Source organism: Misgurnus anguillicaudatus, chromosome 8, assembly GCF_027580225.2.
Source record: "Misgurnus anguillicaudatus chromosome 8, ASM2758022v2, whole genome shotgun sequence".
Taxonomy (NCBI): Eukaryota; Metazoa; Chordata; class Actinopteri; order Cypriniformes; family Cobitidae; genus Misgurnus; species Misgurnus anguillicaudatus.
In genome coordinates this window covers 18,301,983-18,446,161 of record NC_073344.2, presented here as the reverse complement: position 1 = coordinate 18,446,161, position 144,179 = coordinate 18,301,983, and the positions used below count along the sequence as shown (strand labels likewise).

Here is a 144,179-nt window from a genome sequence, read left to right as displayed (position 1 = left end):
CATGTTAAAGCGAAAGTTTCACGTGTGTACGCAATAGTTTCACGTGAACACGCAAAACTAAACTTTAAAAAAATTCTGCACAAGAAGGTTTTACGTGAGCACATAAAAGTTTCACGTGAGCACATGAAACTAAACTTGAGATTTTTTTACTCCAATGTCACCTTAGGGGCTCGGTACAATACTGATTTATTTTTATTTAAATGTTTCATACAGACTAGTAGCAACATTTTTTGTTAGCACAAAAATACAAAATGAAATTTAAGCTATAACTTTGGACAATTTAAAGTGCAACTTTGTGTAAATTCATGTTGCTCAGCAAGTCGCGCTTTACGTCAAGTTGCCATGACAAGGTCCGTGTTGGTACTCCCCGACTTCTACAATATTCAATCCAACCATTTTTGCCAATATTGGACTAATATTGATACTGAATATCGGATCGGCCCACCCCTAATTTAAACGTTAAAATAAATTGATGAGTCAAATTTTATTTTAGTTGTGGTTTACAGTAGCATGTATTAGGTCATCAAAGCTTTGACTTTTAATTTTTTTATCGATGAAGGGTTTGTATGCATCTCATTGAAAACGGCAGGCAAGCACAATAACGTGACTTCTTTTATTTATTGCATTTCTTACAAGATTGTACAAAAACAGTGATAATTAGAGGCATGGAGTATTTATTGATAAAAGAAATTAACATAAACATCCATATAGAGTTTCCAGGGAATTAAAAAAAAACAGAGAGCACTGTTTACAATCCCTCCCTCCCCCTAAATCTTTACAATGTTGTTTGTAGGTCTAAAGCCTGTTTGTTTTGTAAACTTTCTACCTGTTGACTTTCTATGCCGTTGTTTCTGTACGCGTGTTACGTTGTTTAATGCATGTTGTACCTCTCAACTTGTAACTTGTTCTGTATGTGACAAAAAGGTAATTCCTTGTCTTGTATAGGAAAAAGAGCCAAAAATTGTGTCAAAATGTCCTGAAATCGTTGGGTTTCTTCGCAGTATGAATAAGAGATCGCCCCTCTCCACTTGGTTGGCTGGAAATCAAATAAATTATACAGATTATTAATTTTACCTTGGATTTTCATTTATTGTCTATGTTTGAATGGTACAGAGGTACAGTGGCCCAAAATGCATTTTGGACACTTAGGCCAAACTTGAAGACTTTCAATTAGATAGCAAACACCCAGCAAGCAATTTTGCATTTAAAGGATGTCTAATAGCGGGCCAAACGTCTAGGCTAAAACAAAGGGAAAATTTGGGAACACCTTCTACATCTTACAAATTATTTAGGCAAAAACGACAATTAACCAAATTCAGTGGAGGCTCGTGACTGCTCATCTGAGGGGCACAAATTCAAAATATGTGTTTGGAGTGTCATATGTGTTGAAAACATGAGCAAAATATGTGTTTGTTGCATCATGTGAACCATGTGCATCACGTGTTTTGTCAAAATAAGTGCCTGTTGCACACGCCTCAAAATCGTTTATGATAAAAGAGACGCTCATGTTCACAAAATACACACAAGACACTCTCTTAAAGGTGCAGTGTGTAAATTTTTGCGCCATCTAGTGGTGAGGTTGCGAATTGCAACCAATGGCTCAGTTCACTGATCACCCCTCGCTTTGTAAACGCATAGAGAAGCTACGGTAGCCGCCACCGGACAAACATGTCATCGTCGGAGACAACTTAGTAAAAAAAGTTTGTCCGTTAAGGGATCTGTCGAAACATGGCGGCACAAAATGGCGACTTCACTGTAAGGGGACCCTCGGTATGTAGATAAAAACGTCTCATTGTAAGGTAATAAAAACATAACGGTTGATTATGAAAGGTCTTTATACACCCCTGACAATATAGTTTTGTATATTATTTAGCATTTCTGTCAAAAAAATTCTTCAAAAAATTACACACTGCACCTTTAACAGTAAATTCTGATTATGCACCAGATTATTGGAGTAAACACGAGCGTCTCTTTTATCATAAACCCTTTAGACGCATCTGCAGCAGGCACTTATTTTGACAAGACACGTGCTGCACACAGGATCACTCGACGCGCAGAACACATATTTTGAAATGACAAACCACACATATGACGGGCTACATACATGTTCGAGCGCCCTCGAATAAGAAGTCACCGGCGGCCACTGACCAAATTATGGTTATTTGGCTAGAAGGTGGTGAAATGATTGCTAGTGCACTTTTCAAGCCAAATAATACAACTTTTCACTCTGTAGGATACCTGTGTAAACTTGATAGGAACTTGTTTCATACATACCACTACAAATGACCTTTGGACCAGGATGGTTTTGCATAAAATGACCAGGGCAATTCTACCCCAAATGCCCCAACTGCCCAATTCTACCCCACATGCCCCAACTGCCCAAACTAACCCAAATGCCCCATCTGCCCCAACTGCCCAATTCTGCCCCAACTGCCCAATTCTGCCCCATTCTGCCCCAAATGCACCAACTCCCCCGTCTGCCCCAAACACCCAATTCTGCCCTAAATGCCCCAACTGCCCTGAATGCCCCATCTGCCCTAAATGCCCCATCTGCCCAATTCTGCCCCTAAATGCCCCAATTCTGCCCCAACTGCCCTAAATGCCACAACTGCCCAATTATGCCCCATCTGCCCTGAATGCCCCATCTGCCCTAAATGCCCCATCTGCCCCAACTACCCAATTCTGCCCCAACTACCCTAAATGCCCCATTCTGCCCCCACTGCCCAATTCTGCCTCAACTAACCAATTCTGCCCCAACTAACCATCTGCCCCAACTAACTCAACTGCCCCAACTGCAGCTCCATCTATTACTCTCAGACTAGGCTTTCTCAAGCCAACATAAAGTTTGTTCACAAACTTTAACCTCATCTAGTTGATTTATGCATTTTTAAGTGTCCACATTTTTTTTGGGGGGGGCAACTCTATGTCTACAGCTCAAAGCATTGATTCTTCCAGCTGTTAAAATCCTGTATTACATGCAAATCTGAAGGGTATGACTAGTAGAAGTCAATTATGAATAATTTTTTCTGCAGGTGACTAACATGAAATCTTGAGATGTTTGGCTTACAAGCCTGTGAAAGTTTTGCATTACTAAAATTGCCTACCATCTGCATGTTCTGGTTAATTTAGATGAAGAGAAAACTGTGTGCAGTAGGGCAGGAGCAGGAGTCTCGACGGCGGACACGTCGCCATACCCCCCTGCACTTTGAATTCCCCACGGCCTGCCATTGCAGAGAAAAAGTCCTAAGAGTGAGAGAGAGAAAATGTGATGTGAGATGGGAGAGAGATATAGAGGAAGACAGTTAAATGCAAGCATTCATACAACCGAACTTTCAAGACAATAACGACATGTTATGTTCAAATTGCAAATACTAGTTGATATACAACATAATTTAAGTGCAACTGAGAGGAATATTAAACCTCCAATGCTGTTAGCATTTTAAACTTAGCCAAGATTAAACAGGCAATCTCTTTCTTTAATTAAAAAAACATTAGGCCTACAAGGCTCTGGAGTGATCCAAATGAGTTCACGAGCCTACCAGGAGAGTCTTCAACCAGCACAAGAGGTTTTATAATAAACAAGCTCTTGAATAACTTGCATAATTATAGATGTCTCATGGTTCCCCCCAGTGGCAAAAGACAGCCATTGCATCAAGTAAAAAACAAAATCTATCCACTGATCTGGGTCTATGATGAATATGGATTCATCAAGTAGGCCGCACGCCTAAATTAACCCCGGTGCTGATTCTTGAGCAACGTTGCTATTAACCAATCAGATTTCAGGATTAGTTTTATGGTCAACATTAGATATGACTGGGTAGGTGCTTCAAGAGGCACTCCACTTTTTTTGAAAATATGCTCATTTTCGAGCTCCCCATTCTTACCGTTTTGGAATCCATTCAGCTGATCTCCGGGTCTGTCGCTACCACTTTTAGCATAGCTTAGCATAATCCATTGAATCTGATCCATTTAGCATTGTGCTAAAAAATAACCAAACAGTTTCAATATTTTTCCTATTTAAAACTTGACTCTTCTGTAGTTACATTGTGCACTAAGACCGACGGAAAATTAAAAGTTGCTATTTTCTAGGCAGACATGGCTAAGAACTATACTCTCATTCTGGCGTAATAATCAAGGTCTTTTGCTGCCGTAACATGGCAGCAGGAGGCGCAATGATATTATGCAGCAGCCAAAAATAGTCCCCTTAGTATCTTTCAATAGCTGGGAACTATTTTCGGGCACTGCATAATATCATTGCGCCTCCTGCAGCCATGTTACAGCTGCAAAGACCTTGATTATTACGCAAGAATGAGAGTATAGTTTCTAGCCATATCTGCCTAGAAAATAGTCGGTCTTAGTACACGACGTAACCACAGAAGAGTCAAGTTTTAAATATCGAATGGATTATGCTAAGCTATGCTAAAAGTGGTAGCGCCAGACCCGGAGATCAGCTGAATGGATTCCAAAACGGTAAAAATCAAATGATTCACTCTAGGGGAGCTGAAAAATGAGCATATTTTCAAATAAAGTGGAGTATCCCTTTAAGTTATCAATCAATCCTCTGTTTTTAGGAGTTAGTTACGGTTAGGTTTGGGTTATAGTTTTTTTGACAGCTTACGTTAGCCTGTTGAAAGGGATATACAGCTGTCTCTGGTGGTGAGGATTAAAGTGTAAAATTAAAGTAATATTTGTGGTAGGTAGAAATTAAACTTTATCTTTGTGTGTCATTCTGTCAGTTACAGAATTTAGACACGCCCATTGCTCACGGTAACTTAAGGCACACGCCTAAAAACTGAAAAGCTTGGTACGTGAATTTAAAAAACGTACTGTTTTAAAGCTACAGATAGAGGCAAGATCGTAGACTGTAAAAAGGGCAAGATATAAACCTTAAGGCCGAAGTGTATATAAGTGTCGTTTAGAAGCATGCACAAAGGTTTGCATATAGTGCATGTGATGCAATTTTCGTACACATCGCCGGATTTTTCAAACCCTGTGTACGTTGTAAGCGTAGGTCTTGCAGGCACCTATGGCCGTGTCCCAAACGGCACACTCCAGACTTGTGGATTTCCTCAGAGTCCTCACTTTGATTGCATCATGTAGTGCAGATTTTAGGGATCCTTGAGTCGAGTCCACGAGGGCGCACCGGAGTCGTTTGGCCTTAAATTGCACGTGCTCACTTCTGTAGGGTGTCCCATCTGTCATTTTTACGCTCTGAAGTGTCCTGATCAGCACCCCCTTTACACCCTTGATGCGGTCTTCGGCAAAGCCCGCACTGCAGCAGGCATCACGCAGCTGACTTTAAGCACTTTACCAACCTAGTCCTTGCGAAAGAGCACCCAGACCAATCAGACGACAGAAGGGAGGAGTTCACACTAATGGACATCTTCTCTTCCTATTTCCAGCGAGACGTTTGAGTCTGTCCTAAAATACGACTCCGGTGCGCCCTTTTGGACTTGCGTCAAGGGTCCCTAAGGTCTGCACTACATGATGTCATCAAAGTGTGGACTCTGAGGAAGTCCGAAGTGTGTCATTTGGGACCGGGACAGACTCGAGTGTCAAGCCGGAAATAGGAAGAGAAGTTGCCCATCAGTGTGAACTCCTCCCATCCGTCGTCTGATTGCTTTTTTGCAAGGACTTCTGGGTTGGTAAAGTGCGTGAAGCCTGCAGCAGTGCGGGTTTCGCAGAAGACCGCATCACGGTGGTGATGGCGCATTGGAAAAGACACACTCCCTTGGTGTGAGAGACTTGGGTTCGAATCCAGTGTGACACACCATTTTGTCCCTGAGCAAGACACTTAACCCCTAGTTGCTCTAGAGGCGTGCGACCTCTAGCATATATAGCAATTGTACGTCGCTTTGAATAAAAGTGTCAGCTAAAGGAATAAATGTAAATGACGGGTGCAAAGGGGGCGCTGATGAGCACAACAAATGACAGATGGGATGGTACACCTTACAGACTCGTAGACTAAGCAAGCACATGCAATTTAAGGCCACAAGACCGAAAGTCCACATGAAGTGCGGCATTTAGGACAGGGCCATCATATTTAGTAGCCCAGGAGACGCATTGCATTTTGTTGCAATGCGTATGCGTCGGACGTCTGTGTACACGTGCGAGTTAAAATAAACTATACTTTTCAAGGCTGTGCGACATAAAAAACAGACTATATTACGGGCTTTATGCACAGTGCCAAAAAACTGTGCTAAAATCCCTTACTGACCTCGTCTTAGTACAATTTATCCAATCTTGACTTTCAACTTCGCTGTATTGATGACGTAATGCGCGCAGGTACCGAGCAAAGATGCAACAGATGTGAAGTTGTTCACGTAGTTTGCAAACTTTATCCACAGAAATTATTCTAAAGCAGGCGTCACCAAATGGCGGACTCCCAAATCCGGACCACGAGATGCATCCATCTGGACCGCAAAGCATTTTGACGCAATGAAATAGAGCCTCTGTAAGTTTATCGGCCTAAATTACTGTTCTTACTTATGAAAATAGTACAACTATTTTACAGCTAAAATAAAAAACTGTAGTAAATGGTAGCATACTGCAGTAGGCCTATATTATAGTAATTACTAATTGTTAATGTGTACTACGGTATTCTGTGACATTAACTGTAGGGAATTGAAAATCTACTATGGGAACACCATAGTATCTAAGAATTTTACTACCCTTTACATAGTAAATACTAAAATATACAAGTGTTTTTCATTTGGGACCTTATAAAAATATATGTTTTAAAGTTTGATCCAGAAAGATCTTTGCTCTTACATTTGCCAGCCAGAGCTCTCCCCGTCCCCTGAGCAGTAACGTTGACCCTGTGTCAGAGCTGGAGGCTGGCACTCCACACACACCTGATGCCCTTCCTTTAGGTATCTCATCCAGCGTGTGTGAGGACTGATGCTGTGCTGGCATGCCACGGTCAAAGAGGTGAGCTTAAACTCCACACAGTAACTGATGCACATAAACGCAAAGTGAAATACACATAAAACCATTACAGATAATCAACAAATTATTACAAGTGACTCATAGGGCTCTATCTTACACCCGGCGCAATGCAGCGCAATGCACGACGCAAGTGTCTTTTGCTAGTTTCCACCCTGCGCAATTATAATTTTCACGTTGTTTAAATAGCAAATGCATTTGCGCCCCCTTTTGCGCCTATGGGCTTTCTGGTCTGAAAACGAGGTGTGTTCAGGCGCATTGTTGGCGCGTTGCTATTTTGAGGCAACTAAAATAGACTACGCCATTGACCAACTAAAACCTGGTCTAAAGTCTTAAGTCAATGGTGCAATATGTTTTATGTTATTTAAAGAGCGCATTAGTAATATGCGCCTATAAATGGGAGGACAACACGGGTTTGCTTATCACATACATGAATGCGCAGCAGCACAAAAACGCTTTTAAATATGAAAGATTAAAGGATTGAATGTAAAAGATTATTATTGAGTCTCTTGGACATAAATGAGGACTAATTATGAGACGTTAGAAGGCGTTAAGAGCTGCTTCACCTGTAGCCTGGTAAGTAAATAAATGTGTTGCTTTAAACGAATGCATCTGTTTTTAAATGTTTTTTTTTTTTTAATGCTACCTCACGGATTTATTGTATATGATGACTCTGTACCTGTGGATATGGTGAGATGAGAAACATTTTTAAGTAATGCTTAAAAAAAAACTTGCGACGCTGTCCAAGTGCTGAAAGGAGAGCCGTTTGTAAATTCTTTATCTCCTGTTTGTTACAAATAAAGTATTTTTAGAGTACAAACCTTTTCTTACATACTTGTAAATTATTTTTTGATGATATTGAATAGCCATACATTTAAAGCAATTACAAGCGTGCTTTTTTACTTCCATGACTAAAAGAAAACGATTTTTAAAGGTTTTAATAAAAAATAACAATTTCAATACAAGTGAAAAACAACACAATTATTTAACATTAATTTTAACTGGGGATCTTCTTCCTCCGCTTAGTTTTTCAGTTTACAAAGTCCGTCATCTAAATAGGGATTAGATATAGCGCCAGCGCAACAAGCTTTTAAAGGGGATGAGAGCTGAGACCCTTATTGGTTTATTGCACGTTACGCCCAAAATACTCCAATTACAATAGGACCAACCCTTTTCGACCATGCGCTCGGCGCACAAACCATTTTTCCCGCGTTAAATTAGCAAAAGTGGATTCGGATAGGCCCATTTAGACGTTGTGCTGTGCGCTTTAGATAATGCGCTTAGATCGTTAAAATAGGGCCCATAGTCTTACTCATAGAGCATATTGAAGCAATGCAAAGGTCATGGTTTTTTAAAGTGTCCACCAAATGCTAAATGTAAATGGTACTGTACATTAATGTTATCAAATAATAATACCATGGTTCTTTTATATATATATATATACAACAATTGTACTACAATAAATTGTGAGATTTTACCCCGTAATATTGCTCAAGTCTGAAATCTCTCTCTTCTTCCGGGCATTTCCATACCCACCAGTGGTGATGAGAGCTGGGACTATAAAACATTGAAGACAGAGAAGTAGGTCAAAGGTTATATAAGAGAGCTTTTAATGCATACAGTATGTGCTCACCCATAATCTTATAAGAAGGTTAAAGTCATATTAAAAGCAGTCAGTTATTCTCCAGTATAGTTTGAGTTGTCAAGAGATTATTACAGTGTATTATTTGATTACAGTCTATTTCCTGATAATGTGTTTACGTAAGATAAATGTTTTCTTAAATGAGATGGGATGTATTTTGTGGAATCTGTCCAAGAATAACAAATCAATACAAATTTTGATGGCTGTATAATGCAACAAATCAATTTAGTCTCTTATTTCTCTATAAGTTGCTGGTATCGTGGTTAAGAAGTGTTGGCCTAAAACCCATAAAGATCTTTTAGATATCAGTGATGGTGCCTGCTAAAGCTTGAGCTTAAAAGTAAACATATACATTTGTTTTCCTGTAACTTGAGTACTGTTAACAGTACAAAGGGAACACATATAGGCCTACTGATGAAAATATAAACCTTGAAAGTCGCTTTGGATAAATGCATAAATGTAGAAATGAATATAACGGTATATAAAGTATATTTTGTTCTTTCTTTTTCTCTTTCTTTCTTTCTTTCTTTCTTTCTTTCTTTCTTTCTTTCTTTCTTTCTTTCTTTCTTTCTTTCTTTCTTTCTTTCTTTCTTTCTTTCTTTCTTTTCTTTTCTTTTTGTGAGTCACTTTGGATAAAACGTGACATGCCAAATGCATTCTTCTTTCTTTTTTTCTTTCTTTTTTCTTTCTTTTCTTTTTGTGAGTGACTTTAGGTAAAAGTGAAATGCCAAATGTATATTTTGTTTTTCTTTTTCTTTCTTTCTTTCTTTCTTTCTTTCTTTTCTTTTCTTTTTGTGTGTCACTTTGGATAAAACGTGACATGCCAAATGCATTCTTCTTTCTTTTTTTCTTTCTTACTTTTTTCTTTCTTTTCTTTTTGTGAGTCACTTTAGGTGAAAGTGAAATGCCAAATGTATATTATGTTTTTCTTTCTTTCTTTCTTTCTTTCTTTCTTTCTTTTCTTTCTTTCTTTCTTTCTTTCCTTTCGTTTGTTCCTTTTTTTTTCTTTTTTGTGAGACACTTTAGGTGAAAGTGAAATGCCAAATGTATATTTTGTTTTTCTTTTTCTTTCCTTCTTTCTTTCTTTCTTTCTTTCTTTCTTTCTTTTCGTTCCTTCTTTCTTTCCTTTCGTTTGTTCCTTTTTTTCTTTTTTGTGAGACACTTTAGGTGAAAGTGAAATGCCAAATGTTCTTTCTTTCTTTCTTTCTTTCTTTCTTTCTTTCTTTCTTTCTTTTCTTTCTATCTTTCTTTCTTTCTTTCTTTCTTTCTTTCTTTCTTTCTTTCTTTCTTTTCTTTCTTTTTTTCTTTCTTTCTTTCTTTCTTTCTTTCCTTTCGTTTGTTCCTTTTTTTTCTTTTTTGTGAGACACTTTAGGTGAAATGCCAAATGTTCTTTCTTTCTTTCTTTCTTTCTTTCTTTCTTTCTTTCTTTCTTTCCTTTCGTTTGTTCCTTTTTTTTCTTTTTTGTAAGACACTTTAGGTGAAAGTGAAATGCTAAATGTTCTTTCTTTCTTTTCTGTTTGTGAGTCATTTTGGATGCCAAATGCATTTTTCTTTCTTTCTTTCTTTCTTTCTTTCTTTCTTTCTTTCTTTCTTTCTTTCTTTCTTTCTTTCTTTCTTTCTTTCTTTCTTTCTTTCTTTTCTATTTGTGAGTCACTTTGTGAAAAGTGAAATGTCAAATTGTATATTTTGTTTTTCTTTCTTTCTTTCTTTCTTTCTTTCTTTCTTTTCTTTCTTTCTTTCTTTCTTTCTTTCTTTCTTTCTTTCCTTTCGTTTGTTCCTTTTTTTTCTTTTTTGTGAGACACTTTAGGTGAAATGCCAAATGTTCTTTCTTTCTTTCTTTCTTTCTTTCTTTCTTTCTTTCTTTCTTTCTTTCTTTCTTTCTTTCTTTCTTTCTTTCTTTCTTTCTTTCTTTCCTTTCGTTTGTTCCTTTTTTTTCTTTTTTGTGAGACACTTTAGGTGAAATGCCAAATGTTCTTTCTTTCTTTCTTTCTTTCTTTCTTTCTTTCTTTCTTTCTTTCTTTCTTTCTTTCTTTCTTTCTTTCTTTTCTATTTGTGAGTCACTTTGTGAAAAGTGAAATGTCAAATTGTATATTTTGTTTTTCTTTCTTTCTTTCTTTCTTTCTTTCTTTCTTTCTTTCTTTCTTTTCTTTCTTTCTTTCTTTCTTTCTTTCTTTCTTTCTTTCTTTCTTTCCTTTCGTTTGTTCCTTTTTTTTCTTTTTTGTGAGACACTTTAGGTGAAATGCCAAATGTTCTTTCTTTCTTTCTTTCTTTCTTTCTTTCTTTCTTTCTTTCTTTCTTTCTTTCTTTCTTTCTTTCTTTCTTTCTTTCTTTCTTTCTTTCTTTTCTATTTGTGAGTCACTTTGTGAAAAGTGAAATGTCAAATTGTATATTTTGTTTTTCTTTCTTTCTTTCTTTCTTTCTTTCTTTCTTTTCTTTCTTTCTTTCTTTCTTTCTTTCTTTCCTTTCGTTTGTTCCTTTTTTTTCTTTTTTGTGAGACACTTTAGGTGAAATGCCAAATGTTCTTTCTTTCTTTCTTTCTTTCTTTCTTTCTTTCTTTCTTTCTTTCTTTCTTTCTTTCTTTCTTTCCTTTCGTTTGTTCCTTTTTTTTCTTTTTTGTGAGACACTTTAGGTGAAAGTGAAATGCTAAATGTTCTTTCTTTCTTTCTTTCTTTCTTTCTTTCTTTCTTTCTTTCTTTCTTTCTTTCTTTCTTTTCTTTCTTTCTTTCTTTCTTTCTTTCTTTCTTTTCTTTCTTTCTTTCTTTCTTTCTTTCCTTTCGTTTGTTCCTTTTTTTTTCTTTTTTGTGAGACACTTTAGGTGAAATGCCAAATGTTCTTTCTTTCTTTCTTTCTTTCTTTCTTTCTTTCTTTCTTTCTTTCCTTTCGTTTGTTCCTTTTTTTTCTTTTTTGTAAGACACTTTAGGTGAAAGTGAAATGCTAAATGTTCTTTCTTTCTTTTCTGTTTGTGAGTCATTTTGGATGCCAAATGCATTTTTCTTTCTTTCTTTCTTTCTTTCTTTCTTTCTTTCTTTCTTTCTTTCTTTCTTTCTTTCTTTCTTTCTTTCTTTCTTTTCTATTTGTGAGTCACTTTGTGAAAAGTGAAATGTCAAATTGTATATTTTGTTTTTCTTTCTTTCTTTCTTTCTTTCTTTCTTTCTTTCTTTCTTTCTTTCTTTCTTTCTTTCTTTCTTTCTTTTCTTTCTTTCTTTCTTTCTTTCTTTCCTTTCGTTTGTTCCTTTTTTTTCTTTTTTGTGAGACACTTTAGGTGAAATGCCAAATGTTCTTTCTTTCTTTCTTTCTTTCTTTCTTTCTTTCTTTCTTTCTTTCTTTCTTTCCTTTCGTTTGTTCCTTTTTTTTCTTTTTTGTGAGACACTTTAGGTGAAATGCCAAATGTTCTTTCTTTCTTTCTTTCTTTCTTTCTTTCTTTCTTTCTTTCTTTCTTTCCTTTCGTTTGTTCCTTTTTTTTCTTTTTTGTGAGACACTTTAGGTGAAATGCCAAATGTTCTTTCTTTCTTTCTTTCTTTCTTTCTTTCTTTCTTTCTTTCTTTCTTTCTTTCTTTCTTTCTTTCTTTCTTTCTTTTCTATTTGTGAGTCACTTTGTGAAAAGTGAAATGTCAAATTGTATATTTTGTTTTTCTTTCTTTCTTTCTTTCTTTCTTTCTTTTCTTTCTTTCTTTCTTTCTTTCTTTCTTTCTTTCTTTCTTTCCTTTCGTTTGTTCCTTTTTTTTCTTTTTTGTGAGACACTTTAGGTGAAATGCCAAATGTTCTTTCTTTCTTTCTTTCTTTCTTTCTTTCTTTCTTTCTTTCTTTCTTTCCTTTCGTTTGTTCCTTTTTTTTCTTTTTTGTGAGACACTTTAGGTGAAAGTGAAATGCTAAATGTTCTTTCTTTCTTTCTTTCTTTCTTTCTTTCTTTCTTTCTTTCTTTCTTTCTTTCTTTCTTTTCTTTCTTTCTTTCTTTCTTTCTTTCTTTTCTTTCTTTCTTTCTTTCCTTTCGTTTGTTCCTTTTTTTTTCTTTTTTGTGAGACACTTTAGGTGAAATGCCAAATGTTCTTTCTTTCTTTCTTTCTTTCTTTCTTTCTTTCTTTCTTTCTTTCTTTCCTTTCGTTTGTTCCTTTTTTTTCTTTTTTTGTGAGACACTTTAGGTGAAAGTGAAATGCTAAATGTTCTTTCTTTCTTTTCTGTTTGTGAGTCATTTTGGATGCCAAATGCATTTTTCTTTCTTTCTTTCTTTCTTTCTTTCTTTCTTTCTTTCTTTCTTTCTTTCTTTCTTTCTTTTCTATTTGTGAGTCACTTTGTGAAAAGTGAAATGTCAAATTGTATATTTTGTTTTTCTTTCTTTCTTTCTTTCTTTCTTTCTTTCTTTTCTTTCTTTCTTTCTTTCTTTCTTTCCTTTCGTTTGTTCCTTTTTTTTCTTTTTTGTGAGACACTTTAGGTGAAATGCCAAATGTTCTTTCTTTCTTTCTTTCTTTCTTTCTTTCTTTCCTTTCGTTTGTTCCTTTTTTTTCTTTTTTGTGAGACACTTTAGGTGAAAGTGAAATGCTAAATGTTCTTTCTTTCTTTTCTGTTTGTGAGTCATTTTGGATGCCAAATGCATTTTTCTTTCTTTCTTTCTTTCTTTCTTTCTTTCTTTCTTTTCTATTTGTGAGTCACTTTGTGAAAAGTGAAATGTCAAATTGTATATTTTGTTTTTCTTTCTTTCTTTCTTTCTTTCTTTCTTTCTTTCTTTCTTTCTTTCTTTCTTTCTTTCTTTCTTTCTTTCTTTCCTTTCGTTTGTTCCTTTTTTTTCTTTTTTGTGAGACACTTTAGGTGAAAGTGAAATGCTAAATGTTCTTTCTTTCTTTTCTGTTTGTGAGTCATTTTGGATGCCAAATGCATTTTTCTTTCTTTCTTTCTTTCTTTCTTTCTTTCTTTCTTTCTTTTCTATTTGTGAGTCACTTTGTGTAAAGTGAAATGTCAAATTGTATATTTTGTTTTTCTTTCTTTCTTTCTTTCTTTCTTTCTTTCTTTCTTTCTTTCTTTCTTTCTTTCTTTCTTTCTTTCTTTCTTTCTTTCTTTCTTTCTTTCTTCTTATACTTGTTCCCTTTTCTTTTCTTTATTTTCTTTTCTTTTTGTGTGAAAGTGAAATGCCAAAAGTGAAATGTTTATTTTGTTTTTCTTTCTTTCTTTCTTTTACTTGATCTTTCTTTTCTTTTCTTTTCTTTTCTTTTTGTGAGTCACTTTAGGTAAATGTAAAATGCCAAATTTAAATTTTGTTGTTCTTTCTTTCTTTTTTCTTTTCTTTTTGTGAGTCACTTTGAATAAATAGTGAAATAGTGACAAATATATATTTTGGTTTTGTTTCTTTCTTTCACTCATTCTTTCTTTTCTTTTTATGAGTCACTTCGGGTGACAGTGAAATGCTAAATACATATTTCGTTTTGCTTTCTGATTTCTTTTGCTCGTTCTTTCTTTTCTTTTTTTTGAGTCACTTTGGATAAAAAGTGAAGTGTCAAATGTATATTTTGTTTTTCTTTCTTTATTTCTTTAACTCGTTCTTTCTTTCTTTGTTTTCTTTTTTCTTTTTGTGAGTAAAGGTGAAATGTCAAATATATTTTTTTTGTTCTTTCTTTCTTTCTTTCTTTCTTTCCTTACTTTTCTTTTTGTGAGTCACTTTGGATAAAAAGTGAAGTGCCAAATGTATATTTAGTTTTTCTTTCTTTCATTCTTTCGATTGTTATTTCTTTTCTTTTCCTTACTTTTTGTGAGTCACTTTAGGTGAAGGTGAAATGCTAAATGCATATTTTGTTGTTCTTTCTTTCTTTGTTCGTGTGAGTCACTTTGGATAAAAGGTTGTGCATTTGATTTCCAGGGAACACACATACTTGTGAAAATCTATACCATGAAAGTCGCTTTGGATAAAATGCATAAATGTAGAAATGAATATTAAAGTATACCCAGTGATTGCAGACAGGTCCCGTGCTGGTCTTGGTATTTTGCGCTGCCTGCGGTCTGCTGTAGAGAGGGACAGGGTTCTCCACCATTACGTGCCTCCTGGATCACCTGTCTGAGTCTGGTGCGCACGGTGGGCTTACACGACTCCATGCAGCCAGACCATACGCTCCATTCACTCACAATGCAGGGTATGGCTACAGTACACACAAAAAACTTTTTAAAAGATATGGCAAGAATGCATTTAAAACATGTTGTCCTACACTCTTAAAAATAATGGTTCATAAAAGGTTTGTGGCATGGCTGTGAAGAACCCTTTATAGTACATTTATTTTAAAACATGCTATACTTTAAATCTAAATCTTATGCATTCAGCGTTTTTGACCTCCTCATACATTAAATATTTATACTTGTAAAAATTTTATTACACCACAGGAACATGCAAAAAGTTGATAAAGGTTAATAAAACTGCAAACAAAAATGTAGTGCAACACTAAACTGTATCCATATGCAATAAGCTTTATATCAATATAATTAATGCTTGTTAAAAATGAAAATATGAAATGCAAGAAACCTGGACAGGCAAGGTCATAGTCATGACAACAGTCCAATGTCGTCTTGCATGCCTGGTCGCAGTAACAGTCCCCGTACGAGCGATCTTCTCTCCAGCCTTCAGTTATACATGAGAGGTTTTGACCAACGCAACACAGAGCCGCATCCTGACAGCCTCCGTTACTTTGGGACACCAACGTTACCAGCAGAGCGATATAGAAAACCATCAGTGAGAGACAAGAGCTGCATGCTGACATGATAATGGCTGATCTGAATATGAGACTTCACTCATCTGAGAGAACTCATGCATGTAATTGACTTCTGTATGATCCTGCAGCTCTGAGCTGGACCTTATGTTAGGTTTCTTAAAATCAAATCTTTCTTTCTTTTCTTTTTTGACTCACCTTGGATAAATAAGTGAAATGCCAACACAGCAAAAAATTATTTTCAAGAAAAAAATTCCTAGTATTTTTGTCTTGTTTTCAGTAAAAATATCAAAAAATTATTAAATTAAGATGCTTTTTTGGATGAGCAAAACAACACAAGAACATATAAGTCTAGTTTTTAGACCAAAAATATCAATTTTTTGTGATTTTGTGCATAAAACAAGCAAAATAATCTGCCAATGGGCATATTTTTTATTTCTTTTTCTTTCTTTCTTTCTTTCTTACTTTCTTTCTTTCTTTCTTTCTTTCTTTCTTTCTTTCTTTCTTACTTTTCTTTTTGTGAGTCACTTTGGATGAACAGTGAAATGCCAAATGTATATTTTATTTTATTTTTTCTTTCTTTTTGTTAGACACTTTAGGTGAAGGTGTAATGCCAAATTAAAATTTTGTTGTTCTTTCTTTTTCTATTTTTCTTTCTTTTCTTTTTGTGAGTCACTTTGGATAAAAAGTGAAATGCCAATTAAATCTGTGTATTTTGTTTTTCTTTTTTCTTTCACTCGTACTTTTTTAATTTATTTTATTTATATATTTATAATATTTATTTTTTCACTTTAGGTGAAATGCCAGATGTATATTTTGTTGTTCTTTCTTTTCTTTTCTTTTCCTTTCCTTTCTTTTTTTGAGTTACTTTGGATAAAAAGTGACATGGCATGCCAAATGTAGATTTTGTTTTTCTTTCTTTCTTTCTTTCTTTCATTCTTTCTTTCTTTCATTCTTTCTTTCTTTCTTTCTTCTCTTTTTGTGAGTCACTTTGGATAAAAATTGAAATGCCAAATGTAGATTTTGTTTATTTTTCTTTTCTTTTCGCTCGTTCTTTCTTTTCTTTTTGTAAGTCATAGGTGAAGCTGAAATGTCAAATGTAGATTTTGTTTTTCTTTCTATTCTTTTTTCTTTCTGTTTTTAGTCTGTTCTTTCTTTCTTTTCTTTGTGTGAGTCCCTTTAGATAAAAAAAGTAAAATGCCAAATGTACATTTTGTTTTCCTTTCTTTCTTTTCTTCTCATTTTGTGAGTCACTTTGGATAAAAAGTGAAATGGCAAATGTAAATTTTGTTTATTTTTCTTCTCTTTTTATTTTCGCTCGTTCTTTCTTCTCTTTTTGTGAGTCACTTTCGGTAAAGGTGAAATGTCAAATGTAGATTTTGTTTTTCTTTCTCTTCTTTTTTCTTTCTGTTTTTAGTCTGTTCTTTCTTTCTTTTCTTTGTGCGAGTCCCTTTGGATAAAAAAAGTAAAATGTCAAATGTACATTTTGTTTTCCTTTCTTTCTTTTCTTCTCATTTTGTGAGTCACTTTGGATAAAAATTGAAATGCCAAATGTAGATTTTGTTTCTATTTATTTTCTTTTTTCTTTCTTTCTTTCGCTCGTTCTTTCTTTCTTTTCTTTTTGTGAATCACTTTAGGTGAAGGTGAAATGCCAAATGTACATTTTGTTTCTCTTTCTAATCTTTTTTCTTTCTTTTTTTTTTAGCTAGCTCGCTTTCTTTTATTTTCTTTGTGTGAGTCACTTTGGATAAAAGGTGATATGCCAATTGCATTTTTCTTTCTTTCTTTCTTTCTGTGAGTCACTTTGGATTAAAGTGTTTGCCAAAAGCATAAATATATAGTCGACCATCTAAAATACTTTACATTGAATAATACACATGTATATTTCAGTGCATGTACAGTTTCTCTCTGTGATTAATCAGGGTTATTGTTGATGTAATATATAGTGGAGCCTCTACTGTGTTTCCTTAACTGAGCAGTATTGTCCATTGATGCTGAAACATGTGAAAGGAGAGGATTACATTCATTTCTATAGCTCGAGACTATTCACGCGGAAAGAGCAATACTATAGGCACCGCTGTAATGTCAAACCCTGATTTATATACACATTCCTGTGTATATAGAGTGGTTACAGGCATTTACTTCATGTGTTTGAAAATGAACATGATACGATCTTGTTAACAAACGTTAAGCATGTGGGCATACATTATTCTACACTATCAGAATGTTTTGTCTCAAGCATGTTTACAACAAATAGAAAAAAATTATGACATATTGGGACAGAATGATGAAATCTTTAACCTTTATCTTTAAAGCTTAATCTTTAAATACATACATTTATTTTTAAAGGGCACCTACTATGCAAATCCATCTTTACAATGTGTATGAACACATAAATGAAAAAAATCATTTTTAATCCCCATCAAACCAAAGGTTACATTTGGTTATGGTTGTGTATGCATCCGGGACTCCTGTCTGTGAATCAGCTTGGAGCCAAGTATAAAACAGACAGTGCTAAAACACACTCCAGAAAGGCACCCTGGAGTTCACTAAATATGGTGCAGAATGTGTGCTGTGGGACGTCAGTGGTTGAGGATGGTGACAGAACAAAGAGGTGGGGAATACGCAGTGGATGAGACCAACTGAGAAGTGGTGTACCCCACAGAGGGATTTGGGAAGAGACATGGCCTACTTGTGGAACAAATTCCTGTATAAGTATTACATGCTTTTTGTCTCCCCCTACAGGGAGGAAGTCAAACTGACATTGCATCCACTAAAAAGCATCTTTACAATGCTACGATGAATAAACCATTATATAGTGTGCATCCCCAGTCCATAGCGTAACTGCAAATAATTGTAAATAACCATCACAACAGCTACAACACCATAAAAATATTTTACCTCTTCATGGCATTCCAGGTGAAAAAGTAGTACACTTCCATAGTGTACTTAAAGTGCTTTATTTTCGCACACTAATTTTGTACTTAAGAAGTACTAAAGGTGAATTTTTAGTATATTAAAGGAATATTCCATTTTCTTAAAAGAAAAATCAAGATAATTTACTCACCACCATGTCATCCAAAATATTGATGTCTTTCTTTGTTCAGTCCAGAAGAAATTATGTTTTTTGAAGAAAGCATTGCAGAATTTTTCTAATTTTAATGGACTTTAATAGAGCCCAACATTTAATACTTGACTCAACACGTAGCGGTTTTTTTCAACGGAGTTTCAAAGGACTATAAGCGGTCCCAAGCGAGGCGTGGGGATCTTGTCTGGCGAAACGATTGTCATTTTTGACAAGAAAAATAAAAAATATATACTTTTAAACCACAATTTTTCGTCAAGGTCCGGTCCAGCGCGACCTAACGTAAATGCGTAGTGACGTAGGGAGGTCACGTGTTACATATATAAAACGCACATTTGCGGACCATTTTAAACAATAAACTGCCACAAAGATATTAATTAGTATCAGTTGACATACAACAACGTAGGAACGGTCCTCTTTCTCAACACATGTAAACACTGGGGCGGAGTTTCGCGTTCGTCCTCTGTGACCTCTTGACGTGATGACGTATTGCGGTGACGTAGTGGGGTCAGCTGGCGCATCACGACCGGATCTACACGACGAGAAGTTGTGCTTTAAAAGTGTATATTTGTTATTTTTATTGTCAAAAATGACAATCGTTTCGCTAGATAAGACCCTTATGCCTCGTTTGGGATTGTTTATAGTCCTTTGAAACTCCGTTGAAAAAAACTGTTAAGTATTGAATTAAGTATTAAATGTTGGGTTCTATTAAAGTCCATTAAAATTAGAAAAATTCTGCAATGTTTTCTTCAAAAAACATAATTTCTTCTCGACTGAACAAAGAAAGACATCAACATTTTGGATGACATGGTGGTGAGCAAACCATCTGGATTTTTCTTTTAAGAAAATGGACTAATCCTTTAAGATGCTCCTAAGATCATCTAAGTGTACTTCACTGTGCTATTTTGAGACACCATAAATATGAACTAAAATGTGCTAAAAATGTATTTAAAAAATGTATTTATGTACCACTTTTAGTAAACTTGAACCCATCTTTGTATGAAAGTTGAGTTCAAGTTTAATACAAGTGTTTACTAAATAATTTTTTTAATACAGAGATAGTATGTTAAAAGTGCATTTTAGTTTATATTCATGGTATCTCAAAATAGCACAGTGAAGTACACTTAGATAATCTTAAGAACACCTTAAAAAGTACTAAAGATGAAATTTTATTATAAGAAGTATATAAAGCACTTTAAGTACACTATGAAAGTGTACAAATTTTTCACCTGGGATTAAATTACACATGGCATTTAGAAATTATTCCTTGCTTTAAAGGTGCAGATTTGCAAATAAACATACATTAACCCTGTTTCCACCCTTAATTTTTGCATAAATGTTTAGTGCATCAAAACTTTTACTAAAGCGTTAATTATCGATTCAAAGCAAATGTCTTACTAAAACCATGAGACTGTAAAATGGCCTATACTGTTAGAAAAAAATAGTCAAAAATTATCCAAAGCTGTCACTAGGGCAGTACCCTTAACAAAAAAGTCATAATATGCACCATTTATGTACAGATAATGTATACATTTGGCACTAATATGTACCTCTGAGTAACTAAAATAAACTCATTGCAAATGTGTACTTTTTTAAAAGGGTACCACCCCAGTGACAGCTAGAGGCCATTTTTCCCCGACAGTGTAAATGTCTCCAAAATGACATTTTAGCCCTCAAGAAAAAAATAATCTCCCAAATCATCATTTACTCACACATTGTGCTAGCAACACAAAGGTCATGGGTTCAACCCCAGGGAATGATAAATGCACTGAAAAAAATGACTTTCTTACTTAGTATTTTTGTCTTGTTTTCAGTACAAATATCCAAAAAATTAAATTAAAATGTATTTTCTTGATAAGCAAAATGACCTAAAAAATAATGACCTAAAAATAAGTTGCAAAACGAGATAACCACCGTTTTTTTAATTGTTCAGAAATCTCGTTTTTTTGGTTGTGCATTCCAATTAATTTCAATTCAACTGCAGTTGGTTTGTTTTGATTTAAACCTTCATAACTTAAAAAATACAGCTAAGTTCCACCATAAAACAAAATAATAACATGATAACATAATAATAAACATGTTTTGACAAAAATGTTAAAAAATTGATTTATCTCGTTTTGCAACGAAACTCTTCAAATATACAATTTAAGTGAATTTGTGCTTTAAACAAGCAAAAAGCTGCGTGTTTATGAAAAATATAAGATTTTTTTATCCCATTGGCATTTTTTTTTTAGGTCATTTTGCTCTTTAAGCAAATAAAGAGGACATTTTACAAGACTTTTTAAGAAATATTTGGTGTCCCCAGAGTCACCGTTTTCTCACTCGTGTTGTTACAAACCTGTAAAAATGTCTTTGTTCTGATGTACTTGAAGGAAGATATTTTGAGGATGTAAACAAACCATTCATGAGCCCCATTCACTTTATTAGTAGGAATTTACAGGTTTGTAACAACATATGAATGAGAAAATGACAGAATTCAAATTTTTGGGTGAACTATGCCTTTAATTTAAGAATTTTTAGATACTTGTACTGAAAACAAGACAAAGTAAGTCATTTTTTGCAGTGTATACTAATATATATATAAATAATATTCTTATATGTACACTGCAAAAAATGATGTTCAAGAAAAAAAACTTAGTATTTCTGTCCTGTTTTCAGCAAAAACATCTAAAAATTCCCAAATCAAGATGCTTCCTCTTGATGAACAAAACGACCCAAGAAAACAAGTCCAGTTTCTAGACCAAAAACATCAAATTTAAGTGATTTTGTGCATAAACCCAGCAAAAAAATCTGCCAATGGGGTAAGCAAGATTTAAACACTAAATAAAAAAATAGCTTATCCCATTGGCAGATTTTTTTGCTTGTTATATGCACAAAATTACTTAAATTTGATATTTTTGTCTAAAAACTAAAAAAAATGTCTTAGGTCATTTTGCTCATCAAGAAAATCATCCCAATCTAAGAATTTTTTGACATTTCCACTGGAAACAAGACAAAAATACTAACACAATTTTCTCTTGTAAATCATTTTTTGCAGTGTAACATGATCAATGCCGGCCGGTGTCTTCTTTTTCAAGGGCGCATGATGATAAGTTCGTCACAACATGTAGCCCATCGTGTGTGGTTCCATTTTTCAAAATATGTGTTCTGCGCTTTGAGTGATCCTATGTGCATCACGTATCCTGTCAAAACAAGTGCCCACTGCAGACGCATCCAAAGGGTTTATGATAAAAGAGACGCTCGCGTTTGCCAGATACTTGCATAATCTCATGCGTAATAAGAGTTTACTGTTAAGGGAGTGTCTTGTGTGTATTATGTGAATGTGATCGTCTCTTTTATCATAAACTGTTTTGACGCGTGTGAAGCAGGCACTCATTTTGACAAAACACGTGATGCACACGGTTTACATGATGCAACAAACACATATTTTGAAAACATGAGCAACACACATGACACTCCCGAACACTTATTTTGAATTTGCGCCCATCTGAAAAACACTCATGAACCGCCACTGAACATGATGTTACATAACCCTCAAAACACAAACAGACAATGTTTCTGTTGTTGTGCAAGTGGCACATCATTTAATTCATATTCCATGAGGAAAAGGTTGCAACTGGCAGAGTGGGCGGGGTTAACACTGAGAGGAGGATACATCAGTTTCACTGTCAAGACTGTAGATTATCGTGCTTGAAACGTACATTTATCACCTCGCTCTCTCTCATTCACACGCACACAAACAGATGACACTATACTCCACCAAACGCTCTACACTTAAGTCAAATCATTTTTGTTTTGCGTTATGGTCGTAAAAAGTAAATTAAAAAGCACTGGAGAAAAACCAGCAGAGATGTGTTTGATAGCTTCATCATATCCTTCAGTGGGGTTTATACTGCACTTCACAACAGCGCTAACAACAACCCAACTCACTGCCTGGGTTTCTATAATACAACATTTAAAACAATAATAATAAAAACATAAAAAATGACACTGAACACATGACTTCATCCACTTAAAACAACAAAGAAAAGAGCCTGTCTACTCAAGTCAAACGTCACGAGTATCATTTAACAACGAAAAGTAAACCACCACTTCACTGGATATGATGAAAAACTAGAACTTTTTCATAGCCTTTGCGTTAAAAAAAATCTGATCAATGCATGTGTACAGTTAATCAACATCAAACCTCTAAACTTTTAACTGTGAGTTTAGAGTATTTTCATTTCATTTAGGTTAAATTCAAGGCCTTTGTGTGCAGCCAATTGAAACTCTGCTTTTGACTTTTCTCTAGTGTTTCGCAGATAAAACGACCGTTTGTTAATTTTAAACTGTGCTGTCTATAGTCTTTCCGATGTTGCTTGAGTTAGCCGGTTTGAGTAATGGGTCGCCCTCTAGGTGTTGTTTGCTGCACCTGCAGAAGAAACAGATGACAAAACATTTTTAAAGGTGCCAAAGAATGCATTGAAATAATCTGTTAAATTGTTCTCTGATATCTAAAGAGATTGGAAATGGGCGTTTCTGAGTGGACTTTTTTCAGTATGGACCTGCAAAATGTAACTGTAACGTCTATAAAAAAAAACAACTTATAGCATTAACTAGCATATAGCACTAATTCAACAGTAACAACTGATTTAATTTTGGGGTGTACATCTTGACTGTAACGTCACAGGCAGTGTTATGCTAAGATTGGCTTGTTTCCATCTTTTGAATTCATGAGGTTTACATAAGGAGGAGGAAACAATCGGGCTTGAGGCTCATGATATGTCAATACCTTGTACAGAACCGTCATTATAAAAGCAATAAGCCCCAAGAAGCAGTGGGTTACCAGTGCATTTTATAACAGCTAAGGGGCTTGTTAGGCACGACGTGAAGCGGAGTGCCTAAAGCCCCCTTAGCTGTTATAAAATGAACTGTAACCCCACTGCTTTGCGGGGCTTATTGCTTTTATAAAACGGTTACCTCATATGCATAACGTTAGCAGGATTTCATAAATAAAACACAAATAAGTTTATTATAACAAATATTACTCTTCCTCCAAACAAAGTAGTTCCTCAGAATCAAGTGTGGCTGATACAGAGCATAATTCCCAACCAACACAGACGCAGCAAAGACGCAATGAAAATATGATTAAAGACTGTGATGTATATTTTTATAAAATCAACATTCATCTAAAATATACATTAACATTTATATCGTGCAACTGTTGAGGTGATGATCAAATATGCATGGAAGCATGCTTAACTTTAACTCTTTCCCGTCATCGTTTTTTTTTTTTTAAGTTGCCACCAAGTTTTAGTTAAATTGCTTCCAGAAAAATTATCTTCTCTAAATAAACATAAAATATATCAAATGAAAGAACAGACCATCCGCTTAAAAAAAAAACCTGTTTCATCCTACCTTCATTTGTTCTCTTATCACCTCTCAAATTTTCTAATAAAAGCAGAGATAATTGAATTTTTGTGAATAACTTTTGTAAGAGATCAGATTCAGAGCCTGATGAAAACACGCTGTTTTCAGTGTTGAGTGAATGCGTCACTGTTTAAATTGGGTAAGATCGCCACCCAGTGGATAATAGCGGACGTATGAACTTCAGTTATAAACTCCTCAGACAACGTTTTCTCTTTATCGACGAGATGACTCAACAATATTTATTGACATATATCTGGATATCGCCATTAAGTGTACAATTGTAGAAAAATTTAAAATATGATTAAAGATTCTGGTGTTTTTTCATAAATCAGTATGCAGCAACAGTGGCGCAGTGATACTTATGTAATGCGGTCTGAACCGTGGGGTTACCAGGGTATTTTATCACGGCTTAGAACGCGTTTCAACCAATCAGCATGAAGAACCAGACCGGGCCGTTTTATAATCATCTATAACTAGGTACTACAGAAAAAAAGTAATACAGTTTTACATTCTACGGCACCTTTAAAACTACAATGCAATTTTCTAAAACATAATTATTTTTGAAATCCAAGCTAAAGTCTCAAAATTTTATTCTGAGATAACATGTATCAAAGTTTGATTCAACGCTATCTCACATATTTTATGAGTTGGCTAACTCGTATTAATTTATACAACCACATTCGTAAGTTTTTGCAAAATTTGCCTTGACCACTGGGAGGCTGCGGTTTGGGGTTTGGTTTCTTTGTTGTTTTTTTTTCATGAGAATCGTACGTTTTTGCACGATTACCTTTGTATGAATTCATAAGCCAACTCGTAAAATATGTAGGAATTCTTGTAAGATCAGGCTTTTTGATTTCACTCATTGATTTCAAATTGATATCAATCTTTGACATGAACTTACTTGGTCAACATTAAAGATATAATTTATGTTGAAAATGTTACATTATATAAGATGATTTTATATAGAAAACGTTAACTGAAAAGTTGAAAAAGCATAAAATGCCATTCGCAACCAGTAGTGTGTCTGTGGCTCTCTTATTTTATGATACTGCACCCTGACATTGGTCCATTAGCTGTGCGCTCATTGGACTGCTGGTCAAGTTCTGACAAAAGCTTTAGGATGTTCAGAGCAGCCATGTCCAAAGAGAAAAAAATGTCAGTAAAAAAAAACTTCAGTAAAAAAGTACCATGTTCTTTTGTATTTTTTTTAAATACATACCATGTCAAATCCATACTTTCAATATATAAAGTATGTTATTCTTTGAAGTGCCATATACATAACATGGCACATGATTTTTGATAATCCTCAAATCTTGTAGTACCAAAAAATACATATCAAAAGGACAAAATGCATGGGTGATTCTCACGAAACCATTGAAACACCACGGCACTAATGATTTTAGCTTTAAAATGTGTAATATAGTAACATTAATAGCATCAGAATTAACACAATACTGTGTTCTACCTTGCACAATGTGTGATTTCAACATAAGAATTTATAATTGTAAATTTTATCTCATTTTCTGCTGAAATTCTCATTACCGCAATGTGTCCGGCTGTGTTTGAACATGCGTTATGTTGTAATTTAATCAAATTAACACAAAAATATTAAGAAAAAAAATAAATGGATGGTTTGCTAGACTACTTTAGATGACAGAAAAAATATTTACTGAATATTCATGTATAATAATAATGAAGAAAAATAAGGAAAATGATGTGTCCATGCCTGATGTTCTCATCCTCCGCAACACTTTTTGAGAACAGTTTAAGCACACATACAGAATTTTAATAAAGTTTGATTTTGAGTGACCAAGCACATGGACCAGTTACTTCAAGATGGCTACCAGGTAAGATCATTTTTTACAGTTAATTTGAAATATTGTCTTGTCAGAATGCTTACACGACATTTTGATTATCATTACCGCAACAGATGCTTATTAAATGTTAATTTAATTAATAGAAGCATAATACTTTGATTTTAAATGCATGTGCAGAATCTCCAAATTATGTTCTTTCAGGTTTGTCATGTCATTTTGAAAATATGTCAGTGTTGATGTTTTCTGACTGTTGCGGTAATGAGATTTTTTAGGACTAATTTTTTAAATTATGTTACAAAAAGTGTTAAATGATAAGTAAAAGTTTTTAAATTAATGTTCCCATTTGCTCCAGACTTTGTTTTTCAATGTCTGGTGGGAAAAAAAGTAAATTTAAGCAATTTTTACATTTTCATGCTTGACATGTTTAAAACTAAGTTTTCGTGAGAATCACCCGCATCAGTGTCATACATTTTTGTTAAACACATAGCTAATCCAAAGATCTATGGGAAAAATGGGCTTTTGTGTCCTGCTAACTTCGGGTTGGCTTACAATAATACGTCACCCCTTTGGCATGCTACTGATGTTCATCTATGAAAACAAAATGTGGTCTGTAAAGAAAACAAACATGTTCGGGTATGAGTATGCTTACCATGTCATGGCAAGACTCCACGTCCTTGCCGATGCCATGGCTGATCAGAGGAGGCTGAGAAGAGCAGTTGATCAGAGACACAAACTCGTTCTTGTTGTTTTTTGGAAAGTCTTTATATTCAACCTGCGGCAGATTCAGAATTCACTTTTAAAGCAACTGAAATCTTCTAATTCAATAGTAGTTGAATTCAAAAGTAACTGTGCGTTCATTATCACACAAAGTACCTGTAAGCCCTGTACAGTAGCCAGGTATCCGAGTTGTTCGGATGGTCTGGTAAGGGGCCCGTGAGGTCTGTGTGCCAAGTTGTTGTTAGTCTTCAGTATACCCTCAGCGGTCGGGGATGTGCCAGCGTACAGGAGCTCATTGGCAATAATGGCCGTTACTGTGGCTTTGGCAGGGTTGTGAGCAGCTGGGCGACCGTAGTCTTTGGCGTGGGGTCCCTGGTTGGCACCCACTGCCTGTGCCACCTCGGGTACCATGGGTAATATTCCAGCAGGGAGCTGCTGATGGTTAAGGAAGGGCATTCGGAAATCTTCCTCCTTGTTGACACGCAGAAATAAGCAAAGAGTTAATATGGAGTGCTCCAAAAACAAAATAAATATATAATACAGGTAAATAAAAATCACCTACCAAGCCCAGCCTTCTCCACAGAGCCTGGCTCAAAGAAGGTCACTTTTCGTCCATCTCCAGGTTTTTTAGCAGGTGGCTTTACAAACACAAATGCACGCTTTAGCAAACGACTACACTTGAAGTTACATAAAAATACAGAGACAAAATTGGCACGGAATTGCATCACTGTCTTCTATTACTACTATCATCTCAGTATTTTTAAACCCATGCATGCGTTCAAACGGTTATCTGTTTCGTCATAAATCATTCACCTTCTCCTCTGTTTTAAGTGCAGGTTTGGGGGGTTGTGGCTGAGGCACTTTGAAGCCCAGAAGCTCCAGCATCTTCTCGGCAGCATTTCGCTTGGCCACTTTTTTACTAGGACCCATTCCCTCAGCAGTCTGCCCCGCAACAGACACCTGAGCGAGAGACACAGTGAGAGATCGGAGGACAAATAACTTAGCCAGGAGCATTTTTATGTAAAGGTAAATGATGCCAAAAGAAGCATAATTATGCAGCATTAGGCTGTGTTGGCTCTGATTAAAGGGATAGTTCACCCAAAAATGAAAATAATGTCATTAATGACTCACCCTCATGTTGTTCCAAACTTGTAAGACCTCCGATCATCTTCGGAACACAGTTTAAGATGTTTCATATTTAGTCTGAGCTTGTTGACCCTTCATTGAAAATCTACGTACGGTATACTGTCCATGTCTAGAAAGGCAATAAAAACATCATCAATGTAGTCCATGTGACATCAGTGGGTCAGTTGGAATGTGTTGAAGCATCAAAAATACATTTTGGTACAAAAATAACAAAAATTACGACTCTATTCAGCATTGTCTTCTCTTCCGCGTCCGTTGCGAAGCGCATGCGCAAAAGTCACGTGACTACAGTGACGCGGATGACGTGTTATCCTCAGACATGTTTGGGAAAATTTTTTTCCAAACTTACAGCGTGCGTCTCCTCAGACTGTAAATGAAGCCCAGGCGCACAAAAAAAAAAACAGTGGGGCGCACCAGATAACACGTCAGCCACGTAACTGCAGACTTTCGTCTCGTGCATGCATTGCATTCACAACAGACGCGGAAGAGAAGACAATGCTTGTAATTTTTGTTCTTTTTGGACCAAAATGTATTTTGGATGCTTCAACACATTCTTACTGACCCACTGACGTCTCATGGACTACTTTGATGATGTTTTTATTGCCCCTCTGGACATGGACAATACCGTACATAGATTTTCAATGAAGTGTCAACAAGCTCTCGGACTAAATATAAAACATCTTAAACTGTGTTCCGAAGATAAACGAAGATCTTACGAGTTTGGAACGACATGAGGGTGAGTTATTAATGACATTATTTTTATTTTTGGGTGAGCTATCCCTTTAAGTACCTGCATGACAAATTCTCTGCGTCGGGGCAGTCCTCTCTCCGTCACCAACATATATTCAGGCTCTTTTTCTTTCTTGGCCTGCTGGATTTGTGCTAGTCGGCTGATGGGGTTCATGCCCTGACCGTACTCTGGGCTAGTTTGAAGCTGAAATGTTCAAAAGGACAATACTTATTCACTTTATAATTTTAAAAATGAAAAACGCAAAAACGTGCATGCCAAACCAACAAGTGGCGATATAACCCTAACCATAAAACCATCAATTAAAAGCCAATAAAAAGGTTATTAGCAGCAATACTTTGGCTACGTCCGATGCACAGACTCGCTTACGCAAACAAAGGAAATGGTGGTGCACAATCAGACATTTCTGATTTGGGGAACTAAGTTTCTGTACTACGCTAGTTCACCCAAACAGCAGTCTAGCCATCAAAATATCACAGACACTGCAAATCATCTTTTACCTTAATAATGGATTTGCTTTTCTTTTTAATGCGTAGTGGCATCTTATCAGTGACGGGAAGTTGGGGCAGTTTGTTGAGCTCCTCCAGCACGGCGACGGCAGCCAGCTTTTTGGCGATCTTCTTGCTCTTGCCCTCTCCCTCGCCTGAGAACTCACCCACCGTAACTCTCACCACGAAGCTCTTCATGTGAGGAGGCCCCGCCTCTTTCAGCACCTACGTGATGAGGATAAACAGTCGTGAAAGTGAGAAGTTGTTCTTTGTGCCGACTAAAAATGGTCCGTGACATACCTCGAAATCCACGGACATGTTGCGTTTCAGAGCAATTTCAAACACTTGGCTGATCTCGGATTTGTTGAGGTTTTCTTGTGCCTGTTCCTCACTCATCTACAGGGAACAAAGGACATCATCATTCTGATGTATTTTTGGAAGGAGATAAATTGAAGATAAACCAATACGCGTATTGTTACTAAACAAAAATTGCATTACCATCATTGTATGGCTATAAATACATAAAATCATTTACAGTGTTTGTAATGTGAGCACGTACCTCTGCCATTTGCTGCAGCATTGGCTCTTTTTGCAGATATTTGAGAGCTTTAGCGGCAGCATCGTGTTTGGCTGCCTGACGCGTGCGGCCCTTGCCGTGGAACTGTTGCCCTCCGATCGACAGCTCCATGTGATACAGTACTGGCCCAACCGGGGGAAATGGGTAGTAATAACTGATAAAGAAAAGGTCACATAAAAATCAACAATCAAAGCATATTATTATATAGCAGCTCTAGTGTTATGGTAGCCTGGCTGCGCCCTTCTACGCACTTCCACTCAATTTCATTTTCCTTCAGTACTACGTCTGGGATTTCGGTCTATTCTAGCGTTTCGAGAAATCTAATTTTTGTAGGACCAAACGATGAGAACGATGACATTGATGTTGTGTGTCGTTGTGCATCAACCACCCGGCGTCATTCACATGCATTTCAATTGTATCGACTTTGTATGTAATCTACTTGCTTAAATCGTTGAATTCGTGTTTGGTGTGTATGCCCCATAAAATATTAAACTCAAGCGAAAAATATGCATGACCAAAGTTAAATCCTAAGAGTAATCAAAAACACTGCGGACTAGGCATGGGCCGGTTACCAGTTTCAAGGTATACAGAGGTTTTGAAGTCCAAGGTATGAGTTGTGTTTACACAAAATTAAATAAATCATTAAAGGGACAGTCCACTTTTTTGGAGGTATGCTCATTTTTCAGCTCCCCTAAGAGTTAAACATTTGATTTTTACCGTTTTGGAATCCATTCAGCTGATCTCCGGGTCTGGCGCTAGCACTTTTAGCATAGCTTAGCATAATCCATTGAAACGGATTAGACCATTAGCATCGCAAAGAGTTTGAATATTTTTCTTATTTAAACCTTGACTATTCTGTAGTTACATCGTGTACTAAGACCGACAGAAAATTAAGAGTTGTGATTTTCTAGGCCGATATGGCTAGGTGCTAGATGCTAATGGTCTAATCAGATTCAATGGATTATGCTAAAAAATGCTAAAAGTGGAAGTGCCAGACCCAGATATCAGCTGAGTGGATTCCAAAACGATAAAAATCTAATTTTTAACTCTAGGGGAGCTGGAAAATGAGCATATTTTAAAAAAAAAGTGGAGTGTCCCTTTAAGTCATGGAATTGATTTGATGTTTACCTTTAATATATATTAAAAAAATATATATATATATATATATTTGAAAGATTATATATTTATTATAATCTAATACCACCCCATGCCTACTACAGACTTGTAATATCATCAATCATCTGGGTTATAAGCTTAAAAATAAATGCATAATGTTGCATGGAGCGAGCATAGGGGCCTGGTGCTCTGATGTTGTAATTGAATGCTGGTCTCATCCCCTGGTAGGCATCTGTAGGTTTATAGATGGGCTTCTTGCCCAACTTCATACAAAGTGCATTTAGCTCCACAGTGTGGGTTATGCCATCTGTTGAAGGAGAAGAATAGTGATGCTTGGCAAGTACACACAAACACAACAATTGTATATAGTCGAAATACAGACATTTGGGATCTTAATGGAACAGTTCACCCAAAAAAAGAGAGAAAAAAAATTGAAAATTAAGCAGAAATCGGGATTCACTTTAAATGTACAGAATTCTTATGGTGCGTTCACACCAGACGCGGAAGAGGTTGCAAGCGTGAGTGATTTACATGTTAAGTCAATGCAAAGATACGAAAAGGCATCCTGCAGCACAGTAAGCGCGAATGGCGCAAGTTGAAAAATCTGAACTTTGGCGGATTTTTGTGCCGCGTTAACCAATCAGGAGCTTGCTCTAGCAGTGATGCGATTACAAGAAGCGAGCGGAGGCAGAAAAACCAAACAACAATGGGGGACAATCATCATCACTACACGAGACATCTTCATAGTTTTATAGGAATTAAAAGGATCTTTTTTGGAAGACTGAGGAGTTTACTCAATTTGAGCTATATAAGTTCCTCCAATGACGCGAATTTACACGTGAATGTTTCGAATAACTAGTATTTCACGCACAAATGAAGCGAGTAAACTCATAATGTTCAAGCGTCCAACTACACACGAGTAGCACGTTTTTGCCACCTCTTCCGCGTCTGGTGTGAACGCACAGTAAGTCATCAGGATTACATTGATGCATAAACTCCCAGTTCCTACTGCATATTTATAATCTGCACATTAAAAATACTTCATTTTGTGTAAAGTAAAACAACAAGTTTAAACCAGTTCAAGCAGACAATAACAGAAATTATATTTTGGTGTGAACTGTCCCCTTAAATAAAACGGGGTAAATAAGCGTTTAAACGTACAATCTGAGCCCTTGTAGAGTCCACCTGGATTCTTGCCGGGGTGACGGGGGGTTCGGTGAGTGGGTTTTGGCAGGGAAGTTTGGGCGAGGGCACATGATGCTGCTGAATGCTGGGCTTTTTTTATACTGGTCCCCTCTGCATCCCAGTGCAGGTCCCCCAGAGTTAACCGTACTGAGAAGATCTAACCAACAGACACCATCAGCAATTCAGAAAAGGGTTTGTGAATATATAGGAGAGGTTATTTCGGGGGGTATTACCTTGGAGTGGGCTGGTCCTTGTTCACTGAGTAACTTGTATTCCGGTTGAATCTTATTGTAACGGGCTAACTCATTCACCAAACACATCGGGGTCTTCTCTTTAGGGTTTGCCATGTTAGAGACTTGAACACACAAACAATATTGGATCAATGTGAAAATATATAAATCTCTAGGTTAGGTGTGTTTTTAATTTGGGAATAAACAGAACTAGATGAAATCGGATGATTTTTCTTCTGTATGGACTGATTTTAGGTAATCAAATAAGCAAATAGTAGACCTATAGACACTTAATGATAGCTGAAAACATGATGTAATTCACCAAATTATATTTAGACTCGATCAACATGCAAGGTGTCAGCAGATGAAGTTGATGAACGTTTATAATATGTGAAAACCATAAATCTTTATTCTAAGTGATTTATCTTTTTTCAGTCCATACCTTCAATGGGATTCGAACCCATGACCCTAATGTCGCTAACCCTATGCTATACTAGTTGAGCTGCAGGAGCACATGTGCATAATTAAATGTCCTCAAAAAGTTCTGAACACTTTTAACACCCACCTGTGGGGTTGCAGAAGGGCGTGGCTGAGGCAGAAGGCAGGGCGGAGTTTCTAATTGGATGACTGGCACTCTCTGATGGTAAGGAAGCGGTGGCACAGGGAATACTGAACCCGGGTTGGGGCGGAGTTAACTGTAAAGGGGCGGCACTGGGGTTGCCAGGTGCCTGGAACTGAAGCTGTGACATTCTGATTGGCTGACAAGGTGGTGGGTTGATTTAATGACCAGGTACAGACTTTGCAGTTGCAGGTGAAAGAACAATTTTTCGATGGAGTATAAAGAGAGGAGACAGTATGAGATTGTAGATTGACTGCAAAGTTCTACCTCGGAGAACAGGAATTAAAAGCAAAAAATTAGTTATTGTATATAAATACATGCTTATTTATGCATCCAAATTGGATTTCCATTTCATGAAGGAAGTAGGTATCGCAAACATCCTTTGTGAAACGTACTTCCTTCATAAAATGGAAATCCAATTTGGTTGCATTTTAAATTTTCTGTGTTAATTGAAATAATGCAAGCTAGTGTTGCACACTTCTGCCACACATCGGCTATAAAATTACATTTGTAGTCACAAGACTGTCAATTGTATTTGGGTCAGTGACAAAAACGGTTTGGCATTTAAGATGAGAAATTCAAAAATCCTTTTCAAAAACTTGTTTTAAAAGTTTTCAATGCACAGTGTATTTTTGATAATTTTATGCAATAAAAAATTATATTTGCACCATTTTTATGAAAGTTAAGACTGAATGTACCTGAAAATGTCAAATGGTGTAACCGCCAATTGCGTCAAAGAATGAGAAATATTCAATATTTTATGCATCTTGATGGCATGTAAGCGTAATCAGAAAAATCATTTTAAAATATAATTTTAATAGTTATTTCTAAATGTAAATTTTAATGTGTTTTTTGTAATATTTGTCCTGACATATGCTGAAAACAGCTCTGTTTTCTAATCTTTGACAAATGATGTAAAAATGATCATATTACACTAAACTAGGAGGATTATATTTTATTCCACATTTTTTAAGAATACATTTATATTTTCATTTTAAAAAAATACTAGTTACACTAATTGATTACACCACATTGACATTTCTGCAATTATTCCCCAAACATTCTTTCAAAATGAAATAAAATCAGAAATTTTAGATTTGGTCCTCAATATGCAAGTTATCTGCAAATTTATTTTGAAATTTTAACCCTTTACATTTAATTGAACCATACGGACACTTGGAGATGTTTAACCATTTAAAAGCTGCACAAACTTTTTATTTAAGGCTTAAAATATAAATATCAAAATGATTAGTAAAACTCTCTAATAGTGTGTGGCTTTTGCACTTTTAAAAGTGCACATGAATATCCCAATTTAAAACCTTATTTAGCTTTGATAAGTGAAAAATCGAATTGACTGAATATTTATGTTTTTATCCGATTAGTCGATTAATCGAAAAAAATATTAATTGCGGCCCAATCGATTAATCAATTATGAAAATTATCGTTAGTTGCAGCCCTAATAATTTACATAACTATTATCAGTGATGTATAAAGACTTCACAGAATTAATGGTTTTGTTTTTATTACATTAAAATAAAGGTTTTATCTACATACAACATGAGTCTTCTTACATGAAAGTCGCCATTTCACGGCATCATGTTTCGAACAAACTGTTCTTTAGAGCAAATTTTGTCACTACGTTGTCTCAGACCATGACATGTTTATCCTGTGGCAGCTACCGTAGATTCTCTACACGTTTCGAAAAGGAGGGGTGAGCTGTGGACTTAGCTGTTGGTTGCAATTCACAATCTTACCACTAGATCTCGCTAAAAATCTACATAGTGGACCTTTAAATAGGAACATTTACATTATTGATTTGTTCCTGAACAAAGTTATATTCAGGAGAAAATGGGAGGGATTAATAGGAGATCAAATATTTCGAGCTCAAAATAATTATTGGTTTAAGAAGATCCATGTAAAATTGTGATAAGACCTTGATGTAGGATTTACGTAGATCACAATTTAGTATGCAAATAAATTCAAGGCAGACCAAATAAAATATCAAATGATTACATCATCACAATTGAAAATGTATATTAGTTACATTTTAAATGGTGAAGACTAAAATTAGATTTTTAAACGTTATTTCAATAGGTTTAAACTCATTCAGACCTGATTTTCTCCTTTCTGCAGAAAAATTTTCGCCTAGTTTATATTAACAATTCTCCAATAGAAAGTATATGGGGTGACGTCATGTGCAATGCATACCCTGTATACCGAAATTAATTAGCCTAAAAAACTTTTGATTTTCATGTTCACAGATACCAAAACTGAGACAACATTTTGACAATTCTCATATTTTAATTGTATTAGCCATACAAGTGAACCAGATAATTTTATTAAACACTATTAAACACAAATGTAGTGTTAATTGAAAGAAAATGTGTAGATACGTCATCTTAAAACTGCGTTGCCTTGCAAAGTAATGTAACACTGCAAATATTAATGTTGAGAAGACCCAACTTATCGAAGTAAAATACTCGATGAAATTACAGTAACATGGCAACAAGCTTATAAGGGGTTGCCCATTACAGGAAACCTGATCAATATAGCACAAGAACAAAAGACAAATCCCACCTGCAAAAGTACAAAATCAATAAAAAATAACGTACACCGGTAAAACCGGCATTGACATACCAATGTAAGCTAGTGTCAAATATTAACATATACATAAACACACCATACATAACACGAGCTAATGTCAAGAGGATTTTTAGGTTACAAAACAACTTAAGTGTGCACTGTTTGCCCTTTTGCATGGGTAATTATAATGAACATAACAGATTAAAACAAGCACACAGGTCAGTCGTTTAAACAGAAAATAAATATTAGCCGTCAAAAAAACCTTACTAGACTAACGTTAGCCGTCACAAAAACCTTACTAGACTAACGTTACCCCTGCAAAGTAAAGTATCAAAGCCATCGCTATACACACAAACGCGTAACAACCGTGCAGCATTCAAACCAACCGTTCAAATGCAATATTAAATGTGTAATACAGTTATTTATTTAAGTTTTTATGTCAGTATGCGTTAAGATTCATTCAGTTGAATACAGTATGAACGGCTCGAGCTAAGCATTACTAGCTCGCGCATCTTCACAAACTCCGCCTGAAACCTCACCTCGGTTTATCTCTCTCCGGTTGTGATTTACTCCATGAGTTTGGATGTTAAAGAGTAGTGTCTCCTCGGTTTAATCCGGGTTTGGAGGTATTGTGGACTGGTTCAGTATGAAAATACGGGAGAGAGGTAGAGAGTGTGAGTATAGACAGGGCAAACACTAAAGAGAATAGCGCGATGTGTTCCGCCCCTGGCAGGAAATGACGTCACGGCGCTAATTTGTGGAGTTAATATTGTGCAAATGGGCTTATTAGGAACACATTTGTATTTGTATTAGTAATGCTTTAACTGTTTATTTTGTCTAATTTATAAAAATGGGTATATGCGGAGTCAGATTTGTGAAATGGGCCCTGTGTTACAGTGGTGGGTGGAGGGGCTGGTTATTTAACCCTTTTACATGTTTTGAGTTGGGGTGTCACGACGATATATACCGGTGTAACACCAAAATCTGTTACCATTAAAATATGTGACCAAAGTATGTAGTAGACCATGAAACGACAGTTTTACACTTTTACACTTCAAGGCCCCCTAGTTGCCCACAACAATATTTGAAGGCCCCCCACTCAATTTTTTACAAATAAAATTAACTAGCTTGGAATTACTCAACAGATCTATATTCGCTACTAAAATGACAAAAAAATAGGAAACATCTTGTTTCCAATAAATAGTGCAATAATATAATTCCCATAAGTTGAGTCTGATATAGTGCCAGCTCTATTTTAAACATTGAAAAAGCCTTTAATCTATTGAAATGTTGTTTATTGGTGAAATTGACAAAAATCCGTCCACTTTAATGCAGCAGTGTTCAAACAAACATCGCAGGGCAAAACATCTTGTAAGTTTTTTGTCTGTATAAAATGAAAAAGTAACAAATTACACAATCAATAAAATAAGTAAGCTTATTTCGCATTTGTATAAAAAAAAGAAAAACACATTGTAAAATGCTACCGTGTTTAATTACTTTCTCTGTGAAAGAGCTACAGAGTGATCATAGCTGAATAACTTTAAGGGTTAATTTAATTTTTACCAGGTGCCTGAGGTGCTTCAATAGCCTCTGAACTGTTAAAAAGTGTACAATTTAAAAAACGGATGCAGTTTAACGTCACAACCATTATTATTCATACTTAAAGACCTCTAATTGAACAATGTCACCACATGTAACAAAACCATATCAGTAGCTGATGCATTAGTGACTTAATTTCAGTGTGTCTTATGTACCTAAATAAATGGCTAAAACCTCACACACACACACACACACACACACACACACACACACACAGACAAACTAACAGTAACAGATATTATTATTGCTGAAGCATTTCTGATAAAGTACGTAATACTTTATCAGATCTTTAGTCGTGGTAGGGAAGATTTGGTAGGACAACAGTCTTGCATAAATTAGAGTCCTGAGAGTTGGGTGTGAAGCTTGAAGGTTTAAAGGTTGTAGGCCTGTCGGATGTTGATTGTGTCCTTCATCATCATGTCTCGGAGCCTCCACAACGCATCTACCATCGTTGTATGAGCACCTTTGCTTTTCAGCCAGTGTGTGGGGAGACGGCTCTCTTGTTCCCTGGAAAGCCGACAATCTTTTCTTTGTGCTGAAGAAAATCATAAGATAAAAAGTTTTCAAGGTCATGATGATTCCTGTGTTAGAAACAGCCTGTGTATTATAGTTTCACTGCAAGTTTTGGGACACCCCCTGCTAAAAAACATGTTTATTTATCCAATTAAACCAATTATTAGTATTATACCCGTTCATTACAAGAAAGCATCCCAATACATTTGTCTAATTAGTGTAGATTTGACAAAACATGTATATAGTGAGAGACAAAGGTTTTCGGACCCTTAAAGAAACTACTCTTAGTTTGAGTTTAGAAATCTGTAGTTTAGAAATCTAACCTTAAACTATTTTAGAAAATAAACAATAAAAGTTACCCAGTAGCCCACATAACGTGTGCACTATATTTATAGTGTTTTGAAACCTTACAAGATATATATATATATATATATATATATATATATATATATATATATATATATATATATATATATATATATATATATATATATATATATATATATATTATATTTTTATTTTATTTTATATATTATATGTTGAATGAACTCGTAAGGTCCAATACAGGTTAGAAAACACTTATTTATACAATTCCAATACAAACTTTGTAGAATTACATTAGGTATTTACTGTCAAGGGTTGCCAGGTTTTCAACCCCAAAACCCACCCATCTGCTATTCAAAACTAGCTCAGATCACATTTCAAGAGGGGTTCTCCGGTAAAAAAATGTTACGTGGTCAAATCTGCATTCCTGGACCAAAATATCACATTGTTGGGGTCGCTTCAACCCACAACACTATTAAAGTAGCCCAATGCCACAGGGAAACCGCAGACTTGGCAACTCTGTTAGTGCCTATCTTGTACTATTTCCAAGTTAACGCATGTAAAAACAAATGCATTTTATGTATACAACTCGTAGGTTCACACCAGACGTGGTAGAGGCAGCAAAAACGCGCTATTCACGCATAGTTGGAAGGTTGAACATTTTAAGTTTACTCGTTTCATTCATGCGTGAAAGCTGCGCGTGAAATTGTAGTAATTCGAGACATTCACAAGGAAATTCGCATCAGGGGAGGGGCTTCTGCGACTCTGCTCGCTTCCTGTAATCACGTCACTACTAGAGCAAGCTCATGATTGGTTAACACGACGCGTTTTTCCGCCAAAGTTCAGATTTTTCAACTCGCACGTTTCCTGCGGCAATGCTCAATGTGTGTCATTTTCAGATCTAGTTTGCGCAAATGAGGCGGATTTGCATCTACCGTGGCGCGCTAAACGCCTCATTCGCGCCGTGAGACCTCCAGACGCGCGTAAACGCATCTTTACATTGACTTAACATTGAAATCACTCAATACACTTTTTTTTCAAGCAAATGAAAATGGTTTTAAATGACAAATAAATCTTTTTTTTTACCCTTAAGGCTCTGGTCCCACTTGCTAATAGTGGAGGAATCAGCGCTGAGGCCCTCTATATATTTCAGATAAGCTTCTGAATGCAGCAGTCGCTGGGGTTTTGGAGGAGGGGCAACAAACATAGGCGGGGCCGGCTGTTGCTGGCCTGGTTGACCAGGATAAGGTGGTGGAGCCTGTTGTCCTGGCCCATAAACCCCCATCTGGAAGGACATGTAGGGAGTTACATAAAGACTGCGAGACAGACACACAGCATCTGTTTTAATGTCAGTACTACAAATCCATGAATACAAGTCTGACCTGCATGCCATAATGGTTTCCAGGACCAGGACTTCCAGCCATACCATTCATTCCTGGGCCCATCACACATGAGAAAGCAAGAGAGTTAGAAAAAATGTTGTACTATTCAATGCTCAACAGCACTGATTCACCAGGGCGGATATGACCAGTATATATAGATTGTTTCCGCATATGGTGTCAAAATCACAGATTTAGTATTCAAAATAAAATGTGTGATGAAAGACACTGTTGCGAAAAAGTGTTTAGCATGTTAGTGGTGTGATGTGGATATTCCCAATCTACCATCTAAAATTAGACCATGCAGATACAATAAATGTGTACTGATATAATTAAAATATGTGTTGGGTTAGGTGATATAGCTAAATCTTTGAGCTCATCAAAATAAGCCTGCATTAGTGCATTAGCTAAAATGAATGATAAATACTTCTATATCATTTATTAGTCTTAGTTCATGTTAATTTTAATACATTTTTAAAATCAAAAGTTTATTAGGTAATGCACAATGAACCAACATGAGCAATTGTATTCGCATTTACTAACATTAGCAAATATTAATAAATGCTGAAAACCTATATTGCTCATTGTTAGTTCATGCTAGCTAATGCATTTACTATTGTAAAAAAATACAACCTTATTGGTAAAGTGTTATCAAATCAAAATATTTCAGTAACAAATGTAAAAGAGATAAAACATTGTGTATTTTAAGTGTGGACATAAATAAATCATTAGATATAATGTTGATTAATTTCATACAATCAGTAAAATATATTAAATATATATTAAAAAAGTAAATCTATTGCCCAGCCTTACATCAATGTATAAATCAAATTTCAGAAAGAAATCAGATTTTTTTCATATTTGATCAATCTGACTTGGAGCTTATCAGACGATCTTCAGCTTAATCAGACCGATGGGCTTTTTGATTAATCGGGGTGCTTCTTACCCGGATGGGGCATACCAGGGTACCCGGCCATGCCTGGTGGAAGGTAGTGCTGGGAGGGCAGCTGGGGCACCCCCATGAGATGAGGTGGTGTGCCACCCATGCCCATCATGCCTTCAGAAGGACCCTGCATGGGCATGTAGGGCGGGCCATAATTTCCCATCATGCCTTGGGTGAGGAGGAAATAGCATAAAAGATCCATGCATTCATGACATGCAGCTAACAAGTCATGCACTACAAAACAACTGTCTTTGCAATGTCAAAGAAAGTGTAAAACATTAAACTTAGGTTAATCTATGTGCATAAAAAGCATCTAAATACTTAAAGGGTTAATATAAAAGACTATCATCATGCAAATATGAAAACACAAAATAAATGCATTCAGTTAAAATGAACTGCACCAGCACAAATGGCGCACGCTGTAGGGATTTGGACTGGCAGTGACATGACTGGAAAAACGTTGATGAGTGGAGATGGTTTAAATGGGTGAGAATTGTCAGAGGGTGCCCGGACGCTGCATTAATCTCTTTCAGCAAGGGCCTATGGTATTGGGCGTTACCTGGCACAGGTGGCATGGCCTGGTTTAGCATTCCCATAGCACTTGGGGGAGGTACCATCCCCATCATTGAGCCGACTGGAGTACCTGCTCTTGGGGATGCCGCCTGCTGCTGTGCCTGAAGGACCCTCTCACGTTCCTGCTGCTCCACTAGTTTTGCTGCTCGTTCTTTAAAGGGGACAGAGAATGAAAAACCATTTTTACCTTGTTTTTGTTGAATAATGATAGTCTACCCACATTCACAAACATACAAAAAGTGCTAAACATGCTAAACATCTCAGTCTCATAGAAATTCCTCTTTTAGAAACGTCAGCCAGAAAACAGCCCAATCTGAAAAAACTGATGCTTATGACATCACAGGCATTTTTTGAGTAGCAGCTAAGTCAGCTAAGCAGTAATGAGATTGCAAGTTAAGCCAGTAGGGGGAGCCAAATAAATGCAAAACCGCTTGTTTAAAATCCCCCACCCTAATAGAGCTATCTGAGAGAGGTTTTTAGGAAGCTTCTAAGGCATTACAGACCCAAACAAAAAATTTTTTGTCTACATGTCATATCACAGAACAAGGAGAAATACTCCGTTCAATCATTCTATGTCACCTTTAAATAAATCAATACGGGAATTACACAAAAAACAAGCAACATTGTGGCAAAAAAAGATGCAGTAAGGCCAGAAATATATGATCCGGCACGTGTTTTTTCTGTAATTTACTGTTTTCTATATAAATCTAGGGATGTGCAATTAATTGTTTAGATTTTCAATTAAAATTTTTGATTCAAACAATAACAAAACCAAGATAACCAACGTAAAACAATTATTGTGCGATTATAAATTATAATATAATATAATATAAAATATAATGCATACAAGCTGAGCAGCGGATGCGCGGCTTGCACGCTCCTCTCACAAAGAAACGTGTGCATATAGCCCTTTTCAATGGCTAGAATTAGGGATGCTCATATCAGTTAATTTTCCCGACCGACAACCGTAGCTTCTAAACCGAACATTAACCGTTAACTTGTAAGATTTTAATATGAAATTGTCATTGAGTAAAAATACAGTTGACGGTTGTCTGTGAACTAGTAAAAACAAAATATTTAATTTGAACGTGCAAACAGCAGCGACAGATCAACAACAGAACCAGGATTCATACATTATCAGATATTCACGCAACATTACCTTATTAAAAAGCACGCGATCAGTCCAGAGGATTAATATCCAAAAAGGGCAGATTGTCTCCGTTTCAACTACCACAGTGGTCATTTCTAAAGCAGGACGCGTTTCAGAAAGTTTTGCTTTTGCGTCGTCTTTCTCCGTTTGTGCAAAAAGAGCTAGATGTTTATGGACAGGGTCAGAGGCCATCAGGAAACGTCTGTCCGAATGTGCACGAGACGGACCGCGTCATCTTGCGCAGACACGCGCGTCTCCGTTCAGCTTCCAAACACGCATACAAATGATTTCTCATACAAATTATTACTTTATCAGACCGTCAGGGCAGCAATAATTTGTGTCATTTACAGGACATTCACAAATTAAAGATAGAAAAAGTGGCGAAATGTCTGTCGGCTCATGACGACACGTACCATGTATTAACACATTTTTTTTATTTTAACTGATAATGTTAATCGGTCATAAATTCTTACCTTCTGTTAGCGGTTAAGCGGTCAATGTGAGCATCCCTAGCTAGAATCATTTGATTTAAAACTGATGTGCCTAAATAGGTATACAAACGTTACATTTTCGTGACCACGTGCAGAGCAACGTAACGTGGGGCGTAACCTCGATAGAGACAACAGTCCAAAATCTCTGACAAATTTCTACCGCTTTATCGCCCACCCCAGCTTAGTGAAAACTCACTGAACAAATGAATGATTTACCTTCATATTCTGCCTTTTTAGTAGTTTCCAGGTTCCTCCATTCTGTGCCAACCAGCCGGCTCAGCTCTCCAAAGGAGTAATCGGGGTGACGGGCTTTAATAAGTGACCTCACCTCACTGCTAAACAAGATGTAGCCGCTCATGTTCATCTTACGCTTGGCTCCTTCTTTCTTGGACATGCCCTTTATCTTTGGCGTAGACTACAGATAGGACACCAGGGAAAAAACAATTACAAGGGAACACATATTGATAAAATAAAAACATGTAGCTTAAATGCACTGTAGGTGCCTTTGGATGGCAAATCATCAATTTTATCAGAACATGCAAAAGTACCAGAAGGCCTCTTCTTTCACCAAGCTGAACATTTTGAGCCTTTTTATATGTCAACACCACATATAATGCAAGATAAGTAGTGGATCATTTCATAAGACTAATTATGAACAATTGTAAAAGTCATGTTTTCTTTAGCATCACTAAATTGAAGGTATATTGAGAGAACAGACAGCCATCACAATATCTTCTATAAGTTAATTTCAAAAGCTGATTTAATGGAAATACCTGTGGGGGTGTATAAGGCATATCTATGTCACTTAATATAGATGCCTGACTCTGAGGCATTGAAGGCGTCGCTGCTGCCTCTTCATCATCCTCATCCAGATCGTCCATATCTTCATCCAGGTCCTCCATGTCTGCAAACTTGGCCTCCAGTTCTTCAATCTTCTTATCCAGCAGGGGAGAAGGCTCCTTTTGAGGCACAATGGGCTTTCTGAAAATAAGTTTAGAGTCAGTGAAGTATACACAAATTAAGCATTTGGTTTATCATTTTAGTACATGTTTGTTCAAAACAGGAGCAAGATACAACTGAAGACTATTTGAATAATAATTGGATTAAATGCATCTCAAGATTATAAAAAGGGAAAGCCACAACAGCCACATCATGAGGTAAGCACTCTGGTTATATGATATTAAAAATTATGTAGGAACGTAATCGATACCTGAAGTAGAAGATCTCATCATCTACCACTTTGGCAGAGAGAGAGAAACGTTTGAGGCCTTTGTTCTTCTTCATCTGCTTCTCGCTCTCAATGTAGCGACTCTCACACAGGAGCACATCTTCCTCCGCATACTCGGTAGGTCTGCAGGACAGGAAATCCTTGAAAGTTGAGACCACGCATTTCCCTGAGAAAACAGTCAGAAAGATTTAAATTAAGGTATTTTCACATACAAGTGAAAGGAATAGAGGAAAGGAGGAATTCAAATGAAAGCATTTAAAGGTGCAGTGTGTAATTTTTAAAAGACTCTATTGACAGAATTGCAAAATAATATACAAAACTATATTATCAGGGGTGTATAATGACCTTTCATAATGAACCATCATGTGTTTATTACCTTAGAATGAGACGTATTTAACTACATACATCGAGGGTCCCCTTACATGGAAGTCACCATTTTGTGGCCTAATGTTTCTACAGAAGCCCTTAACGGACAAAGTGTTTTTACTAAGTTGTCTCAGATGATGGCATGTTTGTCCAGTGGTGGCTACCGTAGCTTCTCTATGTGTTTCAAAAGCAATGGGTGAGCAGTGCACTGAGTCGTTGGTTGCAATTCGCAACCTCACCACTAGATGCCGCTAAAATTTACACACTGCACCTTTAAGTACTGTATAAAGCCATTTGTCAGTTTCACACAAAACTTTTTTGACTTGGTTTTTGTCGGTTCAAGCATTCTTTATTTTAAAACATCTACATTTTCATTTGTTAAGGACAAAATAAGCAGGTATATTACTTTTTCAGAAATGCCTTGTAGGCGTATTAAATGCAACCGTAATGTTGATGTACAATTAAAGATCCATTCTGATGTGATCACAGACAAACCAATACATATAGCTCAGATTCAACTGTGCCAAAGCGCAATTTTGTGATTCAAACAGAGATGGCGCTAGATTGCCAACATTTATGTATTGCATAAACTAATTATTGATTTATGCCAGTGATTTTGATGGATTGCACAATTAAGTAAATAAATCATTGCTTAATACCTGAAATGCAGGTCATAGGGCAGGTTTCCTCCAGGTTGCTGAGGAAGACTTCACGTTTGTAGAACATCTTGGTTGGCTCATGTTCTGTCTCTTCAGGGTGGATGAAGATGGGTCCAAAAAAGAATGCTGCTCCGTCTCGTACCCAGATTTTCTCGAGCCTGCCAAATAAACCAAAACCAATCAATATTAACAAATCTATAACAGGGTTTCTCCCAACAGCTGAATAAATCCCACCTGTCATTTAGGGGTGTTAATCGTCACTAGTCTCCCAATTTGAACCGATATCCTGATGCTTGCATTCTAAATATTTTATATTACTGCACAGCTAAGTCTGTACCCCTTACACTTTTACTGCTGTGTCTCTTTGACGTCTTTCTTGTCAAAGCCCCACATTAAAACTTTGCTCCAGTGGTGCATGCTTCATCGATATGGCGCATATCGCTTTGAGATGCAATGTGGCATCTTTAATGTGTTGATTGACACTTTACATACTAAAAGAATTTTCAACAGGGGTCCAAATTCAAATATAAACTGTGCTTCATTTATAAACATCTACTGTGCACACACTCACCTCATAGAGGGAGAGAGAGAGAGAGGCAAACTGTCAATACATAACCTTCCAACAAGGAATTTGGTTTCAATAAGGAACATCCTGCCCACCTGCCAACTCGTGGACGCGCCGGCCCGTTGGATTGAATGTAAACACAGTCACCCACTTTGAGCCACATATCATTGTAGCAAAACTGTTCATAGTACTGGCAACCTGGCTCTCCATTGGCCACCTCAACCTGAACATCTTCTCGTTCCTGCAAACATTAAACACGGGAGAACATAGTGTGTGAATCAAAATGAGAGCAATTCAAAACAACTCAATCACTAAATTCTTACTTTCTCAATGAAACCACCATCTCCTTCAGGAAGGTCCAACATTTTGTCTTGATCCCGTTTAGCACTGACGAACATGGAAGCCACCCTGACCACGGGCAAAGGAACTTCTCGAGGAACCAGCTTCACAGAGGTTGGTGGCATGGACCATACCTTGATCTTCTTGAAGGTCTTGTTTCTGGCAGTGTACCGAGACTCACAGACGTAGACATCATCTGGTTTGAAGCCGTCTGGTTGCGATTTAAAATAGTCCTAAAACAGGAATCCCATATTTTGTGACTCAACTGCACCATTTTTTAAGATTTAAAAGGACCAATTAAAGAATCATAATCTATGTACTGGGAACAGAGAAGCTCATAATACTTGCCTTTACAAACAATACAACACATTTCCCCAGGATCTTGCTGAAAGGCACACGGTTGTAGTAGTCGCTCTTGAACACCTCCTTTTCCAGGAACTTACGTGTGGCCAGATGAAATGTCTCACCTGGGCGATAAAACCAGCCACCATACAACCACTGCTCACCTATGGAACAAAAACAAACAGTTGCATTACCATCATCCTTTAGGTAAATATTAGTATAGTTGCATTGGCATGAGCAGCTCTGAGGAACTAAATGGTCAACGGTGGCCAAAAGGAGGATAAATATGTTACATGAATTAAGATGTAAAATGGAGGGTTTACCTTTATGTGACCCACTTTGTAAAATCCAGGCTAATAGTCTCATAATGTAATATGAGATTCAGGGTTCCCACACCTTTGTTTACTTCAAATTCAAGGACCTTTCCAGCTCTAATACCGTCAAATTTAATGACTAAATGTGGGGACACATTTCAAGTGAGAGCAAGGTTACATCGTGTTACCTTTTAAGATACATTGATACAGTTCCCTTTCAAGGGAACTCACGCTGCATCACTGCGGTGACACTTTGCAGGGAATAATATGGATTTTTTTCCAGAAAACTTCTTGCATAAAATAGATTCAAGCACTTTCAATGACCTGTATCTATGTATGTATATTTCCAAAAACTTCCCAGGGCATTGAGCCCCCCCACCCCCCAGATTCACAAACTTTCAAGGATTTCAAGGATCCGTGGGAACCCTGAAATTATTATAAATACAAAGGAATAAACAATAATGCAACAAAATGCCTACAATAAAATTTAAATTGACATCAATAAACACGATATGAGAATGTCGCTCACCAGCTTCGTCCTTCCAGAGTTTCTCAATGCACACAATGTGGGGTTGCAAATTGGCCTCGGCAGGCTGCACATACACACAATCTCCCACGCTGTAAGTGTTGTTTTCAAAACTGCAATCCTGACTGTATGCACTTTGAGAACCTGATGACCACTGGCTTCCTGCAGGTCCCTCTACTTTGCCATCTTCGGGAAGAGCTATAAATCAATTAAGAACAAATTAGTATGCATTTATGCAGTCATACATACCCAGACAATTAGCAAGCACAAAGTTTAAAGAGGGGGGATTAACGCTATTTCAGTTTCAATTTTTTTTTTGAGCATGGGTAGCCGTTACGCATCACTGACCCCATATTCCTTTTATGGGCACATCCCCCAAAAAACCACGCCCACACGTCAATCAGAGTGACAGCGAAAACAAGGTCACTCATTAGCATTGTTCCTTCAAATAGAAGTCACAGGCATCACTGCATGTGACAGCTTTGTTTTATATCAAGGATCAATAATGCCATGAAAGAAGAATTGAGTTTTTGTTCATCCTTGTTCAGCTTTCCAAGTAAGCCAGCCTTATGGAAACAAAGGAAATAGTTTGTTTATGCGGGGTAGAAGCGGACTTTTGCGTGTGTGTCTAAACTGGCTTTTGAAACTGTGAGTGCATGTCATTTATGACAATAGTATGCATCAGCAGACTGAATGGTTGGTGATAGATTCATGATTGGGATGTCTATCACTGACATTAAAATTAAAGCTTTCAAAGTTCAACAAAGGCACCAGCGAGGCAATATTATAGAACATAGTAATAGAGGAGCAGACCTTTCTTTTCCTCTTCTCGTTTTAGTTGGTCCTCCTCCATTTCCTCAGGCAGTTTCTCGCGCTTCTCCTGGTCCACGTCTGCGTGCAGATGTTTGGATGTGTAGCTCAGAGCTGGGGTGAGCAAGATTTCACCATTTTTGCACAACTCGTCACGAATCTTCACAAAAAACTGCTGAAGCTCAACCGAATCCTCAAAGATCTCAGAATCAGTCCTGAAAACACATAGTAGCTGTAATTCATCCTCACTTACATTTCACCACTAAACTTCTGTTCATGTTCATGACTTTTAACATCAAGCATCACTTTGCTAAATCTTGATGACACCCATGACCTTATTTCTTACCAGATATAACTTAAGTGAAAAAATTTTAATTAGTACAAATATGGCTGGTAGGACAATCTGTATTGAAGAACAGAAGGGGAAACAGACAATGACACAATTTCCTTTTTTGCACACTATTTCATCGCTGGTTACCTGTTAAGACGTCTAGCTTTCTCCAACACTTCAAACACATGCTCCTGAAAAACATCCAGTCTCCGGTAGCGACCGTGATCCACATTGTTTCGAATAATCTCTAAACTGAGCGGAGGGTCCTCCGGGTTATCAGGGTCAACGGCCGGCACCTCCGCCAAGGAGTCGCTGTAGCACCGCCCCTCATCGTCCTGGTGCCCCATCATTGAAACAAAGAGATTACGAATGAGCTCACGCACAAGAGGGCCAACAGACACGGAGCCCAGTGAACCTTCATCTCCCTCCTCTTCCTCCTCAATGCGTCGACGTGCTTCTAGAAAAGCTCGATGGAGCAACAGAGCATCGCGATATATGAGAGACTCCGGCTCGTTGTAGGTGCAAGCATTGTTGAACATAAGAATGAAATCTTCTGCCAGCGAGTCGATGTCTTGGTAGCGACCCTGTACCATGTAGCTGCGTATACGCTCCATGTCGATGGGTCGCTTAATGGCGGCATAATAGTCGGGCAGCTCGGAGCGTGATGGTAGACGCAGAAAAACGGCACTGAGACGTCGCCCGCGGTTGTCTGTAAAGTTGCGCACGGCTTCGTAGAGATCGGTCAGCTTCTGTTGAAGTGGTGTGGTTTGGGTGCGTGCCTTTTTAGGGGATGCTGCAACTCCACTACGCCCTAAAAAAATAAAGGAGTAATATGAAAAATACAAAAAAAAAAATTATTTAGCATAATCTCAATAAGTCAAAGAACATACGAAGCTTGAGTTTAGGAGAGCCCATATCATCCTCATCTGGGGCAGGTCCAAGCTCTTTCTGTTTATCTTTAACAATCTTTTCCAAGATGTTTGAATCGTTGTAAACCTGGAGGCGAAAATAAAACAGTAAATGGTACTGGCACTGTTTCAATATCCACGTCCCAAACTCACTCACAAGCTACCCACCTGAGACCCCTCCTCGTTATAATGCCTGGCATTGCGAAACATAAGCTTCATGTCTTCCAAAAGCGCATCTTCGTTGTTATAACGTTCACTGCGGATATTTTGCTCGATGGTCCGTAGATCCATCGGATCTTGGATGATCTGATAGTAGTCTGGGTAGTCTTTCTTGGAGGGCTTCACCATAAAGAGTTCACAGAGACGGCGCCCAGTGCTGGCTTCTCGTGCCTCAGTGACTGCAGCATACAATATCTTCATTCGGTTTTTCTTGGTGTTCTTCTTATAGCTGGAAGAAGCAGGATATAAAAAGGATTTGAAGGAAAAGCACTGAATGGATTTTTCAATTCTGTTTGAAATGTAATATATATTTATAAACCTATGCATTTTCTAGGCTTCAATACTACCTTTTCTTTTTAGTACTTCCTGTGTCAGAAGCTGCGGTAGACACATCTCCCTCATCATCATCCCGAATCTCTTTTTTCTTCATCTACAAGTCAAATTCACCAACAACCTCACTATACAACCTCATTTTTTAAAAGCGGGGTACACTGTAATGAAATCCATTAAAGACAATATCCATATAAAAAGTGAAACTCACTTGCAATATCTGCTGCAACCTGTGGGCACGCTTGTATATGGTGGAGTTGGGCATGTTATAGCGCTTCGCATTCTCAAACATGAGCATGAGATCAGCCTCGATCTGTTCAACCCCCTCGTAATCTCCATTCTTCATCCTTTCCCTGTAATGAAAACACGAATTGGTTAAGAATTTTAGTTTAGCAAATCTAAATAGAGAGATTCTGAGACATCCCTACCTGATCTGGTGTAGTGAGATGGGGTTTTTGATCTGCTGGTAGTAGTCTGGGTATTCCCTGCGTGAGGGCAGCTGAAGGAAAGGTTCAGAGAGAAGCAGCCCCTGAACGCTTCGAGCTCCACGCACGGCCTGGTACAGCTGGAGGATTGGGTCACCTGAAGCAAGACCGCAGTCAGCCTCGGTTTCGGCAGAATCATAACGCACAGTTCCTGAAACAAGGGTAAAGCATAAAGTTAAAATATGGTTGATTCATTGTATATTTACATGCATATTTTTATATTGTCTGTTTAGTATTTTGGATGTAAACCCTTAAAGCTATTTTATAGTGTACAGAATGGTTACCTGAGAGCAGAGAGTCTTCATCACTTTCAGACCCCGCTTGAAGAGCCATGGTGATGGCAGACAGACGGTCTCCCTGAGCAGACCTACGGTTTCTAAAACACACATTAACATGTTCAAGACATTTAAAAGACATCTCCAACTGCACCAAAAATAGCGCAGAGGCGTTACCTGATGCGGAGGCTGGATTTTGTGGGTTCAGCCTGCTCAATCTCTGCCTTTCTCTGGGCAAAGACCTTCTTAATAGTGTTTGCATCCTTAAGGAGGAAGAAATTTATTAGAGTTTATTACAAACGACAAATAAACAATCAACTAAGCAATATGATGGGTAACAACCTTGAAAACCTGCGAACCAGGCTCGTTGTAGGTTTTAGCATTTTTTGTCAAAAGATCAATGTCCTTGGCCATGGCACCGATAGATTTGTAATGTCCCGCCTGCAACAGAACATAAGAATTAGACAAATTATTAAGTTTATGGTGTTTTCAGACATGAACATCGATTGCTTTGTTCCAAAACAATGTTGCAATATTATCTTGGTTTCGGTTCGCAAGAATGGCAGAGGATCCCCAAATCAAGGTGTAAAAAACTTCAGTATCATTCTCAGAAGACCCATGGCTATACCAGCTTGAAGGATTAGTCCATTTAAAAAAAAAAAAATCCAGATAATTTACTCACCCCCATGTCATCCAAAATGTTGATGTCTTTCTTTGTTCAGTCGAGAAGAAATTATGTTTTTTGAGGAAAACATTCCAGGATTTTTCTCATTTTAATGGACTTGAATGGACCCCAACACTTAACAGTTTTAATGCAGTTTAAAATTGCAGTTTCAAAGGACTTTCAAACGAGGCATAAGGTTCTTATCTAGCTAAACGATTGTCATTTTTGGCAAGAAAAATAAAAAAATGCACTTTTAAACCACAACTTCTTGTCTTCCTCCGGTCCTGTGATGCGCCAGCGCGATCTCACGTAATACGTCATCATGTCAAGAGGTCACAGATGACGTATTGAAACTCCGCCCCAGTGTTTACAAGTGTAGAGAAAGAGGATTGTTCCAACGTGGTTTTATGTTGAATGATACTAATTAATGTCTTTGTGTCAGTTTATTGTTTAGGATGATCCGCAAATGTGCGCTTCATATGTGTAACACGTGACCTTTCCACGTCATTACGCAATTACGTGAGGTTGTGCTGGCTCGTCACACAGCCTGAGGAAAACGAAAAATTGTGGTTTAAAAGTGCATATTTTTTATTTATCGTTTCGCTAGATAAGAAGATTTAGAGTCTTTTGAAACTGCAATTTTAAACTGCATTAAAACTGTTAAGTGTTGGGGTCCATTAAAGTCCATTAAAATGAGAAAAATCCTGGAATGTTTTCTTCAAAAAACATAATTTCTTCTCGACTGAACAAAAAAAGACATCAAAATTTTGGATGACATGGTGGTGAGTAAATTATCTGGATTTTTTTAAGAAAATTACTAATCTTTTAAAAGGTTGCTTGTACTTAATACTGAGCAAAGGGTCTGAATACTTATGACCATGTAACATTTCAGTTTTTCTTTTTTTTTTAAATAAATTTGCTATCATTTCTACATGTCTGTCTATCAAGATGGGGTGCTGAGTGTACATTAATGAGAAATCAAATGAACTTTTTTTGATTCTAGCAAATGGCTGCAATGAAACAAAGAGAAAATTTAAAGGGGTCTGAATACATTCCGTACCCACTGTATGTACTCTAGGGACACCAAAGATTTATATTACATCTTAAAAACATCTTGTAAAATGTCCCCTTTAACACTATCTATAGCTTTTAGCAAAATTGTTGTTTGGATTAATTTTTTATTTTTTCTTTAAAATGTTCCTTTTGTAACATTTGTATTGGTCATTGTTGTAACCAACTCATATGTAATTAAAGTCCAACACACCTGTATCTTCTGAGCCACACTGCGTAGATCTATTGGTTCCTTTATTACAGCATAGTAGTCCGGGTAATGCTGGACAAAAGAAAGCAAACCTGAACTTTTAGCAGCTTTTATCAATTAAAAGTTTTAATAACTGTAATAAACAAGTCTACAAAGTCATAAATTCAGATCTTACCAATTTGGAGGGAAGTTTCTGGAAAAGCTCACTAATGGTCCTCCCTGAAGGATCAGTGCATGACACAATGGCCTCCAAAAGCTGTTCCAATATGGCTTTTAGATAGCTTGGTGATGTCTGATCAGCAAAGACATACAGAGATGAACATGTTTAAATTCGGATGCTTATAGCAAAACATACTATAGGGTTCCCACACCTTAGTTCAAATTCAAATTCAAGGACCTTTCAAGGACTTTCCAGGTCCAATACCCTCAAATTCAAGGATTAAATGTGGGGACACATTTGAAGTGAGAGCAAGGTTACACTGTGTTACCTTTTAAGATACATTGTTACAGTTCCCTTTCGAGGGAACTCACGCTGCGTCACTGCGGTGACACTTTGGGGACGCCTCCAGGGGTAAGTGTGTCTGAATGTTTAAATCAAATTCAACCAATGGTGAGTCTTTTAACGACAAAGACAGGGTGACGCGGGAGCCAGGAAGTATATCGCTATCTGAAATATTGCCAAAGACGGCGTTACAGGGACGCAGGAAGTATGACAAGGGAGACGCAGCGTCGCATTCCCTTTTCAGGGAACAACAGTTATATACGCAAACCCAGACGTTTTCATGCGTCACACACAACTATGCAAAAAAGCATTTTGGTATGAATCAACATTCGCATACAAATGATATAAGCATTTAAAGCGAACAGTTTAGCACGTGTGCTTAAAAAGTCTAGAATTTTTATGTTATTATCCTACACTACATAAGGAATAATATGGATTTTTTTTTCAGAAAACTTCTTGCATAAAATAGATTCAAGCACTTTCAATGACCTGTATCTATGCATGTAATTTTCAAAAACTTCCCAGGGCCTTGAATTTTCCCCTCCAGATTCACAAACTTTCAAGGATTTCAAGGATCCTGATACTGCTAAAGTATATGTAATCTGTACCTCCTCTTCCATTGAAGCGCTAGGATTCTCTGCTTCTTCACCTTCCTCATCATCCTCTGCCTCCTCTCCATCACCGCCCTGTATCAGTTCATTTTTCGTGGATTGAAAGACATTCCAAAGCTTGCAAGCAGCCCTGTATTCTGCACTGTCAGCCTAAATGATTTACAAGTACATTGAAGTTTAATGGTTGAAATTAAGTAATACATTTAATACAAACATCACAAGATATCTTACCTGATAGTATGATTTGGCATTGTTAATAAGCAGGTAAAAGTCAGCCGAAAATTGTTCGACGTCCTGGTATTCCTCTGTCCTGAGCTTCTGTTGAATCTTCATCATGTCTATGGGTTGGCTCACCACCTCATAATAATCTGGCTGGTTTCTAGACAGGGAAAAAGAGGTATGTGTGGTTTAGTGTCTGACAACACGTATTAAACTCAGTTCGGATTATTTTGTAAACTAATACCTCCTCTTTGGTGCACGAACAAACAGCTCACAGATCTGTCTGCCTTGTTCATCCTTGTAATCTCTGACAGTGTTGTACAATTCATGGCACACAGCAATCTGAAAATAAAAAAGGTTAAGTCAACTACATGACAAGATCAGTCATTTTGGGGGGACAATTTTGTCAGTTTGCTCCAAGACACGTTCACTAAGGCATTAATGGGTATTAACTAAAAAGCCTATGGTTCTCACTTGATCGACAGAAGGGGAAGTGGCAGCTCTCCTTCTCCTCCATGCACTGACTGGGGTGGATGAGGTAGCATCATCAAAGTCTCCTCCACTGGCACTGCTGGAAGGAGAGGTGGTCCGCCTTCTCTTGGACCCCATTGAAACTATTTCTGTTTGTGGTTAAAACACAAACATGCTTGACTAAACAAACCCAAACAAACTTTGGCTGACACAAGTTGTCACAGCAGCATAAACAAAGACATGTGACTATAAATGTTATAATTACTAAATCATCACTGCTTTAGCTGTAAAAAAAATCCAGAGAACACACAAACAGCATTTAAGCCTCATATATGACAAAACCAGCATTTGACCTCTACCGTATCCCAACTTTCTCTTTACTTACATATATTTTCTTTAAAAAGTATGCTTTTGCTGCTTTTAAATCAACTTATAACACGATGAGTTGCTATAAGTACAGTTAGCCTCGTTGCTAACCTTCCGGTAAACAATCCCCAACAGCCAATCCACGCGCCGTGCTTCAGTCAAACAAAAGAGCGGTCTCGCAACTCATTCACTTCGCTTAATTATATTAGGCTTTCAGAGGTGATAAAAGTAAACGACGATGGAAACAACAGCAAAATGCGCTGTCTGACCCGTATTAAAATAGCGACTTTTTCTTGTGTCGTTAATTCAGAAAATATACCTCAGTTACAACGGAGCAACAACTGCTAGCCAGCAAGAAACGTTGACGGCTACCAAACACAAAGCCCCGCCTCCTTCGTCCTAAGAAAACGGAAGAGAATTTGACGAAGTCCCGCCCTCTGACCCATATTTGGCAGTGATCCATACACAATCCGCTAGATGGCGAAACTGCGCAATAAACGGGCTTGCCAAATGCAATAAAACTTATATTTAATCTGATTTTCTATTTGTGTAGTTTTATATACATAAATGCAAATTTTCTAACTTTAAACCAATCTTTTTTGTATTTTTACAAGAGTTAAAACAATATTTAAAAACACTTTTATTGTCTCAACAAGAAAGCACTCAGAACATGCACAATTTGCACAATTTATAATCTTTTCAATGTTTTTAATTTGTGACCTCTGTTCATTTGTACAATGTCCTCACCTTCTTTTAAATGTATACTTTTTGTTTTGTCTGATTTGAGCCATGATAATTATTTACCTTCTTTTTTGTTCTTTGTTCATTTCGTTTTCTTCTGATGTTATTCTTAATTGTTGTTTTTTGTTGATGTTTTGGTTGTAATGGTACAACTACGTTCAATAAAAAAAGAAAACACTTGACGGGACTGTTAATAAAACTTTAATAAGACAAATATATAAATATATACTTTTATTTATTTATTTACTTATTTTTAATAAAACTTCTAAATAGATGTTTCATATATTACAACAAAGTACGTTCATTCAAATGTTTTTCCTTATCGTAACCAATAATACTTTATCGGGGAAATAGCTTTAAGCTTTAAAATTATTTTTCAATGCATATCTCTTCTCAATGATTCAGTTTCAAAACCTGATCAAATATTGTTACTTTAGTGACGTTTATAAAACGTTTATATTGTGTTAAGTAATTTTTAACTCCTCCTTTCCTTTATTTTAGTTTTCTTTGTTACTACTATGGTTGTAATGGTGTTTACAGTGTGGTCCTCTTTATGTCTATGTTATGTTATGTTATGTTATGTTATGTTATGTTATGTTATGTTATGTTATGTTATGTTATGTTATGTTATGTTATGTTATTAAAATGTATTTGACTTCTTACGACCTCAAAGTACCGCGAGCGCGATTAGAAAGCACACAGAGCAGTCTGATCTCGCGGTACTTTGATATAATACACCGTTCCATTTGCGCAGCGCCGTATGAATATCTATACCATATCTGTGACGTTGACCAATAGGATCGCAACAGCTTTTCCATACACAGCTTTCAAACATGGCGAAGCGCAAGAGAGAGAATGGTGCTGCTAGGTGGGACAGTGTAATGGAGGGAAGGTTTATTGAGCTATGGCAACAATACTCCTGTCTCTATGATGTCTCCGCGAGGGACTACCACGACAGAATCATAAAAGATCAATGTTGGCAAGCGATATCGGAAGAGCTCCATCAACCCGGTGAGTAACGTTAGCTTACTGGAATTAGCATTGAGCTAGCAATTCTGGTAGTTATGCTATACAAGGCAATTTTTGATAAACCATCACAGAGACATTATAACTTGATGTGCTAGATTTGTCATCGTATTTTATATTAAAGACTATGGCTCGTTTGTTAAGTCGATGTAGATATATGTAGTATGCTGGTTATAATTTTAGGTCTTATATATATTTTATATAATTTAAATAGATTATTATAAAAGATAGTATTATAATATTGTATATCTCATTATTTCGTCATTGTATGTAGCATTTTCTCTTCAATATTTTGCAGCTCTATAACAGACGTGTAGGACTTGGATGTGCTAGATTTGTGATTTCTTACCTACAGTTGTTGAGGTCCAAACAAAAGCTACTTCTCTCCGAACACAATATTCCAGAATACTTCATCCAAAGAACGGAGACAAAGAATTAACTTCCAGACAGAGATGGATTTTAAATAGCCTGCAGTTTCTACAACCTTTTATTGTCCAGCGAGGATCTCAGTCTGCATTGACTGTAAATAGATTGTAATATTTCTTTCCACCTTTCAAATACATTACACACACTTTTTTATTTCTTTTTGATATATTGTGCCATTACTTCTTATGCCTGATGTTTCAAACATTTTGTTTTATTTTAGCTGGATGACTTGGAACACAGCATCACAGATGAGGGTGCAGAAGACCAGCATGAGATAGAGAAAGATGTGTCCGAATCATCCACGTCCACCCCTCACCACACATCTAGGCCGTCAACTCCGCTAACCTTACCTGAAGCTTCATCATCCCACCATCGTCAGGTTGCAAACAACAATCCAGAGAGACCGCATTATAGCAAGTCCAAAAAAAAGTCGAGAGACATATCACTAGATGAACTTGAAAGGGAAAAAGTGAACATTTTAAAAAATGTGTCTGAAACGCTTCTAGATGTCAGTCATGATGTTGATGAAACATTTGGCAGACAGGTGATAACTGAGATGAAGCTGATCAAAAACCCACTGACCAAGATGAGACTGCGTCGCAACATCCTTATGATGTTATACGATGCACATGAACATGAGATGAGATTACAGTCACATTCAGACTCCCAGCAAGCCTTCTGGCCCCAAACACCTTGGCAGGGACACACAAATCAGAAACAAAACATTCAGACCGTGGATGACGATCTGCATGCGCGTGTCCCCCCTGTCCAACCGGCTCCTGCGCATACTGAAAATGATGTATCCGCAAGGAATTCAGTGGCTGAGCAGGAAGGGAAATATTTAGCTACTGAAAAAGACGAAGGTGCGTAAACATCTAGACTATTTTGCCGTTGAATGGGATACAGTGAGTGAAAGTGTCTGTTTCTTTACTTTTGTACAGAGGTTGAAAATGATGCATCCAAAATAAATTCAGTGACTGAGAGCTGGTTATTTTAAAAAGAGGAAGGTTTGCAAACACATATCGACTTTACTTGAAATCGCTTGAACACACAGAATGAAAGTTTTTGCTGAAAAGCCTGTTTCTGTAAGAAGGTTGAAAATGATTTATTCATACAATGATTTCAGTCACTAAGCTGCCGTGGAAAGAGCTGGTTGTTAAAAAAGAAGAAGGTATGTAAACATATTTAGGCAGTATAATACTTTAAATACTTTGAATACAAAGTTAAAGTGTTTCTTTACTACTTTACAGAAATTGAAAATGATCTGTCCTCACTAAATTCGCAGAGCAGCAGTGGATAGAGCAAATTATTAAAAAAGAGGAAGGTGCGTACATGTATATAGCTTACAGTGTCTTTTGAATATTAAGTAAGATATGTTATGTAATTTTTTTTTCACTTTTGTACAGAGAACAAAGCCAAACTGGAGTTGAACTGTGAACCAGACTTATTGTTACAACCACAACCCCCAAGCAAGAGGTGAAGAGAAGAAACATTTTACCAAGACTTTATACTTGATCTTTAAGGGCAAAGGAGGCAACCACTATTCGGTTGAATATAGTTCTTGTGGGACAATGGTGTACAAAGATCATTAGGAGTGATAGAAATGATCTCACTCACTAGATGACTGATACTTGTAAATAACATAAGTAGCGTAAATAAATATTGTTTTTAACAGTTTCACGCTTTAGACATTCTTAGCATTGCAATACAATAACACACAACAGCATTTGTATATAAGTGTTTTTGCAAATTCTTTTTTACTTTGAATTTCTATTTTTAAAGGAGTAGTCCACCATTAAAATGGGGCCATTGACTTTTCATAGTAAGAAAAAATTGCTATGTTCAAGTCAATGGGGACCATTTTTGGGTGAACTACTCATTTAACTATCAATAGCTCAGTGCCAAGGAGTCAGATCATACACAGGATAACCGTGTTATTTGGTTTGTCACTGGTGAAATCCAATCCTTCATTTGGAATGGGTTGAATTTCTTCATTCTTTAAAGGAAAACACCACCGTTTTTCGATATTTTGCTGTGTTCTTACCTCAATTTAGACAAGCTAATTAATATCTATCTTGATTCAACGCATGCAGTTGGTCTTTGTGCGGCGCGCCGTGAATGTGTTGGCATTTGGCCTGGCCCCATTCATTCCTTAGGATCCAAACGGGGATGAATTTAGAAGGAAACTGAAGGACGTTTGAAAGAGAGAGGGATTACGCGCTGAGGTCGAAGTGCTGCAAACTAAGTGCTCTTTCGCCATACAATATAGTTCTCATTTTTTATCCGCTTAAAAAATCGCCACGTTTTATTTTGTGCCACCATACTTACTCGTGTAACAGTCTTTAAAGGTGCAGTGTGTAATTTTTAGAAGGTTCTCTTGACAGAAATGCAAAATAATATACAAAACTATATTATCAGGGGTGTATAAAGACCTTGCATAATGAACCGTTATGTTTTTATTACCTTAGAATGAGACGTTTTTATCTACATACACAGAGGGTCCCCTTACATGGAAGTCAACATTGTGTGCCGCCATGTTTTTTACAGAAGCTCTTAACGGACAAAATTTTTGACTAAGTTATCTTCAACGGTGATATGTTTGGCCTGTGTCGGCTACCGTAGCTTCTCTATGCATTTCAAAAGTGAAGGGTGAGCTGTAAACTGAGTTGTCGGTTGAAATTTGCAACCTCACCGCTAGGTGCCACTAAAATTTACACACAGCACCTTTAAATAGGGAAAATATGGAAGTGTTTGGTGGCTTCTGGGTTCATCCCTGTTTGGATCCTGGGGAACGAATGGGGCTAGGCTAAATGCTAACACATCCACAACGCGCTGTACAAAGACCAAGTGCATGCGTTGCAAAAAAGATCGATATGTATGTATTGGTTTGCCTAGGTTGGGGTGGGAACATAGTAAAATATTGAAGTCAGTGTTGCCAAGTCTGCAGTTTTCCTGTGGAATTGGGCTAATTTTAATTAAATTTTTAATTTTGTTTTATTTTTTTTGTGGGAGGAAATATTTTATTAATCTGCTGTCCATTTTAAGGCATGATAATCTTTATGAAATCAGACTGTTTATGCAAAGTGATTGTCTGATGAAATTGTGTGTAATGCATAAAAGTGATTGTAACCTATGTATTTTAGGCATATTTTGATACTTGGCCTAAGGTCATTGGGCTATTTTTGGGCTGGGTTTGATTGGCTGTTGGACTTCTTTGTTAAAGGTGCAGTGTGTAAATTTTAGTGGCGAATTGCAACCAACGGCTCAGTTCACTGCTCACCCCTCGCTTTTGAAACGCATAGAAAAGCTACGGTAGCTGCCACCGGACAAACATGACATCGTCGGAGACAACTTAGTAAAAAAGTTTGTCCGTTAAGGGATCTGTAGAAACATGGCGGCACAAAATGGCGACTTCCATGTAAGGGGACCCTCGATATGTAGATAAAAACGTCTCATCCTAAGGTAATAAAAACATAACAGTTCATTATGAAAGGTCTTTATACACCCCTGATAATATAGTTTTGTATATTATTTAGCATTTCTGTCAAGAGATTCTTCAAAAAATTACACACTGCACCTTTAAGCAGATTTTGCAACCCTGTGTTTAGTTATCTTACACACAGCCTGGAATCTGATGCAGATGAGTCCGAAGTGCAGAATGACATCACAAACACCTTTGATACATATTGATATGAAGAGTTTCGTTGCAAAACGAGATAAATCCATTTTTTTACATTTTTGACAAAACATGTTTATTATTATGTTATCATGTTATTATTTTGTTTTATGGTGCTACTTAGCTGTATTTTTTAAGTTATGAAGGTTTAAATCAAAACAAACCAACTGCAGTTGCATTGAAATTAATTGGAATGCACAACCAAAAAACGAGATTTCTGAACAATTAAAAAAACGGTGGTTATCTCGTTTTGCAACGAAACTCTTCATATATTGCCACGTTATTTTTACTAAATGTGAATTTTGTTTGGGGGCACACTAGTTAATAGATATCCTTAATGCTAGTTTATGCTAAACTTTTGATTTCATGGCGACTTTAAAGGATAGTTCACCCAAAAATGAACATTCTTTCATTATTTACTCACCCTCATATTGTTACAAACCTGTATACATTTCTGTTTTGAAGAACACAAAGGAAGATATTTTGATAAATGTTTGTAATCAAACTGTTCACTTCCATAGTAGGAAAAAAGAATACTATGGAAGTAAATTATTTTCATTTCAAGAACCTAAAGAAATTTCAAAATTGTTGGTTTAATTGCAAAAAAAAGAATACACTGCATTTAAGTTATGAATTTTTATAAGTCGATTTGGATAAATCGATTTCAAAATCCTTTACTTAAAAAATAAAATCTACTTTTTATATAAAATAACAGAATATAACCATTGTATAACCTATATAATCTCATTTACTTATAAATAAGAGTATATTGCATAAAACCCACAGGCTTTTGTAAAGTCACTCATGTTATACTATTAGGATTGTATGGTTATATTGTGAAATGAAAGACGCCTTCTCCAGTCCAGACGCTACTTGACGTCAGGCTCGATTCCGCAACTATTCAATCGCGGGAAAATTGCGGATAGATAAAGCAGCAGAAGGGGAAACGGGAGCAGACGATCAGGTATAACGCTTATTTTAAGTCTTTAAACTCGATGTGAATTTAGTGACAGCTTATTAATCTGCAATGCATTGCTTTTAATACATGGCTTTCACGCAAGTCCACGTTGCGCATAGAGTCTAGCCGAACAGGTAATATCACTGCTCAAAAGAATAGACATTTTTATATGCAAATCAAACACGCTTTTGTCTGCGCGAGGGCAGGTGGTTAATGAAAAGTCAACCATTTGGGTTTAGCGCATTGGCCAAACCTTCATAACCTCGCCAGTTTCGTTAATTTGCTCTGCCATGTCGATTTAAAGAGAAAAGGTTAATTGCTGGATGCTGGATTTGTTTTCTATGTTCGCTGTTTAATACTTCGCTGTTTTTCCTATGGCAAAAGACCGCTGCATGCACATCTATGCGCAATGGACAATGTATTACTTATTCAATCTCTCAAGATGCAGAATACTGTCAAATGCTGTTAAGGGTTTTTTTTGCATTTCATTTGCAATGCCATGCAGTTGTTTATAAAAAAGCAGTTCTTTGTATACTGTATATGTCTATTGCCTTAGCCTATAAGAAGTATTGCTGCGGTATTGGAACGACAGTGGTATTTGTGGCAATGGTATTGGAATGTATACACTTAAGGATGCTAAATATGGTTATCAGCAGTGATGCCACAAAATAACTTTTGTATTTAGTATCGTACAAAGTAGGCTTTCATTATCAGTATTTAGAAGTAAAATGGTTGTGGGTTTGAATCTCAGGGAAGTACACATTCTGATAAATGATGCATAGCACTGTAGGTCACTTGAAGCATCTGCCAAAAGTGCATAAAGGTACATTTTTACCATATTCATATACCACACTAAATAGTCTGTTTTATTTTCGAAAACCATTGCATTACAACAAGGCCAAAAACATGGTAACGCCATGAGACATTTTTTTATGTTGTTGGGTTTCATACAAATTTAAAGGAAAACACCACTGTTATTCAATATTTTACTATGTTCTTACCTAAACTTAGATGAATGAATACATACCTATCTTTTTTCAATGCGTGCACTTAATCTTTGTTCGGCGCGTTGTGAATGTCTTAGCATTTAGCCTAGCCCCATTCATTCCTTAGGATCCAAACAAGGATGAATTTAGAAGCCACCAAACACTTCCATGTTTTCCCTATTTAAAGACTGTTACATGAGTAAGTATGGTGGCACAAAATAAAACGTGGCGATTTTTTAAGCAGATACATTTTTTTTAACTATATTGTATGGCGGAAGAGCACTGAGTTTGCAGCACTTCGACCTCGGTGTGCATTTACTCCTGAGTTCTCCCCCTCTCGCTCAAACTTCCGTCAATATTATTGCGCCCGAGATCGAAGTGCTCTCCTGCATTACAATATAGTTTGCGTCTGGACGAACAGCCAAAACACATAGAAAAAGGTGCGGTTTTGAAAATTGTTCTAGGTTATTTCTTTAAGTAGCATTAAAAACCATGAAAAATCTGTTGAATCTATAAACATTAAAAAAAAAATTGGCATTTAAAGGTGGAGTGCACGATTTCTGAAAAACGCTTTGGAAAAGAGAGTCGGGCTGACTACCAAAACACACTTTTAGCCAATCAGCAGTAATGGGTGTGTCTACTAACAGTCATCGTTGCCTGGGTTGCGTATGTGTGGGGCGGGTCAACCAACAGAGGGTCTAAATTCTCTTGGGGTAGGGGCGTATTTGTTTAGGTGATTTCAAATGTCAACATTGGCTTGATCAGAGATCATGGACCCTGCCTTTAAGCGTGGCTCAGCATGTTAGGTTTACAAAGCATTCTCAATCCAGGTTTCTCTGCATGGTTACGTATCAGCTCATGATTGGTCACTTATCAGTTTTCAAGGTAATTTAGATGTTTAAAGTTGTTAGCCAAGCTTGCTTATATTCTGGGTTAAATGTGCAATGTGGGACTTTTAGGAGCATCAAGCGGTGAGATTGTGAATTGCAACCAACGGCTCAGTCCACAGGTCACCCCTCCTTGTCAAAACGTGTAGTGAAGCTACGGTAGCCCCCACAGGACAAACATGTGTCGTCTGAGACAACGTAGTAACAAAACCCATTTTGTCGATCAGTTTGTCCGTTTAGGGCTACTGTAGAAACATGACGGCGACTTCCGTGTAAGGGGACCCATGGTGCATGTAGATAAAAATGATTCATTCTAAGGTAATAAAAACAATACAGTTCATTTTGTAAGGCCTTTATACACCACTGATAATACAGTTGTGTATATGTATATTATAAAGATCCTTCTTAAAGCCCCACATTGCACCTTAAAGACAACGATAGATCTGTTTAAAAACCTGCCGAGTTACCTTGCTGCAAGTGTTGAGAGCAATTGATTAGTCTACTGATTTATTTCTGAATTTATTTATTTATGTCTTTTTCAGATCCTCAGAGGTACAAACCAACTATAAAATGCCTTTAGGAGAGGATGAAAATGGATGGAAAAAGAATACGACTGATATCAAGGAGAATTACGATTTCAAAGAGGTGTTGGGAACGTGAGTGTTTGATTTTTTTTATTGCTCAGTTTACCATAAAAGAGCACATCATCATCCTCTACTTCATTTCAGAAGCATGGGGGGGGTTTAAGTCTGTTTTTTTTTTCAAGAATATCAGTTTATTGTTTAAAATGGTCCGCAAGTGTGCGTTTCACATATGTAACGTGTGACCTTTTGACGTGATCGCGTAATACGTAAGGTCGCATTACACGGCTAAAGCAAGACATTTTTTTAACACTAAAAAGTATTTAATTTTTTTGGCGAAAATTAATGATCGTTTCGCTAGATAAAGACCCTTATGCCTTGATTAGGATCGTTTAGAGCCCTTTGAAGCTGGATTGAAACTGCAATTTTAAACTGCATTGAAACTGTAAACTGTTGAGGTCCACTAAAGTCCACTATATGGAGAAAAATCCTGGAATGTTTCCTCAAAAACAAAATTTCTTTTCGACTGAACAAAGAAAGACATAAACATCTTGGATGACATGGGGGTGAGTAAATTATCGTGATTTTTTATGAAAGTGGAGTAATCCTTAAAAAGATGTAATTTGTTTCAGATGGTTTGGTATCACAATGTGTCATGTTGGCATTGGGAATGTAATGTCAGAATACATTGGCACTGAGACACAGAAACAGCGCTTAATTTTTCTCACTTTGCCAACTGTGATAAATAATAACTCAATGTGGCTTTCATTGGGTGTCAATGTCAGTAATTATTTACATACACTTTTAAATTATTACCAGACGCTTTCTTTCACAAGTGACTTAACTGAGTTTATAAGTGTCAATTAATATGTGGGTTTAGCTTATAAATAATAAAACTAAATCTCTAGTTGTAATCAATCTATACTACCACAATTGCTGTATTATACTTAATCAATAACCGCAGTTTTTTTTTAAATCCTACTCTTTGTAGTTCATTTAAATGGCAGTGTTAAAATATTTCTGAATAAAATACATTAAGACATCTAAACAGAAAAATACACTGAAAAAAATGATTCATTCAATTTACTCAATTTTTTAAGGTAAGCGGTTGCAATCAATTTATTTAAGCTACATTTAAACAAAAGTTTTTTGTTTTGTTTTGTATTTCTATTTTTTTTGTTTAAATGTAGCTTTAATAAATTTATTGCGACCACTTACCTTAAAAAATTGAGTAAATTGAATGAATCATTTTTTCAGTGTACAAAAATATTTCTGAATAAAATACATTTAGACGTCTAAACGGAAAAATACAAAAATATTTCTGAATAAAACACATTTGGACATCCAAACAGAAAAATACAAAGTACATGCATGTAATGCAGATGCAATATCGCATGTCATGCTGCAGGAAATATGCAGTCACTGAAATGGATGTGACATGTGACAGCTGCCCATTGGCTGCATTGTAATCCAAGTTGACTAATGCAGTTTAGTCATGATTCAAGGATAAAGGTAGAAAAGCAGATTCAAAAATATGTGCAAATTAACAATATTGTAAATTCCGATCAGACATTGCAAAAATCGCTTTACATCTGTTTGTTTTGATGTAGTGAGAGACCCTGCTATCATCCGCATTACTCATCCGAAGTCAACATAGCCGAGGACATGTTGACCTTAAGTGCACCCATGAGGTATTTATATACTGCGTGGGTGAATGTGTACGTTAACTTTAACATTCGCTGCATCTCAGGCAACTCATGAGGCAGAGAGCCAGCGAGATAAGTGAACAGATGGACTGTGTGGTCTGCCGTGTCGGATCGTGGTGGCATTCATGGGGCACGTGAGAGGCACGTGGTGTGTTGGGTGGGAAGCGGCCCATCGACCTTCAAGGCACAGCTTGGGGGTAAGGCACGTCTGTGATAAAAACCTTTGGGCGCATACGGTATTCATCTGGGCCTTGAGGTCTCTCCTCTCCTGCAGCCAGAATGATGGCTCTTTTAGATGGCATAGCGTAATCATTTGGGCATGCTTACTTCAGCTTGAGTTCACATGGCCAGCCTCATGAAAATTTCCTCTTTTGCATTACACAATAACCAGAGATGCATTCTTTACAGTTGTCAGCGATAACCCACATTGCTCCCATACCTCCATCCATAAAGCGCCTGTATTAGTCTCAGACAACTAGTGCAGCTTTTTCTAGCCAAGAGCTAGAAAGATACTGTATGAGTGGCCAACAGCAGCTTACGAGTTGTTTAAAGGGGTCATATTATGACATTTTTTTAAAGATGTAAAATAAGTCTTTGGTGTCCCCAGAGTGCGTATGTGACGTTTTAGCTCAAAATGCCCCAAAGATAATTTATTATAGCATGTTAAAATTGCTACTTTTTAGGTGCGAGTGAAAATGTGACATTTTGGGTGTGTCCTTTAAAATGCAAATGAGCTGATGAAATGCAAACACTGATCGCCATGATGGTGGTTTGTTGACATTAAAACTCAATTGTGCTGTCAGTTATCTTTTTATTTCTCTTTCTCCCTGCACTAAATGGCAGTATCGGTTGGATAGTGCAGATTAAAGGAATAGACAATTTTCTTAAAAGAAAAATCCAGATAATTTACTCACCACCATGTCATCCAAAATGTTGATGTTTTCTGTTCAGTCCAGAAAAAATTATGTTTTTTGAGGAAAACATTGCAGGATTTTTCTCATTTTAATGGACTTTAATGGACACCAACAATTAACACTTAACTCAACACGTAACAGTTTTTGTCAACGGAGTTTCAAAGGACTACAAACAATCCCAAATGAGGCATTAGGGTCTTATCTAGTGAAACGATTGTCATTTTTGACAATAAAAATAACAAATATACACTTTTAAACCACAATTTCTCGTCTAGATCAGGTCCTGAAAGCGTCAGACGTCAAGAGGTCACAGAGGATGAACGCGAAACTCCGCCCCAGTGTTTACAAGTGTGTTGAAAGAGGACCGTTCCGACGTTGTTGTATGTGGAATGATACTAATTAATGTCTTTGTGTCAGTTTATTGTTTACAATGGTCCGCAAATGTGCGTTTTATATATGTAACACATGACCTCCCTACGTCACTACGCATTAACGTTGGGTCGCGCTGGACTGGACCTAGACGAAAAGTTGTGGTTTAAGTGTGCATATTTTTTATTTTTCTTGTCAAGAATGACAGTCGTTTCGCTAGATAAGACCCTTATGCCTCATTTGGGATCGTTTATAGTCCTTTGAAACTCAGTTGAAAAAACTGTTAAGTGTTTAGTTAAGTGTTAAGTGTTGGTGTCCATTAAAGTCCATTAAAATGAGAAAAATCCTGCAATGTTTTCCTCAAAAAACACATTTCTTCTCGACTGAACAAAGAAAGACATCAACATTTTGGATGACATGTGGTTGTGAGTGAATTGTCTGGATTTTTCTTTTAAGAAAATGGACTATTCCTTTAAGGGGCAGTGTTATTGCAATTAGACTCGCTACCTATGTCACAGAACAGGCGAAATCTGAATGACCTATTTTTGTACATGCGTGCAGAGAATGGTTTACCAAAACTAAGTTACTGGCTTGTACGTTTTCTAGGTTGATAGAGGCACTGGTGACCCAATTATTGCACTTAAACATGAAAAAAGTCGGATTTTTTATGCTGTGATCCCTTTAAAGGAATAGTTCACCCAAAAATAAATTCTGTCATCATTTTCTCATCCTTATGTTATTCTAAACCTGTATGAATTTCTTTTTTCTGATGAACACAAAAGAATGTATTTTGATAAATGATGGTAAGCACACAGCTGATGGTAACCATTGACTTTCATAGTAGGAAAAAACAAATACGATGGAATTCAATGGGTACCGTCAACTGTGTTATTAAAATATCTTCTTTATCATTTATCACAATACTTCCATAATATTTGTTTTTCTACTATGGATGTCAATGGTAACGGCAGCTGTGTGCTAACCATCATTTATCAAAATATCTTCTTTTGTGTTCATCAAAATAAAAAAACTCATACAGGTTTAGAACCACATGAGGATGAATAAATGACAAAATTTTCATTTTTGGATGAACTATCCCTTTAAGGGTGGATAAGTCTTAAATCTGAATAACAAACTGGTGATTTCAGCCAGGTCTTGTCGGTCATGTTAACAATATGGGCAGTCTGATGCTGAGATTACCTGTAATATTAACATTTTGCACTTTAATACAGTTAATTGCAGATGCTGCAACTGAGCTATTAATAGCAGTAATCAATTTGAACTTGTGCTGAGATTCATTTCTTTTGTCTGCAAACACAGTGTATTCTACAGAGAGCTGAATATATTGAAGCGCAGTGAGCAGTAGGCAAGGTTGCCGCAGCTGGGACCTTGTTTGCCCTATCAGCAGAAATAAGCTGAGAGAAAGCATGCAAAATTCACACACTTATTTCCGTACTAATAGCAAACTGCAAATAATGAAGTAAAACAACAGGATAGACTTTAAAATGATGAGATGGAAGTGTAGGCAAATCTGGCAAAGTGTGTTTTGACTGTTTTGTCTGTCGGTAAGGATTTAAAGAGCAACTATTTCATTGCTAAAAAACAATGTTATTTTGTGTATTTGGTATTATACAATGTGTTTGCACGGTTAAAAACACATTATTTTCCACATACTGTTCATTTTTATAGCTCCAGATTTTGTACAAAACTCATTAATTTGAAAAGCGCTGTGTTGTGATTAGCCTTCTACCAGAAATGTGACGCTCCTTACCATGTTTGAAAGATTCAGTCACAATTCAATGCTGATAGGAGTTAACTTACAGGCTGAGTTCGAAACGGGAGGAATTATGATAATGTCGGTCTTGTCCACGTCAACAGACCCAGGAATAAACTGTTGCCTACAATCCGTGTGTTTGTTGTAGTCCAAGAAAAGAGATTTACGTTGGAGACGATAACTCGCGTCATCGTTTACTTTGGGGTTTGTACCTTTTGCATATCGTTAACATGTACTAATACACACTCGCACACAAAAGAAAATGTAAAATAGTGAATCGGAGCATAGGTGCCCTTTAACTGAACTGTGTTGGCAGAAAACCTCTTTTCTAAAGAAGATTATGGAATTGGTTTACTCCTGAATTGTTTGATTTAATTATGATATATTATGAGAAATTGTATTCTGATCTATTCAGATGGTTGATCACCTGCAAAAGCATCAAGTTTTGTTTCATTAAAAGTACGAAATAAATTATTTAGATTTATTTATTTTGTTCGTTTCATACATTAAAAAAGTTGATATTATTTTTAAGATTTGTAATAATTTTTAATTGTTTAATAACTAATGACAGTAAAAACAAAGTAGAAAGTTTTGGAAGTTTAATTTAGTTTCCATACATTTATAATTTTTTTGTATTGTTTTTAAAATAAAAAGTATTGTGTGTACGCGCCAAATGTCCCTACGTTGATTTTGTTTGACCTTGTGGTCACATTTTTAATTGGTCGCCAATAAGGAAAATGGCTTGTACATCAAACTTAAGTATGTTATTTTTATATATAAAAATGCAGAATGTTTTCTGTAAGGGTTAGGTTTTGGGGAAGGTGACAGAATATACAGATACAGTTTATGCAGCACAATATAAAGTGTGCGTGTGTGCGTGTGTGTGTGTGTGTGTGTGCACCCATACTTGGCTGTCTTCTATCATTTCCCAGTCTCAATTTCCCACATCCGTCTTCTTCCTCTTTACCCAGAGGAAGTCATAGGAGGCTTTAATTACACTGCCATGTCTCACGGCAACGGCACTACTCCCTTTATTTCCTCTCTCTCTCGCTCGCTCGCTCTCTCTCTCTTTCTTTCTTTCTTTCTTTCTTCTCGACCTCCTTTTTTGTTCCCCACTCCACTTAAGGCGCCATGATAACTCAAGAGATTTGAGTCCAGCCGTATGTTTACAGCTGCAGCTCTGTATGAACGTTCTTTCTTAATAAACATGCTGTAACTATGACTTACTTGCAACCAGGACACTGAACTCCACGTTTTCTGAGGTTCTTTGTCCTGTGGAAATTAGTGAAACAACACATTTTCTGTTTTGATGGCTGAATGACCAGCATCCTGGTCAAAACAATAGGTTTAAAGCGCACGCTCTGGACGTCCATCCCTCACAGCCTCGGTTTGAATCAACATGGCGGCAGACTGTATAAGGCGTATAGGGTTGGTACACGGGTGTTTTAGGTGGTTGCTAGGGAATTGATATGGAGGGAATAGGCTTTATGCCCACCTGCACTACTTCCTGAACTTCAGCCAGCTCCTTGTTTCCTGTCTGCCATTATTGGACAAACTGATTAATCCAGGTGTGCCTGACCTCAGTTGTCACAACAACAATAATCAGACACACCTGGATTAATCAGTTTGTCCAATAATGGCAGACAGGAAACAAGGAGCTGTCTGAAGTTCAGGAAGTAGTGCAGCTGGGCATAAAGCCTATTCTGGGTGTTTGGTTGCATTTTAACCCATACACTCTTAAATATAAAGAGGCTTCATGATGCAGAAGAACCATTTTTTGGAGGCAGGCATCGCTGTGAAGAGCCTTTTGTAGCATCTTTATTTTAAGAAAGTGTAAGAATGCGGTTACACAATTTAAAATTTTAGCCATGGACGAGAGGAAAAGTGGTTTCCTGTACTGTTTTCTGTGAATTGTTTTTAACCCTTTTCCTTGAAAGGTTAATTGTAGTATGTTTAATTGCTCCCTCTGTGATCAAGAAGGCTGTTTAGGGAGTTTTCGAGACTGTGTTGTGTATAGTGTATCTAGTTATCCGAAAACTCCATCAAAATGAATGTGTTTTTCTAAAAACTTGAAAGGATATAAAATAAATGAACACATACCCAAGTGTCTAAATAAAAACCAGTCTAGTGATGATGAAACCGCTTGTTGTGTTTGTTGGTTTCATCCTGTTCACCTGTGTGTGTGAGTCTCTCTGGAGGGTACAACCCTAAAAATGGTTTCATCTTTTCCCCATCTAATGAGTCTGACATGATAAAAATATCAGCCGGTCACCATATTTTATTGCACAACAGCACACAAAGAAATAAATTTTTTGTATCTCTTGCCCAATTCCAATTTGTTGCCTGTATCCCATTTTGTTGACGACCCGCTTACATCATCTTTGAAAAGCGACTTGCATCCGATCTGCATTTAGGGGAGACCGGGGTTGGTTGTCACAATTTTTACTCATGCATGCTTGCTCATTTTCAAAAAAATCTTTCATCAGTAATCCCTACATGAAATGAAACTTTGGGGTCTTGGCTTTAAATGTGTATACTTTTTACTTTTAGAATGTATTGTAACAGGAAGTAATTAACCATCTAATCCCATCACGGGGTTGGTTGTCCCTATAGTGGTTCAATAGGATTTCAGTGATAAATTGGGATCTGAAAAGATAATGTGTAACTTTTTCGTTTTTTAAGCTAGAAACGGCAAATAAGTTTTAATATGAATTCACCCCTATGATAGTTGTTATTAATGCCCCTTATGTTTAAACAATGGGATTAAAGCGGGTGATCAGTTACTTAAATAGGATTTATGCCCAGCTGCACTATGAACTTCAGCCAGCTCATTGTTTCCTGTCTGCCATTATTGGACAAACTGATTAATCCAGGTGTGTCTGATTATGGTTGTTGTGACTACTGAGGTCAGGCACACCTGGATTAATCAGTTTGTCCAATAATGGCAGACAGGAAACAAGAAGCTGGCTGAAGTTCAGGAAGTAGTGCAGCTGGGCAAAAAGCCTTTTGTCTACTGTGTTGAGAAATAAAATGAAATAATTTTTAGTGTTAAAACCTCTTTATTTAATGCTTTATTTTATTTTAACAGCAAACAAAAACAAACAAACAAACAGTCTTAAAAGGTCTACATGTCCAATATTCTTATGTGACAACCAACCCCTCAAGCTATGTGACAACTATCCCCAACTGACTTCTTGACAAACATGCTAAGCTGCCACACGGCTTTAACTTAATCGCTAAAAGATGATTCAAAATAAAGCTACTACTTTTAGCTTTTTAATGAGTGTTTTGTTTTTGAATGACTAATATCCTACAAGATCTCAACACAAAAACAACTCCAACATGAAAATTTACTCTGACCCATAAAAATAAAAAATCTCCTAACCTCAATGTTTTGTGTCTGCTCAGCAAAATTACAAGTGCAAATGAGTAAGCTATTAAAGGCTAACAAATTGATATCAAAATTGTACCACAGTGCCATGTAGTATGTCTGGGATAAGCAGTGTGACAACCAACCCGTGAGACAACCAGCCCCGGTCTCCCCTACACTAAACACTTTGGATAAAACAATTCAAGGTAGACATACTGACCCGGAACAGCTTAAACCAAAGAGAAAGTAAAATGTCTCGATATGCAATAGATGCAGATTAAATGATTATACAAGATTATAGAGCTTTATTTCTGTAGGACATAAAACTTCAACATTACTCCACTATGCGTAGCCATCATCCTCCATTGCGCTGCTAAGAAGAGTTATGTAATCTCAGGTGGTGTACACCTGAGTTGACGTCATTTGCCAGCGTCACATTTTCAATGATGCACGCTTGGGAATATCCGATGATATCCTGTCTGCTTATGTTAAGGACGCAAATGCATGTATCCGATTCATATCCGATTTATTTCACATATGAATGAGGCCTGAATCTGAGAATATCAGAATCTATGCGCTTTTTTCTTACACGTTCGTGGGTCATATCCAATTTCCCTCTGTGCCACATGAGGGAAAAATGCACTAAAGGCGCACTTTTTGTGTTTAGTTATGCAGCAGTCCGAGTTGAATTTTTGCAGAGGAGTAAAACAATTTCTGCATTGTGTACATTATTTATTAATCTGCAAATTATCTTTTACAATTACATTATTTTATCAAAATTTAGCTTTTTGTTTATTTATTTTGGTGGGAATGATGTTACTCCTTTCTAACGTGGGTAAAAATTCTGTTTACTAATAGCCGGGGCGGGCCCATGCACTTCCCTAAACATCAACGTGTAAGTTAAATATTCAAACTTTTGCAAACGTCTGCTTTTCCACCAGAGGGGCGTTCTCTGAAGTGTTCCTGGCCGAGGAGAAGAAGACCCAGCGACTCGTAGCCGTTAAATGCATCCCTAAGAAAGCTTTGGAGGGAAAGGAGAACAGCATTGAGAATGAGATAGCTGTGCTGCACAGGTCAGAAGTGACTCTCTCCTTGTCTATGTCTTATCATTAAGATACAATTTGCTTTACCTTCATTTTAAAGGTGTTCATGTTCAAGCTAGAAATTAAGCTCTGTTTTTTGCACTGACCTTTTAAAGGGTTAATATTGCCACATGGTGATTAACCGTAAAAAGGACCAATTTTACCTCTTTGCAAAAAAGAAAACCACCAACAATGAAGAATGCATGATAATACAGTATCATGGCTTTGCAATCAAAAAATGTTGTTATAACCATAAATAAAGGAAAAAAAAGAAAAACTGATGCTGCACAAAAACTAAAAATGCATCAAAGCCAATGTTTTTTTTTTACTAATCTTTGACATGCCCAAGACCAGTCCAGTCACTTTTTATATTCAAAATCTGTCATTTTGTGTAGGGATGCTCATATCAGTTAATTTTCCGACCGACAACCGTAGCTTCTAAACTGAACATTAACCATTAACTTATAAGATTTTAATATGAAATTGTCATTGAGTAAAAATACAGTTGACGGTTGTCTGTGAACTAGTAAAAACAATAGATTTAATTTGAACGTGCAAACAGCAGCGACAGATCAACAACAGAACCAGGATTCATACATTATCAGATATTCACGCAACATTACCTTATTAAAAATTAAGCTACCTGACTTAAAACAAATCTGACATGCCAACTTTGTGTTTCCATGACACAGCTTTCCCTCCAATGTCTCTGTAGGAGCGTAAACTTGTGTTATAAAGCTCCATTGACGCGTTTCTATTGGCCGCGCGGGTAATCGTCACAAAGCGCAGCGCAAAAGTTAAACTATTTTGAACTTTGACCATGGTGTGAGCGCAACAACAACCCATCCTTGTCAGCGCAAGCCATTGAAATGAATGGGTTTTATAGTGCAGCGCACACCGCATCCTATGTGAAAGCCCCATTAGTCTTCCTGCGTCGCGATACAAGACGTAAGCCCGGCAGGGAACGTACGGATGGCGCGTTCCGCGCGAAATGAGTGGAGGCGAGCGAAGTGGCGGGGTCGCAGAAGCCCCTCCCATGACACGAATTTCCACGTGAATGTCTCAAATGACTAGAATTTCAAATGTAAACTCAAATGTTCAAGCGTCCAACTACGCGAATAGCGCGGTTTTTCCGCCTCTACCGCGGCTGGTGGGAATGCACCATAACAACATGAAAGAGTAGTAAATTTGCCCATGGTATATTGTTGAGTTTTTCAAACATTTCAAAGCATTTTCTTAAAATATGTGTAAATGGGTGATTCTCACGAAAACTTGGTTTTAAAAATGTCAAGCATGAAAATGCAAAAAATTGCTTAAATTTACTTTTTTTTCCCACCAGACATTGAAAAACAAAGTCTTGAGTAAATGGGAACATTAATTTAAAACTTTTACTTATCATTTAACACTTTTTGTAACATCATTTAAAAAATTAGTCCTAAAAAATCTCATTACCGCAACAGTCAGAAAACATCAACACTGACATATTTTCAAAATGACATGACAAACCTGAAAGAACATAATTTGGAGATTCTGCACATGCATTTAAAATCAAAGTATTATTAGTAATTAAATTAACATTTAATAAGCATCTGTTGCGGTAATGATAATCAAAATGTCGTGTAAGCATTCTGACAAGACAATATTTCAAATTAACTGTAAAAAAAATGATCTTACCTGGTAGCCATCTTGATGTAACTGGTCCATGTGCTTGGTCACTCAAAATCAAACTTTATTAAAATTCTTTATGTGTGCTTAAACTGTTCTCAAAAAGTGTTGCGGAGGATGAGAACATCAGGCACATCATTTTCCTAATTTTTCTTCATTATTATTATACATGAATATTCAGTAAATATTTTTTCTGTCATCTAAAGTAGTTTAGCAAAACATCCATTTATTTTTTTTCTTAATATTTTTGTGTTCATTTGATTAAATTACAACATAACGCATGTTCAAAAACAGCCAGACACATTGCGGTAATGAGAATTTCAGCAGAAAATGAGATAAAATTTACAATTATAAATTCTTATGTTGAAGTCACACATTGTGCAAGGTAGAACACAGTATTGTGTTAATTCTGATGCTTTTTAATGTTACTATATTACACATTTTAAAGCTAAAATCATTAGTGCCGTGGTGTTTCAATGGTTTCGTGAGAATCACCCAAATATAAGATTTGTCACCAAAAATCATGGTTCTGGCCAAATTAAGACCCAAAATGCCCCAACAACCATAAGGGTTAAATGCATTCTTCAAAAGTTGCTTAGGATAAAAGTGTCTGCCAAATGCATAAATGCAAACAACAATTATATATGTAATACAAACCCAGACAACAGTTTCCCTTCTTAAGAGCTTTCTTTTGGAATTAAATACTTTGATTATAGAGCCGGTAATAAATAACACTGCAGGCTATGTTGTAGAGCAAGGGACTCTAAGGTTTAAGTGAGCTTTGTGTGTCGATATAAGACGGATGCAGCAGAGACCTTGACTCCATGTGTTAAGTGCAAATGGCAGTCAAGATTTGTTTGACTCCTTTTAGACAGAAAATAGCCTATAATTGCTATCAGTGCGATAAAACTGTGCTATAGCCTTAGAAATCATAGAAGTGTGCACCGGAAATGTCAAGAGTACTGGAGATGGTCCTATTTTTAGTGTCTCTGTTGCCAGGGCAACAGCACACACAGTGGCAAAGATGGAGTGGAGGTTCCCCGCAGCAGTGTTGTAAAGAGAGAGAGAGAGAGAGCGAGAGAGAGAGAGCAATAGTGGGAGACAGAAACAAATATAAAGAGTTACGAGAGAGAATTTTACTGTTGGTGTGAAAAACTGTAATTACGTTGAAAAAAGGAAACTAGGTGTGAAAGTTAAAAGGGGAATATAACAGAATATTAAATAAAGGCTATTGATGGCTTATGAACGAAAATGGGACGGGGCAATAAAAATAGTGACGGCGGATGGAAAGCTATGGATGAATAGAGCAAGAAGGTCTATTGAACGATACCAAAGACATTAGCATATCACAAAACTTGTACCTTTTATGTCTGTGTGGTGGTACCCTCAAAGGTTTATTTCTGTATCTTTATTTATGGGTATACAACACGTTGAAATGTTGCTGCAATATTATATCCTATGGATCTATTGTGCAATTGTGTGCCAGTTAAATTTTAGGGGTAAAACAGTAGGGGTGTAAAAATACATCGATATGGATCGATACATTGATTCCATTTCTAACGATACGATGCATCAATGCCACACATAAACTATCAATATGAGATATTATTTTGACACTCTCCGCATCCTCATTCTTTGACGTAACATCAATCTATGCATTTCTGCCAAAGGGCACATTTTCATTTATTTACGTCTGCTAGTTAACCTGGTTAAAACCAGACCATTCTCAGTAGTAACGGAGTTATGGTCTGGCAAAGCTTCATAGACAAATCATTTTCAAAGTGGCGTCACCAACGGACATCGCTCAAATGCCTCTGTGCGCAATTGGATAGACCTAAAACAAATCAGTCAGTAAGACAGCGATAACATCTTTTTTTAGATATAAAGGCTTCGAGTGTTGTTCTTTGCTTGGTTTTTAAACGAAAAGGAAAAGTTTAAATCGCTTAAAACAGACATGATAGCTGATTCGAACGGGTGATGTTCCACGGCAGTATCCATCTTTGCAATGTACAAAATCTGCTTCACCGTCACTGCGCTGTCGTCATCATGTAAAGCTTGCCCCGACGTTTCTGATTGGTGCTGTGATTTCGACGGAATTAGAAATGGGCTTGAATAGCCTCTTTGCAAAACTACTTGCAGAGCAAATCTAAATTTGCCGGAAGTTGTTGGGGGTTTTCCAGGCTATCTGCTAGTGTCAGCAATTGAGCGAAAAAAAAGTGTCAGTTTTTTTTCCACAACTACCTCAGTGAATGTCACTATACCCATTTTCACACAGACATTACGTAAAATACACAGGAAAGGCATCCGGGATTTTTCCGGGATCCTTAGTTTTTTTGTTCTTTCACACTGCCATGATTACCCTGCATCTGTTGGTCCCGGAAAGACATGTGACCTATTGAAAGTCCCGCCCTCTCTTCTATGCAGCGTCTGAAGTTTGCATATTATTTATTATTTCTCTCTCCAAAAACCACTCGCATGCATTTTTGTTTATGATAAGATTATAAAGCAGCGCGTGATGCGCCGTTCTAATGCTGGTGAATGATCTCAGCTTCAGAGTGGATATTTGACAAGCTCATCTCTGCTTTAACACAGTTTTAAGACATTTCTCATCGTGATTGTTTATATGCATTTAAAACCCACATTTTGAGGAGCTGAACGATATATCTTGTTGGGATGACGCGCGGCTATTTTTCTTTATTATAGTTCAATGAGCATGTGACACGATATTCTTTTATGCTGCTGAATGATCTCCGTTTCAACGCAGTAAGTGAAGAGCTAACTTACCTGATATCTGCTTCAGTCCAGTTTGCTGACATTTCTCGTCATGAATGTTATAAATCCCTTATTTTGAAGAGTTGAACCAACTTCATGTTGCCATGACACGCGCGTCCTCACTACGGCACGTGCGTCATTGTTTATGCGTCTCATTTATCATTTCCTGATAACTGCGTCAATATAGTTTGCAACATTTCTCGTGGTGAATGTTTATATGCATGTTATCTCTCGTTGTAAGGAGCTGAACCATAACTTTTGTTGTGATGATGCGCGCGTCCTCACTACAACACGCCCATTACGGCATTCTTTCGGCTTCTTGTTTACACAGAGGGTTATCCGTGTATCTGACTAGGTCCTCTTTCCGGCAACGATCCCAGAAGCTTAACGGGACAAGTTTGTGTTCACACAGACGCTTGTCTGGCAATTTTACGGGTATTTTCTGGGACCAAAGGTCTGTGTGAATGGGGTTTATTGCACATTTTGGCACTAAATACTGAAAGACTTTGACTGTTGTCATCATAAATTATTTATTTAATTTAAAATTTTTTGTAAGTGTTCTAATTGGGACAGAGTTTGTACCTTTTTTTAAAGAGTTTAATTAAATGTTCATGTTGTATATTTTGGTTGCATTTGTAATGTAACTGCTTAACTAGGCACATAAAATACAAATGTCGATAAATTAATCAAATCGCAATTGCATGGAAGAAGTGAAGGTACACAATAGGTCCTTAAGGTACATGTAGGCCAAAAGGTACAACATTGTATAATGTTTAGTATAAGGTACAAAAGGGGAACCTAAAGGGGGTCGCACACCGGCCGCGCAGCTCAGTGCTGCGTCGAGTCACGTCTAGGACAACTTGGAGGTATTGTAAACCGGAAGTGCACATTAACTCTTTCACCGCCAGCGTTTTTAAAAAAAGTTGCCAGCCAGCGCCAGCGTTTTTCATGATTTTCACCAAAGTTTAATGCCTTCCAGAAAATGTTCTTCTTTGAATATATAAACATACAATATACCAAATGAAAGAACAGACCCTCTGCTTTCAAACAAAAAAAAAACGTTTCTTCCTACCTTCAGAGGTTCTTTTGTAATCAGCTTTTGAATATGGGTAGGTTTCTGCAAAAACACCACATTTTGAGCAAAAAGCAGAGATAATTCCATTTTTGTGATGGACTTTTCATAGAGATCCCATTCAGAGCGATCTTAAAAACAGACACGGACATGCAGCTGCTTGCCATAGGGCAATACATCCGGGTTTAAAAAGTTGCGGAAGTGCGCCACCTGGTGGATAATAGCGGTATTGCGGAAAGACGGAAAATCTCGTCATTGGCGGGGAAGCGTTTTCTCTTAATTGACGAGATATTAAGAGAATATTATTAATTATTTGGGACAAATATGATGTTATTTAATGTTAAACTATGTAAGTGGCGCTGTGTGGCGCGACAGGGATTTGAGTTCCTGAGTCAAAGCTGGGCGGCGCGGACAGGTGCCACCTGGCGGCAGTGTGCGTATACTCATAGAAAACAATGTGTTCGATTTTTTTTAGAGTGGCGCTGCGTGGCTGGTGTGTGACCCCCTTTAGGGTACCACAGTGTACATTTCATTATCAGTATGTGTGTTCCCTGGGGTCAAACCCACAACCTTTGGCACTGTTAAAGGAATAGTCTACTCATTTTCAATATTACAATATGTTATTACTAGGGATGCTCCGATCGATCGGCCGATAATGCTTGCTATGTTTCTCAATGAATTACGGTGAAATTCCGCTACATCCAAAAAGCCAGGGGGCGCTCTCGTGCAGAAACTCAAAATGCGCTGTAGACGAAGAACAATACACACGGAGCTGTGATGACACGCAGCTCCATGAAATGGCTGAAGGATATATTTATATTGCTGTTCTTCAAACCTTTTCAGGTATTTTCATGATAATAAAGAATATGTTTAATAATTATGTTTGATGAGTGTTGCTTTTTCAAATGCATGTTATAAACGACTCAAACTAACAGTGATTTTAGATCGATAAGGACTTACTGATCGAAAGCCGTAGTACAGGAAATAGCTGTAATAAGAACGGCTGTCCGATTCAGAATGGTGATCGGCCACGTATTATTAGTGGAGATCGGCATTGACCGGAGCATCCCTAGTTATTACCTTAAGAATTGTTGATACATCCCTCTATCATCTGTGTGGGTGCACGTAAGCGCTGGAGCGCGCTGCGACGCTTCGATAGCATTTAGCTTAGCCCCATTCATTTAATGGTACCAATCAGAGATAAAGTTAGAAGTGACCAAACACATCAACGTTTTTCCTATTTAAGACGAGTAGTTATACGAGCAAGTTTGGTGGTGCAAAATAAAACGTAACGCTTTTCTAAGTGGATTTAAAAGAGGAACTATATTTTATGGCGTAATAGCACTTTTGGGAGTACTTGGACTCGGCGCAGTAACACCCTCCCTCTCCCATTATGAGAGTGAGAAGGGGAGCGGACTTTTCAGGCGAGTCGAAGTACTCCCAAAAGTGCTATTACGCCATTAAATATAGTTCCTCTTTTAAATCCGCTTAGAAAAGCGCTACGTTTTATTTTGTACCACCAAACTTGCTCGTATAACTACTCGTCTTAAATAGGAAAAACGTTGATGTGTTTGGTCACTTCTAACTTTATCTCTAAATGGTACCATTGAATGAATGGGGCTAAGCTAAATGCTATCGAAGTGTCGCAGCGCGCTCCAGAGCTTACTTGCACGCACACAGATGATATAGGGATGTATAAAACAATTCTTAGTTAAGGTAATAACATAGTTTAATATTGAAAATGAGTAGACTATTCCTTTAACATGCTGTTCCCAAAAATGCTGCCGTTTTAATGGTTGTATTTTTCTCTCCTTCTCATTTTTCCAGAATAAAACACGAGAATATTGTTTCACTAGAAGATATCTTTGAGAGTCAGTCACATTTGTATTTGGTCATGCAGCTGTAAGTATCTCTGGACTCATGATTACATCAACCATAATAGCATTTATAATGGCCTCCATTACTTTAATTCTCAGTGTGTCATTTGAATGCTTATAGGAGTTATTATAGTAGTGTGTGTGTGTGTGTGTGTGTGTGTGTGTGTGTGTGTGTGTGTGTGTGTGTGTGTGTGTGTGTGTGTGTGTAGGGTATCAGGAGGAGAGCTGTTTGACCGGATTGTTGAAAAGGGCTTCTACACAGAGAGAGATGCCAGCAAACTTATTCGTCAGATTTTAGATGCGGTGAAGTATCTCCACGATATGGGCATTGTGCACAGAGACCTGAAGGTATGCCAAGATGTTCTTTTATTATAATCCCATCCCCTTCCAACCAGGCATAATGTGATATATTTTGAGCCGGAAATAACCCGCTCTCATTTACTTTCACGGAGGGACAAAATAACAGCCAATTATAAACTACAGTTTGCATAGTACACAGCTATGAAAAATGCATAAATGCAATCCAGTATGAATATATATTATATACTTAGTGGTGCGATAGTATGCAATAACCGAAAGAGAATGAAAAGATATAAAATCACATTCTGTCTGGTTAGTGTAAATGAAGAGTTTGGTTCCAAAACGCAATAAATCCATTTTGACAAATTTCGGTAAAAACGTGTTTTCTATACCAAGAAAGTGACAAGATGAAAACCACTATTTTCTGTTACAAACTTTCACATAGCATCTTTAGGTCATAAAAACAAAAAAAATTCAAATCCATAACTTGATTTTCAAAGATTTATTATAAAAACTAATTCTTTTTTCCACAAAATGCAATAAATCAATTACAGTTTTTTATTTCAAAATGCTATCTATTAAATCAATGTATAAATGTGCATTCATCTTTACCATTTTATATTTATTTAGTTGACTAGTGGTATATAATGATTAAAAAATAAACATTAATGGCATTAACCAAAACACTTACTTTGTTATAGTAAGAACACATTGCTGCGGTTATACTTGACGTCGTCTCTTTACATTTTCACAGCGATCAGCTGTAAATGTTTTGGTCCCGCTCGATTTTCATTGACTTTGAGTAAAAGAATGTAAAGTTTTCATAAGATCCTCTGGGGTCAATGTTTTAGCATGAGAAGCTTGATGCTGTCTGGAGAACAAGCAACCGAGTGCCTCTCGCGGAAAACTAGGACTCCGTGTACTCAGCGCGCCGCCATTGTTTACATTGCGTGACTGGTGGGCTGTAATATCAGGAATGGATTTATTGCGTTCTGTAAAAAAGGAGGAGTGGCGTTTGTCGCATTTTGGGAAAAAAGGGAGAAAAGATGACAGAATATCACGGCGGGTATTGGATTTTGCGTAAAATTAATTATTTACTTTTAACTACTGACCTGATGTAATACTGATTTTGGCAGTAACTAATTTTTTTCAAAAATGGCGTTTATTGCGTTTTGGAACCAAACTCTTCAAATGTAATCATATGAGGCACTAATATGAATGTTTTATTAAATATATGAACTCTTTTGGTGCAAAGATTTTAAAAGGCTACTACCCTTCTAACAGCTAGGGACCATTTCTTGACCACAGGGGGGCAGGGTTTCATATTTTATTGAAGCTTTCCCGGGCGCCGCCATTGATTAGCGGACCCCCACCTGCTGTTAGCATTCCATTGAATCCCGTTCATTTTGGCATCACTTTGACAGCGAATAACTTTACATCTGAGGCGTTTAATAACTCAATTTGTCCATTAATTATTTCTAAAGAAACACAAAAATTTATAAAGGCTTCATTTCCTTGTATCTTACGTTATGGCCCAGTAGAAGCAGTTTTTGTAAAAATAGGCTAACGATTGCGTCATAACCTGCAGCTCTCTGTCGCACAGTACCTTATGGACAGGAGGAGACGCTTGCAGGCAATTTTTTACTGTCTATGTGGCAATCGGGGGGACGTGGAGGACTAAAGTCAAGGGAGAAGCCCAGAGAGAGTCGATAAAAGCAACGACAGTTGCAGGTTTCCGCAATGTTACTAGGCGATCCCAGAACATTTACTGGACACGTTTGTGTTCACACAGAAACCTGTCTGCCAATTTTACAGAAATCCTGGAACCAAAGTGCTGTGTGAATGGGGTTTTAGAAACACTTTTGGGTAAATTTAACCAGTCAGTCAGTGGCTAAGAGTGGGGCTTTGTCAGTGTGACATCACATTGAGAATCAAAACAGCATGTCTAATGAGACTGCTTTGGTTTAGTGGGGATTAAAAAAGAAAGATAGGGTGGATTTTTTGTTCATCGTAGGGTTGTTGTGTTCACACATTGCTAACACACATTTATGTCGAAACACCTTGTAAACGTGAATTTTGCATAATATTTTGCATAATTAGCACTTTTAATGTAAATTGTTTAAGGGAAAATTATTAAGTTCATATTGAAATTTTGATTGCAGATTTGGCAAACTTGAGCCCAGTTTGTGACGTTGCAATCTCTTCTAAAACTTAAATGGAGACATTTGTGATTTTATTTTACATTCTTGCAAAAGTTTCTGTATGCTCTTTATTTGTCTAGGAGAAATAATACTCCTAGGATCTCATGTGATTTTTCTTTATTTTGGATCACCACCTGTTGTGGATAAAATTTTTTTGTACAGCCAGAGAATCTGTTGTACTACAGTATGGAGGAAGACTCCAATATCATGATCAGCGACTTTGGCCTGTCTAAGATCGAAGATTCGGGAAGCGTGATGTCAACCGCATGTGGAACGCCAGGATACGTGGGTACGATTTATTTTTTTATGATCTGCCAAACTGATTTCAGAACAGTACATTTTGTTCCTTTTCTCTTTCGTTTGAAAAGGAACACAATGTCAAGTGCATCTTGTTTTCTATAAAGATCACCAAATCTCTCTCTCTCTCTCTCTCTCTCTCTCTCTCTCTCTCTCTCTCTCTCTCTCTCTCTCTCTCTCTCTCTCTCTCTCTCTCTCAGCTCCTGAGGTCTTGGCTCAAAAACCATACAGTAAAGCTGTAGACTGTTGGTCCATAGGAGTGATTTCTTATATTCTGTAAGTCTTGTCACAAACTGTATGTTTATATGTATATTTTTACATAAACAACAGTGGTGTTAATCTTAAGAATTTTTCAAATAAAGTTCAGACGTCACCTGCCTTTCACAGATTATGCGGATATCCTCCATTTTACGACGAAAACGATGCCAAGCTGTTTGAACAGATACTAAAAGCAGAATATGAATTTGACTCGCCGTACTGGGATGACATCTCAGACTCAGGTAGACCCTCAGTCATGGCAGCAAAATTTGGTTAAAGTTCCAGATCTGAAAACGTGGTAAAATAACCAATATCCAAACGCGTATAAATGCCCATCAATTGATATGTAAATCGTTCAACTGTTTGTAGAAATTTTATTGGCTGAAACAAACCTGACACACATATTTTGGATCATGTCCCTACCACAGCTAAGGATTTCATCGGTCACTTGATGGAAAAAGATCACTCGTTGAGATACACATGTGAACAGGCCTTACAGCACCCCTGGTAGGATTAACTAGAAATAATAAACGATCTGCATATTTTAGCTTGTGTGTCAACACAATTGCATTTTTAACCCTTCATCTGACTTTAAAGGATTTCTGGTGATACAGCTCTGGACAAAAACATTCACGAGTCTGTCAGCGCTCAGATCAAGAAGAACTTTGCCAAAAGTAAATGGAAGGTATGTTTAAGCTGATTTACTTACCTCTTTAACCACATTCAAGAACAATATGCTTTAAAATAGAAATTGTATTATTGCCCTTCTAGCAAGCATTTAATGCGACAGCGGTGGTCAGACACATGAGGAGACTGCAGCTGAGCACCAATCTAGAGGGGCCGAGTCAAATGAATACCACCAGCCCGTATCACAGACACCTGCTACTCCCCGCCAAAGAGCTCGACCAGGAGGAAGACGAGGAAGAGGAGGAGAGCGGTATGGTTTAGCAGTTGAGCAACAAATATTACTAGTTAATAAAAGTTTTGTCTGGGAAATAAAATCTGAATGTTTAAAGGTACAATGTGGGACTTTTTAAAAAGGATTCTTTTGACAGAAATGCAATATAATATGAAGAGTTTGGTTCCAAAACGCGATAAACGGCATTTAAAAAAAAATTTCTAAATTCTTCATTTTACGCAAAATCCAATATCCGCTGTTATTCTGTCATCTTTTTTCCCAAAACGCGATAAAGGCCAGTCCTCCTTCTCTGCAGAATGTAATAAATCGCTCAACCAATCACAGCACACCATTCCACGCATTGTAAACAACAATGGCGGCGCATTGAATACACACGAAATCCAAGTTTTTCTCATCTACTTTGTACTTCATGATCAACAAACAAACTAAATAATATTTTTGATGGCATCTATAAAACTGTGTTTGTTTTCTGTGGCCATCAAAAAACCGTAAGCCATCAAAATCTAATAATTTACGTGAGAGGCACTCGGGCGACGGAAAAATGCCGGCTGTTGCTTGTTCTCACACGACAGCATCAAGTTTCTGTCATGCTGACACACTGATCCCAGAGGATCTTATAAAAAAACTTTCCATTATTTTACTCAAAGTCAACGAAAAATCGAGCAGAACCAAAACATTTTACAGCTGATCGCTGTCAAAAAAATTCAACGACGACGTCACAATGATGACTGCAGCAATGACAGTGTTCTTAATATGACAAAGTAAGTGTTTTCATTAATGCCATTAAAGCTGTTTTTTTGAAAATATGCTCATTTTCCAGCTCCCTTAGAGTAAAACATTTGATTCTTACTGATTTAGAATCCATTCAGTCGATCTTCGGGTCTGGCGCTAGCACTTTTAGCATAGCTTAGCACAATCCATTGAATCTGATAAGACCATTAGCATCACGCTAAAAAATAACCAAAGAGTTTCGATATATTACGCACTGCCCGAAAATATTCCCCTGCTTTTGAAAGTAACCAGCGGGACTATTTTCGGGCACTGCGTAATATCACCACGCCTGCTGCAGCCATGTTACGGCAGCAGAGCTATTGATTATTACGCTAAAATAAGAAGTATAGTGCCTAGCCATATCTGCCTAGAAAATCGCAACTTTAAATTTTCTGTCGGTCTTAGTAGACGATGTAACTACAGAAGAGTCAAGTTTAAAATAGGAAAAATGGTCTAATCAGGTTCAATGGATTATGCTAAGCTATGCTAAAAGTGGTACCGTCAGACCCGAAGATCGACTGAATGGATTTCAAAACGGTAAAAATCTAATGTTTCTAGGCTCTAGGGGAGCTGGAAAATGAGCCTATTTTCAGAAATAAGTGAAATGTCCCTTTAATGTTTCTTTTTTTAATCAGTGTATACCACTAATCAACTAAATGAATATAACATGGCAAAGATAAATGCACATTTATATATTGATTTAATAGATTTATAGCATTTAAAAAAAAAAACGTCATGGATTTATTGCATTTTGCAGAAAAAATAATCAGTTTTTATTAAAAAAAACCTTTGAAAATCAAATTATGGATTTGAATTTTTTATTTTATTATAACCGAAAGATGTTATGTGAAAGTTTGTAACAGAAAAAAGTGGTTTTCATCTTGTCACTTTTTTTTGGTATAGAAAACACATTTTTACCCAAATTAGTCGAAATAGATTTATTGCGTTTTGGAACCAAACTCTTCATATACATAACTATAATATCAGTGATGTATAAAGACCCTACAAAATGAACTGTATTGTTTTTATTACCTTAAAGTGAGCCACTGGGCTGTGCTCATCCCTTTTTGACCCAACGCTGGGTTGAAAATAACCCAGTAAACTGCATACCCCTGCCTTGTCCTATAGGTCACTTTGAATAAACGCATCTGCAAAATGTATGAATATAAATGTAAGATGTTGCTGTTTGTATTGTGAATTTATGTTGAATTTCATGTTTAGGTTCTCCCACTGTGGATGGACGTCGGGGTAGTGCCGATCGGGAGAGTCTCAGAAGCTGCGCTTACTGCTGTCGACCGACCAGCAGGATCTAAAGTCGACTCAAAGCCAGCAGAACCTAAAAGAACCCAGCAGAACCCACAAACGCACTTCAAATGCACCAGTCTGACCCCGACCACAGATGTTTCCTGGTACTATGCACTAGACGAAGCTAGTGTTGATGGTGGGTGTGTTGCTTCGAACAGTAACTTATCCATTTTAACCATCATTTGTTGACTCCAGTTAATATTTATGTAGCCCAACCAAAGAGATTTAAAATTGTGTTTAGGTTGTGTTTATTTTTTTTAAAGGTTATAGAAAGGCGTAACACTTTCAGGTCTGATCCACGTAGCAATTTGGACTCACTTTTGTAAAGAATTGCTCAGGCATGTACGATGAAAGTCATTGTTTGTGTTAAGACTTTGTTTTAGATCTCGCCTTAACTCCATATGTTCTTTGTTTTGGTCTTGGATGTACTTTAGTTGTACGGGTTTCAGATTTTGTGCTCTGGTTTAGACTGGTTCTGTAGTGCATAGTTGTGAGTCAAGCACTGGAGCAAGAGCAAAGTTATCTCAATTGGAGAACACATGAACTTGGGAGAAACCATTTAAGTGATGTGACTTGAGCCATAGCAGTGATGGGGATAAGTGATGTGATGTATTTTTACACAATCACAAACCTGGATGATCACAGTTTCCAAAAAATATTTCGTTTTAGCATAGTATTAGATTGTGTGGGCCAAAAACAAGAAGGGTGGTTACTTTGGCTTAATGGTTAGATTGCACTGGCAAAGCAAAGGTCATGGGTTCAATCCCAAGAAATGCATAGGCCTACCTATAAAGGAAATGGCATTGTAGGGGTGTCCCTGTTGCAAAGGTTATTCTTCAAGGTGTTTGCATTTGGTTTTACCAATAACCCATGACCTTGGGTTGTTAATGCAATGCACTACCAACTGAGCTACAGAACCACTAAGTGCACAAGGTAGGCAGCCACATTAAAAACATCTAAAGGATGAAAAAACCTACGGCAACATCTCACTATTATTTGCAGCAAGGTAACTCGGCACGATTTGGAACAGATCTATCGTTGTCTTAAAGGTGTAATGTGGGACTTTAAGAAGAATCTCTTGACAGAAATGCAATATAATATACATATACATATAAATGTATAAAGACCTTACATAACGAACTGTATAGTTTTTATTACCTTAGAATAAGCCGTTTATATACACTACGGGTCTCCTTACATGAAACACAATGACGTGTTTATCCTGTGGCGGCTACCGTAGCTTTTTTATGCGTTTTGAAAGGAGGGGTGAGCTGTGGACTGGTTGGTTGCAATTCACAGTCTCACCTCTAGATGTCGTTAAAATTCCCACATTGCACCTTTAAAGGGATAGTTCACCCAAAAATGAAAAAAATGTCATTAATGACTCACCTTCCAAACTCGTGGGACCTCCGTTCATCTTCGGGACACAGTTTGGGATGTTTTATATTTGGTCCGAGAGCTTGTTGACCCTTCATTGAGGATCTGGGTACGGTGTGCTGTCCATGTCCAGAAAGGTAGTGGGAACATCATCAAAGTGGTCCGTGTCACATTAGTGGGTCAGTTGGAGTTTGTTGAGGCATCGAAAATACATTTTGGTCCAAAAATGACGACTTTATTCGGCTTTGACTTCTCTTCCACATCTGTTTGAAGCGCATGCGCATGTGACTGACGTGTTATCTGGTGCGCCCCAACTGTTTTTTTTTGTGTGCACCCAGGCTTCGTTTACAGTCTGAGGTAGACGCACGCTGTAAGTTTGAAAAAAAAACTTTGCAAACATGTCTGAGGATAAAACGTCATCCACGTCACTAGAGTCACGTGACTTTAGTCTCGCGCATGCGCTTCACAACAGACGGGTAAGAGAAGAAAATGCCGAATAGTCGTCATTTTTGTTCTTTTTGGACCAAAATGTATTTTCGATGCTTCAACACGTTCTAGCTGACCTATTGATGTCACATGGACTACTTTGATGATGTTTTTGTTGCCTTTCTTGACATGGACAGTGTACCGTACGTGGATTTTCGGTGAGGCGTCGTCAGGCTCTCGGACTAAATGTGGAACATCTTGAACTGTGTTGCGGGGATGAACGGGGGTCTTACAAGTTTGGATTAATGACATCATTTTTGGGTGAACTATCCCTTTAACACGAATTTTGTTCTGCGATCTAGATTATTTAGTTTTTTCTGATCACGGTGAGGGGGTTTGAGCATGATGGTGTTGAAATATTTAGTGGTTGTATGCATGTTTCGTGAGTTGATGGGTCGATTGGAAAAGGTTTCGTTTGGGTCGCTGGCCATAAACCGTACTGTTCTCACGTACAGAAGATGTCTAATGTTTGCATGACCTCGTACATATGTTTACAAGAGCGATGATCAAAATAAAAATAGACACATTTATATATCGGTACTACATTGCTGATGAGCAAAAATAATTGATGGCAATGTGAAACTAGAGGCGTATGATATTTTGGCACTTGACTGAATCTGTATCTTTTTTGTGTTTTCTTTGTGAAATGTAAATGTATTGTTTTAAAACAAAAATGCTTATTATAGATGTAATATTTAGAATGCAAGCCTTAACTGGATTACATAAAATATAACAATGCAAGACCATTTATTACCTTGTTCATCAGTATATCATATCAGTGCCAATGATAGCACGACTTACTTGAAGCCAACTGTAATAAAAATTTGCATTTTATTTGCGTATTCACCCCTACACTCTCAAAAAAAAGAGGTACAAAAGCTGTCACTGGGACGGTGACGTATAAGTATACATATCTGTACCTACATGGTACATATTAGGACCTTTTTAAAGGGTACTGTCCCAGAGACATGCATCTTTTGTACCATTTTATGTATGTTATATTATAGTTGTATGCTAAGTATGGTTCATTTGTATAACATAAATTTCAAATTTGTCTGAAGTGCAATCGCTGATTTAATTCATTTAAAAATATATGTGCTGTTCGAATTCATTATGAATAATTATGCAAACTTTTTTGGTCAAATTTGGCTTTAATAGGAAATACATTTAAAAAAAATTAAACCCCAGACCTTTCATTTAGTTTTACATACGCAAACTTCCCGATTTCGAAAGGAAGAGGAAACACAAGTACAGTATATGCATTGTACATTGAAGATGATGTATACATGTATTGTATCTCTTTTTTTGTAAAAGCAACAAACGTATAGATGCAATGCATCATGTGTTATCGATGGAGAGTCAAGAGCCAATGATTTGTACCCTTGAAGATTTGCAGGCGGTAGCACGTTATGAATAAACACTCCTTGTCTATGCATTGTGTGTTCAGTAAAATTTTTGTGTACATTGCAAATAAAGGTCACATCAAAGTGCTATGCAAAGCCGAGACTGTGGTTGGTAATTTTAGATTTTCAAACGCATAAAAACAGACTTTCAGCTGTTTAACATGTCTAAATCCCTTTATTTAAAGTGACACTTTTTAGTTTTTCAACCTTCATAATATATTTTCAAGACCCTTGTGATGGTACATCGACTTAAAATAGGTTTAATGACATGTCTACCATAGCCTGACGGGGTTGCTTTTACTTGTACTTTTAAACTTGGGGTATCGGTTAGTATCCCGAGCACAAAAAGAACTACAAAATTTGACTGCTTTACGACATACTTCCTCAAATTAGGACGTGAGAGCGAAACTATTCATTTTCCTGATGTTTTTGTCATGGCCGAAGCAGCAAATAGGTAAAAGAAACCTAAGGTTTTGTCAGAGGAGACCAGAAAGAGAAAATGGGAGGGTGACAAAAGGAAGGAGGGTTCGCTCGCTGCCGTGAACTAAAGAAGGAGGAAGGGTTCCTGACTGATGCTGACTTGGCCGTCATGCTTTTGGACTGGCGTCCAAACACAATTTTTTTTTACCAATTTCATTTTGCTGGAGTGGTAGTGTCAACGACCTACGACATGGGCGACCTGTGTTCGATTCCTCTTTAAGGCAATATTTTTAATATAAACTTTAACCAAGCGACCACCTTTACAACTGGCTGCGCGATCTTTTGGAAAAATAAAAAAAATAAAAAAATAAAACCCATGAAATTATATACATATGACATGCTGGAAGGCACACCGCCGACTTTGTGACCTAAAGAGTTGCCTTCTTTTCCTTTGCGACAGTGCTATGGTGCTTGTATCCTCTAGGGGCACTAGACTTGAAAAATACATGTCTAGTGCCTCCTAGTGGCCAAAAAGTGGCCACTAGGGTGTGCCTTTAAATACCATTTGTGACCACAGGACCACAAAAGCAGTCATAAGGGTCAATTTTTCTTTTAATTGATATGAAAAGCTAAATAAATAAGCTTTCCATTGATGTATGGTTTCTTAGGATAAGACTCAAATATTTAGGATACAACTATTTGAAAATCTGGAATCTTAGGGTGCAAAAGAATGAAAATCGCCAGTTCATAGCACTGGATCCCCTCAGAAAAATACTTTTTATATATATTTACTGTAGGAAATTTACAAAATATCTTCACGAAACATGATCTTTACATAATATCCATAATAATAATTTTGACAAATACAAATATACCCGTGCTACTTATTGTTTTGTTGTCCAGTGTCACATATGTCGAGCACATTTGTGAGATAAAATTATGCAATTTATGATGTCATCATCGATTCGAAAACTCAATAAGATGTAAAAGATCACTTAAATATGAAGGATACATCAAGATAACAATAGTTTATTTATATAATATTTGTAAGAATTATTTTCAAAAGATTAATCAGAATAAGAAATCAATTCTATTTTAAAGGGGACATTTCACAAGACTTCTTTTAAAATGTAAAATTAATCTTTGGTGTCCCCAGAGTATGTATGTGAAGTTCTAGCTCAAAATACCATATAGATCATTTATTATAGCATGTTAAAATTGACACTTTGTAGGTGTGAGCAAAAATTTCCCTTTGTGTGTTTGGGTGTGTCCTTTTAAATGCAAATGAGCTGATCTCTGCACTAAATAGCAGTGACGTGGTTAGATAGCGCAGATTAAGGGGCATTATTCTCCCCTTCTGACATCACAAGGGGTACTAAATTTCAATGACCTATTTTTTCACATGTTTGGAGAGAATGGTTTACCAAAACTTGTTACTGGGTTGATCTTTTTCCCATTTTCTATGTTGATAGAAGGATTGGGGACCCAATTATAGCACTTAAACATGAAAAAAGTCAGATTTTCGTGATATGTCCCCTTGGTTAATGGTTACATCTAGAATTGAATACTATATAGTACTGCATACTAAATAATTTAATCCAACATTGAACAAAATTTCATCTGGTGCACAATATTTACAATATATTAATCAAAACTTTAGTTTATTAGGCAATTACAAGTGCTTATTAAACTATTTCATAATACTGATGTACAGCTCACTATTTGTGATGTAGGCTGCTATATACTTGCTGTGCTCTTCAGATTCTCTTTGACCTGTATGAATTCAGGTGCACATTGAGACATCTCCCTCTTCTTCTCCTCCTCTCTCTCAAGCTAAAAAAAAATGCAAATATTAAGTTAAAAACGCATATAGATGAGGTACTGTGCGCTCTTAAAAAAAAATGTTTCAATTGAATTTTCTTTATATAGCGCTTTTCACAATTGTTCACATCGTACCAAAGCACCGTCACATAATATAAAACACAGAAAACAATAAGCAATCTCCCCAAAAGTTTCTTTATCTGGCTATATTACCATATACTGCCATAACATAAACTCAACATATACCTTCTCTAATCTCATGTGCCTCTTTAATAACTCCTGCTCCAAAGGAGATTTTGCCACTTCTTGTTTTTTCTCCTGCTTCAGGACCTGATTTTTGTTCCTTTGTTCCAGAACTTTCTGTAACTCCGGCTTCTCCAATCCTCCTCTGTTAGATCAGGAAAGAAGAAAAGGTAGTATAGCTCAAATAAATAATGAACACTTGTGGGCTAAAATCCCTTATTTATCTGATAGAGGTTGATTAGTGCTAGTCTAGTGGCGGTTCTAGTAAGACATTTTGACCAATGACATTTTGCTGCTTATTAAATTAGTTAAGCACTCAAGTGGGGACTCCTTACTTTATTTATTTACAGCAAATAAAGCATCCCAAACAATCATTCATCGAAAAACAAATTTTTTGTTTTTGCTTAAAGGGGTCATAGCGTGAAAATGAGACTTTTTTCATGTTTAAGTGCTATAATTGGGTCCCCAGTGCTTCTATCAACCTAGAAAATGTAATAAAGATCAACCCAGTAACATAGTTTGGGTAAGCCATTTTCTGCAAGCGTTTAAAAAATTAAGTCGTTCAGATTTTTCCTGTTTTGTGAGGTAGGTAGCAAGGCGAATTACAATAATACCGCCCCCCTTTCTCTGCAATATCCAACCACAACACTGCCATAGTGCAGAGAGAAAGAAAAAAGTACTTGAAAGCACAATTGAGTTTCAATTACAATAAACCACCATCATTGTGATCAGTGTTTGCATTTCATCCGCTCATTTGCATTTTAAACGACAAACTTTTGCTCAAGCCTACAAATTAGCAATTTTAACATGCTATAATAAATTAGCTGTGGAGCTAAAACTTCACATAACCACTCTGGGGACACCAAAGACTTTTACATCTTTAAAAAAAATCTCATAATATGACCCCTTTAAAGCAGGGGTCTCCAACCTGGGCTATCACAATGGATAAAACAATCTGAAGGGCTACTTTTTGATATAGTCTACTTAAAATTTTAACATGCATAAAAGACGCCAAGCTAATATAAAATATAAGTAATAAATAAATATTAAAATTGAGGCTATAAATAGAATGTGCTTTGGTGGGCAACTAACAGACTCCGTGCGGGCAACCTGGTGGACACCACTGGTTTAGAGTCTGTAATTATGTCCACAAGGGGTAGACATCACACAAAAAAAGAGGTTACTAGTTCACCCCAAAAAAACAGAACGTCCTCTTATCTCTTATTTACTCATCCAAATGGCATGCCAGGTATATTTGACTTTCTTCATCTGAACACAGACTGACTTTAATAAATGTATTTTAAAGTAAATCAACAGGTATGTGTAAGAAAACAAAAAAGTTGGCTTCATGTTGTTCGTATGTTCCCTGGGATTGATCCCACAACCTTTAGCGCTTTAGCAATTTTGCTTTAAACTTTACTGCCATCTTTTGGCTGTGAAACATACATGCAAAGAAGATATAAATTCAAATGAATTTGCTGTGAAATAAGTAATTAAATGGATTTGGGTCAGGATTGAAGTGTAGACTAGCTTTTGTTCATGACTTCTCTAGTGGCCTTATTAAACAATGTGAATGTGCTTTCTGGTCAAATTTTAGGTGGGTTTGCACCTTTTGTGTGTAATAATCAGCTCTCTGTGGAGCTCCTGGTGGTTCTTGGATGCTTTAATGGGATTGTGGATCTTTTTGGCCCTGATGAGCTCGTCGTAGTAACCGCTGCCTGTCTGCTCAAGAAGCAGATGCCTCGGGTCCAACTCCTCTTCTCTTCCCCGTCTCTGATCAGAGTCCATCACAAATCCAACATCACGGACTAAATCTGAAAGTGATGGAGATCGAAACAAGAAGCAATTTAGTTGATAAAAGCCACATACGCTTGACATACTGTACTGTATATCCTATATTAACTTGGGTTAAGTATAAATTAAAGTATATGTGACCTGATTCACAAGGTCCAATAAGTGGTTGAGCACAGCCGGAGTTATGATTCTGATGATTAGGATCTACCTGAAAGAATAAAACAGGATATGTTTTATAAAATATATAAAATCGTAACATATTAACTATATACACTATAACTAAATAGGTGATTCTCGCGAAATTAGCATTTTGATAAAAAAAGTAAATGCAAAGTAAGAGTATTAAAATAAGAAGCATACAGTTACAAACATCTCTTCATGTATTATTTTGCACAGGATTTCAAATGACATCATACAAACCAATTTTGTTGTTTTTTCCACATTTAAGGGGAACATTTTCATTACCGCAACGTGTCCATGACTGGATTTGGGTTCTTTGACATGGAAATATTTATAAATAAAAAATCTAAAAAATAAACATTTACAGTAAAGAAACATGTGGTATTTGGTGATCATTGGTAAATGTAGAGAAAATAATAAGGAATATAAACATAACATAATATAAACTATACTAACATTTAAAAAAAAAAATGTTGGAAGGGACATAATTGTTTGTGACACTCAAGATGGCTACCAGGTAAGCAGTTCTTATTTTTTCTCTTCAGATAAAAGTTGAAATTTTGTTTGTCGTAGTACCTAGACAACTTTTTAGTTCTCATTACCGAAACATGAGTTTGTAAATGCATATATTTAATGTAATATACTGTTGCGGTATTGATAATTTTTGATAATGATAGTCTAAAAAATTTAAATAATTCTATAGGAAATATTTTCAAATCTTCTAAAATAATGGTTATAGTAAGTTCAGACCTTAATCTTATATGTGCAAAAAAAATTGGCTTCAAGGGTTTTTTTAAATAATCTGATGCTGGATTCCGTGAGAATCACTACTGTGCTAAAGTCGCCACCATTAGTTTTTGTTACCGCACACAAAAAAAAAATGGTCAAAAATGCTCCCAAGCTGTCACTGGGGTGGTACCGTTTCAAAGATTACACCTTTAAGCCTATAGAGTTCATATTAGTATCTCAAAGGTACATATATCAAATGTATTACATATTAGGACCTTTTTAAAGGAAACTGCCCCAGTTTTGTCAGCATGTGTATACCATTGGTTTAAATTGATCTCTAGACAATACTTGACCCAACCATGAATTGAAACAACCCATTATTATTTGTAGGCTAAGTCAAATTAATATACCATTGTATTTTCAACTTCTTTCAGAGTATATTGCCATCAAAATAGTTAAGCGGTATCACCTTAATGTAAAAATATTATTGTAATACTATATGCCGCTTTACTGTTAGTGGTTCTATTCCTCCAAATGTTCGCTAATACTCTCCAAAGCTGTTGATGAAGAAGACAATAGCCCTGTGTGTTGAGAGAAAGTTGCACTATAAGACAAGCAAGGCATTGTGGTCATGCGTGTGTGCGTTTACACCATGATGAGTTCATCATATTGAACTAAAACGGTTCTGGGACCAGCTGGCGTTCAGCCACATCATTACTGGCCCTGCCAAACAAACTCTCCATTTTCTTTTCATAATCTGCTTACTATCTAGAATGGTATTGTTGCAGGAAAGGCACGAGGAGTGCACGGATTAAATCACAAAAGAAAGCATTGAAATCAGGGTAATGATACCAAGTGTAACCAACTTATACTTTTACAGTAACCACTATGAAAGTCAAAACAGATTTATGCCTTTTGATGTGGATTCGGCCTGCGTGATAATCCAATAAACCCAGAAGTTTGCAGGTTTAGTTGCTATAGCACTAGTTGCTAATGCACCTTGATTCCATACATTCCTAAGATTATAAACCAAATGAACTGTGAGGTAACTCAACAGCCAACTTGTACAGTTTGTATTTATGACCGAATATCACAGTATCCACTACTTTTCTAAAAACTTTGTCCCAAAATAGAGAAATGTGTACCTGCAGCTGAGCTGGTAAAACATTGTGTTTACAACACAAAGGTTATGGGTTCGATCAAAATTTGTTTTACTAATACAAATTGTTTAACAGGAACATTTATAAAAGCATAAAGAGGTTTTTCATAATGTATAAACTTGATTTTGAGAATTATGAATCTTGTCAGATTGTGATAATTGAAAGTGTTCACGGGACGTCAAATGGAAAAGAGTGAAAAGTAACACCTAAAAATTATATTTTTCTACTTATATGTTTTTAGTGAAAAATACTTTAAGTGAAAAATTTAAGTTGATCCAACTTTATACAGTGTAGTTATTTTTGTAAACAACCAATTAATTATTTGACTTTTTTTTTCATATGTTTTATAAAAAGACAGCCTGATCTCACGAGAATTTGTACATATTTTATGAGTTGGCATACTCGTATGAATTCATACAAAGTTAATTGTGCAAAAATGTACGATTCTCATGAAAAAACACTAACAAACCCAAAATAATGAACCCTTACCCCGCACCTAACCCCAACATCACAGGGGTCAAGGCAAATCGTAAAAAAATCTATGAATGTGGTCGTATGAATTCATACGAATTAGCCAACTCGTAAAATACAATATGTATAAATTCTCGTAAGATAGCGTTAAAAAAACAGTTTGATGGTTGTTTTGTGCTGTCTGTGATTCTTTAATTAATTTTTAAGTAATTTCTTGAGAAAGTAGATCATGTTAGCTAATGCATTTACTAATAAAGACAACCTTATTGTAAAGTGTTACCAATTTTTTTGTTTATAATGTGAGCCGTATTATGTGTGTCCCCTATAAAAATTGAATGTTTTATTTCTCAAGAAAGTTTATTGTCCCCACAACAGTTGCATATAAATGCAAGTCACTTTGGATAAATTTGTCTACCAAATGCATAAATGTTATGTCTATTCAAATGCAAAAACATGGAGATAAGAACTACACTCTTAAAAATAAAGGGTTCATCACAGCAATGCCATAATAGGAAAACCATTTTTGGTTCACCAAAGAACATTTTAGTCAAAATAATTTATTTCTGACCTTTCAATAATCTAAAGAAACATTGGTAAGACTTTACAATAAGGTTGTATTAGTAAATATTAGTAAATGCATTACTAACATGAACAAACAATGAGCAATATAGTTTTCCTGCATTTATTAGTTGTTACTAGTTAATGTCAATATAGTTATTCATGTTAGTTCATGGTGCATTACCTATGTTACAACACTTGATTTTAAGAATTTATTAGTAAATGCTGAGGATAACATGAACTAAGATAATAAATGCTGTATAAGTATTGTTTATTGATAGCTCATGTTAGCTAATGCATTAACTAACAAAGACAACCTTATTGTAAAGTGTTACCAAAAATTCCACTACACTGAAAAAATAAGGCTGGATTTACTTAAAAATATAGTGCATTTTGCATCCATTTTTTTAAGCATGGAATATTAAGCAATTTATTCAACGGCTTAAAATTTCAAGTAAAACTTACTTTTCAAAGTGGATGCAAAAATGATGCACTATATTTTTAAGTAAATCAGTGTACAAAGAACCAAAGGTTTACAGAACTATACAGCTCAGCTAAACTTCAAATAGTAGTGAATTATTTCAATCATCTACATCAAATTAAATGTAATTATTATTTTTAGATTAAACTTATCAATCTTTAGAAGACATGAATAACAGAATGCTTACAATCAGCATGTATTATTAGATAGTTTTGTAATGGGCTATTGCAACAGATAGGTTCCCTAACTTTAAAGTGGATTAGAATATTCTTACTTTCTTGCCATGGGCCACTCCCATCATTCCAGATGTGCGGACCGCTGACTGATGCAGGATTCTTCTGCGTTTTCTTGTTAGTATAGGAATCCACCTGCTGTCTAACTGAAAGCAAGAGGAGAGACGGGAGGTGGTCTAAATCTCACCAACTAAACACACACATGCTTTCACAGCCGGCTGAGCACAACCCCCAGAGCGCTTACAGAGCATGCACAAACTATACAAGAGAGGGACTGTGTTAAAACTAATCTCACCTTCATGCTACACAGAATCAAGGCTGAATCAGTATTAAAGAAGCAATTAATTCAGTCGGAGAGAAAATCATCAGAGATGATGAGAGAAGGTCATTTTATGAATTTATTTTTACTTTACAAAATATTGCATATACAGTTAAAAAGCTCCACAAAAGTAAGGTAAGCATATAATACCTTGTATAAATGGTGAAATTAAATTACTACTTAATTTTTGTTTAGAGAATATGCAGATTAGTGTCCCATTGTTAATGTTCCAAATATCTGGTGAATAGATATTTTATAGTTTATCTCAGTTAAAGGATCTGGGAAAACATCCAATGATCTCCACCATCTCTGGCCAGTCTCCATATGCGTTGTTCTCCGTATTGAAATGAATTAGCTAAACATCAACAGAAAAAAAATGCAGAGTTTACACTTTAATAAAAATCTAATTTGTTCACAAAAGACGGTGTTAAATTGCGTAAAACCTTTTCAAACGGCATAGCTTTCTTTATTCCATAAGAACCGGCAAATACCCAGTTATCCTTGGGATTAATGAATTTGACCATCGTGCTTCCTAAACCAGCGAATATATCTCTAATCTCATCATTCAGCCTGAAAAAAACAGAAATGTATTGTTATACTAAAATCTTAAAAAACAAATTTGGTGTTCATCTTGATGTGAAGTCAGATTTACTTTGCTGCAGGGTTGATGTGTGAGGCCACAAGAATGATATTTCCTGGCTTTATGTTGTTTAGATATTTCAGTAAATCCTCAGCTTTTGAAAGAAAAAAATAAATAATCAGATTTAGCAGAGGTGTTTGCATACTGTATATGTGTGACCCGGTCTGTAAACACCCAGTTTAAGACAAAGTTTATGCAATCCTAACATCATTCTGTGTAAACATAACCATGATATATTTAATATTGACTGAGTCAAACATTGAAATCAAATATTGATGCTCCAGATCTTATTATTAGATTATGTGACTTTAGCTTGGATTTCACAGACAGGTTCACACATTACTCCTTAAATGTATTAAAATCTCCTGCATGCAAAATAGACATACCTACAGATTCTAAATTAAAGTAACTACTTCTTAAAATCTCCCCGGTTTCACCTATAGGGCAAGAACAGGCAAAAAATTAAATTGACCTGCATTGACATTTGTGTACATTGTTATTGTATATGTTATTTTAAGCAGTCAAAATGTAGATTGTATGACATTAAATTTGGCATATTGAAAATGTTTTCATAGCTAACCGTTTATTAGCACAATGTTCAGTCCTGGTCCTGCATTATTCATAGCTCCACCCATAATGCTGCAAAGGAATAAAGGGAGAATTTTGCTCAGTAAGCATATGTAAATATCACTTAAAGGAAAAGTTCACCTCAAAAATAAATAAATTAAGGAAAATAAATTAAAAGTCTTGTTAAGTCATTTTAGAAAATTGTTTCGAATCACATTTTAAATGTTAGAAATATATTGCTGATATACGTTGCAAAAACTGTGAACAATGCCGTTAAACAGTTTCTTCACATTTCTGAGTGCAGGATTATTTGGGCGGGTCTAAAACGGTGTCTCGATGACGCACTGGAGCCACCACATTGTACCGCCACTAACACATACGTGAGCATCCATTAAAGGTTTTAGCAGCAGAAAACTGAAAGAAAGGGCAGGTGTACTATTTAATATGGCGCCGTAAGAACCCACAGTCCGATGACGTAAAAGTACAGAGAGAGCGATTCAAGAAATCTTACAAAGTAGTGTAATTTCGACTCGGTCTCGCGGTACTTTGACTCTTCAGACTACTTCATTCGCCTGTCAGTTCTTGCAGCGCCGCATGAAGTCGAAAGCAGATCGCACACTGGCCGCGCAGCTCAGCGCTGTTCTAAAAAAAATCGAACACATTGCCGGAACACACAGGTGGCGTCTGTCCGTGCCGCCCAGCTGTAGGGGGTCACACACCGGCCGCGCAGCTCAGCGTCATGCCGCACCACGTCGAATCGCGTCTAGGACAACTCAGAGGTTTCATAAACTGAAAGTGCACATTAAATAGCGCGAGCTTCGTCAGAAAGCGTCTATTTCCAAATGCAAATAATATACGTTAGCAGACAATGTTAATCGTAAATGATTTGGGACAAATATGATGTTATTTAAGGTTAAAGTCGCAATGAAATTGAAATGAAAACTATATATATTTGTTTTAATATTGTGGTATTATTAACAAATGACTTATCTGTGAGCTTCATTATTTTTAAAAAAATTTGTGTGTGCTCCTAATCTTTAATCAAAAATGCAAATCTCCTTCCCTCCTAAAAACGATCTCTTTTCCTTTCCGGTCATATGGTATGGTAGGTGGGCGGGGTCCAGGAGAAGATCGCAGCGATTAGCAATTAGCAACACGACCCAACTTCAAACGATCCAATCAGATCTCGATGGATAAATTCGAATCCAGCCCTGCCTTATTTCATCTCAAAAGCCGTTTCATTCGGATATACGTCACCACAGGGAAAATAAGGCAATTGCTACTTCCGTTTCATGGCGACTTTAATGTGCACTTCCGGTTTACGATGCCTCCGAGTTGTCTTAGGTCCTGTCCCAAATGGCACACTCCGGACTTGTGGTCCTCCTCATAGTCCACCCTTTGATGACATCACGTAGTGCAAACTTTAGGGACCCTTAATGCGAGTCCACGTGGGTGCAACGGAGTCGTATTTTGGGACAGACTTGAGTGTCACACAGGAAATAGGTAGAGAAGTTGCCCGTCAGTGTGAGCTCCTCCCTTTCGTCGTCTGATTGGTCTGATTGCTCTTTCGCAAGGACTTCTGGATTGGTAAAGTGCGCAAAGCCTGCTGCAGTGCGGGCTTCGCTGAAGACCGCATCAAGGGGGCAAAGGAGGCGCTGATGAGCACACTTCAAAGCATAAAAATTACAGATGGGATACCCTACGGACTCGTGGACTTAAGCGATCACGCGCAATTTAAGGCCACGAGACCGAAAGTCCACATGAAGTGCGCCATTTGGGACAGGGCCCTAGACGCTGAGCTGCGCGGCCGGTGTATGACCCCTAGGACACACCTTAACACACCTAGGAGCTTTTCCGGGAGTGGCCGTGGTTTTACCACCGACAGCGGACACGCCCTCAGCGTTTAAGAGCATAAAATCCTGCCTGTTTTCCCAAGATTTTGATAACTTATTTCATTTATTTGGCGTAATTTAATCATTTAAATTTGGCTAGGTGGTTAATATCACATTTTTCTGTGGTGTCACAAACTGAAAACACATTTAATATCAGACTTTACACGGAGTTTAAAAATTAATACAATTAAAAATCACATCACATCCCCACCAACTTTTCAACTATTGGGCACAAATAAAAACAGAATTTAAGTAAATGTCAGATGTGTAATTTCTGGGTGAACTGTTGTTGTCACCCTAATCTATTGTAAATACATGTTTCAGTTCTTCTTACATTGTATTGTTAAAGCAGATCTTTGGGGGAACAACGTTGGCTGCTCCACTGCGAAGGTGAAAGGAGAAGTGGTCTACAGGGCAGTCTTGATTTGGACAACAACCAAAGTGAGACTTAAACAGACCTGCACGAAAAAATAAACAACTTATTACTGCCAACCTGTTTTTTTTAAGTAAACACATAAATTAAACACATTCTATTTGTATTGTACAGTCTTAAAACACACAAACACATGTAAGCAGTGACCTACCTCGTTTGTCACAATCTGTTTCTGAAGTCTCCATTTCTGTTGAGCGACCATCAAGTTCATCTATAATATTAAACGACTACAATTTTAGACAAGTTAAAAGATATCTGTAATAATAATATTGAGAGTATTTATGAAATCAACTGTAACCTCCTTGTACATTACATGACCATTTCGCAGCTTTTTGATTTAAACAGTCAATGGAGAAAAACCATATTAAGATTATGATCATAGTTGTTAGAGCATAGAGAATGTCTGAAAGAAAAAATATATAGAAATTTTGTTTATACACAATTCACACAGATAAAACAATATTCCTGATATGTTTGTTTACCTGGAGATCTCATTTTTGGTACCGCAAAATGCTCTCCTGGGTTTCTCAAGTGCCTGATGCAAGACATCAAAAAGATTAAAAATGCTATGCCATATCTAAAATATATACAATTTACTTTTTTAACTTTTGGAGTTGTTACCTGTTAAAAAGTCGTCAAGACAAGTGCTAGGGAATGTCTCCAACAGGATCTGGCTCAGTGTTTGCACACCTTTAAATTCAAACAAACTTTACCTCACCATTCTGTTTGAGGGCTGACAGCTAGACGGATGACGTTTGTTTCCGATGATTTTACAGTCGCGTGCTTCCCTCTAGCGGCAGTCGATGGCTTTGTCCGAAATAGCCCCACCGAATCTTATTTCCTACATTGCTTGCTAATATAGTTAACTTGAATGAGTGAATAAAAATAAATAATACATTCGGCAACTTCGTACACTAAGCGGCGGAAGTGCTTCGGGCGCCATCTTGTGTCGAGACGAGGGAGTTTATTTGCCACGCGCCTCACAGATTTATTTTATTGCAGAACTTGTACATATAAATGTTTTTATTTGCCTGAATAAAAATAAATAATAATTGAATAAAAATAAATAATAAATTTGGTAACTTCGTACACTAAGCGGCGGACGTGCTTCGGACGCCATCTTGTGTCGAGACGAGGGAGTTCATTTGGCACGCGCCTCACAGATTTTTTTGTATTGCAGAACATGTACATATAAATTCAGGCAAATAAAAACATTGTTGTATTATTGATAATGACAATGACAAAAACAAGAACGATATGGGTTTGCATACATTGAAATATAAAATATACATGCTCAACAAATAAGAAAAGTACATAATTTCTAGTCACAGCTTTAAATAAATCATCATAATGTCTCTAAAATTGTGTACATTTTTGTTGTTGTTTATAAAGTCTTAGGGATGAAACAACATACTTAATTTCAGCATGAAAGAGCGGAAAATAAAGGGGAGATTTAAGCTATTTTGTTTGTGAATAAAAAATTTGGCATATAAAATAAAAAAATATATATTTTTAAGAGAAAGCATTTTTGGGCATTCATAATAAAAAATAACATTCTTGATGATAATGCACGTGGGTCATATTTACAGGGCTGGACAGTGAATGCGTAGCAGCTATAGCCACTGAGTGTACATCATTATTGTGGTGCATTATGGTATTGAATAAGTGAACTCGATAACAGTCACTATAATTTTGGACACCACTACAAATCAATCACCTCAAAAAGGTGTAGGGTATTATTTTAGACACAGCTTATGAAAAAACACCGGGAATATGAACACATCCTTTTATTACAACTTTACATATACATTAACCAACATATTTTTAACATTCGTTAAAATGAATAATTTAAGTCTCAGTTAAAGAGACCTTAACTTAATTGTAACTACAAACATGAAATAGAAAGATAAAGAATTAAATCATTAAAAATACTTAACATTTATAAGCCGAGGACAGTAGTACACACATTAATAAGATCTTGTACACTCTCAGAAAAAGTTCAAAAGCGTTCACTGGGGGGTACCCTTTTAAAAAGTAGATATTTGTACCTAAAGAGTGCATATTGGTAAATCAAAGGTACATATATCGGTACCGATATGGTACACAATAGGACCTTTAAAGAGGGTAGCATCCCAGTGACAGCTTTTGTACCTTCTTTTCTGACAGCATATAACTTTGTCAAACACTGCCACTGGTAAATACCAATTCCTAAACTGGATAGTTGACCGCTGATCGACTTTCACAGATTATTGCACATACTACAAAGATTTTACAGTAACAGATTTTAGTAACATACAGGAGATATGCAAACTCATAGCATCAGTACAGTAAATAAAAATAAGTGCAAAATCGGTCACTGGGTCGATACCTTTCAGTGCATATTAGTACCTAAAAATTACATAAAGGTACATAACTGAATCGAATAGGACTTTTTTGAAGGGTACCATCCTAGTGACCGCTTTTTTACCTTATTTCTAACAGTGTAATACAGAGTAAATTGTTTATAACACAGGTCGGCAGCCAAAACATATTCAGCATGTGCTTCTGGTATTAGTGGCACATTTTACAGCATCCAGTAGAACAACCCTGAGATTATTAAGTGATTATAAAGGCAAAGTGCAAAGGTTTGCCAACACACACAAACAAACAAACAATAAATAAAGAGAAATAAACAATTCAAAAGACTTAAGGACTTTGGTACAAAGTATTTTGCATAGAAAATACCAGCTTCCATATTCACAGAGTGTATTAAAAGTATTTTTGCACACACATTCTTATTATTTTATAACATTATCATAACCAGTCGTGTGCATCCTAAAATGTGTACATATAAATCACAGATTCAGTATATATTTGTTGAATATTGGAACTGAGGAGGTAGTACCATATTTGATGATAAATCTCCATGTTCTTTTGTTCTCTAACCCCCAGTTTCACAGACAAGGCTTAAAGCTAGTCCTAGACTAAAACACGTGTTGGAGCTTTCGCAACTGGAAATAACTTACACTGACAAATATACAAGTCCCATTGATTTGTCTTAAGATAAATACCAGTGATGTCTTTTTAAAGCATGTTTATAAAAGATGCATAAACATTTTAATTTAACTAAGGCCTAGTGCTGGCTTAAGTCTTGTCTGTGAAATTAGGCCTAAATGTGTTAATGCAAGAGAACTACGACTCTTGCCAAACTGGTTGGTGGACATATCTGTGTTGAAAAATGGTGGAACAAAGGTAAATATTTCATGAGCTCCTGCAGGTTTTTAAATGGCCTGATGCGATGCTTTTGGCTGTAAAATGTCACAGCTTTAAATGGAAAATTTGCACTTATTCACTCCAAAAGATCCTGTGGAAAGTAAAGTTTGAATAAAAATAAATACTAAGAAATAGGTTATTATAACTAATTTTAAAAATCACTCTCACTAACCTCATCCGAGTCATTGTCCGCTTCTGCGGCTGCATTTTGTTCCTCCATTTGGCGCAGATCTGAGTATCTATATGTTACATTACTGAAACAGAAAAACGTTTATACACTTTAAAATGTAAGATGGTGAGTGCAATATGGTGAGGAGACAGTAGTTGTCAAACTCTTTATTCCAATAAATATTTTATAGGGGATTCAAAGGTGTAAAGTAATATTTTTACTTGTACATATACTTGAAAAAATTACTGCATTAAATAATTCCATCATTGTTACCCAGGAATGAAGTTTTACTTAAACTAAAATTTACTTTTTGTGACAACATGCCCCTATAGCAAGGTATTTAGTCAAACTAAATGGGGTAAGTTGTCACAATGGGAACATGCCATTCAATTACTGATTATATATATTATATATATATCTACTAAATGCCAAATTTCATTGTTCATTTGTAATATGTATATTTGTAGTATTGTAATGTCAATAAGTTGCAGAAACCCGCAACAATTCACGTGACAACTGTCAAGGTGAGTTCAACAATGGCAAGGCCAAGTTCAAATCTGCCTATATCATACATTCATAATGTGTCTCAATAAATGTGGTTTTACTGTGTTTACATAATTAATAACCCACATTAAACCATCAGTTATGACAACATTGTAGTGTTAGTTTAATTGATAATAACTAATGTAGATGTCACTGTTCATGATACAGTAACGTTACATACCTCTGCGGACAGCAATACTTCCTTATAATCAAGACAGCAGCGGCGACTGCAACTGCTATAACGATCACAACCGACACGATCACCGCTGAATGGAGTCGTGCTGTCTAGGGAGGATCAGGTAAAATAAGTATGTAGTATGCAAATTATAGTTGATAAGTTCAGCGATGATGCAAATACCTTGATTACGAACCTGTTGATCGGTTGATGTGGGCTTTCCTGCACTCCGCGATTGTCTGGATTCGATGTATGTTGACGACGGAAAAGCAAACACAAAGTCTTCAAGAACAGTATATATAATCATAGTTAAAAATATATTTGGGAAGTGGTTTAACATAGACGACTTTCCAGCCATGGCTGTTTACTTCCTTGTCATTGCAGCTGTTTAGTGACGTAGCGCGCAACTGGCATTTGATTGGTCGATGATGTGGCAACGTCAAGAGACTTCCGTCAACATTTATTCCATTAAAATTAAATAATGGAATAAATAATGTAATATAATAATAACAAATTATTTATTATCAGCGTAATATAAATAAATGTAAATAAAATGACAGGAACTTGTCATATAATTTATGATGTGGTAACGTCAAGACTTCCGTCAACATTATGCGGTAAAATGTAAAATGAGATGATTTAGAATAAAATAAAAAATGGAATGGAATAATAACATAAATAATTTATTATCAACTTAATAAAAATAAATTAAATAAAACGACATGAAAGTAATTTCATTTATGTTTTGAAGATCAATTAAATTTAAATCAGATCAAATCGTATTACACATTCATCTAACTCATCAAATTCCCATCAAAATCATTACAAGTTAAAAAGCAGAGGTTATATTATATACAGTATCATTTCTAAATTTTTATTAAAAAAAACAAAAAAAAAAACAAAAACAAAACACATACCCTAACCCTCATATATTTTCTTAAGTAACTAAATCATAACTTCTTTCTTTAGGATTTTATGTAAAGCACATACTAGGTTAATAAATAACTTTAATTTCATATTACAAATAATTAAAATAGTTGTACACTTATGTATTTATATATATATAGCCGGCCATACAGCTATTTCCTGTTTATTTCAAATTAGCTCATAATATTTCCCAGACTGTGGATCAAAATAACAGTTGAGGCAGGGATCATACATCAAATTGAGAAACTCCTCCTCTTCATTGTTGTTGTGTAACTTAGAACCTGTGAACAGCATTTATTATTATATATTATTAATACATTTATTTATTATTATTTATTTATTTAGAAATAAAGTTATATGTTGAATAAAAAACATGATGAACAGAAACACACGTGGTTTGTTATAATGTTTATTTTTAGTCAAATTGTCTGGTGTACCTCTGGCTGACATCTTGCTGTGGTTTTCTTTTCTGTCTTTTATCTTTTGATCTGGATGAACAATTGGAGGGCTAAGGACATCCATCCATTCTCTACAATAAGATAAACCTTTAATCATTACACGCAAAAAAACTTTCTAAAAAAACCTTACAATATGTCTCTATCCATTATTTTGCACATGATCAGGCCAGCCCATACATGAGAAGCAGTAAGTGATGAGCATCAGTTTGTCATGTGAGAAATGTATTGTAACTTGACATAGTAAGGACACAGGTGACACATTTTTAATTATGTGCATGTTTAATTCCACTTCATGACCTCATGCAATAGGATGCCTCTATGGTTTAACTCCAAAGGAACCAAAGCACTGTACGACAATACTTTTGGCATTCCTAGACGGTACCGCTTGTTGATAATGAAAGATCCCTCCTCTCCCTGTCGCTCTGTTTTATATTCTCTCATTTACATGACAGTTTTGAAGACACCATGTGGTGTTGATGGACAGGCTCCCCGGTGAGACGGAAGGGAGGTGGATGATGACCTCCCAGTGTGCCCTGCTTTGGTGGTGACAGCTACGTGACACAGGCAAGCCTCTGAGCACATGCATAACTCGGATTACTCATTGTCCCTGACAACCATGCTTAATTAATCGTCTAGGCGTGGTGGTGTGGGCAGCTTCACTGACAGGAAGTTGGTGTAAGAAACTATTCATAAATTGTAAGATTGTAAATATGAATGGGCAAAAAACTGCAAAGCGAGCTACATTAGTTCTGAATAATAGGGAATGGGAATTAATGTGCATTGTTTAGTGTATTTTGTAACAAATGTTGGGGTGTTTTCAACCAATGGTTGGATAAAAAACCCAACTGATGTTTTCAATATACGCACAAGATGCTCATAACTGACCCAACCATGGATTGAAACAATCCAGCATTGGTTAATTTAAACCCAGCTGTTGGGTTTGTCCATATTTTACCCAACCATGGGTTGAAAACAACCCAGCATTTGTAATCATCTGTATTATTATTATTAATTTTCTATAAATATTCAGGTTTATAATATCTTCTAGTTTAAAGTAAATAAGCCTCCAAAAATAGGTTACAAAAGTTGTAGTGTAGACCAGTGGTCTCCAACATGGTAGCCCTTGCACCAGGGGTTGGAGACAATGTTCATGCTTAGGTTTATGCCTTGTGGTTATGATTTAGCGAGGCTTAAAATAAAACCATTTTTATTCTTACCTTGGATTGGAGTGTAGAAGAGGTGTCATTTCTTTCTGGTAGTGTTGGCCCTGTTCAACTGGCTGTGGATAGTTTTAGAAAAAATTATTTACATTTGACAGACACTTTTATCCAAAGCAACTTACAGTGCATTATAAGGTATATATTTTATCAGTAGGTGTGTGTTCCCTAAAGATCAAATCTATGAGCTACAGGAAAACTTTATATTATGTGAAGTATACATATTTGGGCTCTGTTTGGGCAAACCCAATGATACATATTTTCTATAATCTCACATCTAGAAAGATAAGTATGTGCATGATTTTAGTCTGAAGATTTGAGGGAATAGGAAGAGAAAACCCCAAAGAAATACAAAACCCCATTGTCTCTTCCACAGCTCATGAATAAAAAGTTGTATACATTTGGAATTACATAAGGGTGAGTAAATGATGAGACTTTTTTGGTTATTGTGCATGTTTTTTTCTACCTGATGGTGGCAGTATTGATATGTTTTCCTAATCTTACAGTTTACTAGCTTTAATTTGCAGCTTCACAACACCAAACACACCAGACATGATTAACATTTGCAGTTTAACCAACCAATCAACTGTTGACAACAACAATGGATGAAATATAGGGTTTGCAGTGTTGTCGTGTCGTTGGGCTGTTTTTTACTGTGGCCTAATTTGTGTTTTTTACTAAACTGTTTGATTGAGACAGGAAACATGTTTTATTGCCTGTTAGTTGCCTATTAGAATCAGATCATACAAAATCTATCTGAGGAGTCTAATGACCAGGGTACAGTAGATGTGATCTTTTCTGTGATGTATTAAGTCCGATGAGTTTGATTGGTGTAATTATAACTGTACTAATTATAACTGCACTAAATGTGTGTCTGTGTGTGTGTGTGTGCGCGCGCGTGCGTGTGTAAGCGAGCTCACCAAAGGAATACACTGAGTCCAGGTTGAGGTGTCATCACTGCTAGCACTTAGACTGATATTACAGTGGTGAACCTAAAAAATAGTAAATATTAGCGGCAATATATGGGTAAATCTCACAGAACTTGTAGAAGTTATTACTCTGTCATAAATTAAATAAAAGTAATATGAAATTTTGCTTTTTTTACATCGTGCCATTTTTTTCAGGACTTATTCCAGTAATGCAAAAACACTAACGACTTTTTATTTTAATGTAAACTGTAGGCCTACTTCACACAACACAAACACAACTTCTACAGCATTTATTAGGGGGGGGGGGGGGGGGGGTTAATGGCATTTCATGCATTCTGACTTATCAACACAGTTTAAAAGTTGTAGTCCTCATGCTAAACAAATGCAAAGTGTCAAAAAAGCAGTTGAGCATGTGACAGTATTTCTGGGCCAACCTCACGTCTCCTCTTTCTTACAAGTTTCGGATAGTTTTTTTTGCACATAGGTATCCTTTAAGTCTGATTGACCCCATATTCCTTTTATGGGCACTCCCCCCAGAAAAGCACGCCGGCACGTCAGTTAGACTGAGAGCAAGAATGCGCTTTACGTTGCTACTTCGAGTGGAAGTCACGGGTATCACTGCACAGCACGTGGCAACTTTGTTACTGCTGAAACCATCTATATGTATGGTTGTATCTGGCTGTAAGCCATAGTTATTTAAAAAAAAGTTTTTATATAAGTTTTACTAACATCAATATCACATTTGTTGGATTAGTATCGAAAGGCTGCGCATACTCGTAATTCTTTAGCTCCGCCCACCGTACGGCTTCGTCTTTTCCGGAAAAATGGAAAGGCTGCTCTGTCTTTTATAAATCTGACAACACGAAAGACTCTTTGGACATATGAAGGATGAAATACTACTCTATAGGTAACCAAGATTAACATTAGATTGGCAGAAACGGTGTGTGTTATGTGATTTTAATCTTAGCATTTACAAATACATTTAAAAAAGCTGTAGTTAATGAACAACTGTATTTGGATTAACTAACATTAACAAAGATGAATATTGCTGGTTTTTAGTTCATGTTAGCGAATGCATTTACTATTGTTAACAAAAACAACCTTATTGTGAACTGTACCCAATTATAAAAAAAATGTTATTGCAAAAATCTTAATATGGTCTCAAAAATAGTATACAATAAAATAAAAAACTTTTTTTATTTTGGCCTTCATGACCAAGACACATGTTAATAAAATTCACTATATTCCAAAATGTAACATATTTACATGATGCATTATATATACTATTACATAGTTATCTTACCTGTGATGCAGTTAGGCTGGGACCGCCCATGTGACCGCCTTGCTCTTCCTCCTGCTCCCTCTTCATAGTGGCCAAAATTCGCAGCTCCTCATCCTCTACACCCTCTTTTCTCCGTCTAAGATCACACGTGCTGGAGCCCAAAGGTCGCACCCTCTCATCCACGCTCACCTGCATGGCCCAAAAATCTCATTACTTCATCAGTGCCACTTTGTAATGAGAACGATCGGTACTGGGTATAGCTAATTAGCAAGTAATCAATCAGAGCTTGCAGGCTAATTGGCAGCCCTATTAATGCCAAGACATCTGCAGGGATGGCGGCCCGCTGCTTAAAAATCCACTTATATGAAGTCCTACATCTACCTGGATCTATAAGAGACCAAGCTTAGCGAACTTTAGCTGTATTTGAGATATCTGCCAGCTTTAAACGAGGTAAATGGCTTTACGGGACACCTGTAATGATCTTCTGTGATTCCCACATCAAACTCTCGAATGCACTCTGAAAGATTTTTATGAAATTTTAGGAGAAACATCTGAGACTTGAATGAAACAATACTGAGCTATCTTCATCATGAAAAAAAAACAAAGCAAAATCATGTCCAAGCCATTCACAGTAAAGAGATGCAGAGGCACAACCCATTCCCCTCAATCTAAATGGATTCAGATTAAAATATCTGGTCTCTGGGGAACATAAGAGCCACACCGGTTCTGAAATTACAATAAGAACAGAGGCACTCAAAAACAACCCACTCTGCCTGAGTGTACCAATTCATCTGAAGTACATGCTTGATTTGATCCCCTCTAACCCTGCATGGATTGCATGCTAGTTATGCTTAAAAAACACAGTATTCCTCAAAAGTTGCTCTTTCATAGCTTAAAAGAGAACTGATAGAGGTCTCCGTTATGGTGCAAGAAACAACTTTGTTTTGAATGTTTCTCCTAAAATTGCTCAGACAAAATTAGATAAAAAAATTGACATACAGGTTTATATTGAAAATCCTGTTTTTTGCAGACTTTAGTATAGTAGTATACCTAAGTTTTATGTGACAATCTCTTCTGACATTTATTTGAGACATAAGTAAGATTTCTGCATTTCCATTTATGCATTTTGTAGACGCTTTTATCAAAAGCGACTTACAATGCATTCAAACTACAAATTTTTTTTAGTATGTGTGCTCCTGTGAACTCGAACCCATGACCTTTGTTTTGTTAGTGCAATGCTTTGCCAACTGGGCTACAGCAAAGGATATCTGGGTATTTTTCTCATATGGAGAAACATCTGAGACATAAGAGAAAAGCTTTAATTTGCTTCCCATTTAAAGAGCCCCTATGAAGTTGCCAAAAAGAATGTTACTTTGTGTATTTGGTGTAATGTAATATGTTTACATGGTTTATGGTTAAAAAAAACACATTATTGTACATTATTGTTGATTCTCTATGCCCCACCTTTATAAAAGTAGGGCTGCATAACAACTAATCGCAACTAATCGTTTGCAGAATAAAAGTTTTTGTTTACGTCATATAAATGTGTGTATTGTTTATAATATATATATATATATATATATATATATATATATATATATATATATATATATATATATAATACACACAGAGGCAAGTGTATATTTAAGAAATATTTACGTATATATACATTTTTATATTTATATATAATTTTTATTATATATAAATATAAATACTTAATATAAATAAGAAAATCTTAAAATTATAATGTATGTGTGTGTATTTATATATACATTATTATTATACACAATACACACATTTGTATGATGTAAACAAAAACTTTTATTCTGCAAATGATTAGTTCCGATTAGTTGTTATGCAACCCTAGTACAAAGCTCTTTGTTCTGAAAGGCGCTTGTGCTCCGATTAGCCAGCTATCCAGTGCGTTGTGATTGGCCGAATACCTCCAGCATGTGAAGGAAATGTGACGTTCCTTACCATAGTTGGAAGATCAGCTTCCAACTGGAGATAATATTAGGGATGCACGAAAGGAAAATTCTTGGCCGAAGCCGCCTAAAATGATTTTTTTTATTTTCCTAATTATTTCCCAATTTGATTACCATTGCAAATAACATTTTCAGAATGTCCTTTTTACTAAATTTATTTCACATTATTTAACAATGAACATTTTTTTACATTCCAGCAGTCATTATAGGGCCTTTTAATTTCTTGTTTAATATAACATGTTGGTCATTGTAGGACTACCGAGCCCCTAAGATGACATTGGAGTAAAAAAATCTAAATTTTAGTTTTATGTGCTCACGTGAAACTTTCGCGTGCTCACGTGAAACTATCGCGTGCTCACGTGAAACTTTCATGTGCTCACACGAAACCTTCATGTGTAGAATTTTTTAAAAAGTTTAGTTTCGCGTGCGCACACGATAGCTTCTAAACTTAAAAAAATTCTGCACATAAAGGTTTCGCGTGAGCACATGAAAGTTTCGCTTTCAAGTGCGCACGCAAACTAAACTTTATTGAATTTTTTCTCTATGTCCCCTTAGGGGCTCTGTATAGGGCTTTACTGATTCTAGGAAGTTTTTATTACATACCGCTGATGCTCTATGTCTTTCCACTTCTCATCTATAACATGAGAGGAAGAGCTAAAGTCTCTCGTTCTCTGTGCTTGCGTTAAAGACAAATACCCAGGATCGTCGCCACCGTGTCTTTCTCATACGCTGACTCGTTTGCAGGATGTCTTGATTTTGATAAATGATAAATGAAACTTGTAGTGCTGTATGTTTTCACGTCTTTCTCGAACACTTTAAAATGCTTTCACAAACATGTTTGCTGCACTTGCGTGTCTCTCACTCTGCATTGGTTGCTATTTGATCACTTCATCAAAGAACTTATTGTTCGGTAAAATGTATTCAGTCTTGCGTGTTTTTTTTTGCTATTTTCAGCCAAATAATTTAGGTTGCCAAACATTCTGTGCATCATTAATTAATATCGTCTTTACTACCTTATCAATACGAGCACGAATCTGATCCAGAAAATGCAGATAACGAAGCTCATCAATCAACTTTGCCAGCACGGCTTGAGCAGAATGTAAATCATAAAAAAGAAAATAGGGGCTCTTTAAAGAAATCAGATGTCTGGTTTTGAACTTTGTGTCATTACAAAAAGATTCCTTATAAACCTGTGGTTAAAGAGCCTTGGAAAACATCTTTACCATTTGATACCCAGGATTCCCAAGAGAGATCTCTCGAACAGATGCTCTGTTTATAGATATCTTGGTATCTCCATCAGGCAAAGTTCTACCGGCTCGGGAGTTATCTGGTCGGTATCTGGAGGTGCTGGGTGAGAGGCAGCGAGTTGGCGCCATGCGCACGGTTTCGGTCCATCTTGGTTCCTCAGAGACTCGATGTGTGGAGGTTTTCCCGACTGTGGAGGTCTTAACTGGCTCAAAGGAGGACTTGGGAGGTGATGTGTACTTTTGCAGAGGAATTGATGGTGAAGCAGTCACAGAATAGACCGCATGTCTATGCAAGAGGAACTCTGTGTGCATTTCATCCTATTAGAAGAAGAAAGAAATTAAAAACAGAGATTAAAGGGATAGTTCATCCAAATATGAAAATTCTGTCACCAATTTAATAACCTTCATGTTGTTGTTTTAAAAAAAAAACATAACATTTGAGTAAATTGTGCTAAAAAAAATAAATAAAACACAAGAAAAAAATCTTACCCAAGTCAAAACAAACCCAGGTCGCTCTTTCATTGTCTCTTTTATATTTTAATTAATTTATCATCTGAGATATCCCATGGAAATTCAATACTTGGCATTAGTGGCTTGTTCAAATCCCTAACAAAGATGTTTGCCTTAGCAAGCTTTAGTAATTATGAAAAACCAAGATTAATAATGCTGCTACTTCAAATTATCTTACAGCCTGTGATAATATACACAAGCTAGAAAAGACATTAATAAAGCAAATTTACCCCGAAATACAAGTATTAGATTTTACCCCCAAAAACGCTAGTGATGGAATCAATAAAGGGAATGATGAAACCTCTTGCAAGAATCTCCGAGCCAAGAACGCCAACGCTGTCACAGATGAAACACATTAATAGCCGAGAAAGCCTGACGCGGGCACACAGTAACATCACAGTTACCTGTAATTAATCAGGGCGACATGGTGCCGGAAAAGTTGTCTATCTCCGTTCTGTTTTGGAAGAGATATGGTCTTTAAACTGGCGAGGCTTTGATCTACACTAATGGTCTTAAGCAGCAAGCTTCACTTTAATGAGGACAACCTCGCTAAAAGGGCACGGACGGTCGAGCCATCAGATCAGCCGAGGTTTTGTCTTCATTCCTCCATCTTCGCGTCCTCATACATTATTTGAAATATCTCGTACTTTTTGAGGAATGTGTCACATCTTCTTATTTACAACTTTGACATCAATCTACTGTACGAGCGGAGGCACAAAGAAGAATCCAGTACATTACAGCTTTGTCTATCTTTCGATGACAACTCAAGTGGCATTAATGGAAGTCATTAGGTTGATATAATCACCTCTGCTTCCAGTGCAAATGATTTAATATCACGCAGGTGCGAGGGAAAATAAACATAACGTTCAGAATATTTAAACAAGTCATTATTTCTCATTCCATCCCCCGTTGGCAATAACAAGACAAATGCTGACATCCACTTCTTGTTGTCAAAGAGAATGGATAAAAAAGTAGAAGTGAATCAAGGGCAGGGAACGAAGGAAGGGGAAATAAACAAACAGTAAAACTGTCAGCGGTATCAATCAAAAATCTCTAATTGAGTGCATCAGGACATATGTATGCCAAAGATGAGGCTGATTTCCCAGGAGGAGACAAAACAGACGCCGAGTAAATGAATGATGTGCCTCTCAATGGACAGAGAACTGATGAGCACCATTGAGCTGAATGCCCTCTCGTAAGAAATGAACTGATGAAAACTGATGGTTTTCTTCATGGACCTAATTGAACGCCGGGGCCCCTGGGGGGCCAATCAAGTTATGCATTATTAACAAATGACTACGCTAAATCGTACATTATAAGAAACTTGGAAAGAAAAATACGAATGCTGGTGTACTGACGTGTGAATTGTTTACGTGTGCTGACAAACGTTACGCCCATGTCTATATGCTGCGCGTGGATTATTTCTACAGGTGTCTTAACAAAAGCGTGCAGGATTGCTGGAAAGTTTCTTCAAGGACTCGCACATGTAAACACAGCTGGATTTTTATTCACTCATGTTTCTCAATTTCCTGGTTATATTCACATGGAAAGATTCCTATCAGTCTAATTTCTGTGCGTGATTGTACTTTACTCCAATGAATAAAATATTTTGCATTTTATCCTCAGACTTAAAGGTCAAAAATGTAATAAATATACACTCACCTTAAGGATTATTAGGAACACCTGTTCAATTTCTCATTAATGCAATTGTCTAATCATCCAATCACATGACAGTTGCTTCAATGCATTTAGGGATGTGGTCCTGGTCAAGACAATCTCCTGAACTCCAAACTGAATGTCAGAATGGGAAAGAAAGGTGATTTAAGCAATTTTGAGAGTGGCACGGTTGTTAGTGCATGCAGACGGGCCGGTCTGAGTATTTCACAATCTGCTCAGTTACTGGGATTTTCACACACAACCATTTCTAGGGTTTACAAAGAATGGTTTGAAAAGAGAAAAACATCCAGTATGTGGCAGTCCTGTGGGCAAAAATGCCTTGTTTATGCTAGAGGTCAGAGGAGAATGAGCCGACTGATTCAAGCTGATAGAAGAGCAACTTTGACTGAAATAACAGTTACAACCGAGGTATGCAGCAAAGCATTTGTGAAGCCACAACACACACAACCTTGAGGTGGATGGGCTACAGCAGCCGAAGACCCCACCGGGTACCACTCATCTCCACTACAAATAGGAAAAGGAGGCTACAATTTGCACGAGCTCACCAAAATTGGACAGTTGAAGCCTGGAAAAATGTTGCCTGGTCTGATTTCTGTTGAGAAATTCAGATGGTAGAGTCAGAATTTGGCGTAAACAGAATGAGAACATTGATCCATCATGCCTTGTTACCATGTGCAGGCTGGTGGTGGTGGTGTAATGGTGTGGGGGATATTTTCTTGGCACACTTTTAGGCCCCTTGGGCATCGTTTAAATGCCACGGCCTACCTGAGCATTGTTTCTGACCATGTCCATCCCTTTATGACCACCATGTACCCATCCTCTGATGGCTACTTCCAGCAGGATAATGCACCATGTCACAAAGCTCGAATCATTTCAAATTGGTTTCTTGAACATGAAAATGAGTTCACTGTACTAAAATGGCCCCCACAGTCACCAGATCTCAATCCAATAGAGCATCTTTGGGATGTGGTGGAACGGGAGCTTCGTGCCCTGGATGTGCATCCCACAAATCTCCATCAACTGCAAGATGCTATCCTATCAATATGGGCCAACATTTCTAAAGAATGCTTTCAGCACCTTGTTGAATCAATGCCACATAGAATTAAGGCAGTTCTGAAGGCGAAAGGGGGTCAAACACTAGTATGGTGTTCCTAATAATCCTTTAGGTAAATGTAGATCTGTATTCTACTTAAAATAACAAGATTAATAATAATCATAGCAGTGAATTTTAACACGAATATCACAAAAGCGATTTTAAAAGAGAAAGTCAAAAACAGGACAGAAAAAGCCTATTACTTCTAAATGATATTTTTTTAAGTAAAAATATTGCTAACTTCATAAGTGGGCCAGAGAACATTATAAAAAAATCTTTTAAATTTACTGTTAATATTCCTCAGGACAGCAGGAACAGTAACTGACAGTGCTTTCTTAAATTTTTATGTAGTACAATCTGCGGTTGGCAAGATGAAGGCCGCACTTATTTTTTGAGGTAACTATTTTGTACACTTTTGAGCTATAATGATCTGTCATAACGTTCTGTTGGTTGTTTGATAACCAATCATTTACTGTCAAAGCCCCTGGATGTGTTTGTATCTCAGTATTAGGAAGTGTCTGAATATCCATCCTCTTCGCTTTCACTTCCGACAAAATCATCCTCTAGGCGGGCGTCTTTGCGCTCCCCTTCTGACATCAGCTTGTGACCTTTAAGGCCGAAGGTCAAATCCTCAGCAGGGTTGCTGCTGGCCTGATTCCGCCTGGCTGAGTGAGGGCATGAGGAGAAAGTGAAGACTTCGTATTCTTCATCGCAGAGAGAGAGCTCAGTTTCTGTGTCACAAAGGTCAGTATCATCTGTAGTCATCACACATACAGGAGGTGGAGAAGCACACGGAGGCTGGAGAACTGACCCAAATGTATCCACACTGGAAACACTGTCTGTAGGAATGATAAGTATCATAAGGTGTGGGTACCACAATACAATATGTTACCAATAATAATTGCATGAATAGTTGACATGAACTAACAATGAGCATTAAAGTTTTTCTGCTTTTATTAATTTGTTAATAAAATAAAAATTCTATTTTTTTTTCTTTCACCTTTGTTTTTTAAAAATGAATATATGTGTTTGTTAAACCTTCATATGAATAAAAATAAAGTTGTCCTCCGAAGTCGGGGGGGTGGTGGCTGGGCAAAAAAAAAAAAAAATGAAAATTCTGTCATCATTTTCTCATGATGAGAAAGAATATAAAATAATATATTTTGATAAATGATGGTAAGCACACAGCAGATTGTAACCATTGACTTCCTTAGTAGGAAAACAAATATTATAGTATTGTGATAAATGATGAAGAAGATATTTTAATAAATGATGTTAAGCACACAGTTGACGGTACCCATTGTATGTGTTTTTCCTACTATGGAAGTCAATGGTTACAATCTGCTGTGTGCTTACCATTATTTATCAGAATATCTTCTTTTGTCTTTATCAGATAAAATAACTTCATACAGGTTTAGAACAAACATAAGGATGAGAAAATAATAACAGAATTTCATTTTTTGGTGAACTATCATTTAATGTCAATACAATCGTTCATGTTAGTAATGTATTAGTGATGTATTAGTAAATTTAATAAATGCTGTAGCTATATAGTTCATGTTAGATAATGCATAAACACTAACAAATACAACCTTATTGTAACATGCTGCTCATCGAGAAAACTTTAATAATTTCTGCTTGGTTCACCCTTGGTTGACTCTATATACGTCAATAATAAACATCTCTTTCATAAACATAATGTTGCATCTTTCATTTTTTATATGTCTACTCATGTTCCTCGTCTGCGTTCGCTTCAATAGGCGTATGCAAATAAATGCATAACCAGGATCCTTGAAGACTGAGATGAACTCTGCAATGCCTGCCAAATGCGCGGATGAATTTATAGGACGCATCAAGCGGCTTTCATTTGTGCTAAATTTGATAACTGCGGCATTATGCTTAAATCATCATCTAAATGGTGGAGATGCATTGAAAACAATATTTCAAAATGTGAATGGAAGGCATTTACATCTGCAGTCCTGAGAGAATAAAATGGAAAATAGCATTAACTTGCCTTAAAAAATAACATTAACTGTGCGTGCGTGTGTGTGCGCAGAGGTTGAGTACTTTGCGGATGTCCCACTGGCACAAAAAACAGCATCATTAGTAGATAGGGAGCATCGGTACAGTAAGATCATAATTTAGACGCAGTGATGTGTGCCTGTGGGGTCTGCATGCCCTCATACTAAAGAGAAGACACCCAGAGAGCAGGGAGCAAAACACACCACAGAGACCAAGTGATGAATTTGCAGTCTGAGAGCAGAACACTTTGATCTACTTCAGCAAAACGCACAGCAGCAAAAAGTCTGACTAAACTACTGTGAACTGTGAACCTGAGCTTTCTTTTGCTCACCGAGAGACAAGGACGAAAAAGGGCATTGCTTTTGCTTTTCATCACTAGCAACATCCAGTTCAATACGGTGGCACTACATTCCCATAATGTCATAATTCCCGGTGGAGAAACTGTGCTGCCTTTTTACCTTTTACATTTTTACCTTTTTATCACAGTGACATACAGTACATTTAATCAATACATTTCTTTTCTAAGTATGTGTGGTAAAACCTGTGACCTTTGTGTTGCTAATGCAGTGCTACCCATTGGGCTACAGGAACTCTATTGAGGTTAATGAGACACTGTAATGTAGGCTATACTGTAGCTGAAAACATAACTAAGTACAATTTCGATCTCTGATATTTTTTTGGTGAAATAAAAACAAACTAGAAAATGCATTTCCGGGGGAACTGCAAAAGTGTGCTTGTTCTGGTGCGGTCACTAACGTGATTTGTGAAATGTAAAATTTTAGAATGTTTTTTATCTTGTGCATCCTCACATTGGAGTCCCAAGTTCATGTACAAAGATTGGTTGCAATACGTGAAAGCATTCCTGAGACACACACCCACAGAAATGTATACGGGCTTGTAACAACTGTTTCTCTGAAATTTACGATAAAAGAAAACATTTCACTCAGTGATTGACAGCATAATGCAATCGGTCGTGTTCCCGTTCAACAGTAGCTAAGCATACGATTTAGATATATAGATGTATCTTCTTCTCTGAAGATTATGATAATGACAGCGCAGTCTTCTGGCAAACAGTTTTTTTTAAATGTGTCATTGCTTTCTTTTAAATTTCTCAAAGTCATGACTTTAAACACTTTGCGTCACATGCATGATTTAAGGTAAAGTGACACTTTTTCGCGTCAATTCACAATCATTTAAACCATGCAGCTGTCATAGAGCCGACCCCAAACGATCGCGGCACTATTTCAGCACGACCCCTGCTACGCGAGCGAGGACGCGATACTCACGCGTGCGGATCCTACGCGTCTTTACAAATAAATACGCTTACAACGTATTACATTGATGAAAAAGGGAATTAAACTTGTCATGCCATATATCATTGAAAAAAAGAAAGGTGAAAGGGTTTACCGTTAGATGTCTGAATCATATCATTCCTACCTGTATTGTGAAACTGCACGTTCTCAAGACGAGCTCGCGTTGCTTCAAGCATTCAGAATATAACCTCCATTTGCAGTTTTGTGCACAAACGTATATAAGAAATATTAATATTCCATCGAATTTAGTATCGAATAATACTCAATATATATAGTTTTTCAATAATCACGCAGTCCGGGTAGTTTCTGTCTAGTCACGTGTGAAGGCAATTAAACACGCTTGGACGTAAAGGCTGCCATCTAGTGGTAAAGGCGTATTGCAATTTTTATATTTACATAGGGTTCAATTGGATATTTTAAAGTTAAAATAACATAATATAAACATGTTACTACAATGGCATCCTCACATTGGAGTCCCAAGTTCATGTACAAAGTTTGGTTTCAATATGTGAAAGAGTTCCTGAAATATGAACTACTTCCTGTTTGGTGACTACACCATGGATATCTTTTGGGCTGTGATGGGCAAACGCTTCCGAAAATCAAAAATCCTTCTAGTAACTCTTGTGAGGCTTGGTCCAAGGATCATGTACGTCCAGTTTCGTGAAGTTCTGACAAAATTTGTGACCTGTGAATCTTTTTTAAGGTTTTCTGTTGAATCCAATATGGCGGAAGAACGACATGGATTTATGACATCATGTTTTCAAGCAACATAGACCGGCACTGCCCGAGCATTTTAAAGTTTGAACGTAAAGGCTGCCATCTAGTGGTAAAGGCGTCTCTGTGTCAAACGGCCTAGTCACAGGAGCTGGCCAAAAATTAGGGCATGTGGGTGTAGCTGAAACAGCAGTGAGAGTTCACCTGTCACTCAAGTGGCCCAACCCTTAATTATGCAGGACTATATGATTTACATGAATGAGTTACAAAAAAATAGCCCAAAAACACCAGGCTGTAAACATATTTAACATAATGTAAAGTTTGACATTTTAAAGGGGGATCTCCGGGTCTGGTGCTAGCACTTTTAGCATAGGTTAGCACAATCCATTGAATCTGATTAGACCATTAGCATCGATTTAAAAAATAACCAAAGAGTTTCAATATTTTTCCTATTTAAAACTTGACTCTTCTGTAGTTACATCGTGTACTAAGACCGACGGAAAATTAAAAGTTGCGATTTTCTAGGCAATATGACTAGGAACTATACTCTCATTCTTGAGTAATAATCAAGGCCTGCAGGAGGCGCAATGATATAACGCAGCAGCCGAAAATACTCCCCTTGAATACTTTCAATAGCAGGGGACTATTTTCGGGCAGTGCGTACTGCGTAATATCATTGCACCTCCTGCAGCTATGTTACAGCAGCAAAGACCTTGATTATTACGCCAGAATGAGAGTATAGTCGCAACTTTTAATTTTCCGTCGGTCTTAGTAAACAATTTAACTACAGAAGAGTCAAGTTTTAATTAGGAAAAATATCGAAACTCTTTGGTTATTTTTTAGGCACAATGCTAATGGTCTAATCAGATTCTATGGATTGTGCTAAGCTATGCTAAAAGTGCTAGCGACAGACCCGGAGATCAGCTGAACGGATTCTAAAACGGTAAGAATCAAATGTTTAACTCTAGGGGAGCTGGAAAATGAGCATATTTTCTAAAAAAGTGGAGTGTCCCTTTAACATGGGGGCTATGGGATTGACTCCTTTTTGGAGCCTGTCTCTAGCGGCCAGTCAATGAATTGCAGTTTAAGTCACTACCGTGTTGGATTCACGATAGAGATCAGAAGGTTGCCCCTTGGTCCAAACACAGCCAGCTGTCTGGCTAAAACAAGGCAAAATTTGGGCTGCAGTAAAAAGTAGACGTCTAACCATAGCCCAAAATAAATGAAATAAATAAATGTATTGTATTTACGGTTGACTTTGCTTACATGATGGAAAAAATGACATCTCTCAGGCTATTAATGCAAAAATGACGTAACTAAATTCAAGTTTATTTTTAAATAGAAATGGGTTACTCATAGCCAGTGGTGTAGTGCAGGGTATACGCAGGTATACGGAGTATACCCACCTCTTTATTTGATGGCGTGGGGTATACCCACTTCTACTGGGGGCATACATTAAGAGTATACCCACTTCTACTGGGGGCATAAACTAAGAGTATACCCACTTCTCCACTGCTCATAGCTGTACTATATTGGGTCTATAGATGGTGAAATGACGGCTATTGCTTTCTGGGTATTGATCTAAACAATTAATAGGAATTAATAGATCAGATCATTTGGTCTTGGGACAAATGACGAAAAAATCGTATTATTATAGTAGACTTTTGATTAATGACTACAGCATCTTGCCATTTGTCTTAAGGTCTCTAATGATATTCTAAAATACATACATATGAGATCTTATGAAAAATCTAAGAAGCTGAAGTTTTGTTCTCCATTTAATCTCATTGCTGTAACAAAAAAGAAACGCTTTTTGGCTGATATTTTCTTTCCTTTAGGCTGTATTGAATGATGGATTAAATTAGGTTTTGTTTGTTTTGCTCATAGCAGGGATCATAAAGACTTTGTCGGCCGAACAACTGATTATATATTAATATGAAATATGAAAAACCGCAACATAATGACCATGTCAGATAAAGTGATGTAAAGGCTCTATTAAGCTCTTCAGAGAGAAGCATTTCATCTAATTAAAGCATGCATGCTCACAGAGCACCTCTCGAGTGTGGCTTTCGCTCATGTCATTGCGAGAGTTTTAGCATATTTCGATTCCTGGCACGTTTTTGAACAGGCTTATATTGTAATCACCTTTTCTAATTGCCCACGGTGCAGGCTTGCCTGAACCCCAGAGACACTGGTTCTGACCTACACAGTGTACTTAATGTCCCATTACCACTAATGAACTCTCTTTGCGCAGCTAAAGGGAAGTTAAAGTTTGCTTCACTCTACGGGGAAGGATTGTTAGCAACAGATCATCTTTTCAGAACTGGTTTCAAACCAACCCGAATCATGTTGCTAGAATCAGAAGCTTGTACGGGGGCGATCTAGTTTTATTGTAGTCACAGTTTATTTCAATTTAGTCTAAAACATAGATCACTTGTTGGTCAGTCCCCTTTTCTTTTCTATATTCTGCATAAATTTGTTCCCAGTGAGATTTATAATTAGTTTAGTAGTCTACCTGTTATATCAACTAATAATATTAACCTATAAGATTAGTAAGAACACGGTGACAGCAGCAGCCAAGGTGGCCTGAGATGGAGTCAAATTCCCGGCCTGAATTACTGTCCCAGTCCGCACCTGAGCATAGGAATACATGCCGCTGCAAGAAAAAATCTATGTAGCAGATCTAGACAGGTGGTGCTGGGGAGGAGAGGGTCTAGGAATAATATTGAGATGAACCATGACAAAATGGTCACGTTGATAGGAAGGAAAGATCGACTGGCTTTATGGAAACCAGAAAGATGCACGGAAGAGTTTCATGACTGACCTTATGGCCTTCAATTGTACCCCATAGAAGTTTTATGATTAACCCAGGAAAAAATGTATAGTAAGCGAGGGGCAACTCTCCGATCTCTCTGATGAAGCCAATACGGAAGTGACTTAAACTGCAATTCATTGACTGACCACTAGAGGCAGGCTCCAAAAGGGAGTCAATTCCCATATTCAATTCAATTCAATTTTATTTATATAGCGCTTTTCACAATTTTTAATTGTTTCAAAGCAGCTTTACATGAGTAGATGTAGGGAAGAACACAGAATAATCAATAGATAATATAAGAAGTATAATACAGCTGCTAAGAATAAACTGTACAAGGGAGCGTAGTAATAATGTAACATATACAGTAAAGTGCTAAGTTAAGCCAAAGTTGGCTGACTCTCCCGGGGATGAAAAAAACCCCTAGGAAAAAAACCCAGTGGGAAAACTCCTAGAAGGACAAAAACCCTTGGGAGAGATTAAAGGAATAGTCCATTTTCTTAAAAGAAAAATCCAGATAATTTACTCACCACCATGTCATCCAAAATATTGATGTCTTTCTTTGTTCAGTCGAGAAGAAATTTTGTTTTTTGAGGAAAACATTGCAGGATTTTTTTCATTTTAATGGACTTTAATAGACACCAACAATTAATACTTAACTCAACACTTAACAGTTTTTTCAACAGAGTTTCAAAGGACTATAAACAATCCCAAACGAGGCATAAGGGTCTTATCTAGCAAAACGATTGTCATTTTTGACAAGAAAAATAACAAATATACACTTTAAAACCACAATTTCTCGTCTAGATCCGGTCCAGCGCGACCTCACGTAAATCCGTAGTGACGTAGGGAGGTCACGTGTTACATATATAAAACGCACATTTGCGACCCATTTTAAACAATAAACTGACACAAAGACATGAATTAGTATCATTCCACATACAACAACGTCGGAACGGTCCTCTTTCAAACACACTTGTAAACACTGGGGCGGAGTTTCGCGTTCGTCCTCTGTGACCTCTTGACATCATGACGTATTGCGTGAGGTCACGCTGACGCTTTCAGGACCGGATCTAGACGAGAAATTGTGGTTTAAAAGTGTATATTTGTTATTTGTTATTTTGTAACTCCTCGGTTTAAATTATATTAAGCTTTAAAGTTCTGCATAATTAAGGGCGTGGCCACTTGAGTAAGGGGTGAACAGCCACTGCAGTCACTACAATCGAGCTAGGCAGGCGTGGTTTCAGAAACCAGACGCCTCTTTACCCAGTTTCGGATATCCGCGAGTGATGCGCAATGGCCAAGATGGCGATGGCAGGCAACGCCTACTTTAAGCTTCAAAAACGATCTTCACAAACCAATGAGTGACGTCACGGATACTACGTCCATCTTTTTTTACAGTCTATGATAGTAAGTCACAGTTACAGTACATCTCTAATCAACAAGTCTCGCAATTTGAAATGTCATTTATGTCCGTATACAAACAGTGTGTGAAAGATAATGAAAAAAGAAAGTTATTACTTATGGTGGCAACAAATTTCTAATTCTAAAAACTAGCTACAACATTTTTTGCTTGCCTTGGCAGGCCCCACTAATAATTCTTACACCTACTGTAGATATCGAGACATTTAATAAACTGAAACCAGCCATTTAAAAATCCCCACTAACATGTAAGGCACATTATTACATACCTAGCAGATTCGGATCAGTTAATTTATCCTCCGCTGTTAAATCTGAGCGCTGGGTTTGAAGCGAGGGTAGCGAACGGTTTCCTTGAAGCTCAAGTCCCTCTTGGTTTAAGCTAATATTGCCATCTTCTTTATCTTGAAGTAAAATATGAAACGGGCAAAAATATGACTTTATAGACCAGGTAAAAGGTATTAAAGTATTAACTGTCGAGGGAATAAATGACTGAGAAATAAAAATAAAGTTGATAATAATTTCTAGGACATAAGTGCTGATAGTGATCACCAAGGACAAAGAAGCAATGCTCTACTAAACCACATGAAAAGCTCTCATTAAAATCCAATTATCTGAAAAATGTCAAAATTGACCTATTTAAGAGAGACAACAAGTGGGACATAACTAAAACTTACCTTTCTTTGAAAGTAAATGAGGTCAGTTCTTTATCTGTGTTTGGTTTTTCTCTCCCTACATTGTGGATTCGCTGTGCTCTTCTGGAGTTTGTTTTCTCTGACGACGGCTTTTCAAGTGGTGGCCGTGGTTTGACATTTTCATTTCTACCTGTGTTCGTGGAAAAAAATCTTTATCAATACTTAACTATTACGATACATTGTACTTTAGTTTAAAATTTGTAAATTAAATCACTGAACATGCATTTGCCTGATGGTGTGTTGATGCTCAGTTCAGATTTAGATCTGCCTGCTTTCTTGTTTGCAGATGTGTTGCTCTTCCTTGCAGTAAGCGGTGGAGGACCGACAACCTTTGACCCGAATGCGATATGGGAGGAGTCCCTGGGTGTAGGACCCTTTGTGATGGATGCTTTAACAGCACCTGTCTCTTCTAGCAAACAGACAAACATTATCTCACATCACCTTAGCATAAGTATTTCAACATCTACCATTCAAGCAAGAGATGATACAGTAAAATACTCCAAATAATTGCTGTATTTAGTGTAACAATACCACACAGCTCTCTATGATAATGCGACAGCCTTCAGGCTAATGTTTTTGTAATGCTTGCAATTGTGAAGCCCTTTCCATCTGTTGGTTTGGCATATCTTCAATTGTTATTTATTGCAAAGCTGCAAGAAAAGCAGTGTTAAGGTCGTGGCAACCTGGCAACAAAACACAAAATACTGCCATTTGTCATTTCAATATAACAGCCAATTCAGTATCCAAGGCTGTAAGCTATGACTACAGGGCTTCATACACAAGGCCCCCTGTTTTTCATACATTGTTGCTAGGTGATGAACAAGAAAAGGATGAATAATGTAGAATGATAGACTGTCGTGTTTGTATATGCAAAAACATTTTGAAATGAACTAAGTGTCCAACATCTAAAGTCAGTTTGATAATAAAATCTTGATAGGGTGAATTTGACGTGTGAGGTCATTATGTGAGCCAATTTTTGAAGTCTAAAGGTGGGATGACAACAGGCTGGCACTGTAATATGAGGCCAACAGATGTCTGAATAAATAAAATACTGAGAACGGCTATGAAGGTCTCACCGGGCTTAGAAAAAGGACAGGTCTGTGACTAAAGACACATGATTAGAGGTCTCTTGGCAAGCGATGTCTACTGTCAGCAAACTAACAGACAAGAACTAATAGGAAGGAGTATTCTGCAAAGGTGTCTGACCTTCTGTTTAGCAAAGAACAATGCAAAAACAAAACTTTCCGTTTAGCTAAAGAAAAACTAAATGTAATGTTGTGCAAATGTAAAGAAGGGAATTATGTGAGTGTTTGTATTTGCATGTGGAACCGACCAGAATCTAAGTTCGCAGGTCCACCCTTCAGATCGGCATGTCCCAATGTTTTCATGTTCACCAGCTGGAAAACGTGCTGGACTTCACAGGAAAACTGGCAACTCCTGGGAATCTCTTCTTTTGGACCATTTCTTATGTCTAAACCTTGGAAGAAGAAACAAAAGTCTGAATTTTGTCTTGTTGAATATGATGATTTGAGATGTACAGATGGGTAATGAATGCAAGTTTTTAGAAATTGTCAAATAATGCATAATATGCATAATCAAAAATATGTGACCACGCCCATAAAAAAAACCCAGCTAAGTCATTTTTGTGATTTACAATTTTCTACAAAAAAATCATCCTAGATAATGTAAAGGATATTTTGTGCAAACATAACCTTGATATCTTTAATATTGACTGAGTAATGCTGCTCTACCAGCTGCGGTAGAGGCGTCAAGCGCGAGTGATTAAAAAGGTTAAGTCGATGTGAAGATGCGTTGACGCGCGTCTGGAGGTCTCGCGGCGCGAATGAGGCGATTAGCGCGGTGAGGTAGACGCGATTCCACCTCATTTGCGCGTCTAGTTCGCGCGAATGCCGCAAATTGAGCATTGCCGCGGGAAATGCGCGGGTTGAAAAATGTGAACTCTGGAAAAGTTAAACAATCAGGAGTTTGCTCTAGTAGTGACGTGATTACAGGAAACGAGCAGAAGCCCCTTCCATGACGCAAATTTCTGCATGTCTCGATGACTAGAATTAAACTCAAAATGTTCAAGCGGCAAATTTGACGCTGTAGACGCGGGTTTGACGCCTCAAACGCGGCTGGTGTGAACCCATAGTAAGGGGGGTCGCACACCGGACGAGAAGCACTGCGTTCCGTGTAGGACAACTCGCAGGTATCGCACACCGGACATGCACATTAAACACAGTGAGCTTAGTCAGATGTCTACTTCAAGATGCAAATATGCATTAGCAGCCTATGGTTATCATAAACGATTTGGGAGAAATATGATGTTATTTAAAGTTAAAATATGAGAGTGGTGCAGCAAGGATTTGAGCAGCGTCCAGAGTCATAGCGGACAGCCGCCGCCAATGTGTGTACATTTATAGAAAATAATATGTTCTTTTTTAAGATACATTGCGCGGCACAGCGTGGCGCTTCTCGTCCGGTGTGCGACCCCCTTAAGGCCATGTCATATTGAAATCAATCTGAAGCCAATCATTAAAATCAAACTTTGATTAGATTATGAGACTTTAGCCTCGTTTTCACAGACAGGGTCACAGATTAGCATTTTGACCAGTGGCGGCCGGTGACTTCTTTTTCGAGGGAGCTTGATGCGAAGTTCATCACAACATGTATGTAGGTCGTCATGTGTGTGGTTCGTAATTTCAAAATACGTGTTCTGCACATCGAGTGATCCTATGTGCATCACGTGTCCCGTCAAAATAAGTGCCTGCCGCAGACGCGCCCAAAGGGTTTATGATAAAAGAGACGCTCGTGTTTGCCAGATACTCGCATAATCCCATGCGTAATCAGAGTTTAGTGTTAAGGGAGTGTCTTGCATGTATTTTGTGACCGTGTGCGTCTCTTTTATCATAAACGGTTTTGACGTGTGTGCAGCAGGCACTTATTTTGACAAAACACGTGATGCACATGCCATGGTTCACATGACGCAAAATGTTTTAAAAACACGAGCTACACAGATGACACTCCAAACACATATTTTGAATTTGCGTCTCTCGGATGAGTCACGAGCCGTCACAGATTTTGAGCTCCATTGTTGGTTGTTTATTGTAACATGAGCCGGAAAAGGTCTACATCCCCAAACCTTTATCCATGCAGTCATCAGGTTCATTTTTCATCGTGAAGATGCGTCGAAGCTTACAGCAGGCGGAGACGACGATCCCATCTAAAGACAGGAAGCGCGGCCCTCTGAATATCTCAGCGGTGAGCGAGTCCAGATCAATGCACAGATTACACCACTGCACACAGACAGTAGTACCTTATCATCCCAGCCATAAGAACATTTCTTGGGTTATTTATCGTGGCCATTTTACAGAATATCTCGCTGAGTCAATAGCCATTGATCTGACCGCTCTAGATGATGATTTGCAGAGTGTACAGTAGCAGGACTTACAGTATTGCGTCTGAGGCAGGTTAGTGGAATCCTCGCATGCAGAGGGGTCGCCGACAGCTCTTTATGAACAGTAGACAAGTACAGTCTTCTCTTGAGATGTTCTTCATCTGTCACTCTGCAAGACACCACTGAAATGTTAAACGTGCCTGCTCTAAGAAGCAGATGGGACGGTACTTCAACCATTTTCCCTTGTGGGAAGGGTTGTGTGGGAGTTGTATCTATCTGCATGTGTGAATGCGTGAATTAGTTAGCTCCCCATGCGAACACTTTTTTATATTCATCTATATCAATGAAAGTAGTGTTCAGAACCACGGAGATATGTTATGCATTCCTGGAAGGTACGTTTCAACAACACAATATATCTTAAAGGTATTTTGGAAATGATGGCACTTACAGAAACTCAGTGGAGAAGTCTTTTCCCAAAGGAACATTGACCTGTAGAATGAGGAACCTCTGAATCAAACCAACTAGGAACAAAACACATAAGATTAGAAGATATATGGACTTACAAAGGGCACTAGTGATTCAACAACACGGTGTGAATTGATATTTTTCGTCCAATTGATATGGACGCACTCATATTATCCTAACCCAACCGAACCATGCCCAAGCGCGATTGTTCCCCCTCCAAACTCCCCGAGAAGCACAAACTCACACTGTACTTTTTCAGATCCTAGTCATGGGGATGCTTTTGTTTGAGCTCTCTTAACACTGGAAACCATGATGTGATGTCTGTTTTTTATTCTGAGTCGTTTGGTGCAGCTCAGACACTCACGTAACCCTGCTGCGCATCACAAGGTGAGTGGTCGAGCAATTGACATCTCTACTTTTGAAAAGCAATCTGGCCCCCAAGTAAACCGTGCCCAAGTCCACCTATGCAAGCCGGCCAGGGCGCGATAAACCAAACCACGCCCGGGCACCATAGAGAACAATCACACTAGTCAAATGACCCAGGCTTTGGGGGTCACATGTGCTCGGACGCGGTTTGGTTGGGATAATGTGAGCGGTCATAGTGACCTCTAACAGTGAAAATTACATATTGTGCCTTTGGGTCATGTTTTATTAATCTTAACCCTAAAGCTTTCCATTCACTTACTATATAAATATAAAATGTAAAATATAAATGCTGTACAGTTATGGACTTTTTATGGGTTTTTGTAGATATCAGCTTGTTAGGTCATGAAGGAATACTGTTTCCGGGTCCAAGCCTTCACTCATTTCAAGAGGATAATATTTAAACAGCCGCTTATGAGGAATATTCATATTACACCTTAAAGTGAAAAGTTTATAAACTCCAGGCTCATGGAATCACCAACAGCAATATATTAATAATTCATAAAAAATCCATGTCCATGAGTTCATGTCTGGTCATCTCGGATTTTGTTATGGAGATAAAAAGTAGGATCTGGTGTTTTTGCTTTATGATACGAGTGTATATTAGCATTTTTGTTATTTCCATATATCATTTCAAATCGGTTGGACCCAGAAGCAGTGCATGACGTCAGACCTAACAACCGGATATTGGTAGAGCACTACGTTTGCAGCAGCACAAAGGCCATGGGTTCAATTCTCAATATACACACATTGATATATGTTAACTGTATATAGCTTTAATGCACTGCATGTCACTTTGGATGAAAGCATTTACCAAGTGCATTAATGTATATGTAAAACTGTATATTGTAGTACTGTACAGCACTCACGAGCCATTCTGCCATCCTTTGGTAACTGCATCTTGTGTGTTTGACTGCTCCCTTCAAGACTGTATACAAAACCTTTCACCTCTTTATCGAACACCTGTAAAAATGAAAACAAGTGAAAAAGACAAGTATATGCTTCAAATAATAAAACAGCCTATAATATCCTGTATAAATGGAACAGTGGAATGTATTGAGCAATTACTGTATGCATTCATACATACTTTAGTTATTGCCATCAGTTTGCCATATAGTTTCCATTTAGCCACAGGATCTTTGCCTTGTGCACTGAAGATATCCACCGTGGGTCCACCCTACACGTGCACATTCAAAAACATTAAAAAGAATTGTCATTATTTAATGAAAGCAAACGGTGTTTATATACCATACCTGATAATCGTTTTTGAACATGTTTCTGATTCGTGTCGTATTTTGAAAAGATAAATGCAGCAGAAGCTTAGTGACCATCAACGCTGTTTACAGTTTAGTACATAATGCTACAGATCGGCGAACAAAAGTACAATCTTTTAATCCACTTTCAATCGTCATAATGAATAACAACGTAAACACATTCCTTATGAATAATATTTTTTTGTTTTGCTAAGTCTTTTATCAGTTGTTCAGCCGCTTTATGAATTAAAAGCGGTAGTTTGTTAGCCTGTAAGCTAATACACAGATACGTGCAGCGGCAGGTCGTTGCTATAGCAACCGGACGCTGTCATCCGTCTAGCTGCTGTCGCGTGTCCACAGTGTTTTACTAAGTGTTTTCAGACTTTTAAATCTAACTTTTAAGTGTATGATCATCACATTTATATTAATATCACATTTATATACTGTTATTATTATAAAAATAATAATTTAATACCTTTTGAGACTAAAACATCAACACGGTATTAGTATTCATTCATCACTATCAAAATTATCTGTTGGGTGCAAAAAAAAAAACATACCTTATGTAGTGTGCCTTAGGCCTTTTTCCAATCAGATTTAATGGTGGTCCATTGATTCTCATCCAACAAGATAACATCTTACCAATAGAAAATTACTAGTTTTCCACAATAACCCAACACATTGCCAGAAGAGAACCACAGAGGCCATTATAATTTTCATTAAAACCAGTACAAGTCCCATTATAACTATTTAATCCATTGGAATTTCACTCTCTGTGGTTTCTATTGTTTTACCTTTTGAGACTGAAACACCAACAATTAGTATTCATTGTGCAATACTATCAAAATGATCTGTTGAATTTCTATCCCTGATAAATTTTAGAAAGAATCGTGTCCTGCGTTTGTATGTGACAAAGGTTTAACTACGGTGAGCAGATGGTGAGTCTTTACATGCATTTCAATACTAATGATGCAGCAAACTGCTTCCCAAATTGGATTCTGGAAGGTTTTTAATAAGTCTATTACTAAGCAATGTAAATGAAGTTCATTGTCACTGAAGGTCAAATATGTGATATGATGCCAGCTTAGAACACCTGAATAGACACTCGAACAATCAATAAGCTACAGTAACATCATTGGCCAACAAGGTTGCCAGTTTTATAATGAATGCAGGCAATCTGTTGAATATTGAAAATAATTACCAAACTTTTGTAATTCTCTAGGTGATAGCAGGTGACCACTGAGCTGTCATTTCATATATAAGTGCGTAAATTAGGCATATGTATGCAAATAGACATTTACATAATCCTGTGTCTGTATAAATTTGCAGAATTTATGCTTGTATTGTGTGCATATTGTAATTTGCACTGCATATTATGCATAATAAAATTGTTGTTGATGCTAATATACTTTAACAAACAGTATGGATATTAAAAATGTTATTGAATCATCCATTCGTTTTGGTGTGTGCATGTGTTTACACAATATTTGGTAATACATTTTTACCCTCACATTCCTTGAAGATCACTCAGCCTTTTTTAATAAATGTGCACCTTTAGCATTTAATTAAATTATTTTCAAAGCAAACAGTTATGCTGGAACATTTCTAATATGCAAAAGTCTCGCTGGTTGGTTCACTTCCATAACTGTATAATAATATCTAGTAATGCAAAGGCCAGCACCTAGAGAGTGTTAGCTCAGAAATATTTACTTGACGAAAGGTTGATTTTATTACGTTGGTGAAGCTGAATTGTTTCTGTGGGATTCTGAAGGCTTAATTGTTTCCATACTGGGAAAATTACTGTCTGTAATTAATTATTGTATCATTTTCAAGACCACAGGAGGTAAATATGACTTTTAATGTCCATTTTATTCAATTAATCATGCGTATAAACATTTATCATCAGTATTTATCATTGCTTTTCTAATAATGGTGATATATTTACCAGACCAGAATTATGCGTTAATTGTTAAGCATTAAAGTGGCTATTGTCATGGCTTTGTATTCACTTTCAGCATGTCAAGATTCAGGTTGGTGCATGAGATATCAATCATAAATATACCTTAAAGGTATAGTGGAGGATTTTCTTGAATTTTAGAAAAGAACCGCCTTCTCCACTTTTTTATAAAATGCAATTGCGCAACACACCTGATTGACAACTAGGAGGACCAATAGTCTTGATGATCCATAGAAAATCCTCCGCAATACCTTTAATTTTACTATAAGTCAATGACATCAGCAATAAACTCACTGTATACACACCATAGGCATTGTAACATAATTACACTGTCATGGATTTCTTGGTGTGGCAGCTTGTTGGTTTTCCAAATGTTTCTTTTTTAGATAAACCAATTATAGGGAAAATAATTGTGTTGTAAAACTCTTTCAGATCGTCTGTCCCTTGATGGGAAGGAAGTTTTACTCCACGCACCGTGCCGTACACACGTAAACAAGCTGCTAATAAACTGCAAATTATTCACCGACAGTATGGCAATATGAAATTGGCCCAGTAGGGAAACAAGTCTCTTTAAACAATTAATCTGTGTCTCGTTTTCTGACTGAGGTGTGAAATTCTCCTTTAATAACATGATGGGAAAGTTTTTTCAGACAAACTGTTCCCAATGACCATTTTCCCACTACATGAAAAATCTCTCTTTAGTCATTTACAGTTTACTTGCATACATTAATTTACATATCCATATAGTCAGAACTCTGGTGAGTGCGCCCTCACATGGATGGGGCTGGAAACAACAGATTTTTGGACACCATTGTGTAGTTGTGAAAACAGCCAATAACACAGCTGTCACTTATTTTGAATTGTTAAAAACTCTGGTTCGGAAACTCTGACAGTAGCAGACCTAACAATAATAATAAAAACGTACACAATGTAATTTGTTTCCATGACAATGAGTTTAGATGTACTGTACACACTGTGCAAGTGTGGGAGTTCTGTAGTCGTTCAGCAAGAAACTATGATAAAAGCAAGTCAGTCCTCAAGATTCAAGTAGCCTAGTTATAACTAGTATTAATGAGATGTTCTTCTACATCACATCTCCAGCTTCCTCTTTAACAAAAACGACCCAGATATGTCTGGAGATGTTAAAGACAATCAAGATACTTCATCGTTTTATTTGATGTGTGATTTCCGCGTATTGGGTAACCTTTGTTCTCAATTTAGAAGGAAATAGCAAGACAGCTTTAATATCATGGCAGAAAGTGAATTGTGAGATCTATTAATTTGTAATACCCATATTCTTCCTACATCTTTAAATAAATATGAGCCTCCTGGTAGCCCTGCTGGGAGAAAGCTCAACAGATTTGGAAATGTCAAAGGTTCGGCCAAGTGTAAAGAGTGAAACTGTGAGGCCAAAAATACATTTGAGAGCTCTCTGACCAATCTGCCGTGACATACAATGTTAGGGGTCATGCCACACGTCATAGGCATCATTGCTGACTGGGTGAGTGTGTGATATCCCTATGTTATGACATATCTATAGATGCTTGTCCAAAGCATGTGCAGGAAAAGGTTTATGGAAAAGTGGTTGACTTTATGGAATTCCCATTTACACAGCCCAAAGGATGGTACAGCATGATGATGGGTTACGAATGTGAATCCAATTCACACTACCCTTGATATTACAAATAAGCCTTGATGATAAAACATACGCTTTTTTGCTTATTTGCAAACTTGTTTGTAAGGAAAGTTTTATGACACAAAATTCTTTCATAATTTACTATTTTGACATTTGATATGACTTCCTTCTAGTTTTTATACTAAAATATATAATATAATTTAATATAATAATCAAGTTGCCATGTTTGGCAACATAAAGATCACAGGTTCAAATTTGACAGCACATCAATAACAGAATCTCATTTGGGGTTGTGTGTTTTGTGATAAACACACATATAAGAACTAGTTATTAGACAAATACTAAGTTAGATATGTGAGAACCAATAAATTCAATGGAAGTGATAGCAATCAATTGCAAATGATAAAATATTGATAATTTTCTCTTACAAATATATTGTTTATTCAGATTTAATTGAATCAACTGAAGTAATTTGTATTACTTTAATGATGGATATGTCTTTTTTTAAAGCTTTGTTGTGTCACATAATATAACAGGACGGCATTTTATTAATTTTAATACATTTTATTTTTAATTTAAAAGTATTTGTTTGGATGACATTAAGGTAAGTAAATGATGATAAAATGTTAATATTTTGGATAAACTTGGCCTACTCCATATTTTAATCCCTTTCATTTCTTGCAATAGTCGCGACCTGTTACCATAAAAAGCGTGTTAGACTTCATACAGAGCTGCGCAGACCGCTCACCATATGACATCATGTATCGCGAGAGCGATTTGAGATTATACTGCTCTATATTCCTCCGAATCGCTCTCGCGGTACTTTGATGTTATTTGCCTGTGCCGCGTAAAGTCGACCACACCTATAGTGATGATGGCGACGCCCATTACACTGCGAACTTCTTAGCAATTTACACAAAGTACGTTAAAAAAAGGGGCCAATTTAGAGTTTAGAGCACATCATCTTACTAGAAACACCCGACCCGATGGATGACAGCGACAAGATTTGAAGACTTCGGATGACACAGGTCTTCCACACGTTTCTGTGAGTTGAAGCGCAAACAAAGAAACCATCACGTGTGTGCAGCGACTTTGACAGACAAGTAACTAGTAGTTGTTTAGTGTACCAGTTGGTTTATCGAAAATCCTACATATTTAAATCTGTAAAGCTGTAAACCCAAGCATCCGTGGTTTCCCACATAAAAACAGTAACTGTTACTACAACATTCTTAAGTATAGTAAAATGACTCAGTATTTACCACAGTTTGTCAATTAATTATTGTATTGTATGTGTAGTGTAGTAATTACTATAATATACTACATTATACATCCAGTTTACTGTAGTAAATACTAAGGTATATGATAGCATTTTTTGAGTTATAGAGAATTTTTGAATTATATTCACCATTATGGTAAACTTAAAATTCATACTGTAGTGTTTTTTTTTACTTTACAATAGTACATATTAAAGTAGGCTACAATATACTGTACAACTTACTATAGTAAATACTAAAGTATACTACAGTTTTTCTACATTATGTGTAGAGTGGCCTTAAAATAGTAAAAACAAGTGCTGTTTGTTTAGATCTGTGACCCACAAGCAATAGTATTAGAGGGCATGAACGTGGTTTACCAAAAATCTATTACATTAAAGTGTAATGCTGCATTCAGTGGAGAGAAAAGTGCCTTGAATTGCCTCTGAGTTGGGCGGTCTGACAAGCACAGAAATCAATAAACAGCTTCCACTTCAGTTTAAAGTCATTTGGTATAGACATTCGTGTTTGTTTTTTGTTCATTAGATACATTAAAATCGCTTTAGGGTTTAACCACATGTGATCTTAACATTACTGCGTTCCAAATTCGTAAGCAAATTACAGTTTTGTTGTTCACAGAATGATTCTAGCAAAGATAATAAAACCTCGCCTCAGTCATACTCAAATGCACGCTTTGTCAACTTTATGGCGGCACTTATACCACCACTAATGTACAGTACCTTCAGTCCCAGACTCCCAATGTCTTGTTTTTACCATTAATGCTTTGTTGTTTACATTCTGCCGAATGTATTACATTATTTTGTAGAACACTTGTACAATGGTAGCATTTAATTCAATGGAAACATTTTATTAAGCTCTGTTTATGTATCTATAACAGTCTGTTTATGGTCTCTTTCTGTGGATTGGGAGGGAATCAATGTGAAATTTTGGGGACGCTGAACAATAAGGTTGTATTTATTAACATAATGGCACTACAAGACTTAAATCGACAGTTCTTGGAAACACAGCAATGGTTAAAAAAGTATTTTTTTAGAGTACATACTAGTACTGAGCTTTATTCGAAAACCAGATGATAATGGATGGTGTTACCAAATAAATTATTTCAAACAACAAACTTCATTATATAATCATCAATCTTCCTTTATTTTCCTTCTGAGAAATCAATGTATGGACTCCAGATTAGAAATGTGAGAATAAGTCATTGAAAAATTCAATATTGATCATCCAATATTTATACTATTCGAGCATGCGCCCCTCTTATGTATATGCTGAATGTACATATAGAAAATGTAAGTGTATCTTCCAAAAAAACTGTCATGAGCTCTTGAGTAACTTAACCAAAGCACAAAAATATTGCAAGATATTGTTCTTTATTAATGGGACGCTAAATATGGGTTTAATTTAGTATGTTCTCGAAATAGGACAAGGAAAGGTCACGAAAAAACCAATACGAGGATGAGGACATTAATCACAGATTTCTCAAGGAGAATTAAACTGACCTTTTGGCAGGCGGTAACACACTGAAATTTCTGCTCGCTCGACAGTCGCATGAAATATGCTGCAGTAAAAACACAACTCTTAACGGGATTTACTCAAGCATACTTTTTTTAAAGTATGGGATGGTTTCCTGGACAGGGATTATCTTAAATCAGGACTAGGCCTTAGTTTAATTACAAAATATTACTAGTTTGAACAAAAATGCCTTAATAAAAACATTACTTGTGTGCATTTTGATGCAAAACAAAGGGCATTGATGTATTTTAAGGTATGTCAGTGCACGTTGTTTTCAGTTTGGACAGCTCTTACTTTTATTTTAGTCTAGGACTAGTCTAATCCCTGTCCAAGAAACCGCCCCTATATGTATAACAAGTCATGGTCACATCCTTATGCCCCTTTAATCCTGGGATTTCACTAATATATGATCAATAAAAAATGGCAAAATGTAACACTAAGTAAGTACAGGGTAGTGATGGAAAAAGTGAAAGAAATGCTGTAGGCTTGTATCATATCTCTACACTCGTTCGAGTTAATTAAGCAGGCTGGTACGTCAGTCACTCAAATTCTCTTCTATTCTGTGGCCTCTCCCATCAAACCCCTCTACACATCTCGAACAAGCTGCCGAATCTTTCTCTCTCACACTTTCTCTTTCTTGTAGCGATGACTAATCCCACTGTTTAAAGCCTCAGGCTTTGCAGCGGCTCCCGCTCACATACTGACCTTTTCCCGCTCCCCTGGATTACTGTACGCTTTTAGATTACTGTACAAAACAGAAAGTATGAGAGCGCCAACTGCTCGAGGACCTTTGGCTTTGCCGTTAATGAGTTCCATTTGTGTTTTTCCCAGCAAGCCGGTGAGGGAATGTAGAGGTGAAAAAGCAAACAAAACATTTGTCAGGTGCATCAACTTTCTGGGGAAATGGTGGGTGTTTAGTTATTTCCAAAAACAAATGGACTTTAAAAAAAAATTGTAATTGAAAACACATTTGTTGTCAGGGGTGGGCAAAATATATATTTTTTAAAATAATTTTCTGATGTCATTAATTTTATGTAGTAAGGGTGAACGGGGACTGATCTGTCAAACCTCAAAATGACAATAAAGTACAATCAAAGCATTGTGCACTATAAAAATTATTTTGTTATATTTTTATGGTGCTTTTATTTTCATTTTGAAATAGGCATCCGAGATGCATATGTCCATCATTTTTCAGATGAACACATTTTCAGTTATTTTAGAAAATGATTTTATCTTCCAGCTGCTAAACAGTAAAGTAACGGGGTCCAGCTCCTTCAAGTCCAAAAATGTGCATATATCCTTCCCAAAGAAATCCAAACGACTCCAGGATGACAAACAAAGGTCTTCTGAGGGTAATCCGCGCAGTTTTGTTGTAGAAATATATTTAAAACTTTATAAACGAAAATAACAAGTTCCGGTAGCGCCGCCATCTTAGACTTTTCTGTATTCAGAAGAGAGTATAAGCGTAGTGTACGCACTTTTCTTAAAGCGCTTTTCCATTGCATAGAACCCCACGGTTTAGTGTAGTTAGGGTCGGGTCAGCTCACCTCAATTTGGCGTGGTTAGCTTTTCCATCGAGTTTGGTATCACTTAGCAGTGGGAGGGATAGGAACCCCAACCGAGGTGGTACGAAAAAAGTATCGGGTACTACGAACTGCACCCAATGGAAAAGCTCCCAAAAGTAAGCGGACCCGACCCAAACTAAACCAAACCGTGGGGTACTATGCAATGAAAAAGCGCCATTAGTGATGTATGACAAATGCGAAGGGTGGGGGCACAGAGCAGCAGCAGAGAAACCTTCGTAAACTGCATACGCTCTCATCTTGAATGCGGACGCGACTAAGATGGCGGGGTTACAGGAAGCTATTATTTTCGTTTATAAAATTTTAAATGTGGATATTTCTACAACAAAACGCAGCGGATTACCCTCAGAAGGCCTTTGTTTATCACCTTGGAGCCGTTTGGATTTATTTTGTGAAGGATGAATGCACATTTTTTGGACTTGAAGGACATGGACCCCGTAACTTTACATTTGATTAACTGAAAGATCTAAAACATTTTCTAAAATAACTGAAAATGTGTTCATCTGTAAAATGATGGACATATGCATCTCGGATGGCTTCGGGCAAATCATGGGTTTAATATAATTTTTGGCCAAACTATCCCTTTAATGCCAATACAATTGTTCATGTTAGTTCATTATACATTAACTAATAATAACAGTTACAACTTTTGAATTGATTTGTATTAGAGTTGTTCCGATTACGATACCAGTATCGGAAATGCGGCCGATACCACAAAAAATTCTGGCATCGGAATCGGCGAGTACTTGAACCCATGTACCGATCCGATACCATTTTCTTACTAAACCTAGTTATGCCCGTTATAGCTAACGCTGCAAAGCGAAACTAATTTCTTCTTCGCTGCTCTGAATGCGAACACCAGGAAGTTATCACATGCGTGAGTGACGCAACCACTGTTTACTTAGAGCGGCAAAGAAATGAAAGCATGCAGCCGTATGTCTGCTGTTTGTTAGTATTTCAGACTAATAAAACAAAACATCGACATGTCTCAACGGAATCCGCGCCCGCAGATTTTGGCGGAGTACTCAACGGAATTAATGCCCGTGATTGACAAGCACACATACCCCGCGCTTGAGCGCGTTTGTGAGTGACCAGTACTGTCATTGACAACAAGTACACATACATAGCCTCGCGCGTTTGTGAGCAGCATTGATAAGTACATAAACCCTGCGTGTGCTGTTTGCTGTGATTGTTTTTAATGATAAGAGCATGAACCGTTTGATATTTGAGATTAAATAAAACTTACCACTGAGTTTTACCGCAGATCTTACTTGTCTCTGTCGTCTATGTGACGCGACAGTCAGCACTAAAAGCACATCATCATTTCAAATTCGTTTACAAGACGAATGCTCTTGTTATGTTTAATATAAAGTTTACATTGCGTTGTAAAAATGATGAAATTATCTTCATACGTGCTTAATTCATAATGAGAACGTTTACACAAGCTTTTTTATTCTGCTGTAATATATATTAACAATAATATATGTCATTTTATATAGGATACAAACTATAATTCTATCTTGACATGCACATTATCTGGTTCATGTTGGTCCAGTTTAATTCAGAGGACTCATTGGTTTGGTGTATTCATTTTAATTGTAAGCCTTTAAAAAGTAATTATTTTAGATGCAATTTTGTAATAATTAATAGCTTAAATTCTCTAATTTCTTCTAAAAACATTTAAAATCATCCCACAGAATTCCGCAGATTTTTCAAATTATTCTAAAACTAAAATACCCTTTCAGTGTACAGTGTTAGATTTGTGGCTCGTTTTCTCTTAGAAAAAATAAATATTACTGTCAAATGTCTTTCAGATAATAAAAATACTGTAGTTCACTGTATGTATTTGTTAATGTTTTATACAGGAATAAGTCTGAAGCACACCATAAAACCGTTATATCCATTCATACAGGACTAGTAGTATGTATAGCTGTATATTTTACAGATACACACCCAGGTATCGGATCGGTACTCGGTATCGGCCGATACCCTGAGCCCAGGTATCGGAATCGGTATCGGGAAGAGAAAAATGGTATCGGAACATCTCTAATTTGTATTAGTAAATGCTGAAATTAACACAAATAAATGCAGTATTGTTAGTTGATGTTAGCTAATGCATTAACTTATGCTAACAAATATAACCTTATTATAAAGTGTTACCAACAATCCTAACCATAATTGTGCATTCACACCAAATGGGGTAGAGGCGGCAAAAAAACACGCTATTCACGCATAGGTGGACGCTTGAGCATTTACTCGCTTCATTCGCGTGTAAAGTCGCCCGTGACATTCTAGTCATTCAAGACATTCACGCGTAAATTTGCGTCATGGGAGGGGGTTATATAGCTCAAATTGAGTAAGCTTACCAGATTGTTCGACCTCCTCACTTTTTCCAAACAAGATCCTTTTAATTCCTGTAAAAGTCCGAAGATGTCTCATGTAGTGATGATGATTGTCCTCCATTGTTGTTTTGTTTTCTGCCTTCGCTCACTTCCTGTAATCACGTCACTGCTGGAGCAAGCTCCTGATTGGTTAATGCGGCGCGAAAATCCGCAGAAGTTTATATTTTTCAACTCGCGCAGATAAAGCGGCAACGCTCAATTCACGCAGAATGCGCCATCCGCGTCGCACCATTTGCACTGCGACTACTGGTCCGCAGGATGCCTATTTGCGTCTTTGCATTGACTTAAAGGAATAGTCCCTTTTGCCATATTAAACTATATTATTACCTCAACTTAGACGAATTAATACATATCTATCTTTTTTCAATGCGTGCACTGTACAGCGCGTCGTGAATGTGTTTGCATGTAGCCTAGACCCATTTATTCCTATGGTACCAAACAGGGAAGCCACCAAACACTTCTGTGTTTTCCCTATTTAAGGACTGTTACATGAGGAGTTATACCAGTAAGTATGGTGCCACAAAATAAAACTTTTTTTGGTACCATAGGAATGAATGGGGCTAACACATTCACAACACGCTGTACAGTGCACGCATTGAAAAAAGATAGGTATGCACTAATTCGTGCAGGTTGAGGCAATTACATTGTCCAACATGGCAAAAGGGTAGAATATTCCTTTAACATGTAAATCACTTGCGCTTGCCGCCTCTTCCTCGTCTGGTGTGATCGCACCATAACATTAACCCTAAACTTAACCTTCAAAACTGATTGGTTGAGAATGTTGTTCTACGACCAACAAGGATTTTGATACATGTCCTGCTTTGTCAAATCACATTTAGCATGGAAAAGAGAACCCATGATATTCTTTATTAATATTTTGTGATGCATAGAAAGTTTGGATTTGGTACAGCAGTTTAAAACAACAACCAGTTTAAAATTTTAGATGCGTAAGAAATGTCAAGCCAACTGTATAGATGTAAGAGCACCACAAAGAGTGATATTAGTCATATAAGGATATTTATATATCTAAAATGACTGCAAAAAATAATAATTTCGCTCACATAAATGTAAGTGGATATGACAAACAACCACTCGGGGTCTCAAAATCCACTCGCAACATAAATCTAACTTTCTACAAATGAATGCAACATCATCATCTACAGGATTCTCTATAAAAGTACATGACATTTTAGTCACTAAGACCATCTATGCACCTAAGTATATCATATTAGCTTTAAAAGTTATTTCAATTTACTGATTTAATTTTTTAGTTGAAAGTTTAGTGTAATATATAAATATATAAGTAGTAGGTTAAAATGGTTTGCACTGGCAATTTAATTATAACTTAAAGACAGCTAAAAATATTTTACAGTGTACATTATAAAAATGTGCGCAATGATTGAATGTACTAAAGCAACTAACAAGATTAAACACCGCTACTCCTTTAAAAAAGGGGAGGAGACCACAAGAAACTCAGAGTTTGTAGGATAAAACCTGCTCCCGACCAGGTTAGGTTCAGAGAGTATGTTACTCCGGAAACAGACTCTGAGTGTAAGTTACCTCTCCTTCTGAAACAGGCTTGACTTACCCCGCCATCTCAGGTTTAACCTACCTCCCTTTTTGAAACGGAAAACTCAGAGTTTCCCTTATTTCAGGGTTAACAAACTCAGAGTTTGCACTTAACCACCTTTCTGAAACGGGCCCCGCGTGATGTTGTGCCAACGTGTGACGCAGCTGTCGAAGCCTCCGTGTCATCATCGTACAGTCTACATGCTTGCCGTACCCTAGTTTAAACAATCCATGTCGCACAGTGTGATAAGGTAATGATCTTATAGGAGTGCCAAAATCCTGCAGTGTATTCCAGGCTTTAGACTGTATTAACAAGAATCAGATCTATTTGAACTAAAAAGCACATACTGGCATTTTTTGGTAAATTTTTGCTCCAACACAAACAGGGGCATTTTGCTATAAAAAATTGATCTGTGGGGTATTTTGAGCTGGAACTTCACAGGCACATTATGGGCACACATGAGACTGTAAAATGCCCTTTAAAAAATTTTAACCAACATTTTTTCTATTCTGCCTTTTCCAGACACTTGAAAGAACAACTTCCATTAAAAGCAGTCTTTAGAACTTGCCTCTCTGTCGGATCATTTATCTCACAAGCGCACATGATGAATACACCAGCTCACAGGCGTGATACATGTTTCTGACCTCTCAAGAATTACATTATCAATTAGACTTATCGGCCGCTAGGCAGCTGTGTGCACTCCATTGCACTGTGAGCTGTAGATCTCATGATTAACTCATCGGTAACTATGAGCATCCATCTGACTTGCTATTGTTGACCTTCTTCTATAAAACTCGTTGGTGGAATGCTATTAGATATACAAACTTTTGTTTCTATGATTGAAAATATAGGCTACAGTATGAAGGCAAAAAGGAATCGCATAAACAATATTTTGTCATTATGGTAGTCAGACTGAAATGTCACAAATCTCTCTATTAAATATTGGTATTTATTTAATATTCTTTTTCATTCCGAGGTAGAGGTGTTATTTATTTAATAATAGTAATTTATTTATTTACTTGTATCGATATTGAATCTTCGCCCACACTGTTGTTTGAAGAGGAGGTGAGGAGTAATTACTGTTTAGGCATGAGGTAAATTAAAGCCAGCTCTAAATGGCATTTGAAGGCCACATTTGATTGTTCAGGCAATCGCTACAAAATTGGGCTGAAGCAAAACATTTACACAAAGAATATGTGCTGATATCTATTATGTGTTCTTTATCGATTGCTTTTGAGATGTTTCTCGAAAGGCATATTCGTTTAGATTCCACATACAGTTATTTATCTCTGTAAAAAAATCTTCTCACAGATGCGAAATCCAGCAAATGACTTTTTTACACCCTGGATCCGTGCATTTCTCTTTCATCAATGAA

At 36.8% G+C, this 144,179-nt stretch overlaps 8 protein-coding genes across 11 annotated transcripts; 2 read left to right on the top strand and 6 right to left on the bottom strand.

Moving 5' to 3' along the window:
* Window positions 1-648: 648 nt before the first annotated feature.
* Window positions 649-15,549, bottom strand: LOC129451250 (somatomedin-B and thrombospondin type-1 domain-containing protein). The gene is made up of 6 exons (XM_055214336.2): window positions 15,087-15,549; window positions 14,518-14,709; window positions 8,424-8,502; window positions 6,772-6,954; window positions 3,105-3,243; window positions 649-1,036 (listed from the first exon to the last, which is right to left on the bottom strand). Exons 1-5 carry the CDS (start codon window positions 15,319-15,321, stop codon window positions 3,126-3,128), a joined length of 807 nt encoding a protein of 268 aa, XP_055070311.2. The 5' UTR covers window positions 15,322-15,549; the 3' UTR covers window positions 649-1,036; window positions 3,105-3,125.
* Window positions 15,550-21,910: 6,361 nt separating this feature from the next.
* stau1 (staufen double-stranded RNA binding protein 1) lies at window positions 21,911-35,719 on the bottom strand. The gene is made up of 15 exons (XM_073870415.1): window positions 35,530-35,719; window positions 32,354-32,674; window positions 31,792-31,913; window positions 31,535-31,715; window positions 30,530-30,680; window positions 29,240-29,411; window positions 28,981-29,076; window positions 28,693-28,905; window positions 28,235-28,378; window positions 27,112-27,258; window positions 26,863-26,936; window positions 26,455-26,779; window positions 26,237-26,353; window positions 24,819-24,904; window positions 21,911-22,766 (listed from the first exon to the last, which is right to left on the bottom strand). The coding sequence occupies exons 2-15, from the start codon at window positions 32,535-32,537 to the stop codon at window positions 22,679-22,681; spliced, it is 2,100 nt and encodes a 699-aa protein (XP_073726516.1). The 5' UTR covers window positions 32,538-32,674; window positions 35,530-35,719; the 3' UTR covers window positions 21,911-22,678.
* A 544-nt stretch (window positions 35,720-36,263) lies between these two features.
* pbrm1l (polybromo 1, like) lies at window positions 36,264-54,144 on the bottom strand. Of its 2 annotated transcripts, none has more exons than XM_055212928.2 (30): window positions 53,773-54,144; window positions 53,391-53,536; window positions 53,161-53,258; window positions 52,929-53,076; window positions 52,695-52,847; window positions 51,760-51,876; window positions 51,588-51,656; window positions 50,002-50,100; window positions 49,837-49,922; window positions 49,669-49,760; window positions 49,328-49,535; window positions 49,111-49,252; window positions 48,917-48,999; window positions 48,519-48,798; window positions 48,333-48,438; window positions 47,590-48,253; window positions 47,115-47,326; window positions 46,305-46,499; window positions 45,468-45,625; window positions 45,104-45,352; window positions 44,876-45,021; window positions 44,216-44,373; window positions 43,173-43,356; window positions 42,736-42,943; window positions 42,179-42,377; window positions 40,308-40,472; window positions 39,752-39,916; window positions 38,809-38,861; window positions 38,513-38,711; window positions 36,264-37,124 (listed from the first exon to the last, which is right to left on the bottom strand). In XM_055212928.2, the coding sequence occupies exons 2-30, from the start codon at window positions 53,523-53,525 to the stop codon at window positions 36,961-36,963; spliced, it is 4,935 nt and encodes a 1,644-aa protein (XP_055068903.2). In that variant the 5' UTR covers window positions 53,526-53,536; window positions 53,773-54,144; the 3' UTR covers window positions 36,264-36,960. The 2 variants fall into 2 exon arrangements, with proteins under 2 accessions (XP_055068903.2, XP_055068904.2); XM_055212929.2 differs by having other exon boundaries at window positions 40,392-40,472.
* A 1,135-nt stretch (window positions 54,145-55,279) lies between these two features.
* On the top strand, window positions 55,280-57,623 carry LOC129450236 (uncharacterized). 3 transcript variants are annotated; one of them, XR_008646282.2, is made up of 7 exons: window positions 55,280-55,505; window positions 55,876-56,042; window positions 56,167-56,809; window positions 56,888-56,953; window positions 57,073-57,117; window positions 57,197-57,270; window positions 57,353-57,623. XR_008646282.2 is itself a non-coding variant. In XM_055212863.2 (6 exons), the coding sequence occupies exons 1-5, from the start codon at window positions 55,328-55,330 to the stop codon at window positions 57,244-57,246; spliced, it is 1,083 nt and encodes a 360-aa protein (XP_055068838.2). In that variant the 5' UTR covers window positions 55,280-55,327; the 3' UTR covers window positions 57,247-57,270; window positions 57,353-57,623. The 3 variants fall into 3 exon arrangements, 1 of the variants encoding a protein (XP_055068838.2); XR_008646281.2 differs by having other exon boundaries at window positions 56,888-57,117; XM_055212863.2 differs by lacking the exon at window positions 56,888-56,953.
* Window positions 57,624-60,447: 2,824 nt separating this feature from the next.
* camk1a (calcium/calmodulin-dependent protein kinase Ia) lies at window positions 60,448-88,982 on the top strand. Its single transcript, XM_055212860.2, has 12 exons — window positions 60,448-60,586; window positions 62,996-63,109; window positions 72,109-72,240; window positions 79,586-79,660; window positions 79,845-79,983; window positions 82,299-82,425; window positions 82,634-82,709; window positions 82,821-82,933; window positions 83,120-83,198; window positions 83,289-83,376; window positions 83,463-83,628; window positions 85,603-88,982. Exons 2-12 carry the CDS (start codon window positions 63,024-63,026, stop codon window positions 85,692-85,694), a joined length of 1,173 nt encoding a protein of 390 aa, XP_055068835.2. The 5' UTR covers window positions 60,448-60,586; window positions 62,996-63,023; the 3' UTR covers window positions 85,695-88,982.
* A 1,148-nt stretch (window positions 88,983-90,130) lies between these two features.
* Window positions 90,131-97,284, bottom strand: LOC129450238 (actin-associated protein FAM107A). The gene is made up of 5 exons (XM_055212865.2): window positions 97,084-97,284; window positions 93,372-93,438; window positions 93,046-93,250; window positions 91,440-91,581; window positions 90,131-91,205 (listed from the first exon to the last, which is right to left on the bottom strand). The coding sequence occupies exons 1-5, from the start codon at window positions 97,108-97,110 to the stop codon at window positions 91,110-91,112; spliced, it is 537 nt and encodes a 178-aa protein (XP_055068840.2). The 5' UTR covers window positions 97,111-97,284; the 3' UTR covers window positions 90,131-91,109.
* A 138-nt stretch (window positions 97,285-97,422) lies between these two features.
* On the bottom strand, window positions 97,423-101,826 carry LOC129450237 (protein FAM3C). Its single transcript, XM_073870414.1, has 10 exons — window positions 101,515-101,826; window positions 101,376-101,428; window positions 101,192-101,296; window positions 101,045-101,104; window positions 100,795-100,918; window positions 98,582-98,640; window positions 98,388-98,438; window positions 98,014-98,095; window positions 97,805-97,931; window positions 97,423-97,716 (listed from the first exon to the last, which is right to left on the bottom strand). Exons 2-10 carry the CDS (start codon window positions 101,386-101,388, stop codon window positions 97,627-97,629), a joined length of 711 nt encoding a protein of 236 aa, XP_073726515.1. The 5' UTR covers window positions 101,389-101,428; window positions 101,515-101,826; the 3' UTR covers window positions 97,423-97,626.
* Window positions 101,827-105,912: 4,086 nt separating this feature from the next.
* On the bottom strand, window positions 105,913-131,186 carry cfap20dc (CFAP20 domain containing). The gene is made up of 17 exons (XM_073870413.1): window positions 130,871-131,186; window positions 130,705-130,794; window positions 130,487-130,580; window positions 129,178-129,250; window positions 128,784-128,898; window positions 128,475-128,628; window positions 126,666-126,809; window positions 125,552-125,741; window positions 125,351-125,458; window positions 124,910-125,043; window positions 116,891-117,196; window positions 113,054-113,397; window positions 109,867-110,034; window positions 108,555-108,626; window positions 107,635-107,696; window positions 106,397-106,488; window positions 105,913-106,240 (listed from the first exon to the last, which is right to left on the bottom strand). The coding sequence occupies exons 1-17, from the start codon at window positions 130,946-130,948 to the stop codon at window positions 106,128-106,130; spliced, it is 2,337 nt and encodes a 778-aa protein (XP_073726514.1). The 5' UTR covers window positions 130,949-131,186; the 3' UTR covers window positions 105,913-106,127.
* Between the last annotated feature and the right edge of the window lie 12,993 nt (window positions 131,187-144,179).

Excerpts from the sequence above, each read along its gene's own strand:
- LOC129451250 (XM_055214336.2), bottom strand. The coding sequence starts at position 15,321 with ATGTCAGCATGCAGCTCTTGTCTCTCACTGATGGTTTTCTATATCGCT. Across the intron at positions 14,710-15,086 it reads CTATGACCTTGCCTGTCCAG|CCATACCCTGCATTGTGAGT; the intron begins GTTTCTTGCATT and ends TGTGTACTGTAG. Across the intron at positions 6,955-8,423 it reads GACTTGAGCAATATTACGGG|TTACTGTGTGGAGTTTAAGC; the intron begins GTAAAATCTCAC and ends TATGTGCATCAG.
- stau1 (XM_073870415.1), bottom strand. The coding sequence starts at position 32,537 with ATGTCACAGCTTCAGTTCCAGGCACCTGGCAACCCCAGTGCCGCCCCT. Across the intron at positions 26,354-26,454 it reads CTACTGTACAGGGCTTACAG|GTTGAATATAAAGACTTTCC; the intron begins GTACTTTGTGTG and ends AATCTGCCGCAG. Across the intron at positions 22,767-24,818 it reads GCTAATGGACCAATGTCAGG|GTGCAGCAAACAACACCTAG; the intron begins GTGCAGTATCAT and ends TTTCTTCTGCAG.
- pbrm1l (XM_055212928.2), bottom strand. The coding sequence starts at position 53,525 with ATGGGGTCCAAGAGAAGGCGGACCACCTCTCCTTCCAGCAGTGCCAGT. Across the intron at positions 43,357-44,215 it reads CCCTATGACCTGCATTTCAG|GGAAATGCGTGGTCTCAACT; the intron begins GTATTAAGCAAT and ends CTGTTTTCTCAG. Across the intron at positions 38,862-39,751 it reads CCCTGGTATGCCCCATCCGG|GAATGAATGGTATGGCTGGA; the intron begins GTAAGAAGCACC and ends TGATGGGCCCAG.
- LOC129450236 (XM_055212863.2), top strand. The coding sequence starts at position 55,328 with ATGGCGAAGCGCAAGAGAGAGAATGGTGCTGCTAGGTGGGACAGTGTA. Across the intron at positions 55,506-55,875 it reads GGAAGAGCTCCATCAACCCG|TTGTTGAGGTCCAAACAAAA; the intron begins GTGAGTAACGTT and ends TCTTACCTACAG. Across the intron at positions 56,810-57,072 it reads AGCTACTGAAAAAGACGAAG|TCACTAAGCTGCCGTGGAAA; the intron begins GTGCGTAAACAT and ends CAATGATTTCAG.
- camk1a (XM_055212860.2), top strand. The coding sequence starts at position 63,024 with ATGCCTTTAGGAGAGGATGAAAATGGATGGAAAAAGAATACGACTGAT. Across the intron at positions 82,710-82,820 it reads GGAGTGATTTCTTATATTCT|ATTATGCGGATATCCTCCAT; the intron begins GTAAGTCTTGTC and ends TGCCTTTCACAG. Across the intron at positions 83,377-83,462 it reads TTGCCAAAAGTAAATGGAAG|CAAGCATTTAATGCGACAGC; the intron begins GTATGTTTAAGC and ends TTGCCCTTCTAG.
- LOC129450238 (XM_055212865.2), bottom strand. The coding sequence starts at position 97,110 with ATGATGGGAGTGGCCCATGGCAAGAAA. Across the intron at positions 93,251-93,371 it reads TATTGGACCTTGTGAATCAG|ATTTAGTCCGTGATGTTGGA; the intron begins GTCACATATACT and ends CATCACTTTCAG. Across the intron at positions 91,582-93,045 it reads CTGATTATTACACACAAAAG|AGGAGGATTGGAGAAGCCGG; the intron begins GTGCAAACCCAC and ends CTGATCTAACAG.
- LOC129450237 (XM_073870414.1), bottom strand. Across the intron at positions 101,105-101,191 it reads GTCATGTAATGTACAAGGAG|ATGAACTTGATGGTCGCTCA; the intron begins GTTACAGTTGAT and ends TTAATATTATAG. Across the intron at positions 97,717-97,804 it reads AAGCTATGCCGTTTGAAAAG|CTAATTCATTTCAATACGGA; the intron begins GTTTTACGCAAT and ends GTTGATGTTTAG.
- cfap20dc (XM_073870413.1), bottom strand. The coding sequence starts at position 130,948 with ATGGTCACTAAGCTTCTGCTGCATTTATCTTTTCAAAATACGACACGA. Across the intron at positions 130,581-130,704 it reads AACTGATGGCAATAACTAAA|GTGTTCGATAAAGAGGTGAA; the intron begins GTATGTATGAAT and ends TCATTTTTACAG. Across the intron at positions 106,241-106,396 it reads CAGCAAGATGTCAGCCAGAG|GTTCTAAGTTACACAACAAC; the intron begins GTACACCAGACA and ends TGCTGTTCACAG.